The sequence below is a fragment of the Mus caroli genome, unplaced genomic scaffold (assembly GCF_978045245.1).
Source record: "Mus caroli unplaced genomic scaffold, Mus_caroli_1 scaffold_5, whole genome shotgun sequence".
Lineage (NCBI taxonomy): Eukaryota > Metazoa > Chordata > Mammalia > Rodentia > Muridae > Mus > Mus caroli.
In genome coordinates this window covers 119443565-119587743 of record NW_028227260.1, presented here as the reverse complement: position 1 = coordinate 119587743, position 144179 = coordinate 119443565, and positions in this window count along the sequence as shown.

The window sequence follows — 144179 nt, the reverse complement described above, 5'->3', positions numbered from 1 at the left end:
TTCCCCGTGCAGCTGCAGAATTTTAAGTTAAGGTCTATTGTTGAAGAACCACATGTTTATCGGAGAGAAATCATACTGGTACTCACTTGAAAGCCTCATCCCTACTGCCTAGCTTGTATAGCACTAGAAGGTACTATGCAAGCTACTGGAGGAGAAAAGTAGGCACTGACCTTATTCAGCTGTGAATCTTAAGAGCTATAACAAGAAGCATGCTTGACAGCTGCTAAATAAGGCAGAGTTAGATTTTTTCTAAGGATGCAGCCACTTGTGGATTGACCAAGATTCAGTGGTAGGCCACATACCCAAGAGTACCTGGACAGCACTAAATGTGTTTTAAAGATGATACAATGTTGGATTGGTATGGAAGTACCTAGCCCTGGTGAGGACAGAGTGACATGGATCCTTCCCCGGGGCCCTGGCCCCAGTGTGAGCCTCCATGAGTGTCAATAGCTGCTGGAGGTATAAAGCTTGTTTGTATAATAATGTACATATTTTCTAAACCCACTAGCAGTGGAGGACACCTTCTTTATAAAATGTCCTCCCTGTTAACATTAATGACTCCAAGATGAGTAGAAACAGCAGGAGTCCAAGAGTCAAGGGTGTGGCTATGTCTCAGCAAAGTGGTAAGTGCTGAGACCTGCAGGAAAGCCATTAAGGCTATGGGAAAGAGCTCTAAATATATGAGTTTGAAAACATATTACTTCTTAACTATGCAAAAACTAAGAATGCGATATGAATAATAGGAGGAGCTTCACAAAGCTAAAGGAACAAAGGCAACTGTGTTGTGAGCCAACTTGTTAGAGATTTAGAAAGTGGTGATCTCAGGAAAAACTCCCTAGATAAGGTTTATTTATTTATTTATTTATTTATGATTACAAAGGCAGAAAGATTCCTGAGTTCAGGATTAACTTAGGGCAGAAGAGGGTTAGGCTCAGGAATGGTGGAAATAGTAATTCCAGTGTAAGGTCCCACTCAACTACTTTATCTTCTGTGCTTAACAATGGCAGACAGATTTCTGAAATCATTTGAATGTTAAGAAAAAAATATATGCTTGCTGTCTCCTAAGAATCACTGGCTAGGGTCACAGGATGCTGATTTGCAATATAATCAAAAGGAAAACCTGGAGTAAATGACAGGTTGATATGCAAAATAAAAGACTGGACTTGTTTTCTGCAGGAGATGAGCTATCCAGGGAATGTTTTAAGATAAAAAAAGAGAGAACTAATTGGAGAACACACAAACAAACAGAACATGGATGGAGAAATCTCTTAGAATAGCAAACAAGCAGAATAAAGACAGAGAAATCTCCAGAGAGAAAGCAGACCATACAGAGAAGCAGACTCGAAAGCTGCATTAAGCAGAACACAGGTCTTCAGCTTGAATCCACTATTTGACTTGGAGTCATTCTTTTTGCTGCTTCCAAACACCCCTTCTCTCAGACTCCCTCTCCAAACCAAGGCTGGAAGGAGGTAGTCAATCAGGGAAGAATGAGGGAGTTGTGAATATGATCAAAACACATTGTACAAAAATCTCAAAGACCTAGTAAAAATGAGGGGAAAATGCTTTTGTTATGCCTTATACACGTAGAGTACTTATATTACCTTGACAAGAAAATTTGACATTTTTATTCCTTGCAAAAAATCACGCCTTAGTTTTTATTAATAAAATTATCATATACTTTTTCATACAGGTATCATGTTAATGTGCTTTTAAGAAGTTTCAAAAAAGCTGATGTATTAGAGGTATGTATTACAGGTACAAGTCTCCTCACCTCAACGCATTTCATTTCACCAATATTATATCTCATAAAAACTGATTATTTTTTCTACCAGGCCAAGTATTCTAAGTAAATTAAAAATGAACAAAGTATAGAAATTGGTTGTTTAAAGTTATCATTTATTCTTAATAAGTACTTTTATAACTATGAGGATTTACTATTAATTTGGCAATTAACACAACATATGGTTACCTTTTTAACAGATAAAATAATTGCACATAGGCATCCATTATAACATGAAATTTCAATATCTGTATATATTTAATGATAAAATTGGTAAGTCACAAAGAAACCATAGATGAATGGCTAACTGAGTTGCCTATTTAGCATGTTGAATCAGATACTGGCCTCCAGGTTCTCTTAACATTTCTCAGAATTGCAAGTACCTCTTCAGGCCCTGAGCGTCTCTTCCCTTTCCCCAGCTTCTTTATTCCTACAAACATTAGCCATTTTGGCTACTCATCCTCTTAGCTCTTGATTCTTCTGAGTTCTGCTCTGGGTTCCCCTTCAGAATCTCTCTGCCTGTTTTACTCTCTCCTATTCCCTCTAGTTTCTGTTTGTTTCTCAGTCTTCTCTTGTGACTTGGTTCTGTCTGTTAGCCTGGTTCAGTCTGTACACTTCCAGATGTCTCTGGCTGTTTTTTCTTCATATCTACCATAAACCTTCTCCTCAACTTATACCAAGGACCAGTCATGTCCTCATTTCCACTAACGAATCAGATAAACAAACAAATCTGTCACTTCAGACATGTATGATAACCTTGTGATATTTGGAATATTCAAAATACAGTCTCTATTTACTAGTTATTGTGCATATAGTGACAATGAACAATGTATCTCCTGAGCAAGGAACTGTGAAGTAGTAAGTCAAATACTTTGAACATATGCTAAAGAGAGGGCGGGTCACATGTTAGATCTACTTTATTTTCTGTTTTTTTTTTATTGAATATTTTATTTACTTTTCAAATGTTTTTGTTTTCCAGGTCTCTCCTTCAGAAACCCCCTATCTCATCCCCCTCCCACTGCCTCTATGAGGTTGCTCCCCAACCCCCCCACCCACCCACTCCAGTCTTCCCAGCCTGACATTCACCTACAATGGGGCATCAAAGACACTCAGATCCGAGGGCCACTACTCCTACTAGTGTCCAACAAGGCCATCCTCTGCTACATAGGTGGCCTGAGACATGGGTCCCTCCATGTGTACTCTTTGGTTGGTGCTCCAGTCCCCAGGAGCTCCAGAGAGTCTGGTTTGTTGACACTGTTGCTCTCCCCTTGGGGCTGCAATCTCCCTCAGCTCCTTCAGTGTTTTCTCCAACTCCTTCATCAGGGAACCCACACTCAGCCCATTGGCTGTGAGCACCCACTTCTATATTTGTCAGGCTCTAACAGAGCCTCTCAGGAGACAGCCATATCAGACTCCTGTCAGCAATCACTTTCCAGCATCCATAATAGCGTCTGGGTTGGTGACTGTATATGGGATAAAACCCCAGGTGGTACAGTCTCTGGATGGCTTTTCCTTCAGTTTCTGTTCCACACTTTTTTCCTCCTATGAATATTTTGTTCCGCGTTCTAAGAACCACTGAAGTATCCCCACTTTGGTCTTCCTTCTTTTTGGGCTTCATATGGTCTGTGAATTGAGTCATGGGTATTCTGAACTTTTGAGCTAATATCCACTTATCAGTGAGTGCATACCATGTGTATTCTTTTGTGACTGGGTTACCTCACTCAGGATGATATTTTCAAGTTCCATCCATTTGCCTTGGAATTTCATGAAGTCATTGTTTGAATAGCTGAGTAGTATTCCATTGTGTAAATATACCATATTTCTCTATCCATCCCTCTATTGAGAGACATTTGGGTTGTTTCTAGCTTCTGGCTATTAGAAATAAAGCTGCTCCTTATTTATAATAGCCAGACGCTGAAAAGAACCCAGATGTCTCTCAACAGAGGAATGGATACAGACAATGTGGTACATTTACACAATGGAGTACTACTCAGCTATTAAAAACAATGAATTTATGAAATTCTTGGGCAAATGAATGTATGTGGAGGATATCATCCTCAGTGAGGTAAACCAATCACAAAAAAGTCACTAGATATCCACTCATTGATAAGTGGATGTTAGCCCAGAAACTTAGAATTCCCAAGATACAATTTGCAAAACACAAGAAAATGAAGAAGAATGAAGACCAGCACGTGGATACTTCATTCCTCCTTAGAATAGAGAACAAAATACCCATGAAAGGAGTTACAGAGACAAAGTTTGGAGCTCAGATGAAACGATGGATTATCCAGAGACATCCCCATCCTGGGATCCATCCCATAATGAGCCACCAAACCCAGACACTATTGCATATGCCAGCAATCTAATCTACCAACTTCCTTCATTATAACTAATTAATCACGATTCATTTATTCACATTAGTAATCCTTGTATTATTCTATAATAGGCTGTCCAAGCTTTCCTGAAGCTGATGTGAGTAAGAATTAGGGCTTCTCTGCTGATCTGTGGTGATAAATCTACAGAGTTTATATATGTAGTTGCTTGGCTGTTTCATAGAATGAAAATCGTGGGATATCAAAATGGCTGTGAACATAAAGATCTTACTATATCATCAGTAAGATATAGTATGAATGCACTTTTCACAGAACAATGTAGTAGTATAATAAGCACTAGGCCAATACTTGTGACACACATGATTCTACAATAGTAAGTGGCTCAAGTATATATAGTTTATGTGGGGAATGCCAAGGTTATGCTATTACCCTTTTGAAATGAAGTGAAGTACCTCTTAGTTCAGGTTTGCACTCTAGAAAAGCTATGTGGTTTGTTCTATTCTTTGTAATGTCATAATGGATCTCTATGATATTTAATATCTGACAGACTCCTCTACCATTCAGCTGCACCACTTCAAATGTTCCAGTGAAGCAGCTGTTGTAATGTTCTTATTTTTGTCCATTATCATACCAGTAAGTATCAACCATTTTGTCTATGTCACCTCAATAATTCCATAAAAGTACTTCTTATCATTAGTCTATCACTTCCTGAATTAGTTCACAACTGCTCAGGCTACAAAGGGCACAATTTAAATAATGGATTGATGATGATCAAAGTATAGTATATACATATATAAAATGCCATAATAACTCATTGGTTTATACAATAAATAAATGATAATAAAATGAAATGATTAATAATACATAATATCTATTACTTATAAATTTTCATCTTAAAAGTTTATGTCATGGGCAATAATAGTTTGGGATTTTGATCATTTATTATTTTTGTTGTTGTTGTAAGAAATATGAATAGAGCCATAGACTACGAAAAAAGGGCAACAACACACAAGGAAAATCATGGATTTACACAGTAATATGGATAAGCATAATTTCAATTTTTCAGTTTTCCTCTTTTTAAGTATAGATAGGCTTATATATTCAAAGAAAATAAGCATAAGTACAACCAGCAGGGACTCAGCTGTTATTCTGATTATTCATATATTTAATTTTGAAATTGTGGCCTTTCTAATTTCCATTTTCATAAATTTAAATATATGCATGATATTCATTTACTATAAAATGCAGAGCCGAATGGAAACTAATTTCATTACATCTCAAAGAAATCTTAGCAAAACTGTCATTATCTACATGATATTATACTATCTAATGGCTTTAATGCTTTATGAGTCCTACTTAGGTCAAAAGTATCCTGACAAATGTCTTTTTAAATTTCTTTTATGTATTTCATTGCAAAAGTAAAATGGCACTTAGTGAAACACTCAAACAAAACAAATGCAAATGAATATAAATAGAAAGTTCCTAGCAAATATACTCTCTCCCATTAAAACAAATGCCTCCTTCATTTTTCCCAAGATTTAGTCTAAATCTTCATGACTACTATATATATGCATATATGTGTGTGTATATATATATGTGTGTGTGTTATTTAATATCTTAGAGACTCCTATACCATTCAGCAGCACTGCTTCAAATGTTCCAGTGATGTAGCACTGTGTATGTGTTAGTGTGTGTGTATAAGCTTCATAAACTCTTTCAGGCAGGCAGTGAACACTGGTTAAATAGTATATGGATAGCTTGGGTATACAATGCACATCTCTGCGTGTCCACATTATATAAGACTTTAAATGATGAAACAAAAGTGTTTATCTGTACATATAGTTACACATACCTGTACCTGTTCAATACAGAGAGTTAAATAAGTTCATTTTAATTTAATCAGAAATTCTCTCCCAGTACCTTTATATGATGTATCGTTTTCATTTTATCATTATTTGTCTTATTTATTTTTGTTTGTTGTATTGATTTCACAAAAGTATGAAGGACTTTCAAAATCCAGAAATAAGTAAAACTACAGAAAATCATTTTAAAATAGGCAAATCATGGCAGCAGTGAGGGGCCACCAAGTAAAATTCTACCCCAATTCTCTGCCTGCAGATCCCTCCTACCACACCTAGAGGTAGTAAGTTTGGCCTTGTCCCCTCTGTACATAATTCCTTAGGCCACAGTTATGCCTGAATCCCTGGAGGTCTGCTTGATATCTGGGACAGATTCAATGCAATCCCTATCAAAATTCCATCTCAATTCTTCAGAGTTAGAAAGAGCAATTCTCAAATTCATTTGGAATAACAAAAAACCCAGGCTAGTGAAAACTATTCTCAACAGTGAAAGAATTTCTGGACCCAGAAATGAACCCACAGACCCATCTGTTCTTTGACAAAGAAGCCCAAATCATCCAGTTGTAAAAGGACAGCATATTCAACAAATGGTGCTGGTTCAAGTCAACATCAGCATGTAGAAGAATGCAACTTGATCCATTCTTATCTCCTTGTACAAAGCTCAAGTCCAAGCAGATCAAGGAACTCCACCTAAAACCAGATACACTGAAACTGAGGAGAAAGTGGGGAAGAGCCTTGAACACATGGGCACAGGGGAAAATTTTGTGAACATCACACCAATGGCTTATGCTCTAAAATCAAAATTAGACAAATGGGACCTAATAAAATTTCAAAGATTCTGTAAGTCAAAGGACACTGTCAATAGGACAAAACAGCAACCTACAAAATGGGAAAGGATCGTTACCAACCATAGATCTGATAGAGAGCAAATATCCAAAATATACATAGAAGCAAAGAAGTTATACTCCAGAGAACCTATTTTTAATAGTGTACACAGCTAAACAGAATTCTCAACTGGGAGTCTCAAATAGGTGAGAAGCACTTAAAGAAATGTTCTTCATCCTTAGTCATCAGGGAAAAGCAAATCAAAACAACCCCGAGATTCCACCTCATACAAGTCAGAATGGCTAAGAGCAAAAACTCAAGTGACAGCACATGCTGACAAGGATGTGGAGAAAGAGAACCACTCCTCCATTGCAGGTAGGACTGCAAGCAGGTAAAACCACTCTGGAAATCAGTCTGGGGGGTTCTCAGAAAATTGGAGACAGTACTACCTGAGGACCCAGCAATACCTCTCCTGGGCATATACCCAGAAGATGCTCCAACATGTAATAAGGACATGTGCTCCACTATGTTCATAGCAGCCTTATTTATAATAGCCAGAAGCTGGAAAGAAGCCAGATGTCCCTCAACAGGAATGGATACAGAAAATGTAGAACATTTACACAATGGAGTACTACTCAGCTATTAAAAACAATGACTTCATGAAATTCACAGGCAAAGGCTTGGTCTAGAAAATAACATCCTCAGTGAGGTAACTCAGTCACAAAAGAACACACATGATATGTATGCACTGATAAGTGGAAAAGTATCAGAATCCTCATGATACAACTCATAGACCACATGAAGCTCAAGTAGAGGAAGAGCAAAGTGTAGAATCATCAGTCCTACTTAGAAGGGAAAATAAAATTATGTGATGTAGACATAGGGAGGAACCTGGGAGGGAGAGAGGAGGAGAGGGAAAATGGGGGTCAGGATCAGGTACAAGAAAAGATGGGAGAGAAGTACAGAGGGTCAGAATATTGAACAGAAATATGTAGCAGTGGAGGATAGGGAACTGGGGGTAGCCACTAGAAAGTCCCAGATGCCAGGGAAGCAAGAGGTTCCCTGGACCCAAATGGGATGATATTATCTTAAATACCCAAAAAAAAGGGAGAGGAAACTAGTAGAGACCGAATCCAGTGATTAGGTATGGCCCCCAGTTGAGGGATGCGGCCATCCACTTCAAATTTTTAACCCAGTATTGTTCTTATCTAAAAGAAATGTAGGGAAGAAAATGGAGTAGAGACTGAATAAAAGGCCATCCACAAATTGCCCCACCTAGGGATCCATCCCATCAGCAGACACCAAACCCAGACATTATTGTTGATGCCATATGTGCTTGCTGACAGAAGCCTGGTGGTATAGCTGTCCCTTGAGAGGTTCTGCCAGATAACCAATACAGATATAGTTACAGTAAACCATCAGACTGAGTCCAGGTATCCCAATAGAAGAGAAAGGGGAAGCATTAAAGGAGCTGAAGGGGATTGCAACCTCAAAAGAAGAACAACAATATCAACTAACGAAACCACCCAGAGCTCCCAGGGACTAAACCACCATCTAAAGAGTACATATACCTCTCCTGCGCATATATCCTGAAGATGTTCCAACCGGTAAGAAGGACACATGCTCCACTATGTTCATAGCAGCCTTATTTATAATAGCCAGAAGCTGGAAAGAACCCAGATGCCCCTCAACAGAGGAATGGATACAGAAAATGTGGTACATTTACACAATGGAGTACTACTCAGCTATTAAAAGGAATGAATTTATGAAATTCCTAGGCAAATGGATGGATCTGGAGGGCATCATTCTGAGTGAGGTAACATATTCACAAAGGAACTCACACAATATGTACTCACTGATAAGTGGATATTAGCCCAAAACTTAGGATACCCAAGATATAAGATACAATTTGTTAAACGCATGAAACTCAAGAAGAACGAAGACCAAAGTGTGGACACTGTGCCCCTTCTTGGAACTGGGAACAAAACACTCATGGAAAGAGCTACAGAGATAAAGTTTGGAGCTGTGAAGAAAGGATGGACCATCTAAAGACTGCCATATCCAGGGATCCATCCCATAATCAGCTTCCAAACGCTGACACCATTGCATACACTAGCAAGATTTTGCTGAAAGGACCCAGATATAGCTGTCTCTTGTGAGACAATGCCGGGGCCTAGCAAACACAGAAGTGGATACTCACAGTCAGCTATTGGATGGATCACAGGGCCCCCAATGGAGGAGCTAGAGAAAGTACCCAAGGAGCTAAAGGGAACTGCATCCCCATAGGTGGATCATTATTATGAACTAACCAGTACCCCAGAGCTCTTTAGCTGCATTTGTATCAAAAGATGGCCTAGTAGGCCATCACTGGAAAGAGAGGCCCATTGGACTTGCCAACTTTATATGCCCCAGTACAGGGGAATGCCAGGGCCAAGGGGTGGGGGTGGGTAGGTGGGGGACTGGGGGGGGGAGTGTATTTGGGACTTTTTGGATAGCATTGGAAATGTAATTGAGGAAATTACCTAATTAAAAAAAAAACCAACACACACAAAAAAAGAGTACATATATATGGACAGACCCATGGCTCCAGCTACATATGTAGCAAAGGGTGGCCTTGTCTGGCATCAGTGGGAGGGAAGGCCTTTGGTCCTGTGGAGGATTGATGCCTCACCATAGGGGGATGCTAGAAAGATGAGGCTGGAATGGATGAGTGGGTGCCAGAGCACCTTCATAGAGGCAAAGTAGAGGGGGATATGATAAGGAGGTTGTAGAGGGGAAACCAGAAAGGAGTACAACACTTGAAATGCAAATAAATGAAATAACCAATAAAAATAGTGAAAATGTTTTGATTCTTTCTGATATAATAAATAAATATTTTCCATTTTTTCCACCAGTCTTTCTCCAACACATTGACCCAAGAAAAATGAAGACATACTTTTTCATCTAGAATAAAAATAAGAATTTTTACAGAACTTTTATAAAATATGATCTCAAGCTATAAAAAAGAAATGTCTAAGAACAGATAAAAACATAAACAAATTATAATACATATGTCAGTGGTTTACTACTGAAAAACGAAAAAGAAATTAGTGAAAAAATTACTGATAATGTAACATCATAAATGAATGCCAGAAATGTAGATAAGAAATAAAAGAGATAAATATAAACGATAATTTATCCAGTAACATTAAATTTAAATAGCATGTTATTGATTGCCATGGGGAAAATGAGAGAAGACCACAAGTGGACAGCATGTAGAAATTTTCTTAAAGTTTAAGAATCAGTTTTTTTAAATGTTGCTTTCCATGAAAGTTTCACAACCCTATTTATGTATTTCTCATAATTGTCATAGCTATCAACAAAACATACAACAAATAAATTTATTTTTATTAATCATTCAATTCATTTACATCTCAAATGATATCCCACTTCCCGGTTACCCCCTCTACCAACACCTCGTCCCATGATATCACACTTCCCAGCTACCCCTCCTCCAACCACCCCAATCACACAACTTCACTCCCTCTCCCCTTTGCCTGTATGAGAGTGTTCCCCCATCCAACTACACTCTCCCCACACACACCTCTCCAGCTTCCCCTTTCACTTGGGAATCAAACCACCCCTGTTCCAAGGTCCTCCTCTTCTATTGCTGTCAAGCAAGGCTGTCCTCTGCTACATATATATCTGAAGCCATGGATCCCTCCAAGTATACTTCTTGGTTGATGGTCTAGACTCTGGGAGAACTGGGTGGTGAGGACAGCTTATATTGTTCTTCCAATGGGGTTGCAATCCCCTCTGCTCCTCCAGTCCTTCTGCCAGATCCCCCACCAGGTTTTCTGAGTTCAGTCTGATGGTTGTCTCCAAGCATCCATATCTGCATTGGTCAGTTGCTGGCTGGACCTCCCAAGGAGCAGCCACACCAGGTTTCTGTCAGTAAGCATCACTTGACCACTGCAACAGTGTTGGGTTTAGTGTCTACAGACATGATGGGTCTCCAGGTAGGGTAGTCCCCAGTTGTTCCTTTCCTTCAATCTCTTCCATTTTTTATCCCTGTACTTCTTTTGGAAAGGAACATTTCTGGGCTAAAAACTTTGAGATGGGTGGGTGGCCCCATCCCTCATCAGGGGCCGTGCGTATCTACTGGAGTGGTCTTCAACAGTTCTTTCTCCCCCTTCTTTGCACACTTCAGCTAAAGTCATCCCCACTGGGTTCTGGGACCCTCACTTTTCCACGGTGTATGGGTCTCTCCATTGGCTATCCCCAGTTCTTCATCACTCCTGGTACATATATTATTTTTTCAATTTCCTGACCCTCTGTACCCCCCTGACTTATCTTCCAGTTCCTGATACTCCCCTCCTTATTTCTTTCCCCTCCTCTATCCCTCCCAGTTCCCCATCCCTTCACATCCCACAATTGTCCTGCTCCCTCCTCAATGCAAGACTGAAGCATCTACACCCTGGTCTTCCTTCTTTCTAGGCTTCATATGATCTGTGAATTGTATCTTTGGTATTTAGAGCTTTTGGGCTAATATACACTTATCAGTGAGTACATAACATGTGTGTTCTTTTGTGTTTGTGTTACCTCACTCAGGATGATCTTTTATAGTTCCATCCATTTGCCTAAGAATTTCATGAATTCATCATTTTTATAGGTGAGTAGTAATCCATTGTGTAAGTGTACCACATTTTCTGTATCCATTTCTCTGTTGAGGGACATCTGGCTTCTTTCCAGCTTCTGGCTATTATAAATAAGGCTGCTATGAACATGGTGGAGGATGTGGTCTTGTTATATGTTGGAACATCTTTTGGGTATATGCCCAGGAGTGGTATAGCTGGGTCCACAGGTAGAACTATTTCCAATTTTCTCAGGAACTGCCAGAGTGATTTCCAGAGTGTTTGCACCAGCTTGCAACCCCACCAGTAATGGAAGAGTGTTCCTCTTTCTCCACATCCTCACCAACATCTGCTGCCACCTGCATTTTTGATCTTAGCCATTTTAATTGGTGTGAGGTAGAATCTCAGGGTCATTTTGATGTGCATATCTATCCCTGATGACTAAGAATGTTGAATATTTCTTTAAGTGCTTCTCAGCCATTTGAGATTCCTAGGTTGAGAATTCTCTGTACTCCACTTACTAATAGTGTTCTTTGGCTCTCTGGAGTCTACCTTCTTGAGTTTTTTTTAATATTTTAGAAATTAACCTTCTATCCAATGTAGGGTTGATAAATATATTTTCCCAATCTGTGGGTTACCATTTTGTTCTATTGACAGTGTTGATAAATATATTTTCCCAATCTGTGGGTTACCATTTTGTTCTATTGACAGTGTCCTTTGCTTTACAGAAGCTTTTTAATTTTATGAGGTCCCTTTGTCGAATGTTTCTCCTAACGCATAAGCCATTAGTGTTCTGTTCAGGAAGTTTTCCCCTGTACCAAAGTATCAGAGGCTCTTTGAGATTTTCTCTTCTATTAGATTCAGCATATCTGGTTTTATGTGGTGGTAAATAAATTTCTTACAAGCATTTTTACCATTGGCAGAATGATAGACAGAATCATAATAATATCTATATTTACCATTCTGATAAAAATATCTCTGGCATTTTTGAGTCAAACAAAATATAAAACTGTGCATTTTTGTTTATTTTTTATTGTCATTCTGGATATTTTATACACTTTGCATGCTGCAAATATTAGTACCATTGATCATTGTTGATGAAATCATAAAATAGCTCACTGGTCCTTATTTCTGTTCTTCTTACTGAAGAGATAGTGTATTTCCCTGGTGTGTATAGCATAAAGGTCTTCAGTTCAAAGGATTAGACAAAACACATACAAAGAAGGACACAGATGGCCATCATAACTCTAACTGTTTTCAATTCATGTGGATAAGGTATTATTTGGAGTTCAGGACACTATTTATTAAGAAAAAAGAAAAGTTCGTAAGTTAGTTGACAATTGGCAACTACATCTTCCACAGAAGAAAATGGGAGTGTCTGTTATTTCCACTTTTATTATAAACTCTAAAATGATTATGTTTCCCTGTTGCTAAGACTTTTAAGAAGCTTGTTGTGCAGGTTCTAAGGCAAGCTTTTTAGGACCTGTGGTATTCTCCAGTAATTATGTATACTTATACTCCTGGACACATTTTAATATATCTTTATATTTAGCATCATGATATAAGCCAAAGGAAAGCTCAGATGAGACAGAACCAGTTTTAGTATCTTCTTTTCATAGACGGAAAGTGAAACTCTATGCATAAGATTACATATATCAGAAGAAACCTAGCTGGAAAGAACATTCAAATTTTGTGATTTTCGTACAATTATCAAAATATTTAAATAAGAGGGACAACATTATTTGGTTTTACCTGATATTCAGCACTTATTTCTTCTGGTCTTTGAAAGAACAATGTACTGAAAAGAAATGAATCATTAATATTTTGAAATGCATAATTCAAGACATTCAGATATAGAATTATCAACTCTTGTTATGTTGCTTATAATTATATATAATTGTCAGTTACTGTCAGGAGTAAAATGGGTATTTAGCAGCATGTAGGTTAAGGCAGACCCCCAAGAAGATTGATTCCTAGATGAAAGAGCCTTAGCTTTCCACTAAGCATAGTTGACTTGAAACTCCATGGACATTGGTTCAACTTCTCAATGGAAAAATCCTTTGCTTAATTCTAGCCTTAAGTTACAAATACTCATGCCTTTCTAATATGAACTTCTGTAATTTATTTGTTCTTTCTGTATTTCCATAACAGAATATTACAAACTGAGTAATTCATAAAGAACAGAGATTTGTTTCTTACTATTCTATAGACTGGGAAAACTCAGAGTGGTTGATCAGCATCTGTGAAGAGCTTTAGTACTTTATCACCACATATTGGAAGGTCAGAAGACTGGGATACAGTAAAGGAGAGAGGTATAAAAGGGAGGGCAAGATAAGAAGACAAAAAGAATGACAAGGTGAGTGAGAACTCACTGTCTCAAGCCTTTTACTAGTAGTGTCAATCCTTTCATTAAGATGAACACTTCATGGTCTAAACACCTCTATTATTATAACTCACAATCTAATGCAGTTAGACTAAGAAAGAATTTCTCAATACTATTTTTGACATGTCTTCCAAGTATAGCGTTCTATTCCTGGTCCTCCAATATTCATATTCTCAAATGTAAAACTTATTTATCCCTCTACAAATCCCAAAAATCTTGACTTGTTCCATCACCAATTAAAAAATCCAAAGTTTCATCTAAGCCAAAAATATATAATTCTAAAAGTGTGAATCACTGTGGAGCAGTTAACTGTGCACAGACAGCTTGGTCCCCAGTCAAGCATAGGCCTTGAACTCTGGAAAAGTGGTGGGCAGTGACTTCCACCTTCATGGGACAGTAGGAGTTGAGCCATGCCTCCTGGGCCCCTGGCTCCTGTAGTAGCTACAGCTTCCCACAGTGCCCCACAGAGAGGTTTGTGGCCATCAGTTACCTAGGACCAGCACCAAACCCTCCCACATACAAATAAGGTTTCTCTAAAGCTCTCAGACCAAGCCAATGAGAAGTACCTGTTGTCAATCCCTGGCCCAGCCCAAAACTGTATATAAGAATCCTTACCAGAAGGATTAAAGGTGTGTAAGTACTACTCCGTCATCTGAGAGCTTCTGTCCTAAGAGCTGTAACACTTCGAAAGAGGTCTGCTCTCTGAAAATGCTACCAGAAGCTCTGAAGCACTCCTCACTGGCTAGTGGGCATCTCATAGGCCCAGCCTGACTCGTGTGAGTAACCGAGTATCCAGGACAGCACAACAGAGACAGAGGTGGAGACAACTGCAGCAACCAAAGAGGTGGAAATGACTTCCCCTCCCTGCCCACACTGTTCCCTTTGCTGGAACTCTCACCCCAGGCCAGGCCAGAGATCTCTATGGAAAGCCTCTGGTACACAGCCCCACAAATCATAGTAAGGCCAGTTCCCTCCAGCCTATGAAATATAGATAAGTTGTTCAACTTACCTATATACAGTCATATATCCTTTACGATGATAGTATATTTTGAGAAACGTGTCATGAAAGGATTTCATCATAGATTGTACATGAACAAATTAAGATGATCATGATGTCATTAAGCACTATAACCAAATGAGACCACTACTATGTATGCACGCCCATCTTTGAATAGAACACATTTAAACAACTTGTAATTATGCAATTGAGAGCAAGTGTTGGTTACTACAAAAATAAGAATAAAAGCATGAAATGATAGGTAACTGGTTTCAAGTTAATCCAAAATCCAACAAGGTGAAAAACATTCAACCTAAAGCTGGTAAACAGTATTTTTTATTCCATTTTTTTATAAAGCTGGTAAACGGTATTTTTTATTCCATTTTCTTTTTTATTTCTGTTAAGACATTGGCAAGGTATGGGTCTTAGACAGCTTTATCTCAGTGTTTTTTTTTTTTTTTTTTTTTCAGGTTCAATCCATGCTGTAGCTTTATAGCTGCAGGTCTTCACATTTCTTTAAATTTTATATGTATGGGAGTTTGCTGCATGTATATATGTGTACAACATAAATGTCTGGTGTTTACAAAGCCCATCATATCTGCTGTAACTGGAGTCATAGAGGGTTGTGGGATACTGGTATTAGAAATCCAACCCTGGTCTGCACCTTAGGAACCAGTACATCTTTCTGGCATCTGGTTGGGAGTTTTATGCCTGAATTCCTCTTATAGAACTTTGTTGCTAGCTTTTGAGGTACAAGGTTTTGGCAAGAGTTCTATTGCAATGTCCCCACAAAAACAAAGTAGAACACCTTTGAGTACTTTAAGCCTTATATTTCTGCTTAGCACCATTTTATTCTGGTTCTATAATAGCTCCTTCACAGAAAAAAAAAAATGCCTGGTACCCCTGACCACTCTTGACATGAAAGCAGAGGAATCAGTGTCCCTTTAACTCTTTCATTTTCTGTATCTACAGATGTACAAAGCACATAATGTCAAGAAATGCCACTTGTGTCTTCTTAAGTTTTAGTTCACACTGTTCTTAAGCCTTTTGAGCCATACACTGGGGCCAAGAGAAGGCTGCACCAGAATGCAAGGAAGAGAAAATACAAGTGACCTCCAAACATGTGATCCAGTATTCCAATAGTGTACTGTGTGTCCTTTTGACATATATCTTTTCTCCAGGCCACTCTGGACCTGTGATGAAAGGGATTTTATGAACATATCTCCAAGCATTCAGGATCATTTTCATATTGTCTCTACAAATGTTTTCTTTCTACCTATTCTAAACTCCTCAACAAACGGTTGTTTCATCTCAGTTTCCTCTTTTTAAAATCCTATTTCACAACATACTCTGTGGGCAGCTGAAATAGCCTTTGAATCCCTAAGGTGAATCTCCCTTTTGATTACCAATTCTAACTTTCATCATTTTTCTCTTCTCAATATACTGTGTGCAATTAAGACATATAGCTACTTCACTATTTTGCTTAGAGGTTTTGTCCATGAGATATCCTAGATGATTACTTCCTAAATTATTCTTTCACTTTATTATAGACACAATTAAGAACAGGCTTTACCCATTTTATAACAAATATACTCTTTACTTGTGTCTCAAATGCCTTATCATTCATTTCTATCGGTGAGTTCATCAAAATGACTTTTACCACTTATATTCTGAAAAATGTTGTGAGACTATGAGAGCAAACTCTATATGTTTATTGTATTCTGCACTCTCACTGAATTGCACTATTATAATCTTCCATTTATGGCAATGCAGGCTTTTTAAAGCTTTCTCCTCTAAAATTTTCTATATTCTACCCATTATCCATTTCAAAGGCTATGTCAGTGATTTCAGAGAATATGTTAGGAATGGCCTCACTTCTCAGTGTATTTTACCTTAGTTAATTTGATAATGATATAAAAGAATACTACAGACTAATTGAGATGAGGGAGATAGATAGATAGATAGATAGATAGATAGATAGATAGATAGATAGATAGATAGGCAGATAGGGACTTGTCTTGCACCTTTATGTAAAGAGCATTAATCTATTCTTATGACTTCATGATGTAAACAGTTTCCCACATCAAATTTGGTACCACCTACTAATTCTGGGGATTAACTTCTCCCTGTATTATTTATCAGTAGTCCACTATTGACTGCCTGATTTCATTGTTAGGTACAGGGCTATATATTTTTTAATAAGGTCAATGTCTCACAAAGCTCTGGGATAGGCTATAATTAGAAGTAGTCTGAATTCTATTTTATCTATAGCATCTATTAGATTAGAGGATAGGGCATATAGAAAAATCTAAATATGATTTTTCAGTAAATTAATGCATGGATCAATGATGTATACAAGTTTGTACTTTAAGGTATTTTGAAAATTATTGTTGCTATGGAGATGAAAGTGGAGGCCACAGTTTCCAAGCATACTGAGAAACATTTGTAAGTACTCATGGGATTTTTAAAAAGCCACAAATATAGCTGTAATTGTGCTCTGACCCAGGCTAGAAAAGGAGCAGATCATCTAGGATCATGGAGTCCTTATGATTCTTTAGGGCTTTTTTCTAACTATCAGAAAAACACAGTTCAGTAGCTATTTTTTAAATGAGCATAAGCTCTGAATGACTTTGCATTTTCCCCATTTTGGCTTGAAAAAAAATGGCACACAGATTCTAATTTTCCCTTCTAAAGTCCTCCTGGAAACTCATGAAACTCACAAATGTTGTCAATCTAAACAAATATCCTTGATTGAAATTTTCCTTCCTGAGCACTCATTGAGGATTTTGCATTTAGGGTTTTTTTTTATAACATAATCTGCATAACCTTGAAGAGTCTTTTCATCTGTTAGCTGATTAAAATTAGTTTTCACAGCCCGTAAAGCAAGACATAACTCCATGCTACGGCTATGTGTATTTAATAGGAGAAATATGCTTTATGTGCCCCATTAAGTCATTTGTGAAATTGCATTAGTGCCATGCCATTCGGACAGCTCTTTCAGATATATCCATGGCCTTCTCTTGACAGACAAATTAACAGTTTCATCAATGACCTTATAGTACAAAGAAAAACATCTATCTGATGAAAAATTATAAAAGAAGTCAAACACAGATTTTAGCACTGTGCCAGATACAGAAACAGAACAATATAATATCATGTTTCTTAATGGGTTTTAATGACATTTAGAAACATTGTTAAATTATAAACATTTATGAGGTTAAAATCTTTAAATATATAGTACAACATGTAACAGATGGTTGTATGAATGATGTTTAAAATGTGGGAACAGTATAAACCTTAAAAAATAATAAAAATATTTCATATTTCCATAGTATCAAAACTTTTGTGGGCTGGTGAGATGGCTCAGTGGGTAAGAGACCCGACTGCTCTTCCGAAGGTCAGGAGTTCAAATCCCAGCAACCACATGGTGGCTCACAACCATCCATAACAAGATCTGGCACCCTCTTCTGGAGTGTCTGAAGACAGCTACAGTGTACTAACATATAATAAATAAATAAATCTTTAAAAAAAAAACTTTTGAATGAGAAACCTATTGTTACATATAGATGGTATTCATGTGACAAATGTTCCTACAAAAATAAATCATTTTTATATGTAATGTTTGTTGTCTACTTATAATATCTTTGCTATTATATGAAACGTTGGCATGACAGAAGATTAATATATTTTAAGTTTTCTCAACACATTTAATATGATTTGGGGGTTTATATTTCAGATATCAGTTCCTGTTCTCTGTCTTTATTTTCTGAACATTTTGCTGATAGTATGTACTGTTCCTGTTACAATAAATCAGAAGGAACAATTTCCAGTGTCTTCACTGTCCCAATTCATCCAACAGTATTTTTTTAATCCAGTATCCCTCTGATACATTTTACTGTCTCTGTACAGCATTTTCTAAAACTTTATGCCATGTTAACTATGGCATGACTGTTACAAAAGTGAACAGCATCTCCTATATGTCCAACGTAGTACAAAATGTCTTCTTCCAAGAACTTTTCACACAGTGTCTACTATATCCATTTAATGAATATCAATTGCTACTATTAGTTATAATTCCATTGAAATACTTCTCACAAATTTCCAAATAGAGCATGAATTATTTATAGGAAATATGGAACATATGTGAATCTTGAGCTTCATTAACAGACAAGTTTGAGATTAAAGCCTGGGCCTTCCACTTCACTTTCTACGTGAACTTGAATAAATAACTTCACAACTAAAGGATAAGAAACGATTTTAAGAACCATAGGTAATAGAGTTTTACTCCAAAACAATCTTTTCTGTACACAAGAGGGTCACTGCACACATGAACACCCAGTGGATGTGACAGCACACATGGATCCGGCACAGAATCAAGCCACCCAAAATTTTATCATGTATAGTGAGGAATTCATGAAGTCCTACCCGCTGGCTAAGGAGATTAAGTCATTTATGACTTCCAGTGGAGGTAAAATCATGTTTCTTTGGTGATATAACCACTGGTAGGTTGCCTATATTACAGTGGACAGCACTACAGTTATTCACATACTGGGAGCACTAAGTAGTAGACTCAGTGGCTTTCTATCTGGTCTGTCCATGTTAATAGTCTGTTCTGCCCATCCCTAACAAATTATGTTGCAGCCCAGAAAACAAAGTATGGATAAATTCTAAACAGAAATTTTTAAGAGTTTTGCAAGGGAAAATGCTATATTACTGACTTCAACTTACCCATAATCAGAGAAGACATAAGAAAAAACTGTTCTCAAGCTATATGCTATTTCCAAAACTTATGGGATATTTTGTTTAACGTTACTTTCAACTATTAGCTGCTTTAAGCAAATGTTTATAACAAGACACACATATACACATACATTATTCTGGGTCAGGTCCGAGACATGAGAGAGTACATAACTTACAATTAAATTCTGCATTTATCTTAGGTTGTAAAAGCTGACTAGATGGAAAATACAAGACACAATAAGATTGATTACATTGTTCTCTTAAAGGTAGGTTAAATTTAAATAGACTGCAAATAGAGTAGAAGAGCAGGTTAAAATATAGTCTAAAATGGCATCAAGCATATTATTAATTTGCCTGTAAGGTCCAGCAAAAGTTATATCATTTCAAAAAAGATATTTACAAGAAATATATCACTATAAAATATCAAATTATGTCCCTAAACTCCTTACACCCATCTTTGACTTGGTGGTAACTCTAGTGAATCTGTCATAAGATTATTGAAAGTAGAAAATAAATTAATGAAGTTATTTAAATCACCACCCTGCTCAGAGAAGACAATAAATTATTAACACATATTAGAACTTTTTCAAAACTATTGTGTTGTCAATTTTAGATCCCAGTGAAATAGTTTAAATGTTAAAATATAGAAGGAAAACCATCTTATAAAAAGGATAATAAAAAATTGTTGTCCCTAAATATACAGCCACTAAATGTCCAAAAGTTTTAAAAGCTTATCATTGAACTGTATGTTCAGTACTTGCAATTGATAGTTTGTCTGTTTCTTTGTTTGTTTGTTTGTTTCTGAGTGATATGTTTCAGCATGATTTACATTGAACACTCTAAAATGATAAAAATTAAACACCTTTCACAATGGCCACAAATAGTATAAAACATCTTGGGTTAAAACTCTTACCAAGCAACTGTAAGATCTTTAAACCCTCCAAAAAAGAAATCAAAGATCTCAGAAGATGGAAAGATCTCCCATGCACAGTGATTGGTAGGAATAATATAGTGAAATGGCCATTTTACCAAAAACAACCTACAGCTTCAATGCAATCCCCACCAAAATTCCAACTCAGTTCTTCATCGAGTAAGAAAAGGCAATTCTCAAATTCATCTGGAATAACAAAAACCCCAGTATAGCCAAAACAATTCTTAACAATAAAATAACTTCCGGGGGAATCACCATCTCTGACCTCAAGCTGTACTACATAGCAATAGTGATTAAAAAACAAAAACAAAAACAAACAAACAAACAAAAACTAACAAAACAAAAAACGCATGGTATTGCTACAGACACAGAGAGTAGATCAATGGAATAGAATCAAAGACCCAGAAGTAAACCCAAACACCTATGGTCACTTGTTCTTTGACAAAGAAGCAAAAAACATACAATGGAAAAAAAGAATGCATCTTCAATAAGTGGTGCTGGTCAATCTGGCAGTCTATAAGTACAAAAATGGAAATAGATCCATATTTATTACCTTACACAAAGTTCAAGTACAAGTGGATCAAGAATCTCAATATAAAACCAGGTATACTGAATCTAACAGAAGAGATAGTGGGAAAGACCCTCGACCTCATTGGCACAGGGGGAAATTTCCTCAACAGAACTCCTATATGTCATGCTCTAATTTAACAATTGGAAAATGGGTCCTCCTGAAAATGAAAAGCTTCTACTAAAGGCAAAGACATTGTCAGTAGGAGAAATTAGTGACCTACAGGTTGAGGAATAAAATTTTTCACTAAACCCCACATCCAGTAGAAGGTTAATATACAAAATATATAAAGAACTCAAGAAGTTAACATTCAAAACTGTAAATAAGCCAATTAAAAAAATGAGGTATAGAGCTAAACAGAGAATTCACAACAGAAGAATCGCAAATGACCTAGAAGCACTTAAAGAAATGTTCCAAGTATTTAGTCATCAAAGAAATGCAAATCAAAATGACCCTGAGATTCTTCCTCACACCAATAAGAAAAAAAGTTAAAAACTCAAGTGACAGCAGACGCTGGCAAGGATGTGGAGAAAGAGGAACACTCCTCCATTGCTGGTGGGATTGCAAACTGGTACAACCACTCTGGAAATCAATCAGGAATTGATTTCCTGAACTCAGAAAATTGGAAAGATATCTACCTGAAGACCACTTATACCACTCTTGGGCAAATACCCAAAGAGTGTCCCACCATACCACAAAGATATTTGCTCCACCACATTCATAGAAGCCTTATTTGTGTAGCCAGAAGCTGGAAACAACCCAGATGTCCCTCAAAGACAGAAAACGAGGTTCATTTATACAATGGAATACTATTCAGCTGTTAAGAAGGAGGACATCATGAAGTTTGCAGGCAAATGGATGGAATTAGAAAATATCATGCTGAGTGAGGTAACTCAGACCCAAAAAGGCATGCATGGCATGTAATCAATAAAAAGTGGAAAGTAGCCAAAAAGTACAGAATACCTAGGATATAATCTACACATCATAAGAAGTGCAGCAAGCACAAATGCCCAAGTGAGGATGCTTCAATCCCACTTAGAAGGTGGAAGTAAACAATAAAAGGAGGCAGAGGGAGGGAGGAAACTGGGTGGAGGAGGGAAGAGAAAAAGTGGAACAAGAGAAGATAGGGGAGGAAGGAACAAGAGAGAAGCCCAGAGGGCCAAGAGAATGAATGGGAATAAGCAGCCTCAGGGAGTGGGAGGTGAGGGAACCCTCTAGAAAATACCAGACCCAAGATGTGACACACTCTCAGGACACATTGGGAGTGACCTTAGCCAAAATGCCCAACACTGGGGAAAAGGAACTAGAAGCATACCTTCAGTCGATAGAGTCTCAAGGGACAGGGTTACTAACCCAAAGTCCAAATTTCTGACCCAGAATTGTTCTAAGAGAATTACAAGGGATTACTTGGGATCCATATCATGGGGCAACAACAAGGCCTGACACTACTATGCTATGATGTGCTTACAGATGGAAGGCTGGCATGGCTGTCCTCTGAGAGCCCCTACCAGCAACTAAGACAGAAGCAGATACTTACACCCAACCATAGAACTAAAGTCAGGGTCCCCTATGGTTGAATTAGGGGAAGGATTGAAGAAGCTGAAATGGAGAGTTAACCCATAGGAAGACTAGCAGTCTTAAGTCACCCAAACTCTAGGGAGCTCCCAGAGACTGAGACACTGACCAGGGGCTGGTCTAAGGCCCCTGCCACATTGTAGTAGAGGTTTGCCTGGTCTGGTCTCAGTGGGAGAAGATGCAGTTAATCCTGGATAGACTTGAGGCCCTAGGGAAACAGGAAGCCTGGAGGGAAAAGCACCCTCTTGGAGGCAAGGGGAAGGAGGAATGGGGTGAGAAACTGTGGGAGTGAAGATCCCGTGGGGGCAATGACTAGAATGTAAATAAATAAAATAATTTAAAAAATATTAAGTCAGCCTGGCATGATGATTCATGCTTATAATCCCAGAGAGCTGAGGCAGAAGGAACCTCACAAGTTCAAGGCCAATTTTGGAAAACAAACAAACAAACAAACAAACAAACAAAAAACAGCTTAGCTAGGATTACATATGAAGACATGTTTCTTAAAATTGAGATAAGAATTATCATTTTAAAATAGATTTATTTCTATTCATTTTCTAAGACTAGTATCAGTTTACTCCTTCTAAAAGAAATCCATCATGCCAGTTGAGATTCTAAAGTACTTACTTCACCCAAAGGGTTGGAGAATGGTAGATCCCTGTTCAAATCTACTATCCAGGATTTGCAGAGCCTGCACAAACAGATTTGAAGTAGTCACCAAAGGATCAAGGTAGAAAATTGAAAAGATGAGAAAAACCTGGTAGAAAGTTATTAGGGTAACCAAATGGAAATGTGACACTGCAGACTCCTCTTTTCATAGTTTTCTTCTATGCCTGGAAGAAGTATACCTGCCTGTTTGAGGTTGAGTGGTTCTGATCCACTGTATTTCTATACCTACCTCACCCTAGACCCAAATGTAATACATCCAACCAATCACAAAATAGATCGCTAAAACTCTGAGGCAAAACAATCCTTTTCTATTGATAAATTTTCTTTACATGTGGTGTCACGTTAGAAAGCTAACACAACCTATTACATGGGATGTGATTGTTTTATTTATCATGAAATGAAAATACAAATACTGTTTGGCCAACACTATATATGGTCTGTAAAAGCAAAAGTATCCACAGAAGAAGTTTGCTGACCTGTGCAAGGTGGTCCTCATTTGGCATTTAATCCTATGCTGTCTTGAAACATTCTGCTTTCTCTGATTAGGGTGCAGGTAAAAGTGTCCTTACCAAGGAAAAAGGTAACTAAAATGAGAAAATTCAACCAAGGCTGTGTGAAAAAGCTACAAGAGCTCAGACTCCCTTGGTTAAGGTGAAGAAAGAAAGAAAACTACAAAGAGCCAGCCTTTAGCATCTGTTAAATGAGCTCAACCAGGATGAGCAAGAGGAACTTGACAAAAACAAGGGCAGCAGTACCACCAGCACCTCAAATGGTGACATAGATGTCAGAGAGGACCACAGAACCATCTGTCAAGTGTCCAGAGGTTTCCCTCCACCCTGACCACTGGGCAACTGGGAAGATAGTAACTTTGCAAATTCTGGTGGTCAGATGGTGGTGAAATAAAATAAAACTCTTAGGAGAAAACAAAAACAAAAGCAAAACAAGGACAAAACCCAAACTTTCTGCTTTCACTGTTATCAGTAAAGAACAACCATTTGTAATCACATTGTTGTTAGTGTATGTTAATAGTAACAGTAGCTATGATAACAATTTAAATATACTAAATTTTTGTCATTTTAACTCTTGAGGTAGATAATACTGAATTTTTTATATTACTAGTTAATCATTGAGATGCAACATATTGTCATGACAGGCCACGTGAATAGACTTGATCTGAACTTGTTTCTTTTATTTAATAACTTATTTCTAGTGCTACTTTGGCTCACCACTTTGCTCTCTTAAATCATTTACATTGTGTCCATATGTGTTTAACCCTAGATTACAAATTCCTTAAAGGTGAAGGCTGTGTGTCTTCCAAATTTAAAGCATGCTACATGAATAGTAGCTGTTAAATAAATATTTATTAAATGCATAAATAAATGGATTCAGGTCAGTGTTCAATCTTTTACAGGCCCACTGAGGGATATGTTATTAAAGAACATGACTTTATATTCATAATTTAAAGTCAGAGCAAATACTTCATAGTTTTTCTCCAAATCCTTAAATAAATCTTTCTATTTGGGCCTTTATTTCATTATGCTAAACTGAACCATGATTCAGAATTCAGAATGATGTTTTCAATAAATGACTTCCTCACCTATCCTACCTTCCTTCCTTTCATAAATATTTGCCATACTGCTTAATATATGCAAGTTAAAGTGGTAGACAAAATAAATATAGCTCATGTCCTCATGCAAAACTGCAAACTAGGCCCCATGCTTATTGTTTATATTTATCTAAACTAGGTCACTATCACATTTTAAAGCATGTTATTTAATTCTAGTTGATATGTAGACAACAAGTGCGATTAAACTCCACTTATGACCCAGGCAAACTTAGCTTAAAAGGCCAGTTGCCATGGGAATCTAATGAATTCCTGAGATATTTCTGCAGATCCTTGAAATTTAAGTATTTCCTAATCCTTTCTGGCACTGGAATACTTTTTTTGAAAATCAGGCATTTGGCCATTACTCCATTATTATGGCTCAATCTTCAAACCAATTAGGAGACATAATTTTTGTCCACATCTGGATAACCTAGTGACAGTTTCATAAAGTCAAATGAATGTTATGAATTTACACTGGAAATACTGATGCAATGGTATTTGTCATTTTAGTAATGAGATGAAAAATAAAAAGGTGGTTCCTGTTCTCAAGGGACCTACAGACTGAATACACATATTCTAACATATATGTTCTAAAAGCGCCATGTTTAAAACTACAAAACAGCAAATATAAATGCCATTAGTTTAGAAGTAAATTTAAATAACTATACTATATCTGTACAATGAAATATTACAGTCATCCATTGGATGGATCACAGGGCTCCCAATGGAGGAGCTAGAGAAAGTACCCAAGGAGCTAAAGGGGTCTGCAACCCCATAGGAGGAACAACAATAGGAACTAAACAGTACCCCCAAAGCTCCCTGGAACTAAACTACCAATCAAAGAAAACACATGGAGGGACTCCTGTCTCTAGCTGCATATGTAGCAGAGATAGCCTATTCGGCCATCAAGGGGAGGAGTGGCCCTTGGTCTTGCAAAGATTCTATTCCCCAGTATAGGGGAATTCCAGGGCCACGAAGCAGGAGTGGGTGGGTTGGGGAACATGGGGAGCAGGGTGGGAATAGGGGATTTTCAGAGAGGAAACTAGGAAAGGGGATAGTATTTGCAATGTAAATAAAGAAACTATCTAATTAAGAAAAAATACTGAGGAGGTCTTTTAAAATAAAGTTATGTCTATTATTACAAAATGTCACGTGACAAGTTACTATCCTGAGTCAGCATTTTAAATCTGTACTTGAAAGTCTAACCAATGGTGATCTCAAGAGAGGGGAATTGGGAAGAGCAGCAGTGATAAAGACTTGTAAACAGAATGCCTAGATTTATTTATGTATTTCAATGTATTTAACAGGCACATTTTCATAATTAATAGATTAATGCAACTAGATCAAAGGCTGTTGATAAAAAGTGATTGTCAAAAGGCAGTCAAAATCATTGGATTTATTGTCTTTTTCATATGGTTGCTATATTTGTGCACAATGAGATATCATTGTGGTACTAAATGGGATTCCTAGAATGTTGGAGAACCTTAAGATTTAAATAATATTGTTTTGGATGGTTTTTGTCTCATCATGTTTTGTCTGGGCTTTTGCTAATTAAACTATACATGTTTTGGCTTATTTATTATGGTTTCCAATTTTGTATTTTTAGGTGATATCTGTGTGTAAAAAAATGACTGTGTCTCTGTGCCTGTATATGTTTCTTGTGCTTTTTCTTTGGTTTATTTATTTATTTATTTATTTATTTATTTATTTATTAATGTTTTCTTCCTATTATGGTCAAGTTTCTTCTTAGTATCATTTTTAAACAGAGAAAAAGAAATGGTGTGGAGTTGGGTGGGTGGGGAGTTGAGGAACTGTGAACATTTGTAGGATGGGATCAGACTATATTATATGAAAAAAAAACTATTTTAAATTTAAAAACTCAATTATGCTTTTAAAATGCCCCTGAAACAGAGACAAGGAGGCAGCCTGGGAACCTGGGTTAATTACTCTAAAGAAAGGACCTGTATCTCAGCTAAAATTATATGTATTCTCATCTTTGTCTCCCAGATTTCTGAGAACTGTCAGATAAGCAAGAGACTTAGGGGTAGGGGGAAGTAGATTCCCTATCCTTGCCCACACTGCAAATAAATACATTTTTCTTTACCAAAAACAAATTGTTGAGTACACATGACATATCATGTGCATGGAGGTAAGAGGACAATTTTCTTAGTTAGGGTTTCTATTGTTGTGATAAAATACCATAACCGAAATTGACATAAGGAAGATTGCAACTGGTAGTGCACCCTCCAATGAAGTCAGTGAAGGAATGGGGAGGTGGGGACTAATGCAAAGGCCATGGCACAGTACTGCTTATTGGCTTACTCCTCAAGGTTCCCTTATCCTGTTTTCTTATACAAACCCTGGGACCATCTTCCTTTGAAGGAGAAAATCCCACCATGGACTGGACCCTACTATACTGATCAGTAATTAATCACCAGACTAGACCACATGCCAATATGTTGAAAACTTTTTCTCAATTGAGGTCCTTCCTTTTAAAATGACTCTAGGCATGTCAAGGTGATGTAAAAGTAGCCAGCACAACTCTGTTCCATTCATTCTGCAACTTTGAGGATTGAACTTGAGTTCTCAGGCTTTCACAGCAAGGGACACAGACATCATCACAATCATCACTATAATCATAACTATTGTTTCATCATTAACATCATCATCATCATCATAGATAATCAGTATATAACACAATGAAGTGTCAGAAAGTCCTATTTTCCAATGATATCCAAGTATTAGCAAAAGATATAAAATCTGCAAGTGAATAGATATGCTCATTTTCCCTCTATGGGATTTAAGATTGGTAAAGATCTTTTGCCTAGTCTGTTGGTTGCCATTTTTTCCTATTGATGGTCTTTTGCCTTACAGAAACTTTGCAATTTTATGATGTTCCATTTGTGAAATCTTGATCTTTGGTGTTCTGTTCAGGAACATTTCCCCTGTGCTCATGTGTTAGAGACATTTGCCCTCTTTCTCTTCTATTAGATTCAGTATATCTGGTTTTCTGTGAAGGTCCTTGATCCACTTGAACTTGAGCTTTGTACAGGGGGATAAGAATGGATAAGTTTGCCTTTTTCTACATGTTGACTACTAGTTGAACCAGCACCATTTGTAGAAAATGCTTTTTCCATTGGATAGTTTTAGCTCCTTTGTCAAAGATCAAGTGACCATAGGTGTGTGGGTTCACTTTTGGGTCTTCAATTCTATTCCATTGATCTACTTGCCTGTCACTGTACCAATACCATGCAGTTTTTAACACAATTGCTCTACAGTATAGCTTGAGATCAGGGATGTTGATTGCCCCAGAAGTTCTTTTATTATTGAGAATAGTTTGCTATCCTTGGTTTGTTTGTTTTATTCTTTATGCCAAATGAATTTGAGAATTGCTCTTTCTAATTCTATGAAGAATTGATTTGGAATTTTGAAGGGGTTGCATTGAATCTGTAGATTGCTTTTGGCAAGATGACTATTTTTACTCTATTAATCCTGCCAATCTATGAGCATGGGAGTTCTTTCCATATTCTGAGGTCTTCTTCAATTTTTTTCTCTAGAGACTTGAAGTTTTTCATTTGTTTGGTTAAAGTCACATCAAGATACTGTATCTTGTTTGTGACTATTGTGAAGGCCATCATTTCCCTAGTTTCTTTCTCACCATGTTTATCCTTTGAGTATAAGAAGACTACTGATTTGTTTGAGTTAATTTTATATCTATCTACTTTACTGAAGTTATCCGTTGTAATAGTTCTCTGGTGGAGTTTTTGGAGTCACTGAAGTATACTATCATATCATCTGTAAATAATGATATTTTAACTTCTTCCATTCCAATTTGTATCCCTGTGAACTACTTTTGTTGTCTAACAGCTCAAGCTTAAACTTCAAGTACTATATTGAATAAATAGGAAGTGTGAAGCCTTGTATAATCCCTGATTTTAGTGGGATTAGAGGGCTAATATCTAATATAAACAAAGAACTCAAAAAATTAGACTCCAGAGAACCAAATACCTCTACTAACAATGGGGAACATAGCTAAACAGAGAATTCTCAACTGAGGAATCTCAAAGGGCTGAGAAGCACCTAAAGAAATGTCCAACATCCTTAGTCATCAGGGAAATGCAAATCAAAACAATTCTGAGATTCCAGCTCCCACCAGTCAGAATGGCTAAGATAAAAAACTCAGGTGACAGTAGATGCTGGTGAGGATGTGGAGAAAGAGGAACACTCCTCAATTGTTGGTGTGATTGCAACCTGGTTCAACCACTCTGGAAATCAGTCTAGGGGTTCCCCAGAAAATTGGACATAATATTAACTGAAGACACAGCCATACCACTCCTGGTCATATACACAGAAGATGCTCCAACATGAAATAAGAACACATGCTCCACTATGTTTACAGCAGCCTTATTTATAATAGCCAGAAGCTGGAAAGAACCCAGATCTACCTCAACAGAGAATGGATACAGAAAATGTGGTACATTTAAAACAATGATATACTACTCAGCCATTAAAAACTATGAATTCCAATTTTTTGAGGAACTGCCAGACTGATTTCCAGAGTGGTTGTACAAGCTTGCAATCCCACTAACAATGGAGCAGTGTTCCTCTTTCTCCACATCCTCACCAGTATCTGCTGTCACCTGAATTTTTGATCTTAGCCATTCTGACTGGTGTGAGATGGAATCTCAGGGTTGTTTTGATTTGCATTTCCCTGACGATTAAGGATGTTCAACATTTTTTCAGGTGCTTCTCAGCCATTCAGTATTCCTCAGGTGAGAATTCTTTGTTTAGCTCTGAGCCCCATGTTCCAACCGGTAAGAAGGACACATGCTCCACTATGTTCATAGCAGCATTATTTATAATAGCCAGAAGCTGGAAAGAACCCAGATGCCACTCAACAGAGAAATGGATACAGAAAATGTGGTACATTTACACAATTGAGTACTACTCAATTACTAAAAAGAATGAATTTATGAAATTCCTAGGCAAATGGATGGACCTGGAGGGCATCATCCTGAGTGAGGTAACTCAATCACAAAAGAACTCACATGATATGTACTCACTGATAAGTGGATATTAGCCCAGAAACTTAGAATACCCAAGATATAATACAATTTGTGAAACACATGAAGCTCGGGAAGAACGAAGACCAAAGTGTGGATACTCTGCCCCTTCTTGGAATTGGGAGCAAGCCACCCATGGAAGGAGCTACAGAGACAGAGTTTGGAGCTGAGATGAAAGGATGGACCATCTAGAGGCTGCCATACCCGGGGGATCCATCCCATAATCAGCCTCCAAATGCTGATACCATTGTATACACTAGCAAGATTTTGCTGAAAGGACCCTGATATAGCTGTCTCATGTGAGACTATGCAGGGGCCTAGCAAACACAGAATTGGATGCTCACAGTCAGCTATTGGATGGATCACAGGGCCCCCAATGGAGGAGCTGGAGGAAGTACCCAGGGAGCTGGGGGAATCTACAACCCTATAGGTGGAACAACAATATGAAATAACCAGTACCCTCCCCCTGCCCCCAGAGCTCGTGTCTTTAGATGCATATGTATCAGAAGATGGCCTGGTTGGCCATCAGTGGAAAGAGAGGCCCATTGGTCGTGCAGACTTTATATGCCTCAGATAGGGGAACACCAGGGTCAAGAGGTAAGAGTGGGTAGGTGGGAGAGTGGGTGTGGGAGGGTGTGGGTGACTTTTGGGATAGTATTGGAAATGTAAATGAAATAAATACCCAATAATTAAAAAAAACTATGAATTCATGAAATTCTTAGGCAAGTTTATGGAACTAGAAAATATCTATCATCCTGAGTGAGGCAACCAATCACAGAAGAACGCACATGGTATATACTCACTCATAAGTGGATATTAGCCCAAAACTTCTAAATACCCAAGGCACAATTCACAGACTGCATGAAGCTCAAGAAGAAGGAAGAGCAAAGTATGGGTGCTTTAGTGCTTCTTAGAAAGGGGAACAAAATACTCACAGAAGGAAATATGGAGACAAAGGTAGGAGCCAAGACTGAAGGAAAGGCCATCCAGAGACTGTCCTAACTGGGGATTCATCACAGATACAGTCACCAAACTCTGACACTATTGTGGATGTTATGAAATGTTTGCTGAAAGGAGCCTGATATGGCTGTCTCCTGAAAAGTCTTGCAATTTTTATAAATTCAGAGTTGGATGCTTATAGCCAAACATTGCACTGAGTGATGGGTCCCCAATGGAGGAATTAGAGAAAAGGAATTAAGGGGTTTGCAACCCCATAAGAACAACAACAATATCAACCAACCATACCCCCAGAGCTCCCACCAACCAAGGAGTACACATGGCTCCAGTTGCATATGAAGCAGAATCAATGGGAGGAGAGGTCCTTGGTTCTATGAATGCTCAATTGATGCCCAGTGTAGGGGAATCAAGGGCAGGGAGGCAGGAGTGGGTGGGTGGGTGGAGGATCATTCTCATAGAAGCAGAGGGAGCAGGTATTGGGTAGGAGGTTTCCTGGAAGGGGGGAAACAGGTAACAGGATAACACTTGAATTGTATATAAATTTTTAAAAATATATTTTTTAAAAGAAAGAAATGCTCATTTTCAAGCAGTGTAGACTTTGGACAATTTTGCCTTTTATCTTCTTTGCTTAGACTAATTTATTAAGAAAGTACTCTGTAAGGCCTGCTTCTGGGATTGTTGAAAAATTATATGATACTGATATTAGTATCCTGTCTTCCAATGTTCTAAAATATAGAATGCTATGGAATGATTCAGTACACTAAGTAGTGTTTTATGGCTAGGAATAAGAGCCCAAGTTTGGAAAGGTTGATGACTGTTGTAATTGACAGATAACTGTAAGCAATCTAAATATGCATATGCATTTAAGTTACTCCAAATGAAATTAGGTAAATTTTAATGTGATACCCAAAAAGGTGTCCAAAATTACTCAAGTTGAAAATACAAAGTAAGAAGAAAAATAATAGACAGATGCACAGAAAGGCTTTTCTTTATATAGAAAATACACTGTAATGATGTGTGTGCATAAATTTAAGAAAACCAGGTTAGATTTTAAGAAAAAGATGATAAAGGTGAAAAACTTTATTTTGTGTATTGTTTCTGAATACTTTATATAATATATTTATAGTTTTGGATATTTGTTTTACTGAAGTACTATAGATGGAACCTAATGGGTTAGACATGTACTCTACTATTAAGCTATGTAGTGAAAATTTTCCTTGTCAGAACAAAAGAGCACACAAAGAACTTTATTATCAACATGATAGTCTATTTTGTTTCTTTTATTTTTGCCCATATCATTCACAACCACTTTGCTCTTTTTTTGTAACCTTCTAGAAGCTCATCTTTCCTTTCTTCCTTCCTCCTTTCCCTCCTTCCTTCCTTTCTTCCTTCCTTCCTTCTTTTACTTTTTTCTTCTTTTTGAGTCAGTGTCTCCTGGATCTCAGACTATTCCCGAATCTTATAGTGTAGTTGAGTATAGCTTTTAAATCTTGGTACTATGCTTCCATTTCTCAAGTAGTGGGATTGCAGTTCTTTGTTCCCATATAAACCTTATTCTCTCATTTAAGCATCTTTCACCAAAATGTTAAATCTGATAAATTATGTAGTGGTATAGAGAAAAAAGTTTGCCTTTTGTTAATTAACAAATATGTTTGGTTTTAAATCTGTTATCACAGCCCTCTTTGTAGTGTTAGTAAAGTTATATATGCATATACTCTGAACTTTACTGTCATCAGAAATTGAGATAGCAATACCTAAATAATATGAGTTCTAAATTAATAAGAATAATGTATATCGTCTATCACAGAGCCTGAAACATATCACATGCTTCCACTTTGGTAGTTATTATTATTAACAGTATTTCCAGATGAATCCCCACTAGCTATCGGTGGCTATTTACTTCATCTGAGTTAACAAAATGATACTTGGTGCAATTTAGTTTTATCTCTGCATGTACTAATTGTTTTAGATTGAGCAATTTATTTCATATGCACTTATAACATTCCTTTATAGCATATATATTAATACTTGAAATTTTAAGAAGAAAAGAAAAGATCCAGAGAAGTTAATTTTCTTGGGTAAAAATATAGACAAGATTATAACCTAAAGTTAGCTTTCACAAAGATAAATGAATGCCATTAAGAACTAATTATTCATATGTGCAAGAGAAAATAAAAAAGGAATCCATGAATTTGAGAGGAAATAAAGGGATAGATGGAAGGGGTATAAGAAGAATGGAAAGAGGAAATTGATGTACTTATAATAGTATTCCTGTCATCTGATAGGCTTTATGAGTCCCTGATTGAAACAGATACAGATACCATTGGACTGATTTGGGGACCTCCTATGGAAGAGTTAGGGGAAGGACTGAGGGAGCTGAAGAGGATGGCAACACCATAGGAAGAGCAATGGTATCAACTAACCAGGGTTCCCGGGAGCTCCCAGAGACTGAGCCACCAACCAAAGAGCATACAAAGTCCACAGCCCCTAACAGATATGTAGCAGAAGGCTGCCTTGTCTGGACTCAGTGGGAGAGGATGTGCTTGGTCCTGTGGAGACTTGATGCACCAGGGTAGCGGAATACAGGTGGCAGGGGAACTACCTTCTCAGAAGTGAAGGGGAAGAGGAGTGGGGCAGGAGTTAACTCTGCAACGGGGTACTGGGAAGGCGAACAGCATTTGGGATGTAAATAAAATAATTACTAAAAATAATTATAAAAATAAAATATATTATGAAAACATGACTATAGTACATTTGAAAATAGAGAAAATAATAGGAATAATAGAAATAGTATAAACTTGCAACCTTCAATTTTCTTACTGAATTTTAAAAATTAAAATTTTGTAAGTCTAGCAAATACTCAATTTTTATTCAACTCACAAATATGTAACATCTTTTACAGATAGGTCATTATGTTACTCTGTAAATGTTGAGTTAATTCAGGAAATGGGAAAAACAGTAAATTTGTTACATGTTAAAAGGATTTCAAACACTATGCCAGAAAATAACCCAGAAAAGAGTAAACAGAATGGTAAATGTGCATATATGTGTGTATTTTATTTTTATTAATTGATTAATTTACTTATTTATTTACATCCAAAGCACTGACTCCACTTCGAAGCCCCTCACTAAAACACTCTCCATACCCCTTCTTCACTGAGAGGGTAGGCTCCCCCCCCATTATCCTCCCACCCTCCCACCCTGGGGCATCAAGTCTCTGCCAGATTAGGTGCATCCTCATCCACTGAGACCAGACAAGGCAACCTTGCATGGGAATGGATACCACACTTGGCCCACAGCTTTAGGGAGAGCCTCCACTCCAGTTGTAGGGGGACCACATGGAGACTGAGCTACACATCTTCTATATATGTGCCAGGGGCCTCATTCCAGCCTATGTGTGTTCTTTGGTTGGTGGCTCAGTTTCTTAGATATCCTAGAGGTCCAGTATAGTTAATTCTCCCCATCCTCCTCCTTCTCTGAGAGGGTAGGCTCTCCCCTGGATATTTGCCTGTTTATCTACCTGTGGGGTATCCATACCCTTCAGAGCCTTCAATCCTTCCCCCAACTCTTCCATAAGAGTCCCTGTCCTCTGTCCAATCTTGGCTGTGTGTGTCTGTGTCTGTTTCAGTCAGCTGCTGGGTAGAACCTCTCACAGGACAGTTATGCTAGGTTCCTGTCTGCAAGCATAACAGAGTATCATTAATAGTGTCAGGGACTGGTGCTTGCCCATGGGATGGGTTTCAAGTAGGGCTGGTTATTAGTTGGCCATTCCTTCAGCATCTGCTCCATCTTTGTCCCTGCATTTCTTTTAGACAGGTCAATATTGGGGTTGAAAGTTTTGTAGGTGGGTTGGTGTCCTTATCCCTCCATTGGGGGTACTGTCTAGCTACAGGAAGGGGCTTCTTCAGGTTCCATGTCCCCACTGTTAGACCTTGAAAGAACAATTCTTAACTTCATATAGAAAAAAACAAAACAATACAAAACAAAACAAAACAAAACAAAACAAAACAAAACAAAACAAAAACATGGTAGACAAAACAATCCTGAACAATAAAAGAACTTCTGGAGGAGTCACCATCTCTGACCTCAAGCTGTACTACAGCGCAATACTGATTAAAAACTACATAGTAATGTCATAAAAACAGACAGGTGAGTCAATGGAATAGAATCAAACACCCAGAAACAAACTTATGCACCTAAAGACACTTGATTTTTGACAAAGAAGTCAAAACTGTACAATGGAAAAAGGAAAGCATCTTCAATAGATTATGCTGGTCTAACTGGATGTCAACACATAGGAAAATGCAAACAGATCCATATCTATCACTCTGAAAAAAAAAAACCCTCAAGTTCAAGTGGATCAAGAACCTCAACATAAAACCAGCTACACTAAATTTCATAATTTTATTTTTAATTTGTAATTTTTACATATTATAAATTTTAGATTGGGAGGTTTTGTTTAATGTTTCTACATAGGAAGTTAATCTGCAAATACAATAATTCTTTGAATTTTTTTTACTATTTATCACATTTTAATTAAAATATTTTCATTTGTTATTATTGTATGTTTATCTGGTGGTAGGGTTATGCATGTCATGGCATCATGACATACATGTGGAGGACACAGGACAACTTTCAGGAGTCAGTTCTCTCCTTCCACTTTGGGTTTCAGAGGTTGAACACAGGATGTCATGCTTGTGGTGACAAAACACTTCTGAGTCATCTCACTGCTCTTAACTATGTTTTAAGAAAATAATTCAGCTTTGGATAACTGATGTCATATGTAGTTAAAGTTGAGCCAGACTGCATACTTGTATTGGAAGGATGAAAGCATAGGGCATCATTGCTGGTCTTGCAAATTGATTCTTCTTTGGCTTCTCTGTCTTCTGCTGGTTTGTTCTGAGTCGCAGTTCAGTTTTGTTCTACCACATTAATGCACATACTTGTTCTCAACTGGTACTCAGTGTCCTTAGCAGGCTCACTGTCCTCTATCCAAGCCAAGAGTATTGGTTAGAGAAGGTTATACAGACTACATCCTTTTTTTTTCCCCACACTACACACTTGTTTTAGCAACAACATCCATTGTGGGTGCTGCAGCCCCAGGGTAGACCTGTACAGAAGTTCTTCTCCTGCGCAGGCAGCCTGGCATGGCTATATAAAAATGTTTGCTGCTGCACAATAAAATAGCTCTGCATTCAATGCTGGTCTCTTGAGTCTGTTTCCCAAGTTGGTTGCTCTGTATCCCTCACCCCAGAGCCCATCCCTACAGAATGTATGCTTTGAAGTGCACTGGTGGGATGGTCAACAATGGAATAATTTCACAGCCCTTGCAGCAGTCTCCTTTCACTATTGCAAGTGAGTGAGTTCTCCCATGACATTAGCTTTCAGTCTCCCAGCATGTGTCCATGCCCAGATATTCTAGCACCTTGTTACACAGGATGCTAAGCACTTGAAACATTTTGTGTGGATCTTCCCCTTTGAGGATCTGGTTAAATCATTGAGAGCATTCTTCTTCAACATCCTCCTGATTCATCATAAAGAAAAGTGGCTGGAATTTCAAGACTGGTTTGTTCTCAGTTGTGCCTTCAGAGTTCAGACAGTACCTGGTACAGATCACTGCACCAAGAACTCTTAATAATAATAATAATAATAATAATAATAATAATAATAATAATAATATAGTATGTGTGTGTTTATATGTAAATGCTATATGTGTACAGGTGCCCACAGGTCAAGACAGGCATCTGATTACATGGATCTACATGGCATCTAGAAATGAAATAAAAACCCTCTGGAAAAAGAGGCTATCCTCTTCACTACTGAGTCATCTCCAAACATGAGAAATGTGTTGAATTCAATTGTTTCAAATTTTCCATGTAGGAGACAAAATATTATGAAGCTTAACAATACTTTATTTGAAACGAGGTTTTGATTTGTTCTATCGAATGAGATAATGAACTAATATTAACATACATGTTTTGAAGTAAAAATTCTAGTATGTAGCTTGGCTAATGAATAGAACAAAGTTTAAAAACAGTTTAATCCAATAAATCTTCATGTCAGTAAAAAGTGTTTTTAGATTAGGAAAAGTAATGTTGTTTTGCAATACTAGGGATGATCCCCTGCTGCCCAAAAGAAGTTATTATCATGAATAATTTCAGAATCAATGAAAGTGGAAGGCTTGCAATCACTGTGTGAATTCTAAAATCCTATTTTACAAACAAATTAGAGAAACATTTTTGAAACAGTTCAGCTTAGATGAAATATTTGAAATGTTAAAGGACAGTATATGCAAAGTACACAGATTGAGCATGAAAATAATAAAATAAAAGTAGTGACATCTGAAAGAGGCCACTATCACATTTTATACTTCATTTTCCCTTCTTTTCCCCTTCCTTCCTTCCTTCCTTCCTTCCTTCCTTCCTTCCTTCCTTCCTTCCTTCCTTCCTTCCTTCCTTCCTTCCTCCCTCCCTCCCTCCCTCCCTCTCTTCCTTCCTTCCTTCCTTCCTTTCTTTCTTCCTTTCTTCTTCTTTATTGATTTTCAAGATGGGGTTTCTCTGTGCAGCCCTGGCTGTCCTCGAACTTGAACAAGCTGGCATTGAACTAATAGAGATCTGCTTGCCCCTGCTTCCCCAGTGTTGGGATTAAAAGTATGCACCATCACCACCCATATATTTCATTTTTATCCTAAGAAATATATAAAGCGAATTACAACAAAATTAACATACGTGCATAAAGGTTACAGCTTTTGTAGTAGATAACTAATATGAGATATCATATAAATGTAAAACCTATAAAAGGTCATCAAATTTTCAAGTTCATTCATATCTGTTTTGAGTTTATATAGTCCTATTTTTACAATGTGTAACTGTAGACAATAAGAACGTTGTCTCACAAGATAATATCATTGTTTACTGAGGGTAGTACCTGATTACATATACTGACCTCAGAAGCACATGAAATATGTTATCTATTTTATGAACAGCTAAGATCACAAGGAAAGATGTAAGCAACAATCTTCATTTTCACAAAAGGGAAAGATAGATAGATAGATAGATAGATAGATAGATAGATAGATAGACTCTCTTAAACCTTTATTTAATGAGAATTCATTCATTCATATGAACTCATGATGTTAGCAGTCCCCCAGTCCAAATTTGGTGCCACCTACTGATGCAAAAATCACTTGTAATGACAGTCATGATGAAGTTAAGAAACTTGTCTTTCAATTGTACTCAGTATGCCTATGTCAACACATCTTAGAAGAAATAATCTCCATTATTTTCTAGACTTTATCTCATAAATTACTGCAGTTTCACCTGTTCCTTCTCACAGTTCCACTTCTAGTTAATCCTTGTCTTATTTTTGTCTTATTTGACTTTATATCTCAGCTGACAGTTGCTACATTTCAAGTATTCATTTTAAACTACATCTACTGGGTGGAAAAAATGCCAAACAATTCTTCCAGTATGCATTATTCTGATGTATATTTCAATATCAGGCAGGAGATATTCAACTCTGTTTCTACATCTAGGTCTCCAGAGGAGTTTGTTTATTCTATAGTTATATTTAATAGTAGAGTCTGCATAGTAATTGTAAACAACAACAAAACATATCAAACAAAAATTAATACATATTTTACCTTCATTAAAAATTAATAAAAGTAATAGAACTTGTTTATGATACTGGTATTGGGATACTGAGTTAAGATGAACCCTGGTTTATTATATCAAACTTTTTATTAAACTAAGTTATCATATAGGTGTTATATTTTGTCCCATAGTATATAAGGCAGACTATTTGAGAATCTATTAACACAGGTAGTTTTTATATTACTATGATAAAAGGCAAAGTACCTCTAAATTTTAAAGATAATTCATATGAATGTCAGAAAACACTGTATTACAGAAAATAGATAATGAGTCTTTTTGAAAAGAAGGTCTAGAAAAACAAGTCTGGCCAATGGTCTCTGAGACTTTGAAGGCAACAATCAAACCACAAAGAATAGTTAGTAATGGTCATATACATACTAACTGGTCATATACAATATTGCTAGGATCATTTGGTCTCAGTAAAAGTTAAATTTTAAGTGAATTCAATGACTCTTTCCTCCCATTTAATGCAGAAGTTTATATAAAACAATCTGACTAAATTCCAACTAATCACATATTCAGTATCATGTTCCTATGAGGAATCTATAACAATAGCTTGTTTTTCTCTGTTTGTGGGATTTTGTTTTATCTCACGTTAGATTCATTTATCATCTTGACAGGTTGTTTTGTATTGAGTATCTACCACTAAAGAAAGGGGGAATCAATTGTCAAACATTCTGTGCCACATACTTCTTTAGGAACATGTGAAGGGGCTTCATTTTCACGAGAAATAATTATTTTGGTGTGTGTCATTGTTGTTCTCTTTCATGTTGTCTTGGGCAATTGGGTTTATTTTTATCTGTAAAAAGAATCACTTTGCTTGATAAAAGGAAGAAATCACATTTTATCTAATGGATCAGGTTAGGTGCCATGAAAAATATTTGGAAGTGAAAATACTAAAAGACCTTGCTACAAAGCAGTTTCCATAATATTGGAATACTACAATGGATCTATATGGTGTACTTCTGCTGCTGATGGTCATTCACACTGGTACATAGGAAATAGATCCTTACTTAAAATATCCTTCCACCTCAGTTCCTACAGAATAAGCAGTGAAGTTCCATGTTGGAACATTTGTCTAGCATTCACAAATATCTTGGGCTCAATCCACAGCCCCAGGGCATAACCACATGGAGTGGCCAGATTTAAGTTTTTGGAAGATATAACTTACAGTAGCAGATATATACATTGCATGTAACTTTGGGTATGCTTTCTGTATAGTTTCTTTCATTTTTTTAAAGTTAGAGTTTTAAATGTGACTTGAACAATGACAATAGCAATACATACTAACATGCGAAGGGGAAATCTTACAAGGTCCCATCTATAGACAAAGAACTACAGGCAACTAATGACTGCTAGGAGAGGAACAATTGGAATCTTCTACAGATGAAACAGTTGATTTTATCCACACAAAATGGCAAGGCCTGAAACCATATACACACAAACAACAAAAACTGATTATATTCATATACTGGTACACATATTCATGTATAACAACAATAAAATGAAAAGACATTATTAGCCAGGCAGTGGTGGTGCATGCCTTTAATCCCAGAACTTGGGAGGTAGAGGCAGATAGAATTCTGAGTTCGAGGCCAGCCTGGTCTACAGAGTGAGTTCCAGGACAGCCAGGGCTACACAGAGAAACCCTGTCTCAAAAAACTCAAAAAAAAAAACTCAAAAAGAAAGAAAGAAGAAAGAAAGGAAGGAAGGAAGGAAGGAAGGAAGGAAGGAAGGAAGGAAGGAAGGAAGGAAGGAAGGAAGAAAGAAAGAAAGAAAGAAAGAAAGAAAGAAAGAAAGAAAGAAAGAAAGAAAGAAAGAAAGAAAAAAGAAGAGAGAAGAGAAGAGAAGAGAAGAGAAGAGAAGAGAAGAGAAGAGAAGAGAAGAGAAGAGAAGAGAAGAGAAGAGAAGAGAAGAGAAGAGAAGAAAAAAAGACATTAATTTGAGGAAGAGCAGGGGATACGAAGAGGTAACATGAGAGGAGTTAGGAAAAGGAAAAGGAAGGGGGAGATGATGTTATTATAGTTTAATTAAAGTTTTAATTAAAATGTGTTTTAACCCCATCTACAAATATACTAACTCTTCTTATCAATATTTTATACAAAAAATAGTTTTGTATTCTTTACAATAATGTAGTGGGATAGATAATTTTGTTTCACTTTGCAGAGGTTCAGAGGGCACTAAATTTGCCTAATATTTCATAGCCAGTATGTGAGTAAGAATGTAGATTCAGATTAGGATTTTTTCCAAGATGTCACACAGCTAAACCCTCACCAGAAGTGCATCTTCCACCCAGCAGATTTATGTAAAGTTTTAAAGCATGGGAATTCATATAGTAAAATGTCAGTATTCTTCAGGGATAAGCTGTATGACTGGTTACCCAATAGAAAGTGGTCAGTCCTAGAAACATATATATGAAGTCAACATTGAACAGACTCAGCAGGTTGTATTTACAAGCAACAATGGTTAAAAAAAAGAAGAGAATGTGAATATGGGATAGGGGGCTCAGATTTAGAAGGGATAGAAAAAAGGAGAGAAGTGAGGAATTATGTACATAAATTTAATTCAGTTGTGTGCCCTCTGAGATGCCTGTGAGTCTCTAGTAGAGAGTTCTAAACACTAGGTCACATAAATGATCCAGCTTAAATTCAGTGAGTCTTAAAACAAAACAAAACAAAACAACAACAACAACAAAAAGCTATGGATATTGAAAGGAATATGATGGGGTAGGTACTGGAGGTAAGAGAGAGCTTAGAGAGGGCTTATAATAATCAGAATTCATGCTATACATACATGAAATTATCAAAGAACAAATCCAATAATAGTTAAAAATATTACCTTAAAAAGCCATCAACTAGTGTTCCGTAGGCATAGTCCTTCAAAAGAGCTAAAAGCCTTTCTCCTATGATTAGAGACTTAAAGGTACCATTAAATTTTACATTTGCTTAGAATATATAAGCTAAATTTGAATCTTCTGCCTGTTAAAGATAAAAATAATTGTGCCACTGAAGAAACTCATATTGTTTTAGTAGTAAAAAAACCAAACTTTTGAGCAGGAGAGCTACTTACTGGATGGAAGAGGTGGTAGTATAGGGCTAGTTTTAGGGATAGGTACTAGAGGACCAAGTAAACAAAACTAAGGGAAAAGGGCAAGACCCCCACAAGGGTTATTGTTGAAGTATTATTAAATGTTTGCTAAGGTGTTTTCTAAGGTCAGCCTACTTGAATTCTGAGGACTTTCCTTTGCTAACTAGAAAGGCAAATGTAGGAAGAACTTAATCACTCCTAGAATTAGAAAGACTTAATAATCCAGCTGAGGAAAGAAGACAAATAAGTGAAGGAAAGCAGGACATATGAAGCAGAATACTTAAAAAGCGAAAGAAAAAAATGCATGAGGAATCTTCTATTCAATTCACTACATGGTACAGAATATATTTATGTTCTCCATCAACCCATGTAACAACAGTGATGGTATCTGATAGCAATAACATTAGCTAATTACCACGTAGCTAATAACCACATTGGTTGCTTACTTTGCGTTCACTTCTTCACTGCATTACTCTTACATTAATTGATCTTTATTAAAATTTTGCATGAAGAACACTCCTATTACTCTCGATTGATGACAAAACTTTAGAAGGGCTTAGTAATCCTGTCCAAACCCCCAGCTAGAAAGTACCTGAGTAAAAATGCACCCTTTATTTTGTCTGTTTTAAAAACACACACTACCAAGGAAAGAAACTGCAACCTGTCATGGAGAGCAGTAAGATGTAGGAAGAAATCATTTCATTTCTGTTTTTCCTGTTTCCCCAGAGTTTCTATTTCTATTCAGGAAAGTCACACACATTGCATTGAACTCCATATGGATTTGTCTTGCATTCAACAACAACAAAATGTAAGCAATTCCACTTCTGAATAGTTTGCTTGGGGCCCCTCATCTCAATCTTTATTCAAGTGAAAGCTCTAAAAACAAATAAGTGAATTCCCTTGAAGGAAAATTATAAATAAGGGAAAACTAAACTGTGTCTCAAAATACCCTCATATGAGCCATATACAGAATTTATTAGCATTGAATTTGCCATTGAGATCCTATTGCCTCTGCAACAATGATCAAAAACAGTGACTGAAAAAGAAAACAAAATTCTTAAGCCCTTCAGAGCTAATTAGTATTTGCATATGTCAAGGAGCCTGACTTTCAAGTTAGCTAACAGAAAGGGATCACTGTGAATGTGACAAGGGGAAAAGAAAATACTTCAGCTGAAGATATTAAAAAGGATTGTGAGAATTAATTTTATTTGAAAAGTCATTCAACTTGGGAATTCTGATCTTTAAATTGAATTTTCATCTTTAAATTTGCACTTATTGATGCTTTGTAAACAGCTTGGATTTGCTTAAAGCCCATAAAATACGTTCAATATATAAGATCACTTAATATGTGCACAAAATTGTGGTGCTCATCAAATTTCTCTTGAAATTATTTGCTAGTTTCAAAACACACTTTTGAAATCATAAGAAATCGCCTCCTCCAGGGCCCAGCTTATACTAATACCCAGAAACACATATTATGGTCATTTATAAAGAACGAAGACTGCTGAATACATCACAGCAGAAGTGTTGATAGTGAAAGACCATAGGTACACAGTGCTACTCAAGTTTAATATAATCATTTCCCAGTTATAGTTACTTAGTCAGAGGTCAAGATGTTTCCAGTTATTAGTCCATTTGGGTTATAATATAAAATATCATAGATAGAAAATAAAGAACAAAAATATCTTATTTGTAGGGATGGGATTGTTCAATATCAAAGAAATGGAAAGTTGATGTCTGGTAAGGATACATTTCCTACTTTATAGATATTATTATTCTCACACAGTAGAAAAAGGAAGGCACCTTTCAGAATTCACTTTTACAAGGGTGTAAATCCAATTCCCGAGTGCTCTGCCAATATATCTTAGTCATCTTCTGTGGTCCTTACTTCCTAACAGCATCACATTGACACTTAGGTTTTCATCAACTAACACAGGGGGACACACACATTTCAATCATAACATTTGACCTCAGTACATCCAAATCTCCTGTAGTCACATACAAAGTATACTTATTCTGTCAGTAGCCCCTAAAATATTAACTCATTATAGCACCCACTTCAAAATTTAAATGCCAAATATTATGTAAATATAATCTAAATTGGATATATGTGATTTTCAAGTCATGATTTCTTCTGATGCATAGTGCTCTCTAGTGAAACATTTATGAAACTAGCAACTTATGTGTTTGTAAAGTAAAATGGTAAGCCAGTCATGGGATAATCAGTCATTCCCATTTAAAAGTGGGAATAACAAAGTATATATGTGTATATATATATATATATATATATATATATATATATATATATATATAAAGGTTAGTTAAACTGGCACTCCAAATTTCATTTGAAAGCAACTCGTGAGGAAGGAACCAGTGTTTGAAGAATGAAATGACAGTAGTCAATACTGAAATTGATGAAATTGAACAGGAGGAACAATAGTAGAATTTATTAATGATGTAGAAATTATATTATTCAAAAACAGTTTGTGACAAAATTAAGTGGCATACGTATGTTAGATGGCATGAAATAATTAGCCTCTAGGTTCTTGAGTCCAGATAGTATTATCTTGGATAAATTTACCTGAATTATATCATTTCACAATGCACAAAATATGCTGAAATACAGTACCTAACTCACATTTTGAAAATGGATTAATGGGTTAAATTTAATAAAATATTAAAGCCTATGTCTAATATGTTATAAGAGGTTCAATAAAACACTGAGAAAACTACAAGGATTCTATGTTGAGTGCCTATCAGAGGCCCTTTCGTTTTCTGGATCCTAGATGGTATCTTCTTAAAGAGTTGTGCATTAGTCAGATTACATGATAAAAGAGAAAAGTTTTCAGTAGCTAACAATTTTAGAAGTTTAGTAGTATGGTATCCATGTCTGCTCTGTTCCAGTGAGACCATAGATGGTGGCTAATCATGGTGGGAATGTAGGAGGAGAGGGCCATGGACAGGAGGGACAAGGAAGGGATGGGAAGAGTAGAACAAGGAAAGAAAACTAGGTAAGAGCCCCACATTATTCTAGGCCATATGTCAAATGGATCAAGAACCTGGGCCCAATCACTAAAAGGCTCACAGTCCCTCTGGAGAAGGAATATAGAAAAGATTACACAAAATATCTCAATACATACACTACATAAATTCAGTTTAACTGCCAGCATTCTTAGAAGACCCAGTTAATCCCCAGTATAAATGATACCAGTTGACTGTTTAGTCAATATCCAATATTTCCTTATATGTGTGACTGGGCATGTGACATGGGTCCTGCCACTCATGACATCCTATTTTTATATCTAAAAGGTTCTGATTGCTTAAGTATGACTAATCAGAGGTCAATTGCTATATGCACAATGGGAGTATACAAATTCTTTGGGTCACAACTTATAAAAGTATACTTAAGCTTAGCTATAACAACCTTTTTCACGATATGGGATGAGTCTTCCTGAAATGTTCTTGATGAACAGAGTGAAATTATGCTCCAGCTGTAGCACTAACTGGAATCATCTACCTTTAGGCTTCCCAATAATATAACCAATTTTTTTTCTTAAACTAGCTTGAATTATTGTTTTTCTAAACCACAGATTAGTATAATATATTTGAGGCAAATGTTCAAGAAGATTCCTGAAAAGATTTTCCATGTTTAATTAAGAAGCATATGTTTTCATATGACATACATCTATGACATACAGGAAAGAAAAACACATCATAATAGGACAATCATTCAAAATATACTCTCAGAAAACCTAGATTAATTTCTTAATAGGCAAGAGCTGTCTAGGCAGAAAAAAATGAAGTTAATAGAATATGGAATTTAGCAGCAATTTATGGAGATAATCTCATATTAGTGATTGTTGAAAAGAATAAAGGCAAGACTTATGCACAGTTACATGAGTAAAAGAGTAAGAGTTAAGATTTGATTGATCCAGTTAGAGATTTACAGAAACTAAAATGAAAAATATGTTGACAATGTTTGAGGCTTTGTTACTCTAGGGCATCTATACTTCACACCACCGAAAAGAGCTAAAGCATATTTGAGAATATCTAAAATACCTCCCAGAGTTAGAGAAATAAATCACTATTCATCTTAAAGTCAATCTCTAAAAGAGCATCAAGGGAAAGACAAACAAGTAGGAGTTGGTAACATGTGGCCTAAAAAGATAATAAGTGCTGGTGTGCTTCTGGTCCACTTGCAGATTTCCTGCATCTATGGTACTTAAGAACTCTATTAATTGATTCACTGAGAAGAAAAGAAAAATCTTCAGGAAAACTTCAGAAAAAAAATCAATCTGACAGCAGCTTTTAACCCAGGCTCTTACAGATGAGTAAAAAAAAGGAAAAGGTTTAGGTATACATATACAATTATTACTGCATTGTTGGAGTTTTTTTCCTTTCTAACTTGGGTTTACACAGGACCAAGAGTAAGATCACTTTAAGTTCTTTATTTCCCCTGACCCATATGCCTTTAAGAACTCTTCCTCTAGAGAAATGTAAACAAATATCTATTCTTATCTTATTTGCCTATAATGAGAAACTTATGTCTGATTAGACCAAAGTACAATTTAGAGAAGCATTGGGTTATTTGTCTTACTTATGGAGTGTAAGTGATGGATTATTTACAGGACTGTGGGAGACCAAAACTGTGCTGAACCACTGAAAAGTCTCATACCAGGATAGATGACAACTTTCCCATAGCTACATAGTCTCCCCTTCTGTTAAACTTCCTTCCTCTCTATACACTAACATCTCCCAAGCCCCTGAGCCAACTAGTACAAAATTACACACAACTGGCCAGAAAATGTGGAAAGGAGCCACTATAATATCAGGTTAGGATCTGATAAGCTTCCTGTCCTTCTATGAGGGATCTCAACAGTAATCAGGCCTGTCCTGGATGAATCATTTGCAATTAGTCACAATTTCTCAGTTGAAGATGATGGCTATTATGCTTTAAGGCTAGTAACAAATATATAACCCACTCCATAGCTATCCACATGCACTTGATAAAAATGCCTTCAATGCCCAGAAAATCAGACTAAATTAGGATAGCATGTACTATCTGTTATTTCTTGATTATTGTTGTTATAGCAATGTTTTGTATTCCTGCTGATCATTTATTTCCATGTTTCAAAGTCATAGGAGGTACTTCTGCCTAAAGCTAGTATCTTTATTTGTTACCCATCGATTCTCATTTGCTCAAGAAACTTATTTAATTTATTTTCTCTTTCATTGCTTTATGAATTCCTTTCTATGACCATTTAAATAAGCCCAAATTGCCCTATTTCAACAAAGAAAAATCCTTAATCCTCTTGATATACTAACTGATACCTGTATTTAATTCTCTGGTTACAATCAAACTTTGGAGAAAATATTTACAATTGCTATCATTATATTGTACTCTGAACATATTGCTCATCTAAACATACTAGTTTTCTTTACCTTATTGTTGTTGTCAATCCAGCCCAATCCTGATTTTTTTCTTTTGTTTTATTGGGTATTTATTTCATTTACATTTCCAATGCTATCCCAAAAGCCCCCCATACCCTCCCCCCCTACTCCCCTACCCACCCACTCCTACTTCTTGGCCCTGGCATTCCCCTGTACTGAGGCATATAAAGTTTGCACGACCAATGGGTCTCTCTTTCCACTGATGGCCAACTAGGCCATTTTCTGATTCATATGCAGCTAGAGACACGAGCTCCTTTTTTCTACAATTATGCTCTTCTTTCAGTTTTTCTTACCTTTCACATGAGGAATTTACCTTCTTTTTAAATTCCTGATGTTCTTCAGAATTCTTTACTACATACTTCTTTCCCCCTTTTGCATTTTCCATACATTTTTAGAAAATGAGAAATCTTGTCCATTCACATAATTTTTGTTGTTACAGATATGCTAGACACTCCAAATTTTATTTTTTCTGAGTCCTCTTTCCTTAGATTCAAGTGCATATATTCTGCTCCCTAAAGGCATCATTATTTGGATAGAGAACACACATATAAATCACAGCATATCTAGAATATTTGCCTTATATTTTTCCCTTAAGGGTACCATTATATGAACTGAATATAAATTAAAACAGTATCCCATCTATCTCACTTTCAAGTATAAGGCATTATTTTCCTGCATTTTGTATGGAGGTTGTTTAACAGGAAATGTGTTCTTTGCCAAATATTTAAAATTACAGTTAGATATGCTTTGGTTTATAGTGGGTATGGGTGGTATTAAAGCCTTGTGCATGCTACACACAAGCTTACTACCATTGATATAAATCCTCTACAGTTCTAAATTCTTAAAATTAAAATAATTACCATAAACTTGCTTCCCTGACAAATTATCAGTAAGTAAGTATTCTCTTCACTTACTCAAAGGTATGGTCTTTGTCAATACAATAATATTGGCAATGCCAAATTTGCCACAGTATTTCACTAATCCATGAGATGCATAACATAAGAAAAGCTAGATGATTTTAAATTAAATATACCAGTACACACATCAACAATACCCACTACAAGGTTCAGTTCTTGTATCAGTGCTACTATAGTAACACATATACTTATATATGTGTTATATACTTATATGTGGCTTATATACTTATAACTATCTCAAATATATCATATCTAGCATTTCAGAGATGTATCCCATCCACTCTATCCTCACAGCCATCACCCTTAAAAGAACCAAGATTTTTTTTTTTTTATGCCGAACCACTGTAAAAGTATCCCAATCGTTTACCTTCTGTCTTTGCTTTTACTTCCTAAAGTCAAACCTCTATCAAGCAACCAGAGGAAAATCATATTATTTCTATGGAGTACAATTATTATTATTATACTAAGAATGATATCTTAAGTTCTTTACAATACTCAGCATATCTATGCTAGCACTTCATCTCTTCTCGTTGCTTTCCCTTCCATAAATGCACACAGTCAAAGAGTCAAGTTTCTCTGTGTATAGAAAGCATAAACAAAGTGTTTCCTTGGGAACATTCATGGAATTTTGAAAAGAAGTGGTAACAGTACACAGACACTATTGAAAGTGCATATATATATATATATATATATATATATATATGAAAAAAGGGAGAATGGGTACATTGTTCCCAGTTTATCAGTTATAAAACTGGACAAATAAAGACAACAATAGTAGTAGTATTTACTTTAATTCATAGTGGAGTCACATACTACCTGTGGTATGGGCTTATGAAAATATTGAAATGTGCTAATGTATCCCTTTTATTTAACTATATCTCCTTTTAGAAAAGCATGTATTCTGGTATTCATAACATTCCCATTGCTCTACAGACTTGTCAGAGAAACTTGAAGGCTAATTTAACTAGAATTGTATACAAAAACTAGGATGTTCTTCCCTTCAAAGGTTTCCTATTTTTCAGTCTTTTCAAACTCAAGAAAAAATACTACTTTTAAAGTTTAAGAATTGTCCAACACTGCATATCTCCGATATATTATGACATTCTCTAGGAAACATATTCGGGCTTTGCATATGGTTTTACATATGGCCTATACAATACCTAAGATGAAGAAATTCCTTCCAGATCAAATGGCTAATAACACAAAAAGAAAAGATAAATACTGCTACTTTTTTTCTATTTAGTTAATATATTTCCATTATCATTGTTTTTGTCCTTATCAAATGACCACATATTTTTGATATGACTATATTTTTGATATATGAATTCATTAAATTTTAACTTGTTTTCTCTCCTAAATTTGAGTATATTTAACAATACTCACAAGCATTTATTAGGGGTAGCAAAGATTGCTAAATGGCCTCTAACACCCACTTCTCCATTTCTTTTCAGTTTTCGTTGGAAAGCTGCTACTCAGCTGAAAGCTATATTCCATAAATCATATGCTCTTTGACATGTCTACGTTACTAGTTTCTGTACAATACAATGTGAATGTTTCAATGAGTAGCTCTTCAGTTCCCCTTAGGAACAAAGATCTTTTCCATGGATTGGTTCTGAATATTCTGTGGAACATAAAATTATTTATCTTGTATTTGGATAAGCCCATTTTTATAACAGTGTAGCCCATTTCCTAATCAGTGGAGTATATCACTTCAGCTGATGAAAACTATTTTAAAGTCAAAAAGTGTCATCTTATCTGAGGACTAATTAAACTTGAAAGCTTTTATTTTGAATAGGTTTTTAGTTATACAAGGATTGCCACCCAAATATTTAGTATTTCAGAAAATGTATAGTCAGAGATCGAGAGCCTGCTAAAGAGTATCTAAGAGGTGCACTCTATTAGGTGATAATCTCCCTAGTTTTTATAAGTGTTTTAAGTAGTTTTCCAAAAAAAGCACTTGCTAAACTGCTTCTCACATATGACTCAAGCTCCATAAGAATATAATTAATGCTTTATTTCTGTTCAAAAACACGTTTTGGGTAGGAGAATGATAGAGAGTAGACTCCTCATGCTGCACTTGGGAATCTCATAGTCAAACAGTGTTATTTGCTATAGGATTTCTTGGGAAATTTAATGTTCTGTAAAACTTCACAAGCTTAGTAAGTTTTACTAGTCTAACAAGATGCCCGCTGACAGTAGTTTTTAACCTTCCTAATGCTATAACACTTTCCTACAGTTTTCCACATTGTGGTGAGCATGCCCCAACCATAAAATTATGTTCATCATTATTTCATAACTGTAATTTTGCTACAGTAGTGAATTGTATGTAAATATCTGTGTTTCAAATGGTCTTAGTTAGCCCCTGTGAAAGAGACCTTTGATCCCTCAAAAAAAAGGTCATGACCCACAGGTTGAGAAACACTGCCATGTGAGGCTGTTTGGGGTAAAAGACAGTGTCAGATGCTCTTGTTATTTAAAATATAAATATAACACTCTCACCATAACTTAACATCTCATTTCTAATTACATTATGGACTTAAGTTACTTGCCAAGTACACAGGAATGTTTTTAATCTCATAATCTCTGATTTAAAGATGAAACTCAAGAAGAACGAAGACCAAAGTGTGGACACTGTGCCCCTTCTTGGAATTGGGAACAAAACACCCATGGAAAGAGTTACAGAGATAAAGTTTGGAGCTGTGAAGAAAGGATGGACCATCTAAAGACTGCCATATCCAGGGATCCATCTCATAATCAGCTTCTAAACGCTGACACCATTGCATACACTAGCAAGATTTTGCTGAAAGGACCCATATATAGCTGTCTCTTGTGAGACAATGCCGGGGCCTAGCAAACACAGAAGTGGATGCTCACAGTCAGCTATTGGATGGATCACAGGGCCCCCAATGGAGGAGCTAGAGAAAGTACCCAAGGAGCTAAAGGGAACTGCAACCCCATAGGTGGATCATTATTATGAACTAACCAGTACCCCAGAGCTCTTGTCTCTAGCTGCATTTGTATCAAAAGATGGCCTAGTAGGCCATCACTGGAAAGAGAGGCCCATTGGACTTGCCAACTTTATATGCCCCAGTACAGGGGAATGCCAGGGCCAAGGGGTGGGGGTGGGTGGGTGGGGGACTGGGGGGGGAGTGTATTGGGGACTTTTTGGATAGCATTGGAAATGTAATTGAGGAAATTACCTAATTAAAAAAAAAAGAAAAAAAAAGAATTCTAGATTTAAATCTTGACTCCTAAACTATGTGTGTGCTTTAGGCAAGTCTGCTTGCAAGGAAAGTTTCTGAATATCATTAGTTTACTATATGGCTGCTACGCTGTGTCTCATTAAAAAATGTGCAGAAATCTTGCTCTGTCATTAAACATCTTCCTTTTGGTAATTCTGTGAGCTAAAACAACAGAGGTTTACATTAAATAAAGTTCCTTGGCATTGAAAACAATAACTCCGCCTTGCTTTGTTATAAAGAAATAAAAGGAAAAGCTTCTTGCTACAGTTTTCCATACCATCAAATTTACCTCAAATTGCTATTGCTTCAAAATCATAAACTCCAATGAAGCAAGATAGCCAGAATTTGATAATACAATAAAGCTGCCTTTGGGAAATTATGAAAAGAGGCTAAAGAGAGGGGTAAAAAATACTCAGACTAGTCATTGAAGCAGCAAAGATCTTAGATACTTGTGATTTTCATCCTACTTAATAAACTTTAAACAAAGCTATGATGGTATTGGTTGTCGTTTATATTAAGCAGCCCAGAGAATTACATGTTCCAATTATATGCCTCAGAGAAGAGTGATTGCTATGAATCTGTGCTCTTAGGCAGTATTGATCAGCAACACTTTGCAAAAACACGACAATAAAAAGCAATCTGTCAATGAGGCACTTCACAGGAGGCCAGAAAAGAATTGCTCGCGTGACAGTTTCTTGGAGTCAGTGATATGCTCTTACTTCTTTCCTGCTTCTCATACCCAGATTTTACAAAAATAAGAGTTTTTAAACCTGTTGAGACTTAGATGCCACTGCAGGTTGAGTCCTTAAGTATATTTTGTAGCTTATTACATCGTAATGAAACAAATAAAAAGGCATTGTAGTAAAATCCATGATCCACAGCTGAGAATCTTAGAGCATTGAGAGAACCACAGGGTGACTGCTCACCAAACCTACTGATTGTTCTTGGGAAGCTTCATTTGATGTAACCTAATGAATGATTAATGTCATACATATCAAATAATCCCATTAAAAAATGGGGCTCAGAGCTAAACAAAGAATTCTCACCTGAGGAATACCAAATGGCTGAGAAGCACCTGAAAAAATGTTCAGCATCCTTAATCATCAGGGAAATGCAAATCAAAACAACCCTGAGATTCCATCTCACACCAGTCAGAATGGCTAAGACCAAAAATTCAAGTGACAGCAGATGCTGGTGAGGATGTGGAGAAAGAGGAACACTCCTCCATTGTTGGTGGTATTGGAAGCTTGTACAACCACTCTGGAAATCAGTCTAGCGGTTCCTCAGAAAATTGGACATAGTACTACCGGAGGATCCCGCAATACCTCTCCTGGGCATATATCCAGAAGATGTTCCAACTAGTTAGAAAGACACATGCTCCACTATGTTCAAAATATCTGAATTTCTTGCCTGTTAATTGCAAAATCACAGTATTTGTTGTATAGATAACAAGTTCTTTCATAAAAACTACTGTAAGGGTTTCTGATATCTGAAAATCCTCAAAATTGTCATATATGCAAAGACTAAGTTTTCAGTATCAGAAAAATAGAAAATGTTTCCAAGGTCCATCGCTTTTACTTACTGTTTCTTAAGTGATACTACAGAAAACAATATAATTTCTTTTCAAAACTCTATCCTATGTACTTTAAAAAAACATTAATAATACAGTGTGTGTGTGAGTGTGTGTGTGTGTGTGTGTGTGCATGTGTGTGTGTGTGTGTGTGTAGAATATGTTCAAATTTAGTATACTTGCTTGACTGTATAATCATAAAATAGTTCTTACTAAAATTAAAAACATTATGAACTACCAAGGCTTTAAATTTTCACACAGACTTTCAGATGAACAGGATGCAAAACAGAACTATCAATTAAGTATTTTGGGTACCCTTGAATTTTTAAATTGTGTCATTCTGACAAACTTGTCTCTTTTTTTGTAGTTTTGATGTTTAAAAAGAAAAAAAATAAGATAATGTTCAAAAACACCATCAGATATATTTAAGCATCAGACACTAACAGGTGCTCCTGAAGACACACTATATAGTTTACATTAAGTTATAGTGGTGTGCTAATAAAACCAAGCCAATTTCCCTGACAGAGATGAGGCAAATTATTACAAAAAGCAGAAAGAGAAAGCAGCTTAGTCTTATGTAGGCCATGATCATACAGCTACAGCCTCTGTGAACTCATTTATGTCTAGAAAGCCTTGTTTCCTTGGGTCTTTCATCTACACTGGCTCTTATGATTGTTTCATCAACAGGATATCACTGGACATATAATCTCATTTAAAGATAGATCCTATGCCCAGCAATCGATTGTCAAAACGAAATTTAAAAATTTTGGAGGGCTTTTGTTTCATGTTTTGCTTGTTTTTCTTCCTTACAGATATTTTGCTTAGCCAGGCGGTGGTGGCACATGCCTTTAATCCCAGCACTGGGGAGGCAGAGGCAGGCAGATTTCTGAGTTCTAGGCCAGCCTGGTCTACAGAGTGAGTTCCAGGACAGCCAGGGCTATACAGAGAAATCCTGTCTCAAAACAAACAAACAAACAAAACCCAGATATTTTGCTTATATATTATGGTTTCCAATTTGTTATTATGGTTTCTCTGTGTATATTAATGTGTGTGTCCTGCTAGCTGCATGTGTTTCTTGTGATTTTTTTCTTTCTTTTCTGTTTATTGTTTTCTCATTTTCTGGTTTGTTTGCTTTTATCTTATTTTATTTCTTTGTATTCTAATGACAGAGAAATAAAGTGTATTTTTGATTGCTTATACTTAGAGATGAAATATTGACAAATGGAGAAAGTTATATCATTAAGAAGTAGAGAAAGAAAAGAACATAGATTAGGCTTACAGATAGGGTATTTAATTTTACTTTTAAATTTTAACTGAAAACAGATTGTTCTTTCATACAATACATTTGACCCAAGTTTCCCCTCCCTCCATTCCTCCTAGCTGTCCACACCTACTCTCTTCCCAAGATCTACTTCTCCTCTGTTTTCTCTTCAGAAAAGAGCAGGCCTCCAAGAGAAGACAATCAAACAGAATTAAACAAGATACAAGAAGATACAACAAGATACAAGGCAAAAGCACTCATATTGAAGATGGATAAGGCAACCCAGCAGGAGGAAAAGATATGTTGAATTTACAGTGAAATGGCAGAGACAAAGACAGCTTGTAAAAGGTGGTCACATGTATAGAAATCACAGCACTGGAGTTAAAATCTGTTAAAATCATTGATGAATGCCCATTTACTCATAAAGTATGAAAATTTCCCAAACTTTCTGGCTTATCTGATGCAATGGAACTAACAAAAGTAGCTCCTTCTTGGGGCTGGAGAGATGGCTCTTCTGAAGGTCCTGAGTTCAAATCCCAGCAACCACATGGTGGCTCACAACCATCCACAATGCAATCTGATGCCTTCTTCTGGGGTGTCTGAAGACAGCTGCAGTGTACTCACATATCATAAATAAATAAATCTTTTCTTTAAGTAGCTACTTCTTCTATTTCTAAAATGATGCAGGTTGTAAACTACACTGAATACTGTTTTCTACTTCTCAATAAATAATTTATCTTGTTATTGGCATTTCTTTGGTTATTTTTGTTTATATTGTTGAGGAACAGCTGCTAGATTATTTTAAAAGGCAGCTCTAAAGAGACAGAAGTCAGAAAAAAGGAGTCTTCATCTAACCTTAGATGGGAACATGCTTTTTCATGGTGAGGGGACTTCTTTGTTACCAATATGTACTGATGGTCAAAATTCCTATAAAGCAAAATGGGAAGTTGTCCCTTATAAAGGCAGATGAGACTTCTGTAGTCCACAAGGGAAGCTAGGAAATGTAGTTTCTCAGCATGAAATTATCAACAGCCATAAATTATGGACCATAAAATGGTGGTGGTACCCTACTAGAGAAATTTCACAAGCATGATCTAAGAACCCAAAACATCAGAATGCTACTACCTGATACCATAAGACTGTATGTAGCCTTAGTACTTTGTAACCTAACACTGTGACAATGAAGATCCTAATTTTATGTTCCCTAATTTCATTAGCAGGTATTGCCTAGCTACAGTTTCAATGTATAATGAATCACACTGTCCTCTCAGATTTTGGTACTGGCTGACTTGGACTGTTTTCCTTTGTATGGCGTGAATTTCACATCATGATGCTATACAAAAAGAAATTCACCCTACCCACTAAAGGATTTCTCCCAAATGGAGAATGTCCATTCATGACATGATCATTGCCCTATACTTCAAGCAGTACTCACTGTCAATTACAATAGTTTACTTAACAAATTATACCTTTTATTTGGTCTAAATGGTAAATTTATTTATATCCTGGGAATCCTCTTCATGCTTCTGTAGCAGCTGCCTACCCAGGCCATTACAATATTGTTATATTTAGGAGCAAATGTCACCAGGTATTTATAAGTGCAGAGACAGATTGAGAAAAATATTTGAATTGTGAGTAAAACTTTTATATGGCATTGCTGACTTTTGAGAGTATGAATATAAAATGATGGAAAGTAATTAGATGAAATTTACTTTAGTTAAGAGTTAAGAGGTATTGGAGATGCTAGGTGGTGAAGCTAAAGGAACAACCTGTAAAATGCCTATAGTTTTAAAAAGGAAGGAAACTGATCACAAGTATAGAAAGGGTGTCAGGGTTAAGTAGATAAGAAGGAATGCATGAGAGAAATCATCATCTGATTGTCATTATTTCAGTATGGTCCATCTTTATTCTGAGCTCAGGTACCACATATTTCCCCTACTTCTACTTTTTCTACTTATACAATGGTCCTAATGACTTAGCAGTTTTTGAAACTCAATTATTTTTCTAACTTCTCTTCCTGATTCAGGGCTCCTGTATCTTCCTTTTTTGTTCTCTTAATGGGCTCCTCCCCACTCCACCCCCAACAGTACAAGGAGGGAGTATGTAATTTTCACAGAGGGCACAATTGTCCTCAAAGAGAGAACAAACAAAGGTTCTAATTTCTTCTGCATCTGGACTCAGCATGCTCTTTTTGATGACCTACTCTCAGAAGAAAAATTTCCACTGTGGCCTCTAATTTTGTGACTGAGATTCTTCTCAAGGTTACAATCTGGTTGCAGGTGCAAAAAAATGAATGTGAGGACAAATATGCTAAATGGAATCTCTGGCTCATCAAGCTGCAGTTGCCTTTTCTTACTTATTTAAATACTGGCTTTCCTTTATAGCAGGAAATATTATGACCATAAGGAATCTGCAATCATGACAAGACTGAAGCTGACTGACAGTGTAAGATGATTTCATTAGAACAGTATACTTTAGTGGGATCTTTCTTGGCTCAGAGTATGGTCTTTAAATCTGTATGATAGAAAATGATGGTTCATGGAAGTCCAAATGACAGGAAACTTGATCCTAAATGGAGATCTATCTGTATTTTAACAGTGTATGTGTACTTGTGTTGATTTCACTTCTTTGTCAAGACACTTTGCATACCAAATATATAATGTTTTATGAGAATATACCAAGAAAAACACAGCCTTTTATTTGGAGCATGATAGAAATGAATGAACTACTTTTTTCCACAATATAATGATGAAAGAGGGAACGTTTATATATACTTACTTATAAGGACTTGCACTGCATTACTGAGTATTATCAGTCACACCTTAATCTGTGAGTGAAGTTCTGTCCAGTTGAGTACAGTCTGATGTGTTAGATTGTATTCATTAACCCAGAACACACTCTACCACTGTGTACTGAATTCTCTGTTAACTGACAATGTACGTCTTTGCATTCTATATTATTGCAATAAGGTTTGAATAGTATGATATGGTTTTACTTCTGTACATTTTAAAACCTGATAACATAAATTAATAATTTCTAAAAGGTATTATACAAAAAGAAAAAAAAAAACAAAACAAAACAAAGCAGTCCAAGTCAAAAATGAAGGTTCTAGGTCAGTTAGATAGCTCAGCAGGTGAAAGTGCTTACAGTCAAGCTAGACGACCTGAGTTCAATCCATGGTACCCATAAGGTGTAAGGAGAGAACTGACTGCCCACATATGTGCTGTGCCTGTGCAGCAACAAATGAACATCCACACAGAGAGACAATAAAAAATAAGTACATGTTAAAACAAAGAAGGCAGAGTCCACATAACTGTACTCGGTGAATCTCTTTCAGTACATCTGGACTAATGTCCACCCAGAAATTTATATGCTGCATAGCCCACAAATTGTGCTGGAGTAAGTAGACCTAGACAGAAACACTGTCTTAACAATATAGATTATTTTTTAAAGTATTCTGTAAAATGAAGTTGTGTTGCTTAAACCTTCTTTATGTAATTTTACTCATGTTATAGAGATTTCTGGTGCCTTTAACAATTGATACGGAATACTTTGTGAATAGAGGTCTATCATTAAATTATGTAGTATCTTTGTCTGTGGGATATACTGACACTTAGAACATGTCAAAGTAAAATGTTATTTATTTATTTTTTTAGACAGAAGTTAGAAATTCAGTGTGAATCTTTTCATTCCTTGCTTTAGAATATTATTTAGCCTAATTCTATTCTAGGGGCTGCCAAATGCTCACAGCATGGCTGATTTCCAGTCAGTACTCTTCTTAGACTAAAATATCTTATTTTTGATCATTTTCCCTGTGTGATTGCTTCTACTTGATAGGTTAAATCTGGCATTCTTGTCTGATTATATCCTTAACCTCCCCAGAGAGGTTACTGTTTGGAATCTCAATAATGCTCACAATGATTTCTCCTTTATCATCACTTCAAATATGATTAATATGTCATTTAATTTCTTTTCAAAATCATTAGTGGAGACATTAGCCAAATGCAGACATAACATCAACCCTTTGAAACAACTAACAGTAACACAGAGTCCATGTTTCAGTTTTATTGGCTCTATTTCAGAGCTTTCATAAACACAGGTCCATGACTAGTAACATATATTTAAAGAAAATATATAATAAAGCCAAGACTGTACACTTAGAAACATAGAAATCATAATCAGATTTCAAATCCAACCAAATGGCTGCCACAAAAATGTAATTAACCTTCATGTTGGTTTCACATGATTTTTTTCAACTGTACCTGAAATTCTCATAATTTAGGGATGGTTGAACCCTCTACCCTCATGGTAACATAGAGTTGTCTTCTCTTGTCTCTGAAGATAGAAAAGCTCTTTTCTTAGTTGATTTCTAAAGACTTATTTTAGCCAGTATATTTGTCGTCAAGTTCTCCTTGTTAGATATGCCCAGAATCTACCCAAAACATAGAGTCTAGGCAGTGGTTTCTTTTTCTCCATGAATAAGACTTAAAAGATTTGAGTTGTTACTTGTTGTATGAAATTTTCCTGCAGTTATGTAAACAATAAAACGCCCCATACTGCACCTTTCATATGTCAGTTCCTCATTTATGTTTGTCCTTCTTCTTTCTTTCTTCATGTCCTTGATATTTGTTAGGACATCAGCCAGTGATAACTAAGTATTCTTAGTGGCTTTCACACTTGTTCATCAGAGATTGATTTCTGTCCCAGTCAAGTTACACAGTCTTTATCTCAAAAAAGAATGGGGAGTCACATTATTCAGATTCCAGAGTATTCAGACTGAACCCATCTTCTTCCATGCCCCACAGTTTGGTAAGCCAGACTATAAATAAGCATTATTTCCTTGTTTACAATTTTCTCCTAATTCAAGCAGTTCAGTTTCTATTTCCTGATTATCATAACATCTTGTATTGCGCCATCATTAAGTCCTTGTCTGCATATTGAATCATTCATTTTGTTTTCTTCATTATTGAAGGCCCTATCTGAGGAATTTATTCCATCACTTTTACCTTGCTCTCTTACCTCTCATTGTCTGACTCTACCCACAGATTCCGAGTTTTTTATCCCATGAGGGCTTATTTAACACAACTATGATTTGTACTTTTTCTCTTTCTGTTCCAGACATAAGACAACTGTAGCTCATCATCTTTTTAATCCAATTTATCCTATAAATAAAAGGCTAATGCAAAGGATACACAGCCCATTCCTACTGTAATTCCTTCTTTACATAAGCAAGTTTTTCCCAGTCTCCTTGTCAGACTCAGTTGCAGAACAGCAACAACACACATAGTATAGTGTACTCTCTTCCTATTTATGTGCATTTTCTATTCCTTCAACCGTTTTTTTTAGGGTACCTCTATAATCACATAGCAGACTCCACTTAACAAACTAGCATGTTACTCTGTACCACATAGAAGAAGTGTGCCATCATGGGTTTCTCCAAATTGACACTATACCTCCAACTGGCCGGGCCTTATTTACATACCTTACTACTCACAGGAAGATTCATACAAACACCAAAATATCAAGAAGTGACACCATCACGCACAACATGAAGAAGGGGCAATATGTTGGGTTTTCCTATAAAGATGCTCCATCTTCAAACTGTCCAGTCACACTTGCAAATCTTACTACTAAGAGTCATGCAATTTTTTTCTCCCAAATTTATCTTTGTTTCTGTGTTGTTCCTGGTCAGTCTCCAAGTTATGCCTGAACCTTAAGTGAGAAGATACAACTAAATTCTGATTCATCTGTAGGACAACTACTACAAATGAAAGTATGATTCCACCAAAGTTCAACTTGACACTCCAGTTTATTGGACTTATTTACAGACTATGGGTTGAGGTTTACTTAAAAAAGCATAAGTGACTCCAAAGCAGATATACCACACTTACTTCAACATGGATGACAGCTTCCCTGTAGCTGAAAAGATGGAATCTCCCTAACATTCGACCTTTCATACATTTCGAATTTCATACAATATTATACACAGATGGGACAAAACTTCATAGAGCTGCCAGGGAAGTGTAGGAACAAGTGGTTGGACTCATAATCTAGGGCTTTCTGACCCTCTCCATCCCTTTTATTTATTAGATAATGTTAGCCAGCTTCACTTCTTGAGTGTTCATGCAACTATAGCTGCTTCCAATGAAGCATAATGGCTCTTGTGCATTCTGTAACAGTATTATTTATATGTTGCTGAATCTTCAGAGTACTCAAATTTTATTTTGACAAAGAATAAGGTGTCCTTCCCCTTAACTATGATCTAAGACCTAGAGGAAAACATTTCAAATGAAGCCCAGATACATAGGCCCCAGTAAAGGTTGAATCTTCTCAATAATTGTTATCTGTCTTGCACATACAACCAGTTAATGATGTTGGAAGGAATAATTGGAAGGAAGAAATTATAGAGAAATGAGGGACTTGACTTAGGGTAGCAATGTCAGGGAGAGGTTTCCTGAAAGGGAGGAATTTCAGATAACCTCTGAGGTTAGAAGGAATGGGAAAGAGAAAAGAATCTCAGACAGAATTTCAGGCTAATTAAAGCCTACCCGACAACTTCCCTGCACATCTAATAGGCATATCATATTCTAAATTATCCCTAAACAGAACTTTTGGTTCATCACCTCCTACACCATTGCCAGCTAAAATTATCTTTGCCAGTCTTCAATCATGAACATCCTTTGATTTAAAAACTTGGGTTTTCCCCCTTTATTTTAGGGATAATCTGTGTTATATAATTGCATATCATTCACCTGATATTAATATCATTTAATTTTTATTATGCTCATTTAATTTTTCTTGAACAGAACTTAATTCAAAGCAACAAATGGATCATTTTTGTTTTAGGACTTTTTTTTATTTATACTAAATTCAAAAGCATCTCAAATTTATTCTTCAAAAGTATTTCTATTTATTGATATTTTATTTCTGTTTGGTTTTATTTTATTTTACATATATATATATATACACACACATATACATATATATTTACATATGTATATATATATGTAATTTGTATTGAAGTGCAATTTACTTAGATATAGGATGTAAAATATGCATCTGGAACTTCAATTTTTTAAAGGAATTTTGTACATGTCAGAAACATATACTAGGCATTATAACAGAAAAGGCTAGAAAACAATTTTTCCAAGCAAATGATCCCAAGAAACAAGCTGGAGTAGGCATTCTAATATCAAATAAAATCAACTTTTAACCAAAAGTTATCACAAAAATAATATAAAGATGAAAACTGCATATTCATCAAAGGAAACACCTACCAAGATAAATTCTCAATTCAGAACATCCATGTTCCAAATGCAAGGGCACCTACATTCACAAAAGAAACTTTATTAAAGTTCAAAGCACACACTTTGCCTCACACAATAATAGTGGGAGACTTCAACACCCCACTCTCATCAATGGACAGATCATGGAAAGATAAACTAAATATAGACACAGTGAAATTAACAGAAGTTATGGACCAAATGGATTTAACACATAACAGAAGTTATGGACCAAATGGATTTAACACATATCTACAAAAAAGTTCATCCTAAAACAAAAGAATATACCTACTTCTCAGCACCTCATGGTACCTTCTCCAAAACTGATCATATATTCAAGTCATAAAACAGGCCTCAACAGGTACAATAAGATTAAAATAATCCCGTGCATTTTATCAGATCACCATAGACTAAGGCTGGTGTTCAATAAAAACAAAAATCACCAAAAGCCTACTATATATGGAAGCTGAACAACAACATTGCTCTACTCAATGATAATTTGGTTAAGGAAGAAATAAAGAAAGAAATTTCTGAGTCTTCAATTCTATTCCATTGATCAAAATGTTTGTCTCTGTACCAATACCATACAGTTTCTATCACTATTATTCTGTAGTAAAGCTTGAGGTCAGGAATGGTGATTCCTCCAGCTGTTCTTTTATTGTTGAGACTAGTTTTCCCTATCCTGGGTTTTTTGTTATTCTAGATGAATTTTCAAATTGCCCTTTCTAACTCTGTGAAGAATTGAGTTGGAATTTTGATGGGGATGGCATTGAATTTGCAGATTGCTTTCTCTATGATGGCCATTTGTATTATGTTAATTCTTCCAATCCATGAGCATGGGAGATCCCTCCATTTTTGGAGTTCTTCTTTTTCTTTCTTTCTTGAGAGACTTGACGTTATTTTCATACAGGTCTTTTCCTTGATATTTTATAGTATTTGTGGATATTGTTAAGGGACTTGTTTCCCTAATTCTTTCTCAGCCTGTTTATCTTTTGTATAAAGGAAAGACACCAAAAACATACAATGGAAAAAAAAAAAAACAAAGCATCTTCAATAAATGGTGCTGGTATAATTGGCTGTCTGTATGTAGAAGAATGGAAGAAATAGGCCCATATTTGTCACCTTGCACAAAGCTCAACTACAAGTGGATCAATGACCTCAATATAAAACCAGATACACTGAATGTAATGGAAGAAAAAGTGGAAAAGACCCTTGAACTCATTGGCAGAGGGGGAAATTTCCTAAACAGATCTCCAGTGGCTCATTCTCTCAGATCAACAAATGATAAATGAGACCTCATGAAACTGGAAAGATTCTGTAAGGCAAAGGACATAGTCAATAGGACAAATTGGCAACCTACAGATTGGGAAAAAGATCTACACTAACCCCACATCCGATAGAGGGCTAATATCCAAAATATATGAAGAACTCCAGAAATTAATCACCAAAAAAATCAAACAACCCAATCAAAAAATGGGGTATAGAATTAAAAAGAATTCACAATAGAGGAATAACAAATGGCTGAGAAGCACCTAAAGAAATATTCAAAGACCTTAGTGATCAAAAAATGCAAATCAAAACGACCCTGAGATTCTACCTTACACCAATCAGAATGGCTAAGATCAAAACCTCAGATGACAATACATGTTGGAAAGGATGTGGAGAAAGAGGAAGTCTCCTCTGTTGCTGCTGGGATTGCAAACAGGTACAACCACTCTGGAAATTAATCTGGAGGTTCCTCAGAAAACTGGAAATAGATCTACATGAAGCCCCAGCTATACCACTCTTGGGAATATACCCAAAAGATGCCTCATCGTGCATCAGGGGCACATGTTCTACTATGTTCATAGTGGCCTTATTTGTGATAGCCAGAAACTAGAAACAACCCAGATGTCCCACAAGAGAAGAGAGGATACAGAAAATGTGTTTCATTTACACAATGCAATATTACTCAGCTATTAAGAATGAGGACATCCTGAGTTTTGCATGCAAATGGATGGAACTAGATAATATCTTTCTGAGTGTGGTAACTCAGACCCAAAATGATGGGCATGGTATGTACTCACTAATACGTGCATATTAGCCAATGATGATGATGATGATGTTGATGCTGATAATAATGACAAAGAACACACAAGATACAGTCCACAGATATCAAAAAGGTCAATAAGCTGAAGTGCCCAAGTGGGGACACCTCAGTCCCACTTAGGAGAGAGAAGAAAGCAACCACAAGTAGGGAGGTAAGAACATGTGTGGAAAAGTGGACAGGTTAAGAGGGAGTGGGAGGGGGAGGGGAACATGATCTGGTATTGGGTGAGGGAAAAGGACTGAAGTCCTGATGGTCACAGAAAGAATGGAAAGAGGCAACTTGGGGAAGTAGAAGGTATGGGAGGAGATCCTGTAGACTGTACCAGAGACCTGAGAGGTGAGAGACTCTCAGTTCTCAAAGGAAGGGACCTTGGATGAAAAGCCCAACAGCAGGGAGAGGGAACTTGAAGAGTCCACCTACAGAAGAAAAACAGGGCATTAAGTGGAGGGATGGGGTTGCTATCCCACAGTCAAAACTCTGACACAGAAGTGTTCCCATCTGAAAGAACTGCAGGGACAAAAATGGAGAGTAGACTGAGGAAAAGGAGGTCCAGTGATAGATCAAAATTGAGATCCATCTCAGGGGAATGCCCCAAGGCCTGAGACTGGTACTGTGCTATGGTGTGCCTACAAAAAGGGGCCTATCATGACTGCTCTCCAAAAGGCCCAACAAGCAGTTGAAAGAGCTAGATGCAGATATTTACAGCCAACTAATGTACAGAAACTGGTGAACCCTGTGGTTGAATTGGGGAACAGCTGGAAGAAACTGAGGAGGATGGCAACCCTGTAGGAGGACCAGAAGTTTCAACTAACCTGGATCCCCTCAGATCTCTCAGACACTGAGCCACCAACCAACGGGACAGCATAAACCAGCTGATAGGAGGCTCCCAACACATATATAGCAGAGGACTGCTCAGTTCAGTCAGAAAAGATGCATCTAACCCCGAAGAGACTGGAGGTTCCAGTGTCTGGAGAGGTCTGGTGTGGATGTGGGACATTCTCGTGAAATTCTCTTGGAGATGGGAGGTTGACGTGTAGGATGTGGAACATTTGGAGCATGGACCCGGAGAGGTATTAAGTCTGAACTGTAAAACAAACTTTAACATAAATATGAAAGCTCACAGGTGTATATAACTCCAGTTCTGTGGGATCTAACACCCTATTTTGCCCTCATGGATCTCTGGATAAATAGGTCATAGACATTCATACATACATGACACCTACACACATAACATAAAATAGAGAATAAATTAGTTTAAGTAGGACAAATTCTGTTGATGTGTCCTCAAAGTATACTGATGCTTTCTTTGTCCTTTTCATTCTTGACAATTCCATTCAGCAACGTTCTTTCTCCCTTAAAAATTCACTCCCTGATAACTTTATGCACACATATATAAGACATATTCCTTTATCAGGTCAACTTCCTATTGCCCTTCTGTCTGAGGCTATGAAGCGCTCACAAAAGGGGATCTATCATTTCTGCTCTCTGAAAGACCCAACAAGCAGCTGAAAGAGTCAGATGCAGACATTTGCACCCAACCAATGGACAGAAGCAGCTGACCCCTGTTGCTGAATTAGGGAAGGCTGAAAGAAGCTGAGAAGTGCGATCCTATATGAGAACCAGCAGTCTCAATTAATCTGGAACCCTGAGATCTCTCAAACACCGGACCACAAAACAGACAGCATATACCACCTGATATGAAGCCCCCAACACACATACACTAGAGATCTTCCAGGTCTGTGTTCATTCAGAGATGATGCACCTAACCCTCAAGGGACTGGAGGCCCCAGGGTGTTTAGAGGTCAAGTGGGGTGGGGGTGGGGGTATCCATGTGGCGACAGGGTGGAGTCAGGACTCCTCCTGTGGTTTTTGGAGCAGTCAGAGGGGGTCTGGGGGTGGGGAATGGAATATGGAGTATAAAAAAATACATTAAAAAGAAAAGAAAAAAAGAAAAAAAAAGGAAATACTGTTTAGAATTTAATGAAAATGAAGGCACATCATACAGAAACTTATGGGGCACAATGAAAGCAGTGCTAAGAGTAAAACTCATAGCTCCAAGTGCCCCCAAAAAGAAACTGGAGAGAGCATATACTAGCAGCTTGACAGCACACCTGAAAGCTCTAGAACAAAAAGAAGCAAGTTCACCCAAGAGGACTAGATGGCAGGAAATAATCAATCTTAGGGCTGAAATCAACCAAGTAGAAACAAAAAGAACTATACAATGAATCAACAAAACCAGGAGCTGGTTCTTTGAAAAAATCAGCAAGATAGATAAACCCTTAGCCAGACTAGCCAGAGGGCACAGAGAAAGTTTCTAAATTAATAAAATCAGAACTGAAAGTTAGACATAACAGAAACCTAAACCTAGGAAATTAAAAATAAACATCAGATACTACTACAAAAGCCTATACTCTACAAAACTGGAAAATTTGGATGAAGTGGATAGTTTTCTAGACATATAACAGGTACCAAAGTTAAATCAGGATCAGATATACCATGTAAACTGTCCCACAATCCCTAAGGAAGTAAAGCAATCATTACCCAGGACCAGATAGTTTTACTATTCTTTATACAAATGATTGGAGCACTATTCAAACTCCAAACTCCATGTTTAGTCATTGTATGTTGTGATGCTATATCTTATATCTCACAAAATATAGTATTCTCTTCATAAAGATGGTATCATCCCTGAAGTTTCTGTACTTTTTCATTTCTTGACTAATAATTCAGTTTTATTTTCTGTTTAACACTATCATACATTTCAAAGTTTGGTAAAATTCCCTCTTTCTTCTGCTTTGCTGAAATTTTGTGTTCTCATTAAGCCATTTTGCAAGATAAAAAAGAAATTGCAATAGAGATTGGATTGAAATTATATTTCTTCATTACTTAATGTAAAACTATTGAAATAACATGCACTGTGATAAACATAAATGTTTTTATTTATTTTTTTATGAGAGATGTGTCATGCCCTATTTATTTTTTTAATATTTTTATTACATATTTTCCTCAATTACATTTCCAATGATATCCCAAAAGTCCCCCATAGCGGCCCCCACTTCCCTACCCACCCATTCCCATTCTTTTGGCCCTGGCATTCCCCTATATTGGGCCATATAAAGTTTGCAAGTCCAATGGGCCTCTCTTTCCATTGATGGCCGACTAGGTCATCTTTCGATACATATGCAGCTAGAGACAAGAGCTCCGGGGTTCTGGTTAGTACATCATGTTGTTCCAACAATAGGGTTGCAGATCCCTTTAGCTCCTTGGGTACTTTCTCTAGCTTCTCCATTGGGAGCCCTGTGATACATCCAATAGCTGACTGTAAACATCCACTCCTGTGTTTGCTAGGCCCCGGCATCGTCTCACAAGAGACAGCTATATTTGGGTCCTTTCAGCAAAATCTGGCTAGTGTATGCAATGGTGTCAGCGTTTAGAAGCTGATTATGGGATGGATCCCTGGATACGGCAGTCTCTAAATGGTCCATCCTTTCATCACAGCTACGAACTTTGTCTCTGTAACTCCTTCCCTGGGTGTTTTGTTCCCAATTCTGAGAAGGGGCACAGTGTCCACACTTTGGTCTTCATTCTTCTTGAGTTTCATGCGCTTAGCAAATTGTATCTTATATCTTGGGTATCCTAAGTTTCTGGGCTAATATCCACTTATCAGTGAATACATATTGTGTGACTTCTTTTGTGATTGTGTTACTTCATTCAAGATGATGCCCTCCAGGTCCATCCATTTGGCTAGGAATTTCATAAATTCATTTTTTAATAGCTGAGTAGTACTCCATTGTGTAAATGTACCATAAATTCTGTATCCATTCCTCTGTTGAGGGACATCTGGGTTCTTTCCAGCTTCTGGCTATTATAAATAGGGTTGCTATGAACATAGTGGAGCATGTGTCCTTTTTACCGGTTGGGACATCTTCTGGATATATACCCAGGAGAGGTATTGCTGGATCCTCCGGTAGTACTATGTCCAATTTTCTGAGGAACCGCCAGACTGATTTCCAGAGTGGTTGTACAAGCTTGCAATCCCACCAACAATGGAGGAGTGTTCCTCTTTCTCCACATCCTCGCCAGCATCTGCTGTCACCTGAATTTTTGATCTTAGCCATTCTGACTGGTGTGAGGTGGAATCTCAGGGTTGTTTTGATTTGCATTTCCCTGATGATTAAGGATGTTGAACATTTTTCAGGTGCTTCTCTGCCATTCGGTATTCCTCAGGTGAGAATTCTTTGTTCAGTTGTGAGCCCCATTTTTTAATGGGGTTATTTGACTTTCTGGAGTCCACCTTCTTGAGTTCTTTATATATATTGGATATTAGTCCCTTATCTGATTTAGGATAGGTGAAGATCCTTTCCCAATCTGTTGGTGGTTTTTTTGTCTTATTGATGGTGTCTTTAGCTTTGCAGAAGCTTTGTAGTTTCATGAGGTCCCACTTGTCAATTCTCGATCTTACAGCACAAGCAATTACTGTTCTATTCAGTAATTTTTCCCCTGTGCCCATATCTTCAAGGCTTTTCCCCACTTTCTATTCTATAAGTTTCAGTGTCTCTGGTTTTATGTGAAGTTCCTTGATCCACTTAGACTTGACCTTAGTACAAGGAGATAGGAATGGATCGATTCGCATTCTTCTACATGTTAACAACCAGTTGTGCCAGCACCATTTGTTGAAAATGCTGTCTTTCTTCCACTGGATGCTTTTAGCTCCCTTGTCGAAGATCAAGTGACCATAGGTGTGTGGGTTCATTTCTGGGTCTTCAATTCTATTCCATTGGTCTATTTGTCTGTCACTATACCAGTACCATGCAGTTTTTATCACAATTGCTCTGTAGTAGAGCTTTAGGTGCGGCATGGTGATTCCACCAGAGGTTCTTTTATCCTTGAGAAGAGTTTTTGCTATCCTAGGTTTTTTGTTATTCCAGATGAATTTGCAGATTGCACTTTCTAATTCGTTGAAGAATTGATTTGGAATTTTGATGGGGATTGCATTGAATCTGTAGATTGCTTTTGGCAAGATAACCATTTTTACAATGTTGATCCTGCCAATCCATGAGCATGGGAGATCTTTCCATCTTCTGAGATCTTCTATAATTTCTTTCTTCAGAGACTTGAAGTTTTTATTATACAGATCTTTCACTTCCTTAGTTAGAGTCACGCCAAGATATTTTATATTATTTGTGACTATTGAGAAGGGTGTTGTTTGCCTAATTTCTTTCTCAGCCTGTTTATTCTTTGTGTAGAGAAAGGCCATTGTTTTGTTTGAGTTAATTTTATATCCAGCTATTTCACCGAAACAGTTTATCAGGCTTAGGAGTTCTCTGGTGGAATTTTTAGGGTCACTTATATATACTATCATATCATCTGCAAAGAGTGATATTTTGACTTCATCTTTTCCAATTTGTATCCCTTTGATCTCCTTTTGTTGTCGAATTGCTCTGGCTAGGACTTCAAGTACAATGTTGAATAGGTATGGAGAAAGTGGACAGCCTTGTCTAGTCCCTGATTTTAGAGGGATTGCTTCAAGCTTCTCACCATTTACTTTGATGTTGGCTACTGGTTTGCTGTAGATTGCTTTTATCATGTTTAGGTATGGGCCTTGAATTCCTGATCTTTCCAAGACTTTTATCATGAATGGGTGTTGGATCTTGTCAAATGCTTTTTCCGCATCTAATGAGATGACCATGTGGTTTTTGTCTTTGAGTTTGTTTATATACTGGATTACGTTGATGGATTTCCGTATATTGAACCATCCCTGCATCCCTGGGATGAAACCTACTTGGTCAGGATGGATGATTGTTTTGATGTTTTCCCTGTGCCATCTAGTGAGTCTGGCTAAGGGTTTATCTATCTTGTTGATTTTCTCAAAGAACCAGCTCCTTGATTGGTTGATTCTTTGAATAGTTTTTCTTGTTTCCATTTGGTTGATTTCGCCCCTGAGTTTGATTACTTCCTGCTGTCTACTCCTCTTGGGTGAATTTGCTTCCTTTTGTTCTAGTGCTTTTAGGTGTGTTGTCAAGCTGCTAATGTGTGCTCTCTCTAGTTTCCTTTGGGAGGCACTCAGAGCTATGAGTTTTCCTCTTAGAAATGCTTTCATTGCGTCCCATAAGTTTGGGTATGTTGTGGCTTCATTGTCATTGAACTGTAAAAAGTCCTTAATTTCTTTCTTTATTCCTTCCTTGACCAAGGTATCATTGAGAAGAGTGTTGTTCAGTTTCCACATGAAGGTTGGCTTTCTATTATTTATTTTGTTATTGAAGATCAGCCTTAGTCCATGGTGATCTGATAGGATGCATGGGAAAATTTCATAATTTTTGTATCCGTTGAGGCCTGTTTTGTGACCAATTATGTGGTCAATTTTGGAGAAGGTACCATGAGGTGCTGAGAAGAAGGTATATCCTTTTGTTTTAGGATAGAATGTTCTGTAGATATCTGCCAGATCCATTTGATTCATAATTTCTCTTAGTTTCTCTGTGTCCCTGTTTAGTTTCTCTTTCCATGATCTGTCCATTGGTGAAAGTGGTGTGTTGAAGTCTCCCACTATTATTGTATGAGGTGCAATGAGTGCTTTGAGATTTACTAAAGTTTCTTTAATGAATGTGGCTGCCTTTGTATTTGGAGCATAGATATTCAGGATTGATAGTTCCTCTTGGAGGATTTTACCTTTGATGAGTATGAAGTGTCCCTCCCTGTTTTTTTAATGACTTTGGGTTGGAAGTCAATCTTATCAGATATTAGAATGGCTACTCCAGCTTGTTTCTTCATACCATTTTCTTGGAAAATTGTTTTCCAGCCTTTCATTCTGAGGTAGTGTCTATCTTTTTCTCTGAGATGAGTTTCCTGTAAGCAGCAAAATGTTGGGTCTTGTTTGTGTAGCCAGTTTGTTAGTCTATGTCTTTTTATCGGGGAGTTGAGTCCATTGATATTAAGAGATATTAAGGAAAAGTAATTGTTGTTTCCTGTTATTTTTGTTGTTAAAGTTGGCATTCTGTTCTTGTGGCTGTCTTCTTTTAGGTTTGTTGAGGGATTACCTTCTTGTTGTTTCTAAGGCATGGTTCCTGTCCTTGTATTGGTTTTTTCTGTTATTATCCTTTGAAGGGCTGGATTCGTGGAGAGATAATGTGTGAATTTGGTTTTGTCGTGGAATACTTTGGTTTCTCCATCTATGTTAATTGAGAGTTTGGCTGGGTATAGTAGCCTGGGCTGGACTTGTGTTCTTTTAGTGTCTGTATAACATCCGTCCAGGATCTTCTGGCTTTCATAGTCTCTGGTGAAAAATCTGGTGTAATTCTGATAGGCTTGCCTTTATATGTTACTTGGCCTTTTTCTCTTACCCACGACCCCCGCCACAGGATTTTGAGACTGCTGGTGAGTGGAACACAGCTTCTGCTCCAATCTTTAAACAGTGACAACGACAACAACTAACCCCAGAGATTACCAGATGGCGAAAGGTAAACGTAATAATCTTAGTAACAGAAACCAAGACCACTCACCATCATCAGAACCCAGCACTCCCACTTCGCCCAGTCCAGGGCACCCCAACACACCGGAAAAGCTAGACACGGATCTAAAAGCATATCTCTTGATGATGGTAGAGGACTTCAAGAAGGACTTTAATAACACACTTAGAGAAATACAGGAGAACACTGCTAAACAGGTAGAAGACATTAAAGAGGAAGCAAAAAATCCCTTAAAGAATTGCAGGAGAACACTGCTAAAGAGTTAAAAATCCTTAAAGAAAAACAGGATAACCTAATCAAACAGGTAGAAGTCCTTAATGAAAAACAGGAAAACACATCCAAACAGATGATGGAAATGAACAAAACCATACTAGACCTAAAAAGGGAAGTAGACACAATAAAGAAAACCCAAAATGAGGCAACACTGGAGATAGAAACCCTAGGAAAGAAATCTGGAACCATAGATACGAGCATCAGCAACAGAATACAAGAGATGGAAGAGAGAATCTCAGGTGCAGAAGATTCCATAGAGAACATCGGCTCAACAATCAAGGAAAATGTAAAATGCAAAAAGATCCTAACTCAAAACATCCAAGAAATATAGGACACAATGAGAAGACCAAACCTATGGATAATAGGAATGGATGAGAATGAAGATTTTCAACTCAAAGGACCAGCAAACATCTTCAACAAAATTATAGAAGAAAACTTCCCAAATCTAAAGAAAGAGATGCCCATGAACATACAAGAAGACTACAGAACTCCAAATAGACTGGACCAGAAAAGAAATACCTCCCGACACATAATAATCAGAACAACAAATGCTCTAAATAAAGATAGAATACTAAAAGCAGTAAGAGAAAAAGGCCAAGTAACATATAAAGGCAAGCCTATCAGAATTATACCAGATTTTTCACCAGAGACTATGAAAGCCAGAAGATCCTGGACGGATGTTATACAGACACTAAAAGAACACAAGTCCAGCCCAGGCTACTATACCCAGCCAAACTCTCAATTAACATAGATGGAGAAACCAAAGTATCCACGACAAAACCAAATTCACACATTATCTCTCCACGAATCCAGCCCTTCAAAGGATAATAACAGAAAAAAACCAATACAAGGACAGGAACCATGCCCTAGAAACAACAAGAAGGTAATCCCTCAACAAACCTAAAAGAAGACAGCCACAAGAACAGAATGCCAACTTTAACAACAAAAATAACAGGAAACAACAATTACTTTTCCTTAATATCTCTTAATATCAATGGACTCAACTCCCCGATAAAAAGACATAGACTAACAAACTGGCTACACAAACAAGACCCAACATTTTGCTGCTTACAGGAAACTCATCTCAGAGAAAAAGATAGACACTACCTCAGAATGAAAGGCTGGAAAACAATTTTCCAAGCAAATGGTATGAAGAAACAAGCTGGAGTAGTCATTCTAATATCTGATAAGATTGACTTCCAACCCAAAGTCATTAAAAAAGACAGGGAGGGACACTTCATACTCATCAAAGGTAAAATACTCCAAGAGGAAATATCAATCCTGAATATCTATGCTCCAAATACAAAGGCAGCCACATTTATTAAAGAAACTTTAGTAAATCTCAAAGCACACATTGCACCTCATACAATAATAGTGGGAGACTTCAACACACCACTTTCACCAATGGACAGATCATGGAAAGAGAAACTAAACAGGGACACAGAGAAACTAAGAGAAATTATGAATCAAATGGATCTGGCAGATATCTACAGAACATTCTATCCTAAAACAAAAGGATATACCTTCTTCTCAGCACCTCATGGTACTTTCTCCAAAATTGACCACATAATTGGTCACAAAACAGGCCTCAACAGATACAAAAATATTGAAATTGTCCCATGCATCCTATCAGATCACCATGGACTAAAGCTGATCTTCAATAACAAAATAAATAATAGAAAGCCAACCTTCACGTGGAAACTGAACAACACTCTTCTCAATGATACCTTGGTCAAGGAAGGAATAAAGAAAGAAATTAAGGACGTTTTACAGTTCAATGAAAATGAAGCCACAACATACCCAAACTTATGGGACACAATGAAAGCATTTCTAAGAGGAAAACTCATAGCTCTGAGTGCCTCCAAAAGGAAACTAGAGAGAGCACACATTAGCAGCTTGACAACATACCTAAAAGCACTAGAACAAAAGGAAGCAAATTCACCCAAGAGGTGTAGACGGCAGGAAATAATCAAACTCAGGGGTGAAATCAACCAAGTGGAAACAAGAAAAACTATTCAAAGAATCAACCAATCAAGGAGCTGGTTCTTTGAGAAAATCATCAAGATAGATAAACCCTTTGCCAGACTCACTAGAGGGCACAGGGAAAGCATCCTAATTAACAAATTCAGAAATGAAAAAGGAGATATAACAACAGATCATGAAGACATCCAAAACACCATCAGATCCTTCTACCAAAGGCTATACTCAACAAAACTGGCGAAACTGGATAAAATGGAGAAGTTCCTAGACAGATATCAGGTACCAAAGTTGAATCAAGATCAGGTTAATGATCTAAACAGCCCTATATCCCCCAAAGAAATAGAAGCAGTCATTAATAGTCTCCCAACTAAAAAAAGCCCAGGACTAGATGGGTTTAGTGCAGAGTTCTATCAGACCTTCAAAGAAGATCTAATCCCAGTTCTTCACAAACTATTCCACAAAATAGAAACAGAAGGTACTCTACCCAACTCATTCTATGAAGCCACAATTACTCTGATACCTAAACCACAAAAAGACCCAACAAAGATAGAAAACTTCAGACCAATATCCCTTATGAATATTGATGCAAAAATCCTCAATAAAGTTCTTGCTAACCGAATCCAAGAACACATCAAAACAATCATCCACCCTGACCAAGTAGGTTTCATCCCAGGGATGCAGGGATGGTTCAATATACGGAAATCCATCAACGTAATCCAGTATATAAACAAACTCAAAGACAAAAACCACATGGTCATCTCGTTAGATTTGGAAAAAGCATTTGACAAGATCCAACACCCATTCATGATAAAAAGTCTTGGAAAGATCAGGAATTCAAGGCCCATACCTAAACATGATAAAAGCAATCTACAGCAAACCAGTAGCCAACATCAAAGTAAATGGTGAGAAGCTTGAAGCAATCCCTCTAAAATCAGGGACTAGACAAGGCTGTCCACTTTCTCCATACCTATTCAACATTGTACTTGAAGTCCTAGCCAGAGCAATTCGACAACAAAAGGAGATCAAAGGGATACAAATTGGAAAAGATGAAGTCAAAATATCACTCTTTGCAGATGATATGATAGTATATATAAGTGACCCTAAAAATTCCACCAGAGAACTCCTAAGCCTGATAAACAGCTTCGGTGAAGTAGCTGTATATAAAATTAACTCAAACAAATCAATGACCTTTCTCTACACAAAGAATAAACAGGCTGAGAAAGAACTTAGGGAAACAACACCCTTCTCAATAGTCACAAATAATATAAAATATCTTGGCGTGACTCTAACTAAGGAAGTGAAAGATCTGTATAATAAAACTTCAAGTCTCTGAAGAAAGAAATTATAGAAGATCTCAGAAGATGGAAAGATCTCCCATGCTCATGGATTGGCAGGATCAACATTGTAAAAATGGCTATCTTGCCAAAAGCAATCTACAGATTCAATGCAATCCCCATCAAAATTCCAAATCAATTCTTCAACGAATTAGAAAGTGCAATCTGCAAATTCATCTGGAATAACAAAAAACCTAGGATAGCAAAAACTCTTCTCAAGGATAAAAGAACCTCTGGTGGAATCACCATGCTGGACCTAAAGCTCTACTACAGAGCAATTGTGATAAAAACTGCCTGGTACTGGTATAGTGACAGACAAATAGACCAATGGAATAGAATTGAAGACCCAGAAATGAACCCACACACCTACGGTCACTTGATCTTCGACAAGGGAGCTAAAAACATCCAGTGGAAGAAAGACAGCATTTTCAGCAAATGGTGCTGGCACAGCTGGTTGTTAACATGTAGAAGAATGCGAATCGATCCATTCCTATCTCCTTGTACTAAGGTCAAGTCTAAGTGGATCAAGGAACTTCACATAAAACCAGAGACACTGAAACTTATAGAGGAGAAAGTGGGGAAAAGCCTTGAAGATATGGGCACAGGGGAAAAATTCCTGAATAGAACAGTAATGGCTTGTGCTGTAAGATCGAGAATTGACAAGTGGGACCTCATGAAACTACAAAGCTTCTGCAAGGCTAAAGACACCATCAATAAGACAAAAAAACCACCAACAGATTGGGAAAGGATCTTCACCTATCCTAAATCAGATAAGGGACTAATATCCAATATATATAAAGAACTCAAGAATGTGGACTCCAGAAAGTCAAATAACCCCATTAAAAAATGGGGCTCAGTACTGAATAAAGAATTCTCACCTGAGGAATACCGAATGGCAGAGAAGCACCTGAAAAAATGTTCAACATCCTTAATCATCAGGGAAATGCAAATCAAAACAACCCTGAGATTCCACCTCACACCAGTCAGAATGTCTAAGATCAAAAATTCAGGTGACAGCAGATGCTGGCGAGGATGTGGAGAAAGAGGAACACTCCTCCATTGTTGGTGGGATTGCAAGCTTGTACAACCACTCTGGAAATCAGTCTGGCGGTTCCTCAGAAAATTGGACATAGTACTACCGGAGGATTCAGCAATACCTCTCCTGGGCATATATCCAGAAGATGTCCCAACCGGTAAAACGGACACATGCTCCACTATGTTCATAGCAGCCCCATTTATAATAGCCAGAAGCTGGAAAAACCCAGATGTCCCTCAACAGAGGAATGGATACAGAAATTATGGTACATTTACACAATGGAGTACTACTCAGCTATTAAAAAGAATGAATTTATGAAATTCCTAGCCAAATGGATGGACCTGGAGGGCATCATCCTGAGTGAAGTAACACAATCACAAAAGAACTCACACAATATGTATTCACTGATAAGTGGATATTAGCCCAAAACTTAGGATACCCAAGATATAAGATACAATTTGCTAAACGCATGAAACTCAAGAAGAATGAAGACCAAAGTGTGGACACTGTGCCCCTTCTTAGAATTGGGAACAAAACACCCAGGGAAGGAGTTACAGAGACAAAGTTCGTAGCTGTGATGAAAGGATGGACCATTTAGAGACTGCCGTATCCAGGGATCCATCCCATAATCAGCTTCTAAACGCTGACACCATTGCATACACTAGCAATATTTTGCTGAAAGGACCCAAATATAGCTGTCTCTTGTGAGACGATGCCAGGGCCTAGCAAACACAGGAGTGGATGTTCACAGTCAGCTATTGGATGTATCACAGGGCTCCCAATGGAGAAGCTAGAGAAAGTACCCAAGGAGCTAAAGGGATCTGCAACCCTATTGTTGGAACAACATGATGTACTAACCAGAACCCCGGAGCTCTTGTCTCTAGCTGCATATGTATCGAAAGATGGCCTAGTCAGCCATCAATGGAAAGAGAGGCCCATTGGACTTGCAAACTTTATATGCCCCAATATAGGGGAATGCCAGGGCCAAAAGAATGGGAATGGGTGGGTAGGGAAGTGGGGGGCGCTATGGGGGACTTTTGGGATAGCATTGGAAATGTAATTGAGGAAAATATGTAATAAAAATATTAAAAATCAAAAAAAAAATAAAAAATAAATATATAAATTTAGAAGCATAGAACTTATTGTTTCATATTTCTTATAGAATAATAATCTAAAAATATCTAGTTTTGCATGGGCATTCATGGTGCTCAAATCAAGGTGTTGGTCACCCTGGATTCTTATTGAGAACCTTTAGGAAGAATATGCTTTCATGTTTGTTTAAGTTTTTGTAGCTCTTAATTCTTGGTGATTGTTACACTGAATTCAAGTCCCCATTACTTTATTGTCTTCTAGCTTTCTGATATGCCTTTCTCTTTCATCTAACCAGTCTTGTCAACTTCATCTCATTATTTAATTCTAAATTCTGCCTATTTCTAACTATTCTGTAACATTTCTCAGTAAGACTAATCATATAATTCTTTGATTATAAGGGCTCACATTATTGGAATGGACCCATATAAATAGTCCAGGATAATCTGCCTATTTTAAAATGTATGACTTAATTGTATCAATAGCAGAATATAATATAATCATAGACCCCAAGAATAAATATCTGTATAGATGTATTTGGCTAGCTGGGGGATCCATATGCTCAGTAATATATGAAATTCTCTGTGTTATCCAGAATATATAAGTGTTTATTATAATTCTGAACTCATAAACTGATATTATATTTGATTATGCTCACTTCTATTATTTATAGCACTTAATATTTTTAGTCAGCTCTGGGTCCATGAAACATTTCAGAAAACATCCTAAGTACTTTGTATGAAACAGATTTTTTTAAAAGTCCTTAAATACTCTAAGGTAACTATTAAAAAGATGAATAAATGTGTGAAATTGTAGAATAGGATTTAAACATAGCATGCCTCTAATTTACTACATAAATCTAAGTTTATGTATTTTCATAGTTTATTGTCATAGTATTTCATTTTAGACTAATTTATTTTATATGTATTGGTGGTTTGTCTTCATAACTATATGGGGCTGCTGCACACAGAAGCTAGGAAATGTGATCAGTTACCATGGAACTGGACTTATAGGCAATTGTAAACCATAATGTAGGTGCTTGGAACTGAGTCATCTCTGAGGTCACACCATAATAGCATTTGATCAAAGTTCGTTGATGTTGTTTATAGTTGAAGTAGAATGAATTTTTCAGCATATAAAAGACTGTTTTCCCTTTGTTTAGTATTTTCCATGTTTTGAAGTGATAGGATATCCATATTTTGCAATAAGGTAAACTATGAAACAATTTGAGAGTGAAAACTAAAACATACTTCCTATATAATACAGCTGGTGTGAATGATAAATATTTTGAATAAATTTCTTCATCTGTAAAATGGGATAATTACGCTGACTAAATTCTTGATATTTTAAAAGCATTAAATGAATACACACATATAACTTTTTAGTACTACATAGCATAAAGTAAATTCTCAATGCATATACAAATCTCCAAATAATAACCACACATCTATTAAACAATATATTACAAAACAAAACTATTAAACAGTTATAATAACATTTTTGTATAAAAACTAAAACTTTCTATATTGTATGTTCAATTGTTCACTATAGGAAGACTAGACTAATAATGTGATAATGGTTGAAACAAAACTCTATTTTTAAAAGTTACAGGTGAGCTGGTCTCTATCTGCACCCAGGAGGTAAGGCTGTTCCACAGCCCCCTGTACACAAAATCCTGCCAGAAGTGCTCTAACTCCTAAGCTCAGAGGTGAGATCACCACTAACTCTCCAATAGTTTTCCAAAGCAGGAATATCCAGGAGAACACAAGGCACAGGAACAATGGAGCAGCTATGACAGTCACCATCGTCATTGGGAGTTAAGGTTGTTCCACAGCCATCCACATACAAATTCTGTCAAGGAGAAAAGCTGGTCTTGAAAGGAGTGTTGACACAGGCTTACAGGCCCACAGGAGGGACAAGCTCCAGTAAAAGAAAATAAGACCAACTAATACCAGAGATAAACAGATGGCAAGAAGAAAGAATTGCCAACAGACACCGAGGCTAATTGGCATCATCAGAATAGAGTTCTCTCACCACAGCAAGTCCTAGATACCTCAACACACCAGAAAAGCAAGGTTCATATTTAAAATACAATCTCATAATGCTGATAGAGGACTTCAAGGACATAACTCCCTTTAAGAAATAGAGGAGAACACAGGTAAACAGGTGGAAAGACAAAAACCCTTAAAGAATTACAAGAAAACAAAGCCAAACAGGTAAAGAAAGTGAGGAAAAGCATCCAGGATCTAAAAATGTAAATAGAAACAATAAAGAAGTCACAAATGGAGACAACCCTGGATTCAGAAAACCTAGGAAAGAGATCAAAAGTCATAGATGCAAGTATCACCCCACCAGAATATAGAAGAAGAGAGAATCTCAGGTACAGAAGTTACGATAGAAAACATTGACACAACAGTCAAAGAAAATGCAAAACGCAAAAATCCTCTAACTCAAAACATCCAGGAATTCCAAGACACACTGAGAAGATCAAACCTATAGAAGAGAGCAAAGATTCATAATTTAAAGGGCCATTAAATATCTTCAACAAAATTATAGAAGAAAACCTCCCTAACCTAAAGAGATACCCATGAACATACAAGAAGCCTACAGAATTCCAAATAGATTGTACCAGAAAAGAAATTTCTCCTGTCACATAATAATCAAAACACCAAATGCACTAAACAAAGAAAGAATATTAAAAACAGCAAGGAAAAATGGTCAAGTAACATATAAAGGCCTACCTATCAGAATTACACCAGACTTCTCAACAGGGACTATGAAAGCCAGAAGATCCTAGGCATATATCATACAGACACTAAAAGAACACAAAGGCAAGTCCAAGCTACTATACCCAGCAAAACTCTCAATTACCATAGATGGAGAAAAGAGAACACAAATGCAAGCCTAGGCTACTATACCTAGCAAAACTCTCAATTACCATAGATGGAGAAACTAAGATATCACATGAAAAAAATAAATGTACACATTAAATCAAGCCTTCCAAATAATAATAAATGGAAAACTCCAAGACAAGAAGGGAAATTACACCAAAGAAAAAGGAAAATAATCTTCTCTTACCAAACCAAAATGAAGATAGCCACATAAACATAATTCCACCCCAACAACAAAAATAACAGGAAATAAAAATCACTTTTCTTTAATATCTCTTAATATCAGTGGACTCAATTCCTGAATAAAAAGACAAAGGCTAACAAACTGGATATGTAACCAGGACCCAACATTTTGGTGCATATAGGAAATGGACCTCAGTGACAAAGACAGACACTACCTCAGAGGAAACGGCTGGAAAACAATTTTTCCAAGCAAATGTTCCCAAGAAAATAAGCAGGAATAGCCATTCTAAAATCAAATAAAATCGACTTTCAACCTAAAGTTATCAAAAAAGATAAGGAAGGACATTCAACACTCATCAAATAAAATATCTACCTAGAAGAACACTCAATTCTGAACATCTATGCCCCAAATGCAAAGGCACCCAAATTCATAAAAGAAACTTTCTGCGTAGGTGAGCACACTGACTTCAGAGGGTGAGCTAGCAGACTGAAGAAGCCACACAGCTTCTGAGACAGGCAGAAGCAACACAGCTTCTGGGACAGATGCCATTTCGGGCTCCAGACATCTGTGCACCTTCACCGTCAGAGAAGAAGTGGCCTCCTGGGAGGGCTCTGACTGCCAGAGCAGGTGAGGGAACCATCTTGTGTCCTGAGACCATCAGAGACCAGTCTGTGCAGGTGAGTGCACAAACTGCAGAAGCAATACATCTTCTGGGACAAGCCCTGTTTCTGGCCTTCATCTTCAGCCAGGAGGCAGGCCTGAACCCCAGACCTCTGTGCACCTTCCCTACAAGAGGAGAGCTTGCCTGCAGAGAGTAGTCTGACCACTGAGTCTCATGAAAGAGCTGGACTCCCAGGACTGCTGACAGAGGCTAACAGTATCACAGGAGGAACAAATTCCAGCCAGAGACAATTATAACAACTAACTCCGGAGATTACCAGATGATGAACGGCAAACATAAGAATCTTACTAACAGAAACCAAGACCACTCACTATCATCAGGAACCAGCACTCCCACCTCAGCCAATTCTGGATACCCCAACACACCTGAAAGGCAAGGCAAGATTCTGATTTAAAATCATATCTCATGATCTCATGATGCTGGTTGAGGACATTAAGAAGGACATTAATAACTCACTTAAAGAAATACAGGAGAACACTGCTAAACAGGTATAAACCCTTAAAGAGGAAACACAAAAATCCCTTAAGGTATTACAGGAAAACACAACCAAAGAGGTGATGGAATTGAACAAAACTATCCAAAACCTAAAAAGGGAAGTAGAAACAATAAAGAAAATCCAAAAGGAGACAACTCTGGAGATAGAAAACCTAGGAAAGAAATCAGGAACCATTGATGCAAGCATCAGCAACAGAATACAAGAGATGGAAGAGAGAAACTCAGGTGCAGAAGATTCCATAAAGAACATGGGCACATCAAAGAAAATGCAAAATGCAAAAAGATCCTACCTCAAAACATCCTTGAAATCCAGGAAAAAATGAGTAGACCAAACCTATGTATAATAAGAGTAGATGAGAAGGAAGATTTTTTTTTTTTTTTTTTTGGTTTTTCGAGACAGGGTTTCTCTGTGTAGCCCTGGCTGTCCTGGCACTCACTTTGTAGACCAGGCTGGCCTCGAACTCAGAAATCCACTTGCCTCCGCCTCCCGAGTGCTGGGATTAAAGGCGTGCGCCACCACACCCGGCGAGAAGGAAGATTTTTCAACTTAAAGTGCCAACAAATATCTTCAACAAAATTATAGAAGAAAACTTCCAATACCTAAAGAAAGAGATGCCCATTAACATACAAGAAGCCTGCAGAACTCCGAATAGTTTGGACCAGAAATGAAATTCCTCCTGACACATAATAACCATAACAACAAATGCACTAAATAAAGATAGAATATTGAAAGCAGTAAGGGAAAAAGGTCAAGTAACATATAACAGCAGGCCTATTAGCATTACTCCAGACTTCTCACCAGAGACTATGAAAATCAGAAGATCCAGGACAGATGTTTTACAGACTCTAAGAGAACACATAAAATTAACTCAAACAAAGGAATGGCCTTTCTCTACACAGAGGATAAACAGGCTGAGAAACAAATTAGGAAAAAATCATCCTTCACAATAGTCTCAAATAATACAAAATACCTTGGTATGATTCTAACTAAAGTACTGAAAGATCTGTATGATAAGAACTTCAAGTCTCTGAAGAAAGAAATTGAAGATCTCAGAAGATGGAAAGAACTCCCATGCTCATGAATGGGCAGGATTAATATAGTCAAAATGGCTATCCTGCCAAAAGCAATCTACAGATTCAATGCAATCTCCATCAAAATTCCAACCCAATTCTTCACTGAGTTAGAAAGGACAATTTTCAAATTCGTCAGGAATAGTAAAAATCCCAGAATAGCAAAATCTAGTCTCAAAAATAAAAGAACATCTGGGGGAATCACCATGCCTGACCTCAAGCTGTACTACAGAGCAAAATTATGATACAAACTGTATGGTACTGGTACAATGACAAACAGGTAGATCAATGGAATAGAAGTGAAGACCCAGAAATGTATCCACATACATATGTTCACTTGATCTTTGACAAGGGAGCTAAAACCATCCAGTGGAAAAAAAAAGACAGCATTTTAAACAAATGGTACTGGCACAACTGGCAGTTATCATGTAGAAGAATGTGAATTGATCCATTCTTATCTCCTTGTACAAAGCTAATGTCTAAGTGGATCAAAGAACTTCACATAAAACCAGAGACACTGAAATTTATAGAGGAGAAAGCAGGGAAAAGCCTTGAAGATATGGGCACAGGGGAAAAATTCCTAAACAGAGTAGCAATGGCTTGTGCTGTAAGATCAAGTGTTGACAAATGGAACCTCATAAAATTGCTTTGCTTCTGTAAGGCAAAAAGCACTGTCAATAAGACGAAAAGGTCACCAACAGATTGAGAAAAGATATTTACCAATCCCAAATCTGATAGGGAACTAATATCCAATATATACGAAGAGCTCAAGAAGCTGGATTCCAGAAATTCAAATAACCCCATTAAAAAATGGGATACAAAGACCAGTAGTTTTAAAATTTCTAAACATTTACTTTGCTCACTAATAAAACATTTAAAAAAGTCTAATTATATGCCCTTTTAACCTATCTGGAAAGAAAATACACATTCCTGTTTTCATGTTACAGCAGCTGACTAGACCAAAGATAGATGACATTTTTTTAAATAGATGAGTGATCTACATCTCCATTAAGACACTGGAAAAGATATTTTATTTTTAAAAGGTATTTAGTTTTGCTTGATTGTAGGGTTTACTCATCCAGATATCCTGTTTGTTTGGTAGTATATCTCCTGTAAGGAAGGAAATGTGCTGAATGAATGGCTTAGATATGGATGACAAAGGGGAAGTAGGCTGGAGGAGAAGAACCTACAGATGACAATGAATGTAAATTAACTTTAAGGGTAAGCATTGTGCTGGTTGTATCCAGATCTTAAGATGATCTGGCTAGGACCTGTAACTAGATGGAGACCACTATAGTAACTTTTTGAACAGATTGTTAATGTCATTCTGAATTGTGAAGCAGCTTCTGGTTCCTCTGTAGCCTTAAGGATTAATTTAGAGGTCCTCAAGGAATTAAACTTAGGGAATTTGGGACATTTAGACTGCACAGACAGTATACTGGAAAAGGTGGAATGGTTTTGTTTATGAGGGTGTCTGAAAATTAAAATCAAGCTGGATATCATGGTAAAGTTGGACAGTATTGGTCCTTCACGTTTTGGCCATATTGTATAGTGGAGCTTTTACCAAAGAAGTAGGAGAAGCAGAAGGGTATACAAAAATGAGCTGTATGTAAAATATTTAACTTAAAGCAGATGAGAAAAGGTGTTATGTTGTAGGCTTCTATTGGTGCAGAGGGATTTTTGATTCAATGCGCAACTAAAGCCTAAAGTCCTCAGTTTCACATTAATAGAAGTATCTCTAGAAATGAGGCTGACTCACACTTAAGAACATTTTAGTTGCGTTTTACAGTTCCCAAAGCTCCACTGTAAATTTAATTCTTAGTGTTTAAAATGATTACATTTTAAGGTACATAAATATGGTTATACAAATATCAATGCTATAGTAACATCCTAAAACAAAATAAGCACAAAGGTATAAATGCCTAAACTGGAGGAAACTTGAAACCCTCATGTTGATTCTTAAATGTAGTGTTCTAACTTGTGACAGACAGATTGGTACACAGCTAAGTTTTTGTGTCTTAAAATAATTGGGGGCATAGTTAATATTTTATACAAGTGATTGCTGTTACTGAATGTTGCAGGTGAGATGGGTTATTTTTAGCTTATTTGAGATGTCTGAAAAGGTGGGAGGGGGGAAGACACATTTGAAAATTGAAAAACCCTAAATCTTTTGGAAAGATTTAGGGTTTTTCAATTGGAAATCTTATCTTTCAATTGGAAAGATTATAATTTTCACTTACATTTCTTTAAGAATTTAAGAGATTTATAATTGATGTAGTTAAGTCAAACCATAACCATTGGTGATTATGAAGCAAAACTTAGAGCCTGCAGAAAAGTTATAATGGAAAGATTAAAAAAAATCTAAAGATTTTGATTTAATTGCATCAATTTCTGTATTTGTGTGAATTTATAATCAGGTAGTAAGTTTTGAATGAGATAAATCTTGTCTAATATAAGTAAATGAGTCTTTAGACTGTGATCCCCTCTCCCAGATAAAAAAGTGCAGTACTTGGAAAATGTTCTTTATGGTTGTAGAGTTGCTGAAGCACTAACATGCAGAAAATAAACAGATTACACAGTGCAAAAAAAAATGGGGTACAGAGCTAAACAAAGAATTCTCAACTGAGGAATACCGAATGGCTGAGAAGCACCTGAAAAAAAAAGTTCAACATCCTTAATCATTAGGGATATGCAACCTTGAGATTCCACCTCACACCAGTCAGAATGGCTAAGATCAAAAATTCAGGTGACAGCAGATGCTGGCGAGGATATAGAGAAAGATGACCGCTCCTCCATTCCTGGTTGAACTGCAAACTTGTACAACGACTCTGGAAGTCAGTCTGGCAGTTCCTCAGAAAATTGGACATTGTTATACCGGAAGATCCAGCAATACTTTTCCTGGGCATATACCCAGAAGATGTTCAAACTGGTAAGAAGGACACATGCTCCACTATGTTCATAGCAGCCTTATTTTTAATAGCCAGAAGCTGGAAAGAACCCAGATGTCCCTCAACAGAGGAATGGATACTGAAAATGTGGTACATTTACACAATGGAGTACTACTCTGCTATTAAAATCAATCAATTTTTGAAATTCTTGGGCAAATGGATGTATTTGGAGGATATCATCCTAAGTGAGGTAACCCAATCACAAAAGAAGTCACTTGATGTGCACTCACTAATAAGTGGCTATTAACCCAGAAACTTAGAATACCCATGATACAATTTGCAAAACAGAAGAAAATCAAGAAGAAGGAAGACCAACCTGTGGATACTTCATTCCTCCTTATAGTAGGGAACAAAATTCCCATGGAAGGAATTACAGAGACAAATTTTTGAGCTAAGTCAAAACGATGGATCATCCAGAGACTGCCCCACCCTGAGATCCATCCCATGATCAGCCACCATACGCAGACACCATTGCATATGCCAGCAAGATTTTACTGAAGGAACCCTGATATAGCTGCCTCCTGTGAGGCTATGCCAGTGCCTGGCAAATACAGAAGTAGATATTCACAGTTATCTATTGGATGGAATTCATTGCCCCCAATGGCGCTGCTAGAGAAAGTACCCAAGGAGCTGAAGGGGTCTGCAACCCTATAGGTAGAACAACAATTTGAACTAACCAGTATCCCCCCCACCCCCAGAGCTTGTGTCTCTAGCTGCATATGTAGCAGAAGATGGCCTAGTCAGCCATCATTGTGAAGGGAGGCCCCTAGGTCTAACAAACATTATATGTCCCAGTACTGGGGAACACCAGCACCAAGAAGTGGGAGTGGGTGTGTAGGAGAGAAGGGTGGGGGCGGGTGTATAGGGAACTTTCCAGATAGCATTTGAAATGTAAATAAAGAAAATATCTATTAAAAAAAAAGAAAAGAAGCTTTACCTAAGCTCAACTAAGCTCAAAGCACACATTGCACCTCACACAAGAATAGTGAGAGACTTCAACATCCCAATCTTATCAATGGACATTTCCTGGAAAGATAAACTAAATATAGACACAGTGAAATTAACACTTTATGGACCAAATGGATTTATCACACATATATAGAACATTTCATCCTAAAAGAAAAGTATATACCTTCTTCTCAGCACCTCATTGTACCTTCTCCAAAATTGATCATATAATCAGTCACAAAAAGAAACTGGAGAGAACATACACTAGCAACTTGACAGCACAGCTGAAAGCTCTAGAACAAAAAGAAGCAAATACACTAAAGAGGAGTAGACTGCAGCATAATTAATCAAACTCAGGGCAGAAATCAACCAAGCAGAAACAAAAGAACTATACAAAGAATCAACCAAAGAGGAGCTTGTTCTTTGAGAAATCAACAAAGTAGATAGACCCTTAGCAAGACTAACCAGAAAGCACAGAGACAGTGCCCAAATTAACAAAATCAGGAATGAAAAGGAAGAGATAACAGAAAATGAGGAAATACAAAAAAACCATCAGATCACACTGCAAAATCCTATACTCAACAAAACTGGAAAACCTGGATGAAATGAGCAATTTTCTAGAAATATACCATGTACCAAAGTTAAATCAGCATCAGATAGACCATCTAAACAGCCACACAACCCCTACACCCTACAGAAATAGCAGGAATTAATAGTCTAACAACCAAAAAAAAAAAAAAAAAAAAAGCCCAGGGCCAGAAGATTTTGTTCACAGTTCTATCAGGCCTTCAAAGAAGACATAACACCAATAACCTTTAAACTATTCCACAGAATAGAAACAGAACAAATGCTACCCAATTTGTTCTACGAAGCCACAATTGCACTGATACCTAAACCAGACAAAGACCCAACAAAGAAAGAGAACTTCAGACCAATTTCCTTTATGAATATTGATACTAAAATACTTAATAAATTTCTTGCAAACCAAATCCAAGGACACATATAAATGATCATCCATCATGATCAAGTAGACTTCACCCCAGGGATGGCTAAATGGTCCAATATATATATATATATATGGTCCAAAATTCCACCAGAGAACTCCTAAACCTGATTAAACAACTTAAGCAAAGTAGTTGGATATAAAATTAACTCAAACAAATCAGGAGTCTTCATCTACTCAAAGGATAAACAGGCTGAGGAAGACATTAGGGAAACAACACATTCACAATAGTCACAAATAAGGTAATATATCTTGGTGTGACTCTAACCAAGCAAGTGAATGGTCTGTATGACAAGAACTTCAAGTCTCTCACGAAAGATGTCAAAGAAGATCTCAGAAGATGGAAATATCTCTCATGCTGGTGGATTAGCAGGATCAATATAGTAAAAATGTCCATCTTGCCAAAAGTAATCTACAAATTCAATGCAATCCCCATCAAAATTTCAACCCAGTTCTTAATAGAGTTAGAAAGAACAATTCTCAAATTCACTTGGAATAACAAAGAACCCAGGATAGTGAAAACTATTCTCAACAATAAAAGAACTTCTGAGGGAATCAACATCACTGACATCAAGCTGTATTACAGAGAAGTAGTGATAAAAAAAAAAAAGCATGGTATTGGTACAGAGACAGGCAGGTAGATCTATTGAAGACAATTGAAGACCCAGAAATGAACCCACACACCTATGGTCACTTGACAAAGGAGATTAAATCATCCAGGGGAAAAAAGACAGCATTTTCAACAAATGGTGCTGGTTCAACTGGTGACCAGCATGTAGAAGACATCAAATTGATCCATTCTTATTTCCTTAAATCTCAAGTCCAAGTAGATCAAGAACCTCCAAATAAAACCATATATACTGAAACTAATAGAAAAGAAAGTAGGAAAGAGCATAGAGCTTATGGGAAGAGGGTTAATTTTCCTGAACAGAGCACTAATGGTTTATTCTCTAAGATCAAGAATTGACAAATGGGACCTCATAAAATTGCAAAGCTTCTGTAAGGCAAAAGACATTGTCAGAAGAACATTCCTGCAACCAACAGATTAAAAAAAGATCTTTACCAATCCTACATCCCATAGAGGGCTAATGATCAATATATGTAAAGAATTCAAGAAGTTAGACTCCAGAGAACCAAATAACCCTATTTTAAAATGGAGCACAATGCTAAACAAAGAATTCACAACTAAGAAATACCTAATGGCTGAGAAGCACCTAAAGATTTGTTCAATATCTTTAGTCATCAGGGAAATGCAAATCAAAACAATCCTGATATTCCACCTCACACCAATCAGAATGGCTAAGATCAAAAATTCAGGTGACAACAGATGCTGGCGAGGATTTGGAGAAAGAGGAACACTCCTCCATTCTTGGTGAGATTGCAAGGTGATACAACCTCTCTGGCAATCAGTCCTGCAGTTCCTCAGAAAACTGGACATAGTACTACCTGAGAAAACATCTATAACACTCCTGGGCATATACCCAGAAGGTGTTCCAACATGTAATAAGGACACATGCTCCACTATGTTTATAGCAGCCATATATATAATAGCTAGAATATGGAAATAGCTCAGATGTCCTTCAACAGAGGAATGGATACATAAAATGTGGTACATTTGCACAATGGAGTGAGTACTACACAGCTATTAAAATGGATGGATGGAACTAGAAAATATCCTGAGTGAGATATCTTGGTCACAAAAGAACATGCATGGTATGTACTCCCTTTTAACTAGATATTAGGCCAAATGTTCAGATTACCCAAGATAAAATTCACAGACCACATGAAGCTCAAGAAAAAGGAACACCAAAGTGTGGTTGCTTTGGTTCTTCTTAGAAGGGGGAACAAAATATACATAGGAGGAGATACAGAGAAAAAGTGTGCAGCAGAGACTGAAGGAAAGGCCATATAGAGACTTCCCCACCTGGGGATCCATCCCATATACAGTTACCAAACCCAGACACTATTGTGGGTACCAATAAATTCTTACTGATAGGAACCTGATATAGCTGCCTCCTGAGAGTATCTGCAAGTGCCTGACAAATACAGAGTTGGATGCTCACAGCCAACCATTGGACTATGCACTGGGTCCACAATGGAGGAGCTAGAGAAAGGACCAAAGAGCTGAAGGGGTTTGCATCTCCATAGGAAGAACAACAATATAACAAAACAGTAGCCCCAGTGATCCCAGAGACTAAACAACTAACCAAAGAGTACACATGGATGGACCCATGGCTCTAGCCACATATGTAGCAGAGGATGGCCTTATGGGATATCAATGAGAGGAGAGACCATTGGTCCTATGAAGGCTGGATGCCCCAGTGTAGGGGAATGTCAGGACAGGGAAGCAGGAGTGGATAGGTTAGTCAACAGGGGGAGGGAGGATGGGATAAGGGGATTTTTAGAGGGAAAATTAGGAAAGGGGATAAAATTTAAAAAGTAAATAAAGAAAATATCTAGTAATAATTCAAAAAAGTTACATGTGAAAGTACTACAATAATGAAGTCATATGATAAAATGATTTGATAAATAAATCTAACATCTTTGAAATATTTCATAAGAAACTATTATAATTTTGAGTTAGGATCTTTTTGCATTTTGTATTTTCTTTGATTGTTGTGCCAATGTTCTCTATGGAATCATCTGCACCTGAGATTCTCTCTTCCATCTCTTGTATTCTGTTGCTGATGCTCACATCTATGGTTCCAGATTTCTTTCCTAGGGTTTCTATCTCCAGCATTGCCTCACTTTGGGTTTTCTTTATTGTGTATACTTCCCTTTTTAGGTCTAGTATGGTTTTGTTCATTTCCATCACCTGTTTGGATGTGTTTTCCTGTTTTTCTATAAGGACTTACAACTCTTTAGCAGTGTTCTCCTGTATTTCTTTAAGTGAGTTATTAAAGACCTTCTTGATGTCTTCTACCATCATCATGAGATATGCCTTTAAATCCGGGTCTAGGTTTTTGGGTGTGTTGGGATGTCCTGGACTGGCTGAGGTGGGAGTACTGGGTTCTGATGATGGTGAATGGTCTTGGTTTTTGTTAGTAAGATTCTTACGTCTGCCTTTTGACATCTGGTAAACTCTGGAGTCAGTTGTTATAGTTGTCTCTGGTTAGAGATTGTTCCTCTCATGATTCTGTTATTCTCTACCAGCAGACCTGGGAGACTAGCTCTCTCCTGAGTTTCAGTGGTCAGAGCACTCTCTTCAGGCAGCTCTCCTCTTTCAGGGAAGGTGCACAGATATCTGGTGTTCAGACTTGCCTCCTGGCAGAAGATGAAGGCCCGAAACAAGACCTGTCCGAGACTGTTAGCTTCTGTAGTCCATACTCTCACTTGCGCAGACTAGTCTCGGTGGAGTCCAAGAGCAAAGATTTCTCCCACAGATGCTCAGACAAAGTCCTCCTGGGCCGGATAGACACCTATCCTCTGGCAGGGAAGGTGCCTGGATGTCTGGAGCCTGAAAAGGGGGCTGCCCCAGAAGCTCTGTGGCTCCTGCCTGTCCCAGAAGCTGTTAGCTTCTGTAATCCACACTCTCACCTGTGCAGACTAGTCTCGGTGGAGTCCAGGATCAAAGACGTCTCCCACAGATGCTCAGGCAAAGCCCTCCCATGCCTAGCAGACACCTATCGTCTGGCTGGGAAGGTGCCCGGATGTCTGTGCAGTAGAAAGAGAGGCCCATTGGTCGTGAAAACTTTATCTGCCTCAGTTCAGGGGAACGCCAGGGCCAAGAAGTGGGAGTGGGTGGGTGGGGAAGTGGGTGGGGGAGCAGGTGGGGGACTTTTGGGATATAATTGGAAATGTAAATGAAATAAATACCTAATTTAAAAAAATAGGACTCCGCCGAACTTAGGAACTTAGTCAGCACAGGTGAGAGTGTGCACCACAGAAGCAGACAGCTTCTAGGACAGGCGGGAGCCACAGAGCCGCTGAGGCAGCACCCTTTTCAGGCCACAGAGAGGCGGCCAACCTCCCAGCCAGAGGACAGGTGTCTGCCTGGCTCAGAAGCCCTCTGCCTCAGGAGCAGCGAGCTCCAACTTGGTTCCGGGACTCAGCCGAACTTAGGAACTTAGTCTGCACAGGTGAGAGTATGCACCACAAAAGCAGACAGCTTCTGTAACCTGCCAAAGCAACACAGCTTCTGGGAAAGGTCCTGTTTTGGGCCTTCTTCTTCGGCCAGGAAGAGGTCCAAATGCAAGATATCTATGCACCTTCCCTGTAAGAGGAAAGATTGCCAGCAGAGAGTGCTCTGTCCACTGAAACTCAGAGGAGAAAGCCTGTCTCCCAGGTCTGCTGATAGACGGTAACAGAATCACCAGAAAAACAATCTCTAAACAGAGTCAACTATAACAACTAACTCCAGAGATTACCAGATGGCGAAAGGTAAACATAAGAATCTTACTAACAGGAACCAAGACCACTCACCATCATCAGAACCCAGACTCCCACTTCACCCAGTCGAGGGCACCCCAACACACCCTAAAAGCTAGACACGGATTTTAAAGATATCTCATGATGATGGTAGAGGACATCAAGAAGGAGATTAATAACTCACTTAAAGAAATACAAGAGAACACTGCTAAAGAGTTACAAGTCCTTAAAGAAAAACAGGAAAACACAACCAAACAGGTAGAAGTCTTTAAAGAAAAACAGGAAAACACATCCAAACAGGTGATGGAAATGAACAAAACCATACTAGACCTAAAAAGGGAAGTAGACACAATAAAGAAAACCCAAAGTGAGGCAACGCTGGAGATAAAAACCCTAGGAAAGAAATCTGGAACCATAGATGTGAGCATCAGCAGCTGAATACAAGAGATGGAAGAGAGAATCTCAGGTGCAGAAGATTCCATAGAGAACATCGGCACAACAATCAAAGGAAATGGAAAATGCAAAAGATCCTGACTCAAAACATCCAGGAAATCCAGGACACAATGAGAAGACCAAACCTATGGATAATAGGAGTGGATGAGAATGAAGATTTTAAACTTAAAGGACCAGCAAATATCTTCAACAAAATTATAGAAGAAAACTTCCCAAATCTAAAGAAAGAGATGCCCATGAACATACAAGAAGCCTACAGAACTCCAAATAGACTGGACCAGAAAAGAAATTCCTCCTGACACATAATAATCAGGAAAACAAATGCACTAAATAAAGATAGAATACTAAAAGCAGTAAGGGAAAAAGGTCAAGTAACATATAAAGGCAAGCCAATCAGAATTACACCAGATTTTTCACCAGAGACTATGAAAGCCAGAAGAGCCTGGACAGATGTTATACAGACACTAAGAGAACACAAATTCCAGCCAAGGCTACTATGCCCAGCCAAACTCTCAATTACCATAGATGGAGAATCCAAAGTATTCCACGACAAAAACAAATTCACACATTACCTTTCCACGAATCCAGCCCTTCAAAGGATAATAACAAAAAAAAAAAAAAAAAAAAAATACAAGGACGGGAACCACTCCCTAGAAAAAACAAGAAGGCAATCCCTCAACAAACCTAAAAAAAGAGAGCCACAAGAACAGAATGCCAACTTTAACAACAAAAATAAAATGAACCAACAATTACTTTTCCTTAATATCTCTTAATATCAATGGACTCAACCCCCCAATAATAAGACATAGACTAACAAACTGGATACACAAAAAAGACCCAACATTTTGCTGCTTACAGAAAACTCATCTCAGAGAAAAAGATAGACACTACCTCAGAATGAAAGGCTGGAAAACAATTTCCCAAGCAAATGGTATGAAGAAACAAGCCGGAGTAGCCATTCTAATATCTGATAAGATTGACTTCCAACCCAAAGTCATCAAAAAAGACAAGGAGGGGCACTTCATTCTCATCAAAGGTAAAATCTTCCAAGAGGAACTATCAATTCTCAATATCTCTGCTCCAAATACAAGGGCAGCCACATTCATTAAAGAAACTTTAGTAAAGCTCAAAGCACACATTGCACCTCACACAATAATAGTGGGAAACTTCAACACACCAATGGACAGATCATGGAAACAAACAAAAAAAAACAGGGACACAGTGAAACTAACAGAAGTTATGAAACAAATGAATCTGACAGATATCTACAGAACATTTTATCCTAAATCAAAATTATGTACCTTCTTCTCCGCACCTCATGGTACGTTCTCCAAAATTGACCACATAATAGGTCACAAAACAGGCCTCAACAGATAAAAAATATTGAAATTGTCCCATGCATCCTATCATATCACCATGGACTAAGCTGATCTTCAATAACAACATAAATAATAGAAAGCCGACATTCACATGGAAACTGAAAAACGCTCTTCTCAATGATACCTGGGGCAAGGAAGGAATAAAGAAAGAAATTAAAAACTTCTTAGAGTTCAATGAAAATGAAGCCACAACATACCCAAACTTATGAGATGCAATGAAAGCATTTCTAAGAGGAAAACTCATAGCTCTAAGTGCCTCCCAAAGGAAACTAGAGAGAGCACACATTAGCTACTTGACAACACACCTAAAAGCTCTAGAACAAAAGGAAGCAAATTCACCCAAGAGGAGTAGACAGCAGGAAATAATCAAACTCAGGGGCAAAATCAACCAAGTGGAAACAAGAAGAACTATTCAAAGAATCAAGCAATCAAGGAGCTAGTTCTTTGAGAAAATCATCAAGATAGACAATCCCTTAGCCAGACTCACTAGAAGGCACAGGGAAAGCATTCTAATTAACAAAATCAGAAATGAAAAGGGAGACATAACAACAGATCCTGAAAAAAATCCAAAACACAATCAGATCCTTCTACAAAAGGCTATACTCAACAAAACTGGAGAACCTGGATGAAATGGACAAGTTTCTAGACAGATATCAAGTACCAAAGTTGAATCAAGATCACGTTAATGATCTAAACAGCCCTATATCCCCCAAAGAAATAGAAGCAGTCATTAATAGTCTCCCAACCAAAAAAAGCCCAGGACCAGATGGGTTTAGTGCAGAGTCCTACCAGACCTTCAAAGAAGATCTAATCCCAGTTCTTCACAAACTATTCCACAAAATAGAAACAGAAGGTACTCGACCCAACTCATTCTATGAAGCCACAATTACTCTGATACCTAAACCACAAAAAGACCCCACAAAGATAGAGAACTTCAGACCAATATCCCTTATGAATATTGATGCAAAAAACCTCAATAAAGTTCTTGCTAACTGAATCCAAGAACACATCAAAACAATCATCCACCCTGACCAAGTAGGTTTCATCCTAGGGATGCAGGGATGTTTTAATATATGGAAATCCATTAACATAAACCAGTATATAAACAAACTCAAAGACAAAAACCATATGATCATCCCGTAAGATGCTGAGAAAGCCTTTGACAAAATCCAAAACCCATTCATGATAAAAGTCTTGGAAAGATCAGGAATTCAAGGCCCATACCTAAACATAATAAAAGCAATCTACAGAAAACCAGTAGCCAGCATCAAAGTAAATGGTGAGAAGCTTGAAGCAATCCCACTAATATCAGCGACTAGACAAGGATGTCCACTCTCTCCCTACCTATTCAACATTGTACTTGAAGTCCTAGCCAGAGCAATTAGACAACAAAAGGAGATCAAGGGGATACAAATTGGAAAGTAAGAAGTCAATATATCACTTTTTGCAGATGATATGATAGTATATATCAGTGACCCTAAAAATTCCACCAGAGAACTCCTAAGCCTGATAAACAGCTTCAGTGAAGTAGCTGGATATAAAATTAACTCAAACAAGTCAATGGCCTTTTTCTACACAAAGGACAAACAGGCTTAGAAAGAAATTAGGGAAACAACACCCATCTCAATAGTCACAAACAATATAAAATACCTAGGCGTGACTCTAACTAAGGAAGTGAAAGATCTGTATGAAAAGAACTTCATGTCTCTGAAGAAAGAAATTAAAGAATATCTCAGAAGATAGAAAGATCTCCCATGCTCATGGATTGGCAGGATCAATATATTAAAAATGGCTATCTTGCCAAAAGCAATCTACAGATTCAACACAATCCCCATCAAAATTCCAACTCAATTCTTCAACGAATTAGAAAGGGCAATTGGCAGTTTCATCTGGAATAACAAAAAACCTAGGATAGCAAAAACTCTTCTCAAGATTAAAAGAACCTCTGGTGGAATCACCATGCCCGACCTAAAGCTGTACTACAGAGCAATTGTGATAAAAACTGCATGGTATTGGTATACTGACGGACAAGTAGACCAATGGAACAAAATTGAAGACCCAGAGAAGAACCCACACACCTATGGTCACTTGATTTTTGACAAGGGAGCTAAAGTCATTCAGTGGAAAAAAAAGACAGCTTTTTCAACAAATGGTGCTAGCACAACTGGCTGTTATCATGTAGAAGATTGTGAATTGATCCATTTCTATCTCCTTGTACTAAGGTCAAATCTAAGTGTATCAAGGAACTCCACATAAAACCAGAGACACTGAAACTTATAGAGGAGAAAGTGGGGAAAAGCCTTGAAGATATGGTTACAGGGTTAAAATTCCTGAATAGAACAGCAATGACTTTTGCTGTAAGATGAGAATCTATAAAAGGGACCTCATAAAATTGCAAAGCTTCTGCAAGGCAAAAGACACCATCAATAAGACAAAAAGACCACCAACAGAATGGGAAAGGATCTTTATCTATCCCAAATCGGATAGGGGACTAATATCCAATATATATAAAGAACTCAAGAAGGTGGACTCCATAAATCAAATAACCCCAATAAAAATGGGGCTCAGAACTGAACAAAGAATTCTCACCTGAGGAATACCGAATGGCAGAGAAGCACCTGAAAAAATGTTCACCATCCTTAATCATCAGGGAAATGCAAATCAAAACAACCCTGAGATTCCACCTCACACCAGTCAGAATGGCTAAGATGAAAAATTCAGGTGACAGCAGATGCTGGGGAGGAAGTGGAGAAAGAGGAACACTCCTCCATTGTTGGTGGGATTGCAAGCTTGTACAACCACTCTGGAAATCAGTCTGGCGATTCCTCAGAAAATTGGACATAGTACGACCAGAGGATCCAGCAATACCTCTCCTGGACATATATCCAGAAGATGTCCCAACAGGAAAGTAGGACACATGCTCAACTATGTTCCTAGCAGCCTTATTTATAATAGCCAGAAGCTGGAAAGTACCCAGATGCCCCTCAATAGAGGAATGGATACAGAAAATATGGTGCATTTACACAATGGAGTACTACTCAGCTATTAAAAAGAATGAATTTATGAAATTCCTGGGCAAATGGATGGACCTGGAGGGCATCATCCTGAGTGAGGTAACCCGATCACAAAGGAACTCTCACAATATCAACTCACTGATAATTGGATATTTGCCGAGAAACTTAGGATACCTAAGATATAAGATATAGTTTGCTAAACGCATTAAACTCAAGAGAACGAACACCAAAGTGTGGACACTTTGCCCCTTCTTAGAATAGGGAACAAAGCACCCATGGAAGGAGTTACAGAAACAAAATTTGGAAGTGTGACGAAAGGATGGACCATCTAGTGATTGCCATATCCAGAGGTCCATCCTATGATCAACTTCCAAACGCTGACACCATTGCATACACTAGCAAGATTTTGTTGAAAGGACCCAGATCTAGCTGTCTCTTGTGAGACTATGCTGGGGCCTAGCAAACACAGTGGTGGATGCTCACAGTCAGCTATTGAATGGATCACAGGGCCCCCAATATAGGAGCTAAAGAAAGCACCCAAGGAGCTAAAGGGATCTGCAACCCTATAGGTGAACATCAATATGAACTAACCAGTACCCCAGAGCTCTTGTCTCTAGCTGCATATGTATCAAAAGATGGCCTATCCAGCCATCACTGGAAAAAGAAGCCCATTGGACATGCAAACTTTATATGCCCCATGACAGTGGAATGCCAGGGCCAAAAAGGGGGAGTGGGTATGTAGGGGAGTGGGGTGGGGAGGGTTTGTTGTACTTTTGAGATAGCATTGGAAATGTAAATGAAGTAAATACCTAATAAAAATATAAAAAAAGAAAAATACATAATAAATATCTGCAAATTGAATCAAAGAACACATCAAAAAATCACCCATCATTATCAAATAGGCTTCAGCCCAGAGATTCATGGATGATTGAAGAAATGAAAATAAGTAAATGAAATCTAATATATAAACAAGCTGAAAAAAAATGATCATCTCATAAGATGTAGAAAAGGCCTTTGGCAAAATTCAACACCCCTTAATAATTAAAATTCTGTTTTTTTTTCTTTTTTCTTTATTAGGTATTTTCTTCATCTACATTTCCAATGCTATCCCAGAGATTAGGTATACAAGGCATACTTAAGCACACTAGAGTCAGGTTACATCAACTTAAATGTAGAAAAACTTAAATGTGGAAAGGTATCAAAGGAGTTTTGTAAACATCAACCAAAGCACATAGGAACTTTTACCTACAATCTCTCCTACCTGTAAAATATTCTAGGGCTATGATGGCACAAATCTTTTGGGAGTAACCAACCAATGTCTGATTTGACTTAAAGGCTACTCCATGAGATGGATACCTGATACTGCTTGAGTAACCAACAATCACAAGCTAGATAGCCCAGAGACATAGGGTATGACAAATATTACTTGTCTAAAAAAATAAAGCAATAAAATGATTCCTTACAACAGTGTGCTATACTTATATATCAGTGCTTTATTCAGACATCATCAGAGAAGCTTCCTTATTCAGTAGATGGGAACAAATTTGGATATCTACAGCCAAACATCATTCTGAGAGAGAAACTTTAGAACACTCTAAAAAGACAGCTCTAAATGAGATGTCTCTTGCAAATCCCTCCCATTAAAGCTCAGTGAACATTGTGGAAGAGGAATCAGAAAGATTAGTGGAAACAGAGTGGACAAAGGACATTGGAAAAGTGAGGTCCTCTAAATGAATTGAGCAAAGGTCATATAAACTCACTGAGCCCAAAGAAGCATGCACAGGGCTTACACAGTTCTACATCAAGTCTTCGGCATATACACTATAGCTTTCAGTTTAGTACTTTTATGGGATTTCTGAATGTATGAATGGATGTGTCACTGATTCCTCATGGGATTACTTACTTCTGCTGTCTTGTCCACCTTTGATGTATGTGTGTGTGTGTGTATTTTGCTCTATCATACTATATTTTATTTTGTTATGTTTTGTTTTCTCTCATAAACCTGTTCAATTAAAATAGGAGACAGAAATGGAGTGCCTCTATATGGGAGAAATGGGGGTGGGGAACTGAGACAAGCAGAGGGAGGGGAAACTTTATTTAGATAAAATTATATGATAAAGAACCTATATTAATAAAAATTTATTAAAAATGATCCTGTTATCATTCTGCATACATTTTTCTGTTTAGTAAATCTCAGAAAGGGTCAGTAACCATTCATTTTTTTATTCAAGACCGATATCACTAAATCAGAATCTGATTCATAGTACTAACTTAATGTACTATGAAACTTTGTATATGCAACAGACTAAGTAAACCATCCCTCTTTTAGAATTGCTAACAAGTGACCTATCACTGAGGTAACTCACACTTCCTTAAACTGTCCTGTACAGTGATAAATCTGCACAGATATATGAACTCTGTCAAACAGAAGAAATTGATCTTCACATCAAAAAAATCATACTAGCTAAGTATATCCAGAGGCAGATTTAGTTTGTCAGATGTTGTATAAAAGTCACATTTGATATTTTTCTTTTGATTAAGAGACCCAATTTGTAAAAAGAAACCCACACATATATTCTATGGAACTACTTCCATGATTCATAGCACATAAATGATTTTGTATATTAATATGTTCAACAATTAATATGAATTCAAAGTAATTTTTGAGTCAAACATTTTGGTTTGCCTGGAGGTCCCCTTTAGTTTCCCTTTATAAAGGATATAAATGTTCTCTAAGTTTGAATATAAATAAGATTTTTTCTTTTCCATACACAAATGCCAACTTTATTATCACATATATATTATATAAGGCATATGAATTTTTGATTAATTGGAAACAAAAGTACTTGGTCTTTAGCTATTTGTCTAGTAGTTTAGTCAGGTTTGTTGAAGACAATTGCCCTTTAATAAATTATATAAGAAACTTTATGTTCTTTTTCATTCTATTAAATTCATGATTACTTAGAAATCAGATTCTGTAGATTAGCTTCAATAAATTTTAACTTTATATATTCATATACTTAACATGAATTTACTTACTACCAGGAGTTCAACACTGAGGACTGTCTTAGTATATACTGTTATGCTCTAATATTATACTGCAATAAGGTATGAACCACAGAATTGTGTCTGTCCTCCCATTCTAAAGGGTAGGAATTTTGAGACTTAGGTGCTATCTTTGGTGAAGGCCTTCTTTATCCATCCTGCTTGGCAGAAGGACAAAGAAAAACCATACATGAAAAAACCCAGAAACCAAATTCACACTCCCCAGTCCTTTCAGAATCAGCATAAATAAATGATTACAGCAGGAAATTCATGACAAAAGTTCCCTTCTAAAGTTGCCAACACATGGACTTTAGGAGAGGAATTAAACCAGGGGTGAGAAATAATAACAAATAAAAGTTTAAGGATCTTAGCTTTAAGGAAATGATGAGGGTGAATCAAACCAAGTGTGTGTGTGTGTGTGTGTGTGTGTGTGTGTGTGTGTGTGTGTGTGTGTATTACATCATGGTACAGCAGATAATGTGTAAAACTGTCATCACAATTTGAAAAACAAAATACTGCTTTAAGCTGAGATGAACAAGGATGTCTCCCTGGAATAAAGGTGACATTTGAGGTGGTGATTTATAATAATGGTAAATGAGAACATTCCAAAGGGTAAGAAGATTCTAGAAAATTTATGAAGTTGTGAATAGTTTTGTTTGGCTGGATCAGAACTTGTAAAGGGAATATCTTTAATTTTTTTACATTTATTTTTATATTTTGTGGGGGGTAGCTCTAGCATGCAAATGTATATCAGAGAAAAATTTGCAGGGGCCTATAATCACTGAATCATCTTGGCATCTCTAAAGGAGAACTCTTGTAGTTTTATATTATTTTTTCCTTTTATTACTTCTTCTTTCATATAATACATCCCTTCTGTAGCCTCCCCTCCAACCTTGTTCCAGTCATTCCTTCAACTCACCCTTTCCCCAGATTTACTCCTCCATTTTCCTTGAGAAAAGAACAGGTGTCCCAGTGATATTTACTGAACACGGCATGACCATGACATGATGAAATTAATCTAGGCACAAATCATCTTGTCAAGGATGCAACCCAGTAAGAGGAAAATGGTTTCAAGAAATGGCCAAGAGTCAGAGATACTCCCTCTCCATTGTTAGGAATCCCACAAATATTCCAAGCTAAACAACCACATTATGTATGCAGGGGACCTATCTCATACCCATTCAGGATCCCTGATTGCTGCTTCAGTGTCTGTGAGCCCTTATGAGCCTTGTTCAATTGATTCTGTGGGCCATGTTTTCATTGTGCCTTAGCTCCTCTAGCTCCTACAATTTTTCTCCCCCTCTTCCATAGGGTTTCCCTGAGCTCTGCCGAAAATTTGGGTGAGTCTCTATATCTGTTCCCATCAGCGGCACAAGGAGGTCTCTGATGACAATTGGGCTAGGCACCAACATATGAGTATTGCAGAATATTATTAGGAATCATTTCATTGAGCTTTTGGCCATCCAGTCAGTGTTGGCTACAGGCTCCCTTTTATGGTACAGGCCTCAAGTTAAACCAGTTATTGCTTGGCCACTCTCACAATCTCTGAGCCACCAAGACCCTAGCACATCTTGCAAGAGGATAGGTGAGTGATAAAGATTTTTTGCTAGGATTGGTATCTTAGTACCACCACTGAGAGACTAGCCTGGTTACAGAAAATGGTTGCTACAGAATCTGTATATTACATTATATGAAGACCTTACTAGGGTCGCCCTCATAGATTCAAGGAAGCTTTCACTGCACTAGGTTTCCACACTGACCTCTAAGTGCCTCCCTATTGCAGTCATCAATCACTGTACCGTCTCATTCTGTCCCTCCATTGATCCTTCCTGTTCACATGCCCACCCACCTCCAGTCTACCCGCAAACTCTATTTTCTTTTCCCAGGGAGATCCCTGTGTCCATGCTAGAGCCCCAGGAGAATACTTCTAAAGCTGAACATGTAAGTGAGACAAAAAGGCAAGAATCAGAAGTATGGGATTTAGAGTGAAATGAATAACATTATTGGTTGTTAAGCATCAAAGTGTCATAGATTACTAATTTGGTAAGAAAATACAGACTAGATTGGAAATAAGATTAAGAGTGAAATGGTATTATGAATGGAATAGAAAACAAAGTAAAAACTGTTGCAGTGACAGGAGTCCAGAAAAAAAAATATTTAAGAGACATTTCAGATACGTAGTCAATATGATTTGAATATTGACAATTTGTTAGGAATAATATGCAGAGAATAATGAATTATTATAACTGACTTTTCAAATGTGACTAGAAATACACTGGTCCTGTTTACTTAAAACAACAAGAAATTCAAAAGACACAAAAACTGAGGAGAGAAAATGATTGGGTCCATTGCTACTGAATCTTTTTTTCTTCTTATTCTATTTGAACATTATTCTTACATTTGAGTGTGTTATCATTCAAAACCAAAAGGTGCTTTAAAATATCACGAAGAAACTATTTTGGCACTCTAACTACCTCCTAAGGAAAGAAAGTTTTGCTCTTAGCATGGTGGTGTTAAAGTGAGGCCTGTTTCAGCCACTTTTCTCATTGCTGACAAAAGACCCAACAGTTATCAGCTTATGAGAGTTAACATTTGCACTCACATCTTTAAGTTGCAGTTTATAATGATATGAAAGCAAATAGGGTAGGAGTGCTAGGTCACTGGTCACATGGTAGCTTCAGTTGGAAGGCAGATACAAGCAACGTTCAGTTTACTAATTCCATTCGTATTCTGGCCACTAGGATTCACTGGATTAGTGCCACACATATTCAGGATATATCACTCCTCTTCAGTAACTTCTACAAACTAGTTCATAGAGACAGCCAGAAGTATATTTCCATAGTAATTCTAAATTCATTCAGGGAATATTAATAATCACATTAATAATCACAAATCAACACTGGACATTCAAACGCATCACTTCAATTCAAAATTCAACACTCCTAGACAGCTAAAATTTCATTTTCATCTCAAAGCATAAAATTAAGTTAGTCTACCAAAGAACATACCCCTAAATGGTAAAAAAAAATTACAAAACCATTCAAAAATTCATAATTCAAAGTCTCCACAGCTATTCAAAGCATTCGTTTAAATTTGAGCCCATATAAAAATCAATAAGATAGTTGTATACTATCAATACACAATTGTACAAATTAAACATTACCATTCTAAAAGCAAGGAATGGGAGCATAACAAGGAAAGAGAATAGTAAAGCAAGATTGAAACAAACCCATCAAGACAAACAATAAAACTAGAAGGGAGGATGTAGAGAAAGAGGAACACTCCTCCATTGCTGATGGGACTGCAAACTGGTACAACCACTCTAGAAATCACTCTGGAGTTTCTGCAGAAAATTGGAAATAGATCTATCTCTTGGACATATGCCCAAAAGATATCCCACCATGCCACAGGGTCATGTGTTCCACTATGTTCATAGATACTCATTTGTGATAGCCAGAAGCTGGAAACAACCCAGATGTCCCCCAACAGAAGAATGGATATAGAATATGTGGTTCACTTACACAATGGAATACTACTCAGCTATTAAGAACAAGGACATTCTGAGGTTTTTCAGGCAAATGGATGGAATTAAAAAAAATATCTTCCTGAGTGAGGTAACTCAGACCGAAAAGGACATGCATGGTATGTACTCAATATTAAGTGGATATTAGACAAAAAAGTACAGAATACCCAAGATATAGTCCACAGAACTCAAAGTGGTCAACAAGCTGAAGTGCCCAAGTGAGGACACCATCAATCCCACTTGGAAGGGAGAAGAAAGCAGTTACAAGTGTGGAGGGAGGAAGGAACCTTGGAGGGAAAATGGAGAGGCAGGGATGGGGGTGAGGAGAGGGGAACCTGAACTGGAATTGGGTGAGGGAAAAGGACTGAAGCCCTGAGGGCCAGCAGAAAGAATGGAAAGAGGCAACCTGGGGAAGTAGAAGGTGCGGGAGGGGATCCTCTAGAATGTATCAGAGACCTGAGAAGTGAGAGACTCTCAGTTCACAAAGGAAGGGACCTTGGATGAAAAGCACAACAGCAGGGAGAGGGAACTTGTAGAGTCCACCTACAGAAAAACAGGGCATTAAGTGGAGGGATGGGGGTGCTATCCTACAGTGAAAACTCTGACACAGAAGTGCTCCCATCTGAAAGAACTGCAAGGACAAAAATGGAGAGGAGACTGAGGATAAGGAGGTCCAGTGACAGATCAAAATTGAGATCCATCTCAGGGGAATGCCCCAAGGCCTGAGACTGGTACTGTGCTATGGTGTGCCTACAAAAAGGGGCCTATCATGACTGCTCTCCAAAAGGCCCAACAAGCAGTTGAAAGAGCTAGATGCAGATATTTACAGCCAACTAATGTACAGAAACTGGTGAACCCTGTGGTTGAATTGGGGAACAGCTGGAAGAAACTGAGGAGGATGGCAACCCTGTAGGAGGACCAGAAGTGTCAACTAACCTGGATCCCCAGAGATCTCTCAGACACTGAGCCACCAACCAACGGGACAGCATAAACCAGCTGATAGGAGGCTCCCAACACATATATAGCAGAGGACTGCTCAGTTCAGTCAGAAAAGATGCATCTAACCCTGAAGGGACTGGAGGTTCCAGAATCTGGAGAGGTCTGGTGTGGATGTGGGACATTCTCAGGAAATTCTGTTGGAGATGGGAGGTTGACGTGTAGGATGTGGAACATTTGGAGCATGGACCCGGAGAGAGGGATCAAGTCTGAACTGTAAAACAAAGTTTAACATAAATATGAAAGCTCACAGGTGTATATAACTCCAGTTCTGTGGGATCTAACACCCTATTTTGCCCTCATGGATCTCTGAATAAATAGGTCATAGACATTCATACATACATGACACCTACACACATAACATAAAATAGAGAATAACATCACTGGAAAGAGAGGCCCATTGGACTTGCAAACTTTATATGCCCCAATATAGGGGAATGCCAGGGCCAAAAGAATGGGAATGGGTGGGTGGGGAAGTAGGGGGCGCTATGGGGTCTTTTGGGATAGCATTGGAAATGTAATTGAGGAAAATATGAAATAAAAAATATTAAAAATTAAAAAAAAATAGAGAATAACTTAGTTTAAGTAGGACAAATTCTGTTGATGTGTCCTCAGAGTATACTGATGTTTTCTTTGTTCTTTTCATTCTCGACAATACCACTCAGCAATGTTCTTTTTCCCTTAAAAGTCCACTCCTTGATGACTTTATGCACACACATATAAGACATATTCTTTTATCATATCAACTTCCTATTGTCTCTCTGTCTTGGTTATTTTTCTTTTGTTGTGAAGAGATACCATGACCCGTGCAAGTTTTAAAGGAATTGGGTGATTATGGTTTCAAAAATTAAAGGATTAATGAGCATAGTTTCAAGCACCATGGCAGCAGGGACACATTACATGACTTATGTACTTGAAGTCCTTCAAAACATACCTGGCATAGGTTACATATCCTCAAAGGGGTCAGAGGTAGGGCTTTGTGAGGTCTCAGCCACTCCTTAGCTGCCATTTGGTAGGGAGAAATTTGTTGACCAAACAAAGCTGAGGGTGTGGTCCACCATTGTTCTGACAGGTAGATAAGGAGGGTGCTCAGAGCTCTGGGGCCAGTTGAAGGAAGAGCACCAGTATGGCACATTTGGTCAAGAGAATGCCTAAGCCTACTGCCTATGAACCAGCAACATCCAAGCAGAAGAAATGTAAAGCTTCCTGTTGTCTTAAGTGCAAGTATTCCATCAAGAACCAATGTGCTTCATGCTGCATATGTTGTCGTCAGGTGAGAGGTCCCAAGCTAAGCTCATTGTTCAGCTTCTGTGGCCATCCCTTCCTCTAAAGACTTTCTCAAGACTGCTATAAATTTCTCATCTACCTCTGCCCCTTTTCATGAATCCCCATCCACATTCTATCTTTCTTCCAAACCAGTGCTCTTGTGACTTTAGTGTGTTGTTACTTCAGATAACGGGAAAGGGAAAGAGACTTTTTCGACTGGCATCAAAAGTGACGGGAACCATCAAACTAAGGATTGTTAAAGATACTTGTCATTATGCTAAAGAATTAACTGCCTACCAGTAAGTGAATGAAACAGCCAACTTGACATCACAAAAGAAGAAGTTCCATCACACCCCCAAAAGCCCTAGTTCCTAATGAATACCTGGCCAGGTCCTAGGCCCTAAGTGGGTCCAAAGACTTAAGAAATATCAGTGAATGGGTCTAGGAGCTGAGCCACTGTCACGATGTCAGGGACAAATTTTACAACATGATAGTCATAAGATGATGACAATAAAATCAATCATGTGTGAAAATACGTATGTGACTCACTCTTTGATGGTGTAGTGGGAATGGTGTGGCGGGGTGACAGAAGGGAAGACTGGGTAGTTGATAAGAAGGAACATTGGTTTCTACAAGGTTGAGAGTGGGGTGAATAATCCCCTGATGGGCAGACACAGTAGGGTCAGAACTGAGCTAACACAAAAGACCCCTGGTGCTTTATTTCAGAGGGTAATAGGGAAAACTCAGGGTCTTCCTATATGTTGCTTGTTAGGGCTGCAGCATGGTTTCAGACTATTACAACGATATGAAATGAGGTGTGGGTAACAGTTCTAACCCCAACTTAGGCAGCACATCAACTTTAGGGCACCTTCCTCCTTGTGGTGCTTCTTGCACTACTTGGACTAAGGCCTTCAGATGGGCCAAAGACTTCACCCCATCAAAAGGCACCAGTGTATATTAACAGAGAGAGTGTTACTGGCTGGAAGCTGCAAGTGCCACACTGATTTAGCCTGCCTTTTCAGAAATTGGGGGAGGAGTAGGACAATGAAGATGGTTCTGCCAACCAGTGCTGGCCACAAAACAGGTAGAAATGTCTACTGCATATTTTAAAACATCTGGGCCTTTCCAGATAGCTTTACTCTGTATTTTCTAACACTTCCTTAATCCATTCATGAAGTATCCTGAAACCTATTTATGGGAGAATTATTTGTAAAAGTAAAGAGGGGCTGATTCCTCACAAGCATGAGGGACCTGAGTTTGATCCCTAGAACTCACATTAAAAAAATACCTCATCATCTGGGCATTGTTGCATATGCTTTAAACTCAGCACTCAAGTGGCAGAGACAGGCAGTTCACTATGAGGCTACATAGTTTGACCCTATATCAAAAAATAAAGTTTAAAAATCTGTGTGTGGTATGCACTGAGGATGTGGAGAAGGAAGGTATCAATGGCACTTGTTGTCCAACTAGCCCACCCTACTTGGTAAGTGCCAGATAAGTGAGAGTCCTTGGTTGTTGTTGTTGTTGTTGTTGTGGTTGTTGTTTTGTGTGTGTGTGTTTTAAGGTGGAGAGCACTTGAGAATCTACAGACAAAATTGTCCTCTGGAACACACACACACACACATATACAGAGCTATCCTTCATGCATCCATCCATCCATCCTCACAAGAACATGTGCATATACACACCCATACACACAGAAAAAATAAAATGCAAACACAAAATGGAGGGGCCCATGGCTCCAGCTGCATATGTAGCAGAGGATGGCCTTTTTGGACATCAGTGAGAGGAGAGTCCCTTGGTCTTGTGAAGGCTCTATGCCCCAGTATAGGATAATTCCAGGACAGGAAAGCAGGAGTGGGTAGGTTGATGAGCAGGGGGCGGGGAGGGGGATAGGGGGTTTCAGAGGGGAAACAAGGCAAGGGGAAAAAATTTGAAATGTAAATAAAGAAAATATCCAATAAAAAAAGAAAAATGTGTACATTTTGTTGCCTTTTGCATATGCACTCACCTATGTAGTCATCACTATGAGAACGAGTACTCCCACAACTCACTATAATTTTCTTAGTTTGGAGTCCCCTTTTTGTGTCTCTGTTGTGAAGTACCAAACTTTGGACACTTCATAAAGCAGACGTTCATGTGGCTCTGAGTTTGGGAGGAAAAGTTTGACATTGGGTAGCTCCATTTTGTTGCCCTCTACTAAGGTTCTTTTCATGTTTTATTTTTATCTATTCTTTGGGAATTTAATATGTATACAATATATTTTAAACATATCCACCCCTATACCTCCTAACTTTTCCTAGACACACCTCTGGTTCCTTCTCTACTTCCTGACCTCTTATTTTTTTCTATTTATACCCCTCAGAGATCAGTACTGCCAATACGTGCATGAGTGTAAGGCCATCCACCAGAGTAGGGGCAAACTACAAGAGAAGAAAACAGACTCTTTATTCTCCTATAACTTTCAACTGCCAATACCTTTCAGCTGCAGATTGGGTTTCAGGATTCCCTGGTCTCTGTATGCTAGAATGCTCACTGGATTGAGCACCTGCCAGTCTTGTATAGGCAACAACAAATGCTGTGAGTTCATGAGTATAGTGGTTTTGTCCCCTCCAGAAGACACTACTGTGTTCTGCTCCTCCCTGATGTCTAGTTCTTACAGTCTTTCTGCCACCTCTTAATCTTCCCTGAGCCTTAAGGGTATGGGAGTGATATAGATGTTCCATTTGGGGCTGAGCATTCCAATGTCACCCATTCTCTGTATTTGTATTAGCTGTGAGTCTTGGTGTTGACTGCTGTGCATTGTAAGAAGCTTCTCTGCTGAGGATTGAAAGCAGCACTAATATATGGATATAAAGTTAAGTATTTTTAATTTTACTTTTGTTACACATGTATATGCACACGTGTGTGCATATTCATTTATGCACGTGCATCCATGAAGGCCTTTGGAGGTAATACTATCCTATTATGAGAGTCCCAGGAATTGAATTTAGGGTAGGCTTGACAGCAAGTGCCTTTATCTATGGACTCATCTTATTTGATTTATATATTTGGAAGGGAGTTTGAAACTTTGTTAATTTAGCACAATAAGAGTAGTAGGGCATAACACTTCCCACTGAGATATGACTTTTCCTGCTATTAGTTCTTGGCCAGGTTTACAGTGCCAGTTATGAGTTCTTTTCTGTGGAATAGCCTTAAATACAATCAGAAAACTACACACAAGGCTACTCGGGGAGAAAAGTCATCCAAAGTCTTGCCCAGCTATGAGTCCTGCAAGTTTCAGTAATCACAAGGTGTCTAAATATGCCCAAATGCCCCAACAATAGCAGGCAAGTTAAAGGCTTTTACAGTTCTATAACACAAGTAATGGCATCGCATGCTGGACATGGGATCAAGATTGTGGATTGGGCGAAATCACAAGTCAAGAGATAACAAGAAACTGGTGATAGGTCAGAATTGCTCTGTTAGAAAGTTCCATTACCAAGACACCATAAGAGGTATGCTTGAACATTGCAGTTCATGAACTCATCACCCCCCTAAGATCCCCATCTTTTGAAGAGCATTTTTAAGCAGATGATATTATGGACTGAATTTAAGAAGTTCAATGAGGGCAAATTACACTCAAGTGTACCCCTGAGTCAATTCCTTAAATAAGGTTTTTGTCTCAGATGGCTCTAGGCTGTTTCAAGCTGTCAATTAAAACTAACTAGAAAAAACATTAAAGTATGCACCTGTCTTAGTCAGGGTTTCTATTCCTGCACAAACATCATGACCAAGAAGCAAGTTGGGGAGGAAAGGGTTTATTCGGCTTACACATCCATACTGATGTTCATCACCAAAGGAAGTCAGGACTGGAACTCAGGCAGGTCAGAAAGGAAGAGCTGATGCAGAGGACATGAAGGGATATTCTTTACTGGATTGCTTACCCTGGCTTGCTCAGCCTGCTCTCTTATAGAACAAAGACTATCAGCCCAGAGATAGTCCCACCCACAAGGGGCATTTCCTCCTTGATCACTAATTGAGAAAATACCTTACAGTTGGATCTCATGGAGGCATTTCCTCAACTGAAGCTCCTTTCTCTGTGATAACTCCAGCTGTGTCAAGTTGATACAAAACTAGCCAGTAAAGCACTTTTTTATGTCTTGTCTTTTGATCCATTTTCTCCACCCTCTCAAAATCATTATTGTGGATGCCAACAAGCGCTTGCTGACAGGACCTGTCTCCAGAGAAGCTCTACCAGTACCTCACATATATATTCACATCCGTTGGACAGAGCACAGGGTCCCCAATGAAGGAGCTAGAGATAGTATGCAGTGAGCTGAAGGGGTTTGCAGCACCCTAGGAGGAACAACAATATGAACTAACCAGTGCCCCTAGGGCTCCCTGGGACTAAACTACCAATCAAAGAAAACACATGGTGAGACTCTTGGCTTTACCTACATATGTAGGAGATGATGGCCTAGTAGGTCATCAATAGGTACCTTGGTCCTGTAAAGGTTCTATGCTCCAGTGTAGGGGAATTCCAGGATAGGAAAGTGGGATGGGTGCATTGGGGAAGAGGGAGGGGATAGGGGTTTTTCAGGGGGAAACCAGAAAAGGGGATAACATTTTAAATGTATATAAAGGAAATATCTAAAAAATAAGAAATAGCAAAAGCAATGTGTGTGTGTGTGTGTGTGTGTGTGTGTGTGTGTGATCTAAAAATAAACTATCATTGTTATTTTACCCAACACTCTTGGCATTGTACTTTTATAAATGATGATCCTGATGAGCACAATGGCACAAGCCTTTGATCTAGCACTTGGGATTCCTATGTGCCACGGGCTGGCTCAGTCATTACCTCAACCCAGGGGAGAAATCAGGGTCCTGATACTCAGGTGGGCAAGGAGTCAATGAGTGACAAACAGACACAAACATTTGGGAGTGTTGGATCTGAATGTAATTTCTCAAATTGAGCATCAGATTTACATTACAGAAGAAAAACAAGGAAAATAGGTGATATATTAGCCAAGGTACACCGTTGTTATCTCATGCATAATGAGTCTTTACAAAGAAATGCATACATAAAAGGTAACACAAACCAGGCACTGTTTACAACTGAGATAAGATCAGCCCGATCTAAAGTTAGCTATTGTTAGGAGCCAGGTGAGAGTACTATATGGCCAGGAGCAATTCTAGTCTATTGCTTAACTCACCACTAGGGTCCCTTAGTAGATACCTAATTATGCTATTCCTTTGGGCCTAGTGAAAAACATGCACCAGTGGCATTCTGTTCTACTAACCTTTACATTAATAATACAATACTCTAGTTCCTTCTTAAACCACAGCTCACCTTCTTTCTATTATTATGTAATGGAGTCTGCCATACATGACAGTATTAAGAATTCTAAGTTTACTTTGTTGATCTAGTCCTGAGTTTTCTAACTATAAGCCAGTAAACTGCAATGCCTGATTTCTTTCACTATCAACATTGGAGGCATTTCATCTGAATGAGTGACATTCTTACGAAATTCCAAGCCCAGGGTCAGCTCAACAACTTCCTAAGATATATTGAAACACTAGTGAAGGCCAGGAAGAAATGTTCAATCTAACTTAACTATTTGTCAAATCATTCCTTGGGAGCACTTACAATTAAACAATACTGAAAGAAAGCATGAAAGACCCTCCACATTATTTTTTTTTAGTCTTTAAAATTTTTATTTATTTATTTATTTTATTACGTATTTTCCTCAATTACATTTCCAATGCTATCCCAAAAGTCCCCCATACCCCCCCCCCACTTTCCTACCCACCCATTCCCATTCTTTTGGCCCTGGCATTCCCCTGTATTGGGGCATATAAAGTTTGCAAGTCCAATGGGCCTCTCTTTCCACTGATGGCCGACTAGGCCATCTTTCGATACATATGCAGCTAGAGACAAGAGCTCCGGGGTACTGGTTAGTTCATCATGTTGTTCCAACTATAGGGTTGCAGATCCCTTTAGCTCCTTGGGTACTTTCTCTAGCTTCTCCATTGGGAGCCCTGTGATCCATCCAATAGCTGACAGTGAGCATCCTCTTCTGTGTTTGTTTGGCCCCGGCATAATTTCACAAGAGAGAGCTATATCTGGGTCCTTTCAGCAAAATCTTGCTAGTGTATGCAATGGTGTCAGCGTTTGGAAGCTGATTATGGGATGGATCCCTGGATATGGCAGTCTCTCTCTTATTGTAAGAACAAATCTGAAGCACATCTGTGTTACGTATGCCAAAGACATCAGGAGACCAGTTTCCTTGAAACTTTTGGTCTCAGGACTGCAGCCAATCTTTTGGACTTGTCATATAGACTCTACTGGAATGGGTGTGGTGCCTATGTAGATGAATCTCTGTAAGTTCAAGGCCAACCTGGTCTACATAGCGATTTTCAGAACATCAGGAACTTCACGGTGAGGCCCTGTTTCAAAAATAAACAAAAAATAGTTTCCAAGTACTGTTTTTTCTGTTTTGTTCCTTTATTGTATACATACACCAATATTCAAAATAATAGGTCTAAATAACCAATGATAGCATTGTGAGTGGAAATAAAATTGGATAAATTATGTTCAAAAAAGAGAAAAGGAACCTACTCCCTGTCTTTATTTCTGTTAGTAAATACTGCTCTCTCTACCAATGGAGTTCTGTTTCCTTTATTGCCCATGACTCGGTTCATGTCTTATAATGCATAAATACATTTTAAATGCAACGTCAGTAGTTTAAGCCATGATAGCCTATCAGCCTTCTCTTTGAATAATGGGGTTCCTTCTTTTAGTTTATGTAGATTCCTTCATTCCCCACGTCTAAATTAATTCAAGTTTTTTCTGCTGCCCTTATCTTTCAATTGCAAGCCCAAATTGCCTCAGAGAATCCTGTCAAGTACGTGTGCATGCCCTCACCTCAGACAACTCCAATGACTGCTCAGCATAATGAGGAATGGAACATCTGCTTCTTGCAAGTTAATTGGAGTTGGCTGACCAGAATTTTGACGCTTTATTTCCTGACCTTTTCTTAAATGAACACGCATCTCAAGCCTAAAGAGGGAAGGCAGCACTTGGGGGAAAGGAATGTCACCATCTTCTTCAGAACAGCTGGCTCTTTGCTTATACTATGCTACCATGCCTCTAGCTACAGAAGCACTATCAAGGATCAGCTGGATATTTCTTCCTTGCTGCATTTTATGAATTTTAGGTCAAAATAATGGGCTCCCTGTCTTGACATTAAAGAAACTGAGGTACATATAAAGGACAAAATAGCAATAAGGATAATAAAGGTGCAAAGTTCATTAAGTTCACAGTAACCTATTACATACATATATTAATGTATATACATATATACATAATACACACACACACATAGTCAGAGAGGTGTGAGCAGGAGAAGAGAGAGAAAGTGTATAAAATTATGGAGAACAAGAAGGGAAGAACTTGTAGGCTCCAAACATGTAATAACAGTAACGAGTAGTAAAATCATAATTGCCTTGAAAGATTTGTAGGTACACATTGTGCACATGCACCAAATGATCTTATACTTTAGCTCTTTCCTCCAATGTGAAACATTCCCCTTTTGTGGGTGGCTTGTTGTGGTTTGGGAAGTAAATGAAACTGAGAAAGTTCATGAAGTAATCAAATAGAATTGATTGTTCTTACGAACATTTCTAAAACTTAAAAGAGTTATAAGATTATATAAGGAGTAATACATGCTAGAGAAGGAAGATTCTCTGACAACACGAGCTTCCTGAAATCATGCAAGGAACTCCAGGGAAAGAGCTTTCATGAGTTCTCAACTATGCTAGGGTGGGTCTTTCAGCAGTTGCCTTCAGCCATCTATGATCCTATAACTGATTCTTCACTCAAACTCCCATATGGAAATTCAGTAAACTCACTCATTAACTAGGATAGACATAGGTAAAATAATATATTTACAATTTGTGACTGCTCTGCATGAAGGAAATAGATATGTTTTCATGTCTGGCAAGAGGAAGCCACACAACAATATTATATCCCAAATATGTATACTTTAAAATATCAAAATGCTCTTATATCTCTGTCTTTCATGTATAACCCTAATTTGCATGGCATTTATTCAATCTGAAATAAAAATGAACTATGTTGTTGCTCCACAGATACAATCAATTTTATAGTACTTAATTAACTTGTACATTAAATGTCCAGTACATACATGTTCAGCACTTTCCTATAAACTTTCTTCCCATCTCTCCTCACTTCTCTGTATTCTCACTTCTAAATCTGTGTTTTTCTTTGCAGATCAGGTTTTGTACCATGTGTTTTAGGAGATAAAGGAGTAGAAAGGAATATAATATGATATATCCATTATTAGCTCAATGTGGGGCAAAATGACTTTATATGCTTTGTCTATCAGTATGATTGACATTAGATGACCCTTTGGTCAAGAATTTTTCTTTCCTCCCATTAGGCTGAACAGTCTTGGCACATGTCCTTAATATCAGCTCTCAAGAAGCAGAGGCAGGTGGATTTCTATGAGTTTGAGGGCATCCTGGATTACAAAGCAAGTTCTGAGATAGAGTGGTTACACATAGAAACCCTGTCTCAAAGAAATAAAACAAAATTAATTGATTCTAGAGAAGAGCACTAGAATAGCATATCCTCTACTACACTCAAAAGGAACCATCATATGCTAAAAATTCTTTTCTATTTTGCTAGATATATGGTCTCACAATACCACTGAAGTTGGCCTATAACTCATTGTGTAACTCAGGATGACCTACAATATGTAGTCTTTGTTGTACGCCCTGCAAACTGCTGGGAATATAGGAGTGAGGTTTGATTCCCAGTTTACTGAGATTATTCCATAGATTAACCCGTTTTTATGCTAATACAATGTGGTGTGTATTACTAGTGTTTTGTTTCACAGCTAGAGATCAGAGGTGGTGATTCCTCTAGAGGTTCTTTTATTGCTCAGGATTGTTTTGGTTATCCTGCATTTTTGTTTGTTTGTTTTTCCATATGAAGTTGAGAATTGCTTTTTCAAGGTATGCAAAGAATTGTGTGGGAATTTGATGGGAAGATGGCAATGTTTACTATGTTAATCCTACCAATCCATGAGCATAGGAGATCTTTCTATCTTCTGATATCTTCTTAAAGTTCTTTCTTCAGAATCTTGAAGTTATTATAATACAGGTTTTTCACATGCTTGGTTAGAATTACACCAAGGTATTTTATATTATTTGTGGTTATTGTGAAAGGTTTTGTGTCCCTAATTTCTTTCTCAGTCTATTCATCATTTGTATATAGAAGGCTACTGTTTTTTTTAATTAATTTTTTATCCAGACACTTTGCTAAAGGTGTTTGTCAATTGTAGGATTTCTCTGGGAGAATTTTTAAGGTCACATATAAATACTCTCATATCATCAGTGAATAGCAATGTTGTCACTTCTTCCTTTCCAATTTGTATCTGCTTTATCTCTTTTAGTTGTCTTATTGCTCTAGCTTGAACTTCAAGAACTCTACTGAATAGATAGGGAGAGACTGGATACCCTTTTCTTGTCACTGATTTTAGTGGAATTAAGTTTCTCTCCATTTAGATTGATGTTGGCTATTGGCTTATTGTGTATTGCTTTTATTATGTTTGAATATGCATCTTCTATTCCTAACCGCTCCATGAAGGGGTGTTGGATTTTATTAATTAATACAGATTAAAACTAAATATAATTACCAATAGATAAAAGTTATAAAATACAAAAATCCTTGATATAGCTTTTATGTAGTATGGCTAATTTGGACTATTCCTGTGCTTCTGAGAAACCAGCAAAGGAGATGATTCTTCAAATCCTTTCAGATTGTATCATAAAAGCAAATGCTCACTTGATTAACATTGATAGCCCAAGCATTAAAAATGAATGAGTTGCTGAGTAAAAGGAACATGTGCTTCATAATCACATACAATTGTGTGAGCATTCCAACTCTCAACTAATTTCCTGAACATATGAAACATCAAATTAAGTTTTTGGAGCTGCAGTTTTCTCAACTGCAAAATTTGACCAAGAATAGCTTTAGCATCATAGGGTATTTATGATCATTGAATCAGATGGTAGAACATTGTACTCCATTACAATGACTACTTTGTAGGAAGTGTGGTAATATAGTAAATGGTAAGAGATAACTTTGACAGTTAAGTAAACCAGAAGTTACATTTCAACTTTGTTACTTATTACATGGCAACTTTGAATAATTTATACAACCAATCTAAGCCTCACCATAATTTTACCAAATAGCAAAAATCTGTATTTCATAAAATAATATGAAAACTGAGTAGAGTGTTTTATGTGTTCAGTGTTAATACTATCAAAACAAATTTGCAGGTATGCTTAGGCAGTCATCACTTAGGTTTTCCAAATTTCATTTAAACGTTGTCTGTTATATTTATTCATTCATAATTCTTATGTGCTACAATTGTGTGTCCAGTTTTAAGAAAAAATTAAGAATGCAATAGGTCACTAAAATTTCACACCCCCTGGAGGAGTACTAGAAATACAAACTTTGTGTTTTAGTTTCAAATGATTGTTGAGGTGTAATTGCCAAACAAAAAATAAAGCATACAAAGCATAAAGTTTTTTTCCATCCATCTATATAGTCAAGTGAATTTAATTCTCCATCACGTCACTGACAATTTACTTATAATGGGACTAATGAAGAAATAATCTTCTACAAAATTTAAAATATAGTGAATTATCAAATATATTCACTATGGGAATATGTTAGGGTTGTGGGAAATATTAATGTTGTATTAAAAGGCCTATACCTTTCTTCTCATATATTAATTATATGAAGCAGAGGGTTGTGTTGTGCCATTTTACATATCAATATAATACACTGTGATCACATTCATCCTCAATACCTCCTTTGTTCCCCTCCCACACTTATTATAGTGACTCTTCATCACAGATATTTTCCCTTCTACTTTCATCTTTTTAAAATTTTTGTTATTGTATTTGGGATTTTCTTATAACATGCATTGAATGCACTTTGCCACTCTCATGTCTTTATTTAAAACTTAGACTATAGGTATAAAAGATAATGTGGTTTTTTTTTTTTACTTCTGCCTGGCTTATTCAGATTAACATAATTCTCTAGTGCACTCACTTTTCTGCAGATGACATAATTTTCTTTTTCTTTTGTAAGTAAAAAAAAAAAAAAAAAAAAAAAAAAAAAAAAAACATGTGAATGTATTCCACATTTTTCTTTTAACTTATCTGCTGGTGGACACATATTTTGGTTAACATTTTAAATATTTTGAAAGCTTGAATGAGAATAGATTCCATCAGCTCAGGATTAGGAGATGTTCCTTCGTTAGAGGTTGTGTGTCAATGTGGGCAGTCTTTGCTTCAAAAGAGTCCTGGCATTCTCATTTAATATCCCAGCCCTCTAATTGTATAGAGATGTGAAGTCTCATTTATCCTGCTGGCATGCCTTTGCTCTGCCATCATGAACTCTAACCCTGGTAAATGCTTTCTTTTATAAGTTGTCTTAGTCATGATAATTTATAACCTTAATACAAAAGTAAGACAGATATTATGAAGAGTGATGGAACAAACATGGTGTATACATATCATTACTATATGATGGCTTAGAATCACATAGTGGAGACATTTGGTAGTTCCCTTTCCAGTTCTTGGAGACATTTCCATAGTGATTTCCTTGATGGCTAACATCATTCATATTCAAAGCAATGCTGTATTAGTATTCCTTTTTCCTTAGATCATCATCAACAAATGTGATTTGTTATTTTCCTGTAAAGCAAGCATTTCCCAATTTTCCTTATCTCCCTCTTTGATAGTTCTTTCTATATTCTGTTTTTCCAAATTTCACACAAAAAAATAGTCATTTAGTATTTCGTCAGTGAGTCTTTATTGTTTCATTTAGCTTCATACACAGATATGTGTGTCCACACATATATTTTATTAGTCACTTAAGTGACAAGTATTACTAACTTTTTGAATACTGTTTCATTGAACACAATAATGTAGTTCTCTCTTGTAAATAGTGACTTTGTTTCCTTTGGATACATACATGTAGTGGCATTGCCAGATCTTAGGATGTGATATTTTTCAGTCACTTCCATCCTATGTTCTATAATGCTTGTGGCAACTTGAATTTTCAAGTATAGTATCTAAGATATAAATTTTCTCCACATTCTCAGCACTTGTTATAATTTGACATTTTCATGAGAGTATCTTAACACACATAAAGCAATGTCATATTTGGTTTCAATTTGGAATTTTGCAATTTCCCTGAGGAACATATTTTCATGTATATGATGCATGCACTCCTCTCTCTCTCTCTCTCTCTCTCTCTCTCTCTCTCTCTCTCTCTCTCTCTCTCTCTGTGTGTGTGTGTGTGTGTGTGTGTGTGTGTGTGTAACATATTCTTTGAAAAAATACCTGTCAGAATATCTGTTCATTTTTAAGTTGCATTATTTGGTTGAGCTGGTATAAGTTGTAAGAGATTCTAAGACATCTTATATATTAATCTCTTATTGATTATATGATTCCCAGTTGTTTTCTCCAATACTGAAATTGTACTTTAATCTTGTACATCATTTCCTCTGCGGTACAAAATCTTTATAGTTTAATTTTTTTTTTATTTTTTTTTTTTGCTTTGTTGCTGGTAGATTTTGAAGGAATAATGCCAAGAGCAATCTTTTTCAAGAACTTTTTGAAATCAAGTCCTTAATCCGTTTTGAGTTGTGTTTTATTCATTATAATTAATAGTGAATTTTAATTGCTTATTGTAGATTCCAGTTTTCACACCACATTCATTCAAGAGACTTTTGTCCTTTTACATCACTGAACTGTACATATAGTGCATATTTGTGAACTTTCTGTCTTACCATGTGACCCATATGTCTACTTTTTTGTGACAGGACCATATTGTGTTCATTACAGTTTGCAATAATATTTAAATTCTGAGTTTATAATTCTTCCAATTGGTTATCCTTCCTGAAGATTACATAGATAGTTGGAGGGTCTTGAGATTTCCTAAGAATTTAGGGTTGCCTTCTCCATTTAAAACTTCCATACAAATTTAGGTATATATTCAGAGTTTCTCCTTATATACAAATATAACATGTAGAAACACATGTGTTATATATATATATATATATATATATATATATATATATATATGTGTGTGTGTGTGTGTATAAACTAGAAGTGCTATTTATTCATTTTTACATATTTTTATTAGATAATTTCTTTATTTACATTTCAAATGTTATCCATTTTCCTAGTTTACCCCCAGAAACTCAATCCCCTATCCCCTCTTACCCTGCTTCTATGAGGGTGTTCTCCCACCCACACACTCTCCATCCCTGCCCTCACATTCCCCTACACTGGGTCATCCAGCCTTCACAGGACCAAGGGTCTCTCCTCCCACTGATGATCAGCAAGGCCATCCTCTACTACCCATGTGGCTGGAGCCATGGGTCCCTCCATGTGTACTCTTTGGTTGGTGGTCCAGTCCCCAGGAGCTCCAGAGGTCTGGTTGGTTGAAATTGTTGTTCTCCCTATGGGGTTGCAAACCCCTTCTGCTCCTTCAGTCTTTTCTATAACTCCTCCATTAGGGATTCCATGCTCAGTCCAATGGTTAGCTGCAAGCATCTTACTCTGTATTTGTCAGACTCTGGCAGAGCCTCCCAGGAGACAGTTATATTGACTCCTGTCAGCAAATACATGTTGGCATTCACAATAGTGTCTGGGTTTGGTGTCTGTATATGGGATGGATGTTTAGGTGCGGCAGTCTCTGAATGGCCTCTTCTTCAGTCTCAGCTTCACACTTTATCTCTGTATTTGCTCCTTAAATGTTTTACTCCCCTTTTTAAGAAGGACCAAAACATCCACACTTGGGTCTTCCTTATTGAGCTTCATGTAGTCTGTGAACTGTATCTTAAATATTCTGAGCTTATGGGCTAATATCCAATTAGTGAGTACAAACCATGTGTGTTCTTTTGTAGCTAGGACACCTCACTCAGGATGATATTTTCTACTTCCATACATTTGCCTAAGAATTTCATGAATTCGTTGTTTTAATAACATTTAAAGTAAAGGTACTATATTTTCTTTATCCATTCCTCTGTTGAAGAACATCTGGGTTCTTTTCAGTTTCTGCCTATTATAAATAAGGCTGCTTTGAACATAGTGGAACTTGTGCCTTGTTTTATGTCAGAGCATCTTTTGGGTATATGCCCAAGAGTGTTATGACTGGGTCATCAGGTAATACTATTATATCCAATTTTCTGAGGAACTTCCAGACAGATTGCCAGAGTGGTTGTACCAGCTTGCAATTCCACAACAATGGAGGAGTGGTCCTCTTTTTCTCCATCCTTCCCAACATTTGCTATTATCTGTGGTTTTAACCTTAGCCATTTAGACTGGTGTGAGGTGGAATATCAAGGTCATTTTGATTAGCATTTCCATAATGACTAAGGATGTTGAATATTTCTTTAGGTGCTTCTCAGATATTCCTTATTCCTCAGGTGAGAATTCTTTGTTTAACTCTGTACCCCATTTTAAATAGGGTCTGGAGTCTAACTTCTTGAGTTCTTTGTATATATTGGATATTAGCCTTCTATCAGATGTAGGATTGGCAAAGATCTTTTCCCATTCTGTTGATTGCTGTTTTGTCCTATTGACAGTGCCCTTTGCCTTGCAGAAGCTTTGCAATTTCATGAGGTCCCATTGGTCTATTGTTGATTTTAGAGCATAAGCCATTAGTGTTCTGTTTAGGAAATTTTTTCCTGTGCTCATGTGCTCAAGGCTCATCCCCATTTTCTCTTCTATTAGTTTCAATATATCTGGTTTTATGTGGAAGTCTTTGATCCACTTGGACTTGAGCTTTGTACAAGAAGATAAGAATGGGTCAATGTGCATTCTTCTACATGCAGACTGCCATTGGAGCCAGCACAATTTGTTGAAAATTCTGTCTTTTTTCCACTGGATGGTTTTAGCTCCTTTGTCAAAGAGCAAGTGACCATAGGTGTGTGGGTTCATTTCTGTGTCTTTAATTCTTTTTTTCTTAATCTTTTTATTCTTTAAATATATTTTATACCTCAAACATATTAATAATATTGAGTATTTTGAGAATCAAAAATATGTAAAATTTGTTCAAATTTATATTCATATTCTTTCATACCCTAAAAATATCATTAATGAATATATGATATTATTCATGACTGAGGATACTATGTTTAATGCTAAATACTAAATTGTTTCAAAACATACAAAATATTCTTTGAGAGTTAACCATAATGAATGAGCATGGAATATTAAAATGAATAATTAAGGAATATTTTCAAAAGTCCTTATTTGATACCAACTAAATAGTGAGAGAGTATTTAAGACATATTACATATTTGTGTACATTGTCTAACAATCAGTTTTCTTAAAAATGATTACCAGTGTTTCTCAGAGAGAAATTATTTTATCAATAAGTATATATAAAAAATTCAAAACAACAAAAACTCTTTGAAGTTAAACATTAAGAAAATGCTAATTTCAAGTGCAGCGAGAAAAATTATTAATAATATTTCCATGATAGTTATAGAACATGATTTTACTATTTTCAACTGTTAATAGTTAACAAAAAGATTAATTATTTTAAGATATATTTTATTGTTATATCTCCCTTTTGATTTCTGACTTTATTAATTAGGATACTGTCTCTGTGCCCATTGATTAGTCTGGCTAAAGGGTTATCTAACTTGTTGATTTTCTCAAAGAACCAGCTCCAGGTTTGGTTGATTCTTTGTATAGTTCGTTTTGTTTCCACTTGGTTAATTTCAGCCCTGTGTTTGATTATTTCCTGAACTCTACTCCTCTTGGGTATATTTGCTTCTTCTTGTTCTAGAGCTTTCAGATCTATGGTCAAGCTGCCAGTGTAGGCTCTCTTTAGTTTCTTTTTGCAGGCACTTAGAGCTATGAGATTTCCTCTTACAACTGCTTTCATTGTGTCCCAAGGTTTTTTGTATGGTGTGTCTACATTTTCATTAAATTCTTAAAAGCTTTTAATTTCTTTCTTTATTTCTTCCTTGACCAAGTTATCATTGAGTAGAATGTTGCTCAGCTTCCTTTTATGTGTGCTTTCCGTTTTTTCTATTGGTATTTAAGACCAGCCTTAGTCTGAGGTGATCTGATAGGGAGCATGGAATTATTTCAATCTTCTTGTATCTGCTAAGGCCTGTTTGGTGACCAATTACATTATCAGTTTTCAAGAAGGTACTGAGATGCTGAGAGAAGGTGTATTTTAGGATAAAATGTTCTATAAATATCTGTTAGATCCATTTGGTTCATAACTTTTGTTAGTTTCACTAGGTTTCTGTTTAATTTCTGTTTCCATGATCTGTCCATTGATGAGAGGGGGATGCTGAAGGCTCCCACTATTATTGTATGGGGAGCAATGTGTCTTTTGAGCTTTTGTATAGTTTTTTTTTTTTATGTATGTGGGTACACTAGCAGAATTGAGAGTTCATCTTGGTACAATTTCCTCTGACCAGTATGAAGTGTCTTTCCTGTCTTTTTTGATAACTTTTTTATTAGCTATTTTCCTTATTTACATTTCAAATGTTATTTCCTTTCCTGTTTTCCCCTCTGAAAAGCCCCTACCTCTCCCACCCACTCCCATGTTCTGACCCTGGAATTCTCATACACTGATGCATAAAACCTTCACAAAACCAAGGATCTCTCCTCCCATTGATGACTGACAAGGCAATCCTCTGCTACATATGCAGCTGGAGCCCAGAATCCCACCATATGTACACTTTGGTTGGTGGTTTAGTCCATGAGAGCTCTGGGGGTACTGGTTAGTTCATATTGTTGTTCCCCCTATGGGGCTGGAAACCCCTTCAGTTCCTTCAGTCCTTTCTCTAGCTCCTCCATTGGGGACCCTGTGCTTAGTTTAATGGTTGGCTGTGAGAATCCACCTCATTATTTGTCAAGTACTAGTAGAGCCTCTCAGGAGACAGCTATAACAGGCTTCTGTCAGCAAGCTCTTTTGGCATCCACAATAGTGTCTGTATATGGTGATGGTATAAGGGATGGACCCAAAAGGTGGGGCAGACTCTGGATTATCATATATTCAGTCTCTGCTCCATACTTTGTTGCTCCAATGAGTTGAAAGTTGATTTTATTCAATATATGAATGGCTTCTCCAGCTTGTTTCTTGGGACCATTGCTTGGAAAACTGATTTCCAACATTTTTATCTGAGGTAGTGTCTGCCTTTGTCACTGAGGTGTGTTTCCTGTATGCAGCAAAATGCTGGGTCCTGTTTTTGTATCCAGTCTGCTAGTCTAGGTCTTTTGGGGGGAATTTAATCCATTGGTGTTTAGAATTATTAAGGAAAAATGATTATTATTTCTTATTTTTTGTTGTTGTTAGCAATGGAATTATGTTTGTGTGGTTATCTCCTTTAGGGTTTGTTGAAAGATTACTTGCTTGGTTTTATAGGGTGTAGTTCCCTCCTTGTGTTGGTGTTTTCTATCTATTATCGTTTGAAGGGCTGGATTTATGGAAAGAAATTGTGAAAATTTGGTTTTGTCATGGGATATCTTGATTTCTCCATCTATGGTAAATGAGTTTTGTTGGGTATAGAAGCCTGGGCTTGTATCTGTGCTCTCTTAGGGTCTGTATGACATCTGCCCAGGATATTCTGGCTTTCATAGTCTCTGGTGAGAAGACTGGTGTAATTCTGGTAGATTTGCCTTTATATGTTACTTGACCATTTTCCCTTACTGTTTTTAATATTCTTTCTTTGTTTAGTGCATTTAGTGTTTTGATTATTGTGTGACAGGAGGAATTTCTTTTCTGGTCCAAACTATTTGGAGTTCTGTAGGCTTCTTATATGTTCATGGACATCTCTTTCTGTAGGTTAGAAAAGTTTTCTTCTATAATTTTGATGAAGATATTTACCAGCCCTTTAATTTGGGTATCGTTGCACTCTTCTATACCTATTATCCTTAGTTTCATCTTCTCATTGTGTCCTGGACTTCTTGGATGTTTTGGGTTAGGAGGCTTTTGCTTTCTGCACTTTCTTTGACTGTTGTGTCAATGTTTTCTGTGGTATCTTCTGCACTTGAGTTTCTCTCTTCTTTCTCATGTATTCTGTTAGTGATACTTGAATCTATGACTCCTGGTCTCTTTCCTAGCTTTTCTCACTCCAGAGCTGTCTCCCTTTGTGATCTCTTTATTGTTTCTACTTACATTTTTAGATCTTGGATGCTTTTTTTTTTCATTTCCTCTGCCTGTTTGATTGTGTTTTCCTATAATTCTTTAAGGGATTTTTATGTTTCTTCTTTAATGACTTCTAGCTGTTTACCTGTATTCTCCTATATTTCTTTAAGGGAGTATTTTATGTTCTTCTTAAAGAACTCTATCACAATCACGAGCAGTGATTTTAGATCTAAATCTTGCTTTTCAGGTCTGATTATATATCCAAGACTTGTTATGATAGGAGATTTGTGTTGTGATGATGCCAGGTAATCTTGGTTTCTGTTGCTTATATTCTTATGCTTGCCTCTGATTATCTCTAGTGCTACCTGTCCTTGCTATATCTAACTGAAGCCTGTCCTTCCTGTGATCCTGGTTGTGTCCAAACTCCTCAGAGTTTAGCCATCTCTGATCCTGTGATTCTGGGATCCTGGGATCCTGTGTTCCTGGGTGTATTATAGTGTGTGGGAGTGGAGCTTATTCTTGATATTGTGGGACTGGCTATGGAGTTTGTGCCCAAGGTCTGTTCTGGGCACCATCTCAGACCAGAAGGAATCCATGCCACTGGTTGAATGGAGTTCCTGTGTGCCCAGGTAACTCTGACCCCAGTTCTTTCCAGTACTGGGGCAGTGTCGTGTCCTCCTCACCTCTAATCCTATTGCCCTGGTAGTGTTAGAGCACCTGGGACTAGAGCTTTCTTGGGTATTGTGGGACTGTCTGAGGAGTTTGTACCCAAGGTCTGCTATGGGTATAAGCTCTGGGCCTTGAATTCTATTACACTGATCTACCTGCCTCTCTCTGTAGCAATACCTTAAAGGTTCTTTTTTGTTTTTGTTTCTATTGAGGTCAGGGATGGTGATTCCCCCAGAAGTTCTTTTATTTTTGAGAATAGTTTTCCTATCATGGGATTTCTGTTATTCCAAACTTATTTTCAAATTGTTTTTTCTAACTGCAGGAAGAATTTTATTGAAATTTTGATGGGGATTGAATTAAATCTCTACATTGCTTTTGGCAATTTTTTACTATATTAGTCTTGTGAATCCATGATCATGGGAGAACTTCACATCATCTAAGGTCTTCTTTGATTTCTTTCTTCAAGACTTGAAGTTCTTGTCATACAGATCTTTCACTTGCTAAGTTAGAGTCACATCAAGGTATTTTATATTGTTTATGATTATTGTAAAGGGTGTTGCTTCCCTAATTTCTTTCTCAGCCTGTTTAACCTTTGAGTAGAGGAAGACACAGTAAAACTAACAGAAGTTATGAAACAAATGGATTTAACAGATTTCTACAGAAATTTTTATCCTAAAACAAAAGGATATACCTTCTTCTCAGCACCTCATGGTACCTACTCCAAAATTGACCACATAATCAGTCACAAAACAGGCCTCAACAGGTACAAAAGTATTGAAATTATCCCATGCATCCTATCAGATCACCACAGACTAAGGCTGATCTTAAATAACAGCATAAATAATATAAAGCCAACACTCACATGGAAGCTAAACAGCACTCTACTCAATAATACCTTGGTCAAGGAAGAAATAAAGAAATTAAAGACTATCTAGAGTTTAATGAAAATGAAGCTACAACATACCCAAACTTATGGGACACAATGAAAGCAGTCCTAAGAAGAAAACTCATAGCTCTGAATACTTCTAAAAAGAAACTGGAGAGAGCATACAGTAGCAGCTTGACAGCACACCTAAAAGCTCTAGAACTAAAGGAACCAAATACACACAAGAGGAGGAGACAGCAGAAATTAATCAAACTCAAGTCTGAAATCAACCAAGTGGAAACAAAAAGAACTATTAAAAGAATCAAACAAACCAGTAGCTGGTTATATGAGAAAATCAACAAGAATGATAAACCTTTAGAAGACTAACTAGAGGGCACAGGTACAGTAACCTAATTAACAAAATTAGAAATGAAAAGGGATATTTAACAACAGAACATGAGGAAATCCAAAACATCATCTGATCCTAATACAAAGGGCTATACTCAAGTCAACAAAACTGGAAAACCTGGATGAAATGGACAATTTTCTAGACAGATACCAGGTACCAAAATTAAATCAGGATCAGATTAATGATCTAAACAGTCCCATATCCCCTAAAGAAATATAAGTAGTCATTAATAGTCTCCAAACCAACAAAAAACCCAGGACCAGAGGGGTTTAGTGCAGAGTTCTATCAGACCTTCTAAGAAGACCTAATTGCAATACTTCTCAAACTATTCCACAAAATAGAAACAGAAGGTACTCTACCCAATTCATTCTATAAAGCTACAATTACTCTGATACCTGAACCACATAAAGACTCAACACAGAAAGAGAACTTCAGACCAATTTACCTTATGAATATCCATGCAAAAATACTCAATGAAATTCTCGCAAAACAAGTCCAAGAAGACATCAAAAGGATCATCAAACATGATCAAATAGGCTTCATCAAAGGGGTGCAGGAATGGTTTAATATATGTAAATCCGGCATCTTCCAGTCAGAACAGCACCGGGGTAGCTAGGGCGCCGGGTCGGCTGACACTCTCCAGCTACCCACAACACCCTCCACAGGATCTTAAGACTTCTGGTGAGTGGAACACAGCTTCTGCTCCAATCCAATTGCGCACGGGACCTGAGACTGCATTAGTTAGGGAAGCAGAAAACTGGCCTGAGTAGGGCCACAGGCCTCTTCCGGTCTGACCAGCACCAGGGTAGCTAGAGCACAGGGTCAGCTGACACCCGCCAGCTACCCACAACACCCGCCACAGGATTTTGAGACTTCTGGTGAGTGGAACACAGTATCTGCACCAGTCCAATCGCACGGAAACTGAGACTGCTTTGGTTGGGGACGCAGAAATCCAGCCTGAGTAGGGCCACAAGCCTCTTCCGGTCAGAACAGCACCGGGGTAGCTAGGGCACAGGGTTGGCTGACACTCGCCAACTACCCATAACACCCGCCACAGGATCTTAAGACTTCTGGTGAGTGGAACACAGCTTCTGCTCCAATCCAATTGCGCACGGGACCTGAGACTGCATTAGTTAGGGAAGCAGAAAACCGGCCTGAGTAGGGCCACAAGCCTCTTCCGGCCTGACCAGCACCAGGGTAGCTAAAGCGCAGGGTCGGCTGATACCCGCCAGCTACCCACAACACCCGCCACAGGATCTTGAGACTTCTGGTGAGTGGAACACAGCTTCTGCTCCAGTCCAATCACACGGGAACTGAGACTGCTTTGGTTGGGGAGACAGAACTCCAGCCTGAGTGGGGCTACAAGCCTCATCCGGTCTGACCAGCACAGGGGTAGCTAGAGCGCAGGGTCAGCTGACACCCGCCAGCTACTCAAGACACCCACCACAGGATTTTGAAACTTCGGGTGAGTGGAACACAGAGTCTGCTCCAATCTTTAAACAGTGACAACGATAACAACTAACCCCAGAGATTACCAGATGGCGAAAGGTAAACGTAATAATCTTATTAACAGAAACCAAGACCACTCACCATCATCAGAACCCAGCACTCCCACTTCACCCAGTCCAGGGCACCCCAACACACTGGAAAACCTAGACACGGATCTAAAAGCATATTTCATGATGATGGTAGAGGACATCAAGAAGGACTTTAATAACTCACTTAAAGAATTACAGAAGAACATGGCTAAAGAGTTACAAGTCCTTAAAGAAAACAGGATAACACAATCAAACAGGTAGAAGTCCTTAAAGAAAAACAGGATAACACAATCAAACAGGTAGAAGTCCATAAAGAAAAACAGGAAAACACATCCAAACAGATGATGGAAATGAACAAAACCATACTAGACCTAAAAAGGGAAGTAGACACAATAAAGAAAACCCAAAATGAGGCAACACTGGAGATAGAAACCCTAGGAAAGAAATCTGGAACCATAGATACGAGCATCAGCAACAGAATACAAGAGATGGAAGAGAGAATCTCAGGTGCAGAAGATTTCATAGAGAACATCGGCACAACAATCAAGGAAAATGTAAAACGCAAAAAGATCCTAACTCAAAACATCCAAGAAATACAGGACACAATGAGAAGACCAAACCTACGGATAATAGGAATGGATGAGAATGAAGATTTTCAACTCAAAGGAGCAGCGAACATCTTCAACAAAATTATAGAAGAAAACCTCCCAAATCTAAAGAAAGAGATGTCCATGAACATACAAGAAGCCTACAGAACCCCAAATAGACTGGACCATAAAAGAAATACCTCCCGACACATAATAATCAGAACAAAAAATGCACTAAATAAAGATAGAATACTAAAAGCAGTAAGAGAAAAAGGCCAAGTAACATATAAAGGCAAGCCTATCAGAATTACACCAGATTTTTCACCAGAGACTATGAAAGCCAGAATATCCTGGACAGATGTTATACAGACACTAAAAGAACACAAATTCCAGCACAGGCTACTATACCCAGCCAAACTCACAATTAACATAGATGGAGAAACCAAAGTATTCCACGACAAAACTAAATTCACACATTATGTCTCCACGAATCCAGCCCTTCAAAGGATAATAACAGGAAAAAACCAATTCAAGGACAGGAACCACTCCCTAGAAACAACAAGAAGGTAATCCCTCAACAAACGTAAAAGAAGACAGCCACAAGAACAGAATGCCAACTTTAACAACAAAAATAACAGGAAACAATTACTTTTCGTTAATATCTCTTAATATCAATGAACTCAACTCCCCCATAATAAGACATAGACTAACAAACTGGATACACAAACAAGACCCAACATTTTGCTGCTTACAGGAAACTCATCTCAGAGAAAAAGATAGACACTACCTCAGAATAAAAGGCTGGAAAACAATTTTCCAAGCAAATGGTATGAAGAAACAAGCTGGAGTAGCCATTCTAATATCTGATAAGATTGACTTCCAATCCAAAGTCATCAAAAAAGACAGGGAGGGGCACTTCATACTCATCAAATGTAAAATCCTCCAAGACGAACTATCAATCCTGAATATCTATGCTCCAAATACAAAGGCAGCCACATTCATTAAAGAAACTTTAGTAAATCTCAAAGCACACATTGCACCTCATACAATAATAGTGGGAGACTTCAACACACCACTTTCACCAATGGACAGATCATGGAAACAGAAACTAAACAGGGACACAGTGAAACTAACAGAAGTTATGAATCAAATGGATCTGGCAGATATCTACAGAACATTCTATCCTAAAACAAAAGGATATACCTTCTTCTCAGCACCTCATGGTACCTTCTCCAAAATTGACCACATAATTGGTCACAAAACAGGCCTCAACAGATACAAAAATATTGAAATTGTCCCATGCATCCTATCAGATCACCATGGACTAAAGCTGATCTTCAATAACAAAATAAATAATAGAAAGCCAACATTCTTGTGGAAACTGAACAACACTCTTCTCAATGATACCTTGGTCAAGGAAGGAATAAAGAAAGGAATTAGGAACTTTTTAGAGTTCAATGAAAATGAAGCCACAACATACCCAAACTTATGGGACGCAATGAAAGCATTTCTAAGAGGAAAACTCATAGCTCTGAGTGCCTCCAAAAAGAAACTAGAGAGAGCACACATAAGCAGTTTGACAACACACCTAAAAGCACTAGAACAAAAGGAATCAAATTCACCCAAGAGGAGTAGACGGCAGGAAATAATCAAACTCAGGGGCGAAATCAACCAAGTGGAAACAAGAAGAACTATTCAAAGAATCAACCAATCAAGGAGCTGGTTCTTTGAGAAAATCAACAAGATAAATAAACCCTTAGCCAGAGTCACTAGAGGACAAAGGGAAAGCATCCTAATTAACAAAATCAAAATGAAAAAGGAGACATAACAACAGATCCTGAAGACATCCAAAACACCATCAGATCCTTCTACCAAAGGCTATACTCAACAAAACTGGAGAACCTGGATGAAATGGAGAAGTTCCTAGACAGATTCCAGGTACCAAAGTTGAATCAAGATCAGGTTAATGATCTAAACAGCCCTATAGCCCCCAAAGAAATAAAAGCAGACATTAATAGTTTCCCAACCAAAAAAAGCCCAGGACCAGATGGGTTTAGTGCAGAGTTCTATCAGACCTTCAAAGAAGATCTAATCCCAGTTCATCACAAACTATTCCACAAAATAGAAACAGAAGGTACTCTACCCAACTCATTCTATGAAGCCACAATTACTCTGATACCTAAACCACAAAAAAGACCCAACAAAGATAGAAAACTTCAGACCAATATCCCTTATGAATATTGATGCAAAAATCCTCAATAAAGTTCTTGCTAACCGAATCCAAGAACACGTCAAAAGAATCATCCATCCTGACCAAGTAGGTTTCATCCCAGGGATGCAGGTATGGTTCAATATACGGAAATCCATCAACTTAATCCAGTATATAAACAAACTCAAAGGCAAAAACCACATGGTCATCTCCTTAGATGCAGAAAAAACATTTGACAAGATCCAACACCCATTCATGATAAAAGTCTTGGAAAGATCAGGAATTCAAGGCCCATACCTAAACATGAAAAAAGCAATCTACAGCAAACGAGTAGCCAACATCAAAGTAAATGGTAAGAAGCTTGAAGCAATCCCTCTAAAATCAGGGACTAGACAAGGCTGTCCATTTTCTCCATACCTATTCAACATTGTACTTGAAGTCCTAGCCAGAGCAATTCGACAACAAAAGGAGATCAAGGGGATACAAATTGGAAAAGATGAAGTCAAAATATCACTTATTTCAGATGACATGATAGTATATATAAGTAACCCTAAAAATTCCTCCAGAGAACTCCTAAATCTGATAAACAGCTTCGGTGAAGTAGCTGGATGTAAAATTAAATCAAACAAGTCAATGGCCTTTCTCTACACAAAGAATAAACAGGCAGAGAAAGAAATTAGGGAAACAACACCCATCTCAATAGTCACAAATAATATAAAATATCTTGGCGTGATTCTAACTAAGGAAGTGAAAGATCTATATAATAAAAACTTCAAAACTTCAAGTCTTTGAAGAAACAACTTATAGAAGATCTCAGAAGATGGAAAGATCTCCCATGCTCATGGATTGGCAGGATCAATATTATAAAATGGCTATCATGCCAAATACAATCTACAGATTCAATGCAATCCCCATCAAAATTCCAACTCAATTCTTCAACAAATTCGAAAGTGGAATCTGCAAATTCATCTGGAATAACAATAAACCTAGGATAGCAAAAACTCTTCTCAAGGATAAAAGAACCTCTGGTGGAATCACCATGCCTGACCTAAAGCTTTACTACAGAGCAATTGTGATAAAAATGCATGGTACTGGTATAGTGGCAGACAAGTAGACCAATGGAATAGAATTGAAGACCCAGAAATGAACCCACACACCTATGGTCACTTGATCTTCGGCAAGGGAGCTAAAACCTTACAGTGGGAGAAAGACAGCATTTTCAACAAATGGTGCTGGCAAAACTGGTTGTTATCATGTAGAAGAATGCGAATCAATCCATTCCTATCTCCTTGTACTAAGGTCAAGTCTAAGTGGATCAAGGAACTTCACAGAAAACCAGAGACACTGAAACTGATAATATGAGAAAGTGGGGAAAAGCCTTGAAGATATGGGCACAGGGGAAAAATTCTTGAATAGAACAGCAATGGCTTGTGCTGTAGGATGGAGAATGCACAAGTGGGACCTCATGAAGCTGCAAAGCTTCTGCAAGGCAAAAGACACCATCAATAAGCCACCAACAGTTTGGGAAAGGATCTTTACCTATCCTAAATCAAATAAGGGACTAATATCCAATATATATAAAGAACTCAAGAAGGTAGACTCCAGAGAATCAAATAACCCCATTAAAAAATGGGGCTCAGAACTGAACAAAGAATTCTCACCTGAGGAATACCGAATGGCAGAGAAGCACCTGAAAAAATGTTCAACATCCTTAATCATCAGGGAAATGCAAATCAAAACAACCCTGAGATTCCACCTCACACCAGTCAGAATGGCTAAAATCAAAAATTCAGGTGACAGCAGATGCTGGCGAGGATGTGGAAAAAGAGGAACACTCCTCCATTTTTGTTGGGATTTCAAGCTTGTACAACCACTCTGGAAATCAGTCTGGCGGTTCCTCAGAAAATTGGACATAGTACTACCGGAGGATCCCACAATACCTCTCCTGGGCATATATCCAGAAGATATCCCAACCGGTAAGAAGGACACATGCTCCACTATGTTCATAGCAGCCTTATTTATAATGGCCAGAAGCTTTGAAAGAACCTAGATGTCCCTCAACAGAGAAATGGATACAGAAAATATGGTACATTTACACAATGGACTACTACTCAGCTATTAAAAAGAATGAATTTATGAAATTCCCAGCCAAATGGATGGACCTGGAGGGCATCATTTTGAGTGAGATAACACAATCACAAAGGAACTCACACAATTCGTATTCACTGATAAGTGGATATTAGCCCAAAACTTAGGATACCCAAGATATAAGATACAATTTGCTAAACACATTAAACTCAGGAAGAATGAAGACCAAAGTGTCGACACTATGCCCCTTCTTAGAATTGGGAACAAAACACCCATGGAAGGAGTTACAGAGACAAAGTTTGGAGCTGTGATGAAAGGATGGACCATCTAGAGACTGCCATATCCAGGGATCCATCCCATAATCAGCTTCCAAACGCTGACACTATTGCATACACTAGCAAGATTTTGCTGAAAGGACCCAGATATAGCTGTCTCTTGTGAGACTATGCTGGGGCCTAGCAAACACAGAAGTGGATGCTCACAGTCAGCTATTGGATGTATCACAGGGCTCCCAATGGAGAAGCTAGAGAAAGTACCCAAGGAGCTAAAGGGATCTGCAACCCTATAGTTTGAACAACATGATGAACTAACCAGTACCCCGGAGCTCTTGTCTCTAGCTGCATATGTATTGAAAGATGGCCTAGTCGGCCATCACTGGAAAGAGAGGCCCATTGGACTTGCAAACTTAATATGCCCCAATACAGGGGAATGCCAGGGCCAAAAGAATGGGAATGGGTGGCCTGGGAATTGGGGGGGGGATATGGGGGACTTTAGGGATAGCATTGGAAATGTAATTGAGGAAAATACGTAATAAAAAATATTAAAAATTAAAAACAAAGAAAGAATAAGAGAAGAGACTTGTAGAATTTCAAAGTTAATATCTCCCTATATTTATAAATATACATTTTCTGTTATCAAAGTGGCTTGTGGTTTGCTACTTCGGGTTGATAAAGAATCAATTAAATTGTTCATATTTTGTGGTCATAGCAAATTATTCATGCCAAAGTGTTAAAACACTGGAACTACTGAAACTAGTACTGAGGATTGTCTTGAAGGCACATGCAATATACATGACACATTGAAAATGGTTTACAATGACTGTGTGCTCACATCTGTCAAACTGCCATCATTTTCTGCTATCCACCTTCCCCTTATATAGACTCTTACTTAATAGTGACCATAAAGAACAATGACAAAGGGACTTAATGGTGGAATAAAGATCAGACTTATAAGAACAGTAGATTTCCAGTGATTTTAAAGAGAGATTATCTGTAAGCTGGAAATATATGATTTCTTGACCAGCAAGTAATATACTGTCACATTATACCTTACATATATTTTTAGATATCAACATATCCATTACAATGATGCCTAGCGAATGCATATATGAACTGGTATATCATAATTTCCCAACAATATGGAAATATATTTGCTGTTTTCTAAATAATCACTAATATACCATTATTTAGCATTATTTAGACAAAGTTGCAAGCAATATAGTAAATGAGACATATAGATATGTATACACAAACACACACATATACATGTATATATATGTGTGTGTATATATATATATATACATATATATATATATGTGTGCTCTACAATACTTCTCAATAGCATCATGTAAAATGTCATGATGTCTACAGGCAGTGATGATTCATCACAGTCTCATCAATGCGGTACTTACCCTACCACTAATTACTATTCCTACTCAAGTGACTACTGAAGTAATCATTTCTGGATAACAGTAACAAAATCCAAAGGTTGACAATTGTAATACATTAGCTAACAAATCAGCAATACCGGCATGCATTTTTGTAATGAAGCCAACTTGTTTTAAGCAGGATCACATAGGGTGGTTCAAATGGTGGTAGGGAGATTCACTTTTCTATTATGGCATACACTTATAACTAACCATTGGAGCTGACCATTTCATAGGAAACCTGGAGCAACTGAAGGCTAGATATTTCAATTTATTTCCATTGGAGAATCTTCACAGATTACTTAGCTTCCTCCTAGCACAAACATTTGGTTCGAAAAGACAGCTTCTCCAGAAAACATTCTATGACTATGATTGTTAGTTTTAACTGTCAACCTGACATGACCTAAAATGACATAGAAAGGAAACCTCAGAAAAGTATTTTCTAGATTATGTTTGTCTGTGCTTAATTCTAATTAGCATAATTAGTGGGAAGCCCTAACCTGAATGAAGATGGCACCATACCCTGGGCAGAGAATCCTGAAGAGTGGACAAAATGAACTGAGCAATGTTTGGCACCACTTCTCACAGTTGCACTTGTTTTACCTCCACCAACTTGTTAGTATGGTCTGTCCTCTAGATTTGTCTATTTACTGACAATGTGCACCACAAAATAAAGACATTATGATTCGTGGACATACACAGTTGTTTCACCTAAAAACCCAACATTGTAAATGAATTAGATTTATGCTTTCAAGAAATTTTCAAACATCTAAAAACTCTATTTTCATAGCTGTCTTTATTGTAAATGTTAACAAATATTGACAACTCTCCTTTTCACATTTATGATCCTTATTTTTATCCCTCATCTTTCTTCTACCTTTATTCAGTCTTTTCTCACTCTTTTTGTAAGTTTTTATCTGTTTTACTCTATGAGACATCATAAGGTAATATTTTCTGTCTTGTTCACTGATAGATTCCTAGCTCTATGGTACCTGGCATATATAAAATTTTTCATAAATATTAATCATTCCAGTTAGCAAAAAAAGTATGATTTCTGTCACAAAGTGCTGGAAGAAAGACGTTGCAGAGAAATCAGAAAATCCAAATAGATAGGCACACTAGTGAAAGTTATCTTTGACACAAAATTTGCTCTTCCCATGTAAAGAAAACATAGATTTTATAAAAATACATTAGTTATAAAACAGAGGTAATGTAGGAAGAAAAAGCTAAAATTAAGTGCTATTTGAAGGGTAATATGGAAATCTAATAGTATAAAAGCTTCCTAAAATAAATATATATATGAAGACAATATGAAGGAAATCACTACTGGGAGAGACAGCCCCAATTATACATCTATTGTCACTAAATAGTGCTTTCAATACAGGGATTTGGGTTGCATCTAATCAAGTTGTTGGCCAAATGGGTCCTATGAGAATTCCCAAATCACCCAGGCTGTTGTGAATATATATTAATCACTCCACAAAATGATTGCAAAGCCCCATTGCTGAAGACCACACAAAGGAACTCACTGAATGTAGAGAAGTCAAGTTGGCACCTACATAGAAATTTCATTACTACATTCTAGTTATTGTAGTATTCTATATGCTCCCAAAGGAGAAATATAAACATGAAAACAACGAAAAACCCTTTAATCTACAATGATATCTTATATGCAAGATATGCTAGGACAGTGGTGGCACAATGCTTATAGGAGGGAGCAAACTATTAATATCTATTTTGACTTAAGTAAGGTTCACTGCATGAGATAGAACCCTTACCTGATACAGCTTGAGTGACCTCAGGGACCTATGGTAAAACCAAATAATTCTGTTAAAAAAGCAGCAATAGAGTGGCCCCTAATGACTTTCTGCAGTACTTATAGATCAATGTCTTGCTCAACCATTATCAGAAATACTTCCTCATGCAGCAGATGGAAAGAGATGAAAAGACCCACAGCCAGACATTATGCAGAGAATGAGAATACTTAGCCCAAGATGAGTTGATCTACTAAATCCCTCCCCTTAGGGATCAGAGAACATTGCAGATTAAGAGGCAAAATGGGTATAAGAAAACAAAGTCCTCTAAGTCAACATGAATAAAGCTCACAGGGATACACAGAGACTAAACAGCATGAGCAGGTTTGCATAAGATCCTCTGAATATATATTATGGCTTCTAATTTAGTGTTTTTATGGGATACCTGAATGTGTGAACAAGAGGGTCTCTGGTTATCGTGCCTTTTCTTGGACCCCATGCTTCTGTTTTGTCTAATTCTGATGTGTTTATTTTGGTTATATCATAGCATTTCATCCCTTAAAAGTCTGTTTTCTAATGAGAGACAGATCTGAATACAAGAGAAGAGGAACTGGGAGATGCAGAAAGGGATACTGGGATCAGGCTATATGATGTGAAAAAAATCTATTGTCAACAGAAAATGCCTCTGACCAGTTGAAAAACATAAGAAATATGGCAGATGAGATGGCTCAGGAAACAGGCACTTTCTGCCAAGCCTGAGTTCTATTCCTGGAATCTATATGGTGGAATAAAGAGAATCAAGCTCCAAAATTAAAAAGGAAAACAATGGTTTAATAACATGGTATAATTCCTTTAAGTTATAAACTTCACAGGCTTCAGATTTATTTAAATATAATTAAGTTTAATTAAAAATGACCAGCATGCAATGATATGGTATTTCAAATAACACTATTAAGTTTCCTTCTTTGGAGAGAGTTTGGATGTGCGTTAATTTGTTTGTAGGATGTTTGTGTGACATTAAATAGGGCCGTACTTTTGGTGCTTAAAGTATATGTACATGAATGTGTGCTATTATTGGAAACAACTGAGGAAGATAGAGTATATAGTGAGTATGTAAGAATTTTAGTTGTTTCCATTCTGGTTAGATCATTAGTTCACCACTTTAGACATCCAAACTCCCCAAGGTAATATATTGGGAATACTCTTCTTTTGTCTATGTTCCAGATTTATTGTAGGCATGTAAAATAAGATTTACCAATTGTAGATATATAAATGAACAATGTAGGGAAATAATTTCTGTTGGATCTCCAGTTTTCTCTCTTGATGAGTACTACAGTTGTTCTCACTAGCCACGTTGTATCAGGTAAATTTTGCAACATGGTTTTGAAAATACTATAAGCTCTTTAGATTCATACTCCTCCCTCTAGATCTCCCAGTTTATTCTGTAAATTACCCAAAATTAAACTAAAAGAAACATGATCTGTCAAAATTATTCAAATCTATTTTTGGCCACTAAAGTCTTTAATTGATACACTTTCACATTTAGATTATGGGATTGTTTTCTTTCTTTGTTTATATATTTTTTTCTCTATAGATTCCAATTGTATCATGTTAGTCTCTAAAGTTCATAGCAGCTGCCATATGTTCTTTGGTTGATTACACCTTTTAGCAATTTAAATCAACTCTTACTTGCAGTCAGTGCATTTCCCCACTGAAATTTATTTCAAATTAACATTTTTATACTTGATTTGAATTGTCAGGTATAACTTATTACAGTCTTTTATTTAAAATTTCTATGTCACTTTGAATAAAACCTTTTCCTTGTTGTACTGTATATTTTCTTCTTGAAAAAAAAATCAAGATGAGTGATTACATGAGACCATTTAACTCTATCAGGTATTTCATCATTGTTAGTGGTTGAAATAAAAATGGCCAATATAGGCTCACATATTTGAATGCTTGGTCCCTGATCAGTAGAACTGTTTTGGTAAGGTTTAGGAAGTATGGCTTTCTTAGAGGATGCATGTCACTGGATGTGGACTGTGAGGTTTCAAAAGTTCATGGCAGGCTGTTTGTCTCTCTGTCTCTCTTCCATCTGTGTCCTACCTCCATCATCAAGACCAGATATATGCTCTCATGCCATGCTCCCCCATAATAATGGTCACAGACCAACTCTCTCAAAGTGTAAGCAAAGCCTCTGCATGTGCTGCAGCTTCTTGGGACCTGGTGGATGATGAGGGAGGCTTCCATATTGCCCTAATAGTATAAGTGCTCATGTCCATTGGGGTACCTCATGACATTGCATAAAAGAATTCTAGCAAACAAGTGAACCTCAGATTGGGCCCAGAACAGGGCAGAGGCTGTTTCTCCCATCTTCCCAGAAGTCCCCTCAAGCTTGGCTGTGCAATACATTAGCTCTGCACTTAATGCTTCTCTCTGGAGTCTGATTCCTGGGTTGATGACTCTGTTTCCCTCAGCCTCTCCTGAATCCTGGTTCCCACAAGCCCCCAATTAAATGTTTTCTTTTATAAGTTGCCTGCATCATGATGTCTCATTATAGCAATAGAAAAATAACTATAACAAAGGTAAATTCCAGACTTAGGCTTATCCCCTCACTCACTTATTTATCATAGCATTTACTGTTTCTATTTAACCTAGTTTCCACCCTGTTCCCCAACCCACCCACTCCTGCTTCCCTGTCCTGGCATTCCCTTATACTGGGGCATCAAGACTTCACAGGACCAAGTGTCTCTCCTCCCATTGATGACCAACTAGGCAATCCTCTGCTGCATATGCAGCTAGAGCCAGGAGTCCCTCCATGTGTTTTCTTTGATTGGTAGTTTAGTCCCACTGAGCTCTGGGGTACTGGTTAGTTCATATTGTTGTTCCTCCTATGTGGCTGAAAACCCCTTCAGCTCCTTGGGTACTTAAACTTTTGTGAGTTTCCTGGCATAACTGCTTGGAACAAAACTCAAGTCCTCTAAGAACAAGGTGTGCTCTCAATGACTGAGCTAATATTACTCAAATTTGTATAGCTCCTCTAATTTATGTCATCTAAATGTATTTGTTTCCATTTTGCTGCTATTAATTCTTTTAAAATTGTTTTTCAGGAGATAATGTGAGTGAAATATTTATGATATCTACCTGTTTAAAATATTTATAATTCTCTGTCTTTAAATACTTGTTCTGTGCTATGATAGTGTTCTTCTTTTATACACATAATTTTTAAAAGTTTCTAAGTTATTTTCACTATTACAACTAAAATATGCACACACACAGACACATATATATGCTCAAATTTTTCTTGAAACAAATCGCTTAAATATGAATTTATATCATTAGAGTGAAATTAATTTTTATTCTATTGTTGATCCAATTACTTTTATTATATCTTTTGCTGATTTTTACCTCTTGTAGCCATTAAGAAAACCTTACAATATTTAGAGGAACTTTATAAATTAATACATTATACCATCCACCCAGGCAAGATGTTCCCTGGTGCAATGGTAGTACCATTGTTGTGGGATAACTAACTACTTTCTGATTGAATTTGAGTCCTTCTCCACAGGAGGTGATTTCACACATTTTCATGGAACACCCTGCAGGGCAGTAGAGAAGAAAAAGTGAGCCAGTTTGAGGCTGGAAGTGTAAACAAGATAAATAGTATAGTGATCATTCTAAAGTGTAGCTGAAATACATTTAAGAACCTGTTATTTGGGGGTCTTTCATTAAGCATAAGAAATGTTAAAAAGGATATTTGGAAAAGAAAAAAATAACAAGTGTATGTACATTTTTTATTTCCAGATAATTATTTTACTCTCTATAAGTATTTTGCCTATAAGTATTTTGCCAACTATAAGATTTATTTCTCAAAGTATTTAATTAGTATTTAATATGCATAAGCACAATAAATAAAAATTTTAAATATTTTCCCTTTTCTGGTTCCTTAAGCTTCATCTATGATTTAATAACTATTTCCAGTCTTATCTTTGGAAAGTGCTAGGGTTTTTAACAACAGTTAATAGTATTTTAACATTTTTACTTAGAATTAAATTGTACATATTATTCAGGTACTATTAGCTACAAGAGGCAAAACTGTAGGCAAAAGGTATAATAAAAATAAATGAATTAATAATATTTAAAAACATGAGTATGTTTTATAATGCTCAAACCCACATTACCATACATTTTCCTTTAATGCTTATAATTCCTTTACAATGAAATAATTCAAATAATCTTTTCTTCTATATCTTTGACAGGGTTTGTTGTACATCACAATATTTTATTGGTGTGAAGAGATACAATGACCAAGGCAATTCTTTAAAAGGCAAACATTTAGTTGTGGCTGGCTTATAGTTTCAGACGTTTACTCCATTGTCATCATGGTAGGAAACAAGGCAGCATCTAACCAGACATAGTACTAGAAGAGCAGAGAGTTCTACATCTTGATCTGAAGGTGGCCAGGAATGGAGTCTCTTCTGGACTCTCTTCTGCTCTGGGAAGAGGTTGAGCATTAGAAGACCCCAAAGCACACCTACACAGTGACACACTTTCTCTGACAATGGCACACCTATTCCAACAAGGCTACATATCCTAATGGTGCCATGTCAAAAGGACTAAGCATATTCAAACCACCACAGGTGCCAATCACTTAATACAGCCCAGAGTCGATTCAGACTAGTAACCTCCTCTTTTAGCTTCTTGTTTACTGGGATTACAAGTATGAAACTTTATGAATGCTCTTTTTCTGATGTTTGTTGAAATACATAGTATGATGTTATTGCCTATATTTACCCAAATGTTTGGTAGACCACCAGAAATAATATCTTCTATCTGTTACTTTGGGCCCATTGATCAACATTTCCTCATATTTCTCTTTCATTTTCTTTCCACAAGTAATAGTTAACTCCCTTTCTACTCCCAACTTCTAATACAATACATTATATTTTTTCAGATGATTATTTATAAAATGTTCTCAAACAGTTTTCTTCATTTTTACTGTGACTTTTAAATTCATAACTTTGATTGTTGTGACTCTTTTAATACTGTTCAGTGGCTTTCAATTGTAGACAATTCTGGTTTTTTCTTTATAATTTCTGGCTTGAGAATAATGGTTGTAATATTTCTCTTTGTCACAAAATGACTTGTCACTTAAGTGTTCATCAAGCACAATTTGTTCTTTAAATTTACTTTGCATAGGATTTATTTCATGTTTAATGTAATAGAGATACATGTTGTTGTTCTCGAAATGGATGACAAGATCTAAAAACTATATATCTTATACATTGTTTATTATTTTGATATTAACAAAAGTATTTTGAAAATAGCACTCTTGAGTATGTTCTGAGAAATACAAGACTACACATCAGTATATGTTTAAAAAATAAATATTTTCATAAATGCATTTGGAAAAATTAAAAAACTAAATTGCTTCTTTAAGTTCTTCCTAGAGAATTTATTAAATTATTATAATTTGTAACTCTCCAAAGGGGAACACTAGTGCTACTACAGAGCTCTTATTTTCTCTGAGTCTCTCAAAGGGCAAGTAACCCATAGAACATACTCTAAAGAGCATGACTTTGGAGATTCACTCTGAAAACATTTATTTTTATGGTTGCTGTCAGAAACATATAAATATGATTTTATAAAAAATGCTTTAGTTGCATTTCATTGACTTTCACATGAAAAGTTGAATCTCTACGTTTATAATTCATTGAAATATTAATATAGATTTCTTTTAAAAACTTAGTAATATAAAAATAAATCAATAGATTTAATAATAAGGTACGATATACTTGCTTTTGTAGAATGAATTCCTCTAGATCATGTAAGGTGAATTAAAGTCTATGGGAAGTTGTGAAGAGAAAGAAAAGGAGCACTGCAGATGAACTGGGAGAAGAGCATTCCCTCTGCTAAGTTTCTAGGCCAAGAATATGTTTTTTTTTAAATTTAATTATATGTAAGTACACTGTAGCTGTCTTCAGACACTCCAGAAGAGGGAGTCAGATCTCATTACGGATGGTTGTGAGCCACCATGTGGTTGCTAGGATTTGAACTTCAGACCTTCAGAAGAGCAGTTGGGTGCTCTTACCCACTGAGCCATCTCACCAGCCCCCAAGAATATGGTTTTAATTCAGAACATTTCCTTCATTCATTTACAACTTAGAATTGTTTACCTTTGTTGAGAATAAGTGACTGTGGATTTCCAAGCCTTACACTGGACATCTCTACCTCCTCACCAAGAATCACAGACCATTCTGAAAGAGCAGACAAAAACAATATAAGAGACAGAGGTTGGCAAGGCCTAGTACAAAATTGTCTTTTGGACATGACATAGCTGTTGCACTCATTACCTCTCATCAGCTATGGTTTTCTATATATATGATGAAACCTGTCAACATTCTGGCATTGGAAGGGTGGATTACATCCTGCCCCTAACTGAGGAACTATTGAAGGTTGATGGCAACTGTGAGAGGGAGACTTGGTATTCTTTAATGGTGTGGCTCCTGGTAGGCCAAATGCAATATAGCACGTAGTCACTACCAAGGAGCAGATGAACAGTACAATCCAGACTATGTAGCCTATAAAGAAGAGGAGACATTGGATATTAAACCAAAAGTTCAGAATATCCAAGATACAATTCACAGACCATATGAAGCTCAATAAAAAGGAAAACCAAAGTGTAGGTGTTTGCTCCTTATTAGAAAGGGGAATAAAATACTCATGAGAGCAAATAGGGAGACAAAGTGTGGAACAGAAACTGAAGGAAAGGCCATTCAGAGACTGCACCACCTGGAGATCCATTCTATATACAGTCACTAAACAGACACAATTGTGGATGCCAAGAAGTGCATGTTGACAGGAGCCTGATATGGCTGCCTCCTGAGAGGCTCTGCCAGGGCCTGACAAATACAGAGGTAGATGCTCATAGTCATCCTTTGGACTGAGCACAGGGTCCCCAATGGAGGAGCTAGAGAAAGTACCCAAGGAGCTGAAGTGGTCTGCAACCCTATCGGAGGAACAACAATATGAACTAACCAGTAGCCCCAGAGCTCACAGGGACTAAACCACCAACCAAGGATTACACATGGAGGGACCCATGGCTCCAGCTGCATACATAGCAGAGGAACACCCTCACAGAAGCAGGAGGAGGGGATATGGGATAGGGGGTTTCTGGGGGTGAAACAGGGAAAGGGGATAACATTTGAATTGTAAATAAAGATAATATCCAATGAAAATTGGAAGCCATAAAAAATAAAACAAAGGAAATCTGAGCAAACCACATAGATAAATCATTCCTCTGTGGTCTCTGCTTCCAATATAACCTCCAGGTTCCTGTCTGGAGTTCTTGTACCTACTTTCTTCAGTGATTGTTGCCTGGTACCTAGAAACAGTTGAAATAAAACATTTCCTTGCCAAAATAAAAAAGACGCAAAGATAGGAGAAATTCAAAAGATGTGACAGATCTGAGACAAGCTCTATAGGGGTAAAACTGGGAGGTAAATATAAAAATATAATGTATTCTTATAACTCTTAATGAATGAATTAATGATATTAATAAAAATTAAACTATATAGCTATCTTTTATTTGCTAGCATTAAAAAGTAAATGTACACATTGAAGTAGCTGAATAACAGCTCTATTTTTGTTATAATTTAGCTGTAAATCATAAGGCAAAATTAGTTATAACAATGATACTTTTTGATAACTATACAAGAACAAATGTCTCACCTGCTCTAGCTCTCTCTTCTTTCTTACTATATCTTTATTCTATGAAATAAACATTGTTAAAGTATGAAATCTGATAGATCATACCTGTAATACCAGATATTGGGAAGTAAAGAAAATTCAAGCAAAGCCACTGCTGACTATATAGGGAGTTCGAACCCAGCCAATTAGACCTTGGCCCCCAAGACTTTTAGACAACCCCCCTTTTTTCCCCTTAAGTTGCTTTGTTCAGCTTATTTTCTCATAGAAATGGAAAAATAAACTAGGATAGTGTATACCTGAGTTGCACTGCATATATAGTTCTGTACAGTTACTTTTTAAACTAGCAATGTATCAGAGACAAATTTTCAAGTGTTCTTCAAATTATTTTCTCCTGTGTCTCTGTCATTGTGTTTGCCTTGCCACTAGTTTCAGTCCCAAAATTCATCCATAACCATCCTATTTTAAGGCTCTTATGTTCATAGTATAATGCAAATACTTATGTTTTATATGCTTATGCAGGCTACAGGGAACATCTCATTCCCACCCACCCACCCTTAGGAGGGCAACTCTTCAACCACTAAAAATTCTGAAGAATGGTAGTTTATGTCAGTGGTATTTTAACATTTATAAAAGACACATTTTATTCTCAGATTTTTATTTTTCACCTTTGCAAAAAGTCGAAAGGAAATCCAATATCAATGTTTTGGACCAAGTGCATATATCTGGAATGATAAATGCCATGGAGTAATTACTTTCTAATTTATAATATAATCAGCTATTCAGTTGAAGAATCTTCCATATTCATAACTCTGGGTAGGATATAAAAGTAGCTTCTCCTCACAGACTTTGAGAAATATTGGAGATTAACAGCATTTGAACTCAGTATCCTCAAAATTGGTGTGGTGATGCTCTTTGTTGACATTATAGACTATAATTGTATCCTCTATTTTGCCCTTAATGTTGGTAAACTGCATGATTATACCAATTTTCTTTGCTGAAGCTTCTTGAAATCAAAAGTATCCTAAGTTTACTATAAAAAATAACCAATTTATGTTTTATCCTGAACTTTATCTCACGTTCAACCTAGTAGCTCCAGGTTAAAGAAAGAAAGAAAAGTAAGCACAAAATCAAAACAGTCAATTTATTACAACAGACTTGGACTCATTCACCAATATTTTCTGAAAACCCCAAGACACTTACAATAGTTTTATTTATTTATAGCTCTCCTCTTCTACCTTCATTACTCCAAACTAAAAGCATTTCTGTTACCCAGTGAATCACATTAAATTCACAAATGCTGAAGATTCAAATCAAAAGACATAGATGAGAAAGTCTGATACAACTGAATGTGTAGCATTTTATGTCAGGAAACTAGCTTTACTTTAAAAATACACAATATATTGAACTTACAGGGTATTTGAATTGCAAACAGCAACCATCTCAAACAAGCAAAATTAGTAACTTCTGTCAACATACAGTAGTTACTTTTGTCATTCAAAAATGATTTTCATATATTTGGTCAGCCTATAATTTACATTCTGA